The sequence below is a fragment of the Schistocerca gregaria genome, chromosome 4, assembly GCF_023897955.1.
Source record: "Schistocerca gregaria isolate iqSchGreg1 chromosome 4, iqSchGreg1.2, whole genome shotgun sequence".
Classification (NCBI taxonomy): domain Eukaryota; kingdom Metazoa; phylum Arthropoda; class Insecta; order Orthoptera; family Acrididae; genus Schistocerca; species Schistocerca gregaria.
Genome location: NC_064923.1, coordinates 766,122,746 through 766,266,924, shown reverse-complemented (window position 1 = coordinate 766,266,924; position 144,179 = coordinate 766,122,746). Strand labels below are relative to the sequence as shown.

The 144,179-nt window shown below is 43.2% G+C and overlaps 1 protein-coding gene and 1 non-coding gene across 2 annotated transcripts; one reads left to right on the top strand and one right to left on the bottom strand.

Moving 5' to 3' along the window:
• Positions 1-6,853: 6,853 nt before the first annotated feature.
• On the bottom strand, positions 6,854-6,930 carry Trnat-agu (transfer RNA threonine (anticodon AGU)). The gene has a single exon. It is a non-coding gene; the product is annotated as a tRNA-Thr (tRNA).
• A 60,991-nt stretch (positions 6,931-67,921) lies between these two features.
• On the top strand, positions 67,922-119,851 carry LOC126267914 (LIM homeobox transcription factor 1-beta). Its single transcript, XM_049973223.1, has 6 exons — positions 67,922-68,124; positions 76,316-76,536; positions 86,393-86,535; positions 95,609-95,831; positions 115,282-115,386; positions 118,322-119,851. Exons 1-6 carry the CDS (start codon positions 67,922-67,924, stop codon positions 118,567-118,569), a joined length of 1,143 nt encoding a protein of 380 aa, XP_049829180.1. The 3' UTR covers positions 118,570-119,851.
• The last annotated feature ends 24,328 nt before the right edge of the window (positions 119,852-144,179 follow it).

Here is a 144,179-nt window from a genome sequence, read left to right as displayed (position 1 = left end):
CTTACGAAACGCAGACAGACGTAATCGGTACAGGACATCAGAAAAGGGCTTCTGACGAGGAATTAGTTTTCATTTACGTGAATACTGCCATATCTAAGTTCTTTTAAACATTAAAATGTAACAACTGGCTTCGATAACTCTCAAAATGATTACTAGTTTTTCATAGGTCTTACAAATCTTTCCATTGCGCCATCACCTCAAAACTGCCAGGATATGCTAAATGTGTGGATAGAGTCATCTGTCTGAGTCCCCTCATGCTATACTTTCATTGCTCAAATGCAGAAACTCCGTGGCGGCATTAGCTGTAGTCCTCGCATTGGCATCCATGTATCGGATATTTTTATGAAAGACTTCTCTGTAAACTTTAACGTATGTTAAATCATTGTATTTCTCTCAAACGTCAATTAAAAAGTCTTCGTCGATTTAATACTGGAACAGAGTGGTCCCTCTTCCTATTGCCACACTGTTGTTAAACAAAGCTGATGCAGTACTAGGGGACTGTATCCACTGGTGTAACTAGGTTAACGAGCACTGGATAAGGTTCTACTTTTCATCCCCTGTCCCAAATCCCGCCGCACTCGGCACCAACATTTTTTTTTTAGTCTCTTCGCTTATTCGTTTATTGAAATCAATACGACTATGAAGTGTAGAGAAGAGTACACTTTCAAAAAAAATTCTGAGATTCAATTTAAAACATTTGGTCCAAAGTCATATTACTCACAATAACAATACGATTCTAGTTCATTATTCGTTGAAAATCAACGCAAAGCCGTACAAAATAAAGATTTTACTCTTTGATTGTCTTTGGTGTCTTGGTATAAAGTAAATGGCTGCATCTAGTGGACGAAAATACGAAATAAGCGACTCTATACCAGGGAAAGGTACAGCCTGTGAAACTTTGCTCAACACAATACAGCACGAATTTCTTCAAGATTCCATCCCATACCTATTTTAGTGGCCTCTAATGCGCTTCCATCTTCTTCCACTATTTTCTTTTTCTTTCATTCTTCGCTCTCTCATTTTCTTTTTCGTTTTGTCCCCCTTTTTGTCATCTGTCAGAAAATTTTACGTCCCTCGAAAGCGGCAGTTAATGCAGCTGTCTTGGTAGCATCCCCTAGCTCCACGTCCTCATTCATATTCTGAAAACCACAACGAAGTGCACGGCGGAGGGTACATTGCACTGTGCCAGTTATTAGAGTTTTCCCATTCTATTCACACACGGGGTGCGTCAAGAACGGCTGCTTAAACGTCTCTTTGGGTGCTGTAATCATTCTAATCTCGTCCTCGCGATACTGCGGGAGCGAAACGGAGGGAGTTATAGTAAATTCTCAGATTGACCCCCTACAGTTGGTTCTGGGGATTTTCTAAGTAGGCTTCCACAGAGAAGTCTGCGTCCGTCCTCAAGCATCTTCCAGTTCAGTTCGTTCAGTATCTCAGTCATACCCTCCCATGGGCTCAGCAGATCTATAACCATTCGTGCTGCCTTGCTCTGTTTACTTTCAGAATCCCCTGTGAGTCCTATTTCATACATGTCCCACACACTTGTGCAATACAGAGTCAGTTATGAGTAGCAAGGCTTGGACTTCATTTTACCTGGCGTAGTGGTAGTCAGTTGTGAACTTAACTAGCACGTTGTACCCACAAGTCAGTTGACACTAGAAGTTTGAGGTTTGTTGTTATGTGAGAAATAACGAATAAAAAGTTAAATACAGAACGTGTATTTGTTTTTTAAAAAATGGTTCAAATGGCTCTGAGCGCTATACGACTTAACTTCTGAGGTCATCTGTCGCCTAGAACTTAGAACCAATTAAACTTAACTAACTTAAAGACATCACACAAATCCATGCCCGCGGCAGGACTCGAACCTGCGACGTAGCGGTCGCGCAGTTCCAGACAGCACCGCCCAGAACCGCTCCGTCACACCGGCCGGCTTATTTGTTTCCGGAACATGTTGGACACATGATCATAATTACAGTGACGTTAGCGCGTCACTGCGAGCGCCGGTGTTTTGACTCTCCGCAGCTGCTGGCGGCAGACAACCGCTGCTCCCCGGTGGCGAAAGAGCGCGCCGTGGTGGACGACGCGAGGCAGTTCGGCGCTCGCCAGGCAGCAGCTGGTTGAAATTCCGGTCGTCGTCCAGGAAGGAATAAACGCCCCCTGTCGGTACACTGCCGTGGGGCGAACGGAGGACGTGCAGACGTTGACTGCAGCCGTGCGGACTGTGGACATGCGATGCCAAGTGGTCGATACAGACGATGGGGCAGAATGACGTTGGCGTTCGTTCGAGTCAAGTCATTGGCTGCAGACAGCGTTCCGCTCGCTTGGGATGAATTATTGTTGCTGCTGTAAGCACTCTGCCTTAGGTACTAAATTTCTAACCGTGACTGAACATTTGTCAAAGGCGCTGAGTGTTTTGTGAACTCGAGGTATATTGACAAGCTTGTATGTTGCGGTAGTACAAGTCTTCTGAACTTGTAGGGCTTTCTTGCTGCTGGTGTTGTACAGCACCTCTCTTTCTACGTGCATGGAAAAATGAACCTTGCACTGTACTGAAAATAAGTGTGAAGACTTTACGATACTTGTCAGTTTTCACGAAGCAGTGACTTGATGGACGGAAATTATCCACACATATTTGTTTCCTGCTTAGATTGTTATTCTAATTGAGCTTCCTAGTTAAGTAATCGAGCTGTTGTGGTCTTTTCATGTGGCAGCTAGTGACTACTTGTAGTTGTTTACCCTCGAAGTATGGTACATAAGAAGTTATGCTTGTACAGGTCTCTGTGTCCTTGGTGGTTGGGTGAGGTTAAACAGGTTAACTGGGTTACTACTATTGTAGAATAACCTCGCGGAGAGGTCTAATTAAGGAAATTGTGACTTTGCCTGCTCCTAGTACATGACTTGGCTTGGGCGGTTAGGGCTTAGTCGATGTGTTTGTAAAGTTAGGGGAAGTTTACGAGGGACTTATGCAACCAATGTGAAGTTATACGGACGCTAACGTCCCGCTTTCGACATCACTTGTAAAAGAGTTCGTGCCGGGAAGGCGGGATATAACTGTTACACCCCACGTCTGACATGAAATTTAAAAGATTACGTGGTTTGGAGATGAGGAGAGAAACTACTGACACCAATATTTATGTATAAAATGGCACGGAAGGGGGAAGAATGTTGTTAAATACGCCTCGTCGCGGCAATGTGCAGGGGGTCGAGAGGTCAGGACTTGGTAGTGGGCACCCAGGGCTACCGTTAAATGGACAAAACAGGCAATTAAGTACAATAAAGAGGATGTACTTCGATATGCGGAGTACAAAAGGCGCGTCTACGGTCGGAAGTTAGCAGATTTAGGCCAGTCTGGGAAGTCGAACAATTAAATGAAATGGGCAACGGAAGGGGAAGTGGTTCGTGTTGACTTACGTTGGTGGCCGGTCGTGAAAAGCAGAGCCAGAGGCTGTGCCTTCCAAAAAGACGTCTATTCTGCTCGAGGTCTGGATTAGAAGAAGGAGAAGCGAGCGTGTTTTGTTCCGCAGGACGCTACGGCGTCCACACACGTAGACTGTATCCCGTGCACGCTTCTGACTAAAACCAATGGCATGAATTCGCTAGCAGTTTCAGCAGAGGTCTCAGGGCTTCTCCTGTCAGTAGCTTTAACTGGACAGAACTGCCTGGGTTTTGAAAGGCAAGCGACTTGTGTCACGTAGACACGGCTTGAATTAATCTGGGAGAAAACTTGTTAAGATTCCACTGGGCCTTTCAAATAAAATTTTTAAACTAATTCCCTAAAATATTCCTTGACTGGCTGCCATCCTGTACATGTTTGTTGTTCGGCCGGTCAGTGATTAGGGTGTAATTAGAATCATTGGCTCAGGTCGCTGTGTTGGCGACGAACGCATTTCGGACCGAATCAGTATTGTCGACTTGTCATTTGTAACCTTTTTTCCTGCGCAGGAGTAGAGAATATGAACTGTCAAAGGTGTATTTATAATGATCGTCTTTCGGCATTAGTAGACATTTGTAAAAGGCTTCGGAAAAATGTGTAAAGTTGAGTTGTCAAAACACAGTTTTAAACATGGCTGTTTCTTGACAACCGCACACAACTTTCAAACATAGGAATTATACAGCCAACAAGTTTCATGTAATTTTTTGGTACACTGATCTAGCTTCCAACTCCTACTAAGGTTGTCTTCATCAGAAAAAAATTTTGAGAAACCGTAAAATTACATTGTGAGAAAGCAATGGCCAGAATTTAGAGCACCTATGCACAAGTAAGAAGTGAAATAAAATACGTTACAGTCTTGTCAAGATATGTTGAAATTGTTCCAAAGAAAGCTGTTGGGCTCCAAATAGTATGGTGCAGCCGTTGAACTGTGACTGTGTGACATGTACTGTAATATTTTTGCAATTGATGCCCGATATTGCTAAATTCTAGTCCCTGTTGGTTTCTAGGGAGGAAAAAAATTGACTGATTTCTCATTGGTATTCTGGATATTCATTGATATTGTGTATTTTGTTTCTTATTTTTAAATTATTGCAACTATTTCAAATTTAATGTTTATAGAAGCGCATTCTATCTGTCTCTCACGCCTTCCTGGAAGACAGAGCTATCTAAAGAAAATAAACGAAAATTGAGTGAGCATGTGTCCTCCTCTCAACCCAACACCACCCACATCCACCGCAAGCCCGTTCTTGCTACAATTACAGTGATGTTCGTGATTGGTCTGTGGAACGTTTTACAGACTTCAGACCTCCACATCGCCAAGATTTTCGCAGATTAAATTTAAGATCTGAAGAGACTAAATCGGTACCGGACCAAAGTCTGCTGTTGCAGAAAATAATCTTAATGTTGTCGTGCAATGTTTTGTACATTCATCGACGAAGACTCAAAGAAAAGCGACCAAGGTGAGTGTAATAGCGAGAAAAAGGCTACGCAGGATTCAGAAACAGTTGAAATTGAGACGTTAGAGGCCTGCGTTACTACGATGCGTAAATGAATACGGTCCAGATAGGCGTAAGGAATTCTGCAAGTTGTATACAATCCGACCAGGAGCCGATTTCAAGTTTTGCAGAAGCATTCTTAAGAGCAACGAAGTGACTTTTAACGTCAACGGCTGAGTCAACAGACAGAACTGTGTCTACGGGGGTTCTATGACTCTCCTTGTGGTGATGGAAACATAGCTAAACTCGTCCGGCGTGAGTGTATGGGCAGGGATTTTCAGCTATGGGACAATCAAGCCTTTTTTATGGTACTGTCATTTCTGCAAACTACTTCGCTGTGCTTCAAGAAGTGTTGTTACAACTGGAAATTAGTCCACTTTTTGAACATCTACTTCTAGTTAAGGAACTGTGGTGGTCTGTGGTCGTGTGACTAGGGCCTTCCGTCGGGTAGACCGCTCGTCTGGTGCAATTCTTTCGATTTGACGCCACTTCGGCGACTTGCGCGTCGATGGGGATGAAAATGATGATTAGGACAACACCCAGTCCCTGAGTGGAGAAAATCTCCGACCCAGCCTGGAATCGAACCCGGGCCCTTAGGATTGACAGTCTGGCGCGTTGACGTCTCAGCTACCGGGGGTAAATCTGATATGCCAACAGGATGGAGCACCCCCACATTACATAATTACAGCAAGAGACTTCCTAAATGAGAACTGTGATGAATGGATTCGCAGATGAGGTACTACTGAATGGCCTCGACGACCTCCGGATAACACACCCATGAATTTGTCAGTCTGCGGTATGCTAAAAGACTTGATTCATTGCGTCAGGATTCATGATGTTAAGCATCTGAAGGAGTGAATCCAGTCAGAGTTTGAAAACCTACAGTCGCGAAATAGTGCTGAAAACTAAGTTTTATTTTCATTTGTTTAGTATTATTGCACAAAACACAATATTGAGAACTTACTTATGAGTGGTAAGAACGTATTTTAAGCGATTTTCTTTATGGACTGACTGCATTTCCCCAATATTCTGCCAATAAATCTAAGTCTGCTACCTACTTTATCCATTACCGATTCTAAGTGATCGTTCTGTTTCGTAACCCTACGAAGTGTTACACCCAGGTATTTGCACGAGTTGATTCCAACTGTGACTAATTGATAACATGGTCTTAAGATACAACGTTTATTCGTTTTGAGAAGTGCAAAATTTTACATTTCTGAACATTTAAAGACTAATCTTTGCATCACTTTAAAACCTTGTCAAACTCCGCCAATATTTGCGCATCTTATAAATAAATGCACCGTGTGCGATAGGTGTGAGGTTACTATCAATATTGTCTGCAAGGTCATAACACACACTGTAAATTGCTAGGATCGCAACATACTTCGCTGGGGCACACCCGAAACTGCTTTTACATATGTCGATTACTCTCCAAGCAAGATAACACGGTGCGTCCTTTCTACAAAGAAATGCTCAATCCATTCACAAACTTCGCATACGATCGTACTTTTCTATAATAGGCATATGAGGAGAACCATGTCAAAAGTTATTCGGAAAAAGAGAAATACGACTTCTGCCTGACTGCTTTGCTGATTTATTATACAACTTATTCTTCCTTTCCATTATTAATAATTTCCTGCCTGAATATGCTGCAAAGGAGGCTCATAACAAGTCACTTAACGAAAATGCTGCTTCAGTGGAACGAACACGAAAATGCGTTCGATCAAAACTATTAGTGTCGGCAGACCAAATACAACGGGTAAGCGACCTGTTATATAACATATGGTTGTAATAATTCGGAGCTGTTATTCATTATATGTAAATATGAGGTTGAGAGGGGAAGAAACGGGAGGAAGTAGAGGAAGGTGACTGATGTTAGCTGCAGTGGGACATTACGCGGAATCAGCGGCGACGAGTGACGATGTGTAACGGACCGGGATTCGAACCCGGGATGTCCTGCTTACTAGGCAGGTGCGTTAACCACTGCGCCATCCGGGACACAGCGTTATCGCAACTGCTCGGACTGTGTCGGCGCGCCTCTTTGCCGACCCACATTACCATGGAGCTCCACCTGCCCATTTTATCCATGTTATCTCTCTGAGATACCCACAGGAGGTCGGACGTATTTGTGCATCCGCGCTGAAGATTGTGGATCCACTTCTCAGCTGCGACTACCAAATTATATGAAAGCGAGGTGTCTGTTCTTTCTTACCGCACCTGCCTAGTAAGCAGGAGATCCCGGGTTCGAACCCCGGTCCGGCACAAGTTTTCACTCGTCGCCGCCGATTCCGCCTAATGTCCCATTGCAGATGACAGCAGTCATCCCCTGTCTTTCCTTTCCTTTCTTCCCCTCTTCATATTTAATTTACATAACGTAATCATCGGGCGCGCCACGAAGTCGAAGCAGCAGCGTACAGAAAGTGCCCTCCTGTGTCTTTCTCGTATGATACGGACGAGGTCTGCAGCTCCCACGTAGGGTTACCCGTAACTATTTTGGTAAAAATCTGCACAGATCCTCCGCAGCCGCTAGTAAATACAGCAGACTCTCGACAATTTCAAGTGACCTCAGAAAAAGTGAGAAGATTTGAGCTAGAAGCCCGAGAAAATTTTATCAGTATATAGCCGCGGAACTGTGCATTCGTGCAACCCTTCCGATAACTGCTGCAGATTTTTTGTGCTGGGCCATCAACAAGCGTGAGCGTGCGAACCATTCAACGAAATATCATCGATATGGGCTTTCGGAACCGAAGCCCACTCGTGTATTCTTAATGACTGCACCTTAATGACCTCGCCTGGGCCCGTCAACAGCGACATTGGACTGTTGATGACTGGAAACTTGTTGCCTGGTCGGACGAGTCTCGTTCCATCGTTTGAACTTCGTTTCAACTTCGACGGAGCGGATGGGGGTGTACAGGTATGCAGACAACCTCAGGAAACCACGGACCCCGCCTGTCAGCAGTGGACTGTTCAAGCTGGTGGAGGCTATGTAGTGGTGTGGGACGTGTGCAGTTGGAGTGATATGGGACCCCTGATACGTCTAGATACGACTTTGACAGGTGACACGTACGTAAGCATCCTGTCTGGTCATCTGCATCCATTCATGTCCATTGTGCACTTCGAAGGACTTGGGAAATTCCAGCAGGACAATGCGACACCCGGTACATTCAGAATTGTTACCGAGTGGCTCCAGGAACACTCGCCTGAGTTTAAACACTTCCGCGGGCCACCAAACTCCCCAGACGTCAACATTATTGAGTATATCTAGGATACCTTGCAACGTGCTGTTCAGAAGAGATCTCCACTTCCTTGTACTCTTACGGATTTATGGACAGCCCTGCAAGATTCATGGTGTCCTCTCCAGCGCTACTTAAGACATCAGTCGAGTGCATGCCAAGTCGCGTTCCGGCACTTCTGCGTGCTAGTGGGTGCCCTACACGGTATTAGACGGGTGTAGCAGTTTCTTTGGCTCTTTAGTGTATGTTGTAGGATGCAGACCATATGCAACAGCGACAACTAAGACATCAATAACAGATTGCAGTTGCGATTTTGTACAATTTTAGAGCTTTCGACCGTACTGCGATGTAGTGACGTCCCCCAGAACTCTCCCCAAGACAGCACTAATTTATTCTTGCAATAAGAATCACAGTCAGTTATGTTTTTAACTCTTCCTTAATTCATTTTAATGTTGCCAACTTGTTTTCAAACTGATTAAATTCTAGTAACGTTTTTACCTGTTGTTGTAATATCTGAACAGGACAGAAATGCTCGTTTGCAACCCACTTGGTAACTCAAAAAGTCTGTCATAACGAAATAAATATAGTACTGGGTTTTCTCAAGTAATATTTTTGACGGCAACGTTTTCCGCTTTACTTCTTACCTTTACCTAAAAATAAGAATAAATGTTGATATGTCTATACATACAGGTACTCTATGAAATTATTATTAAATTTACTCTAGTAGGACAGGATTTTGTGCTGTGTTTTGATTTAAAGATATTTGTTCCTGTCTCTCCCGAAGTTGTCAAATTTTAGACGGAGCCACAGCTTGTTGTTGCGGCTAATTCGTAGTTTCTAACACATCCTTTGCACACTCGCTGTGGGAGTCAAACGCCTCGCCATTGTTCGGGCAGGTCTGATACTGTATGATATCGAGTGCAGTGACGTATCGGGAAGTCTAGAACCCGTTCAAGCACGAATAATATTTTGCCCATCCGTAGAAATCGTGAAATTACTTCCTTCTGTGAAAGTGAAACCATTTTTGCGACTGATTTGTGAACTGTAATATATTATGGGTTCAAATGGCTCTGAGCACTATGGGACTTAAATTCTGAGGTCATCAGTCCTCTAGACTACTTAAACCTAACTAACTTAAGGACATCACACACATCCATGCAAGAAGCAGGATTCGAACCTGCGACCGTAGCGGTCGCGCCGTTCCACAGTATATTACGCTTTCTTGGGTTATCAATATGTCGCTAACAGTCGAATTTCGGAACAAGTACGAAATCAGATGAGGAAACGACTCCAGTTACAGATTGTTCTATAGTGGCTTACTTGGAATTATAATATTGCTTGTTCCGGCCGTTGTGACCTAATGGTTGTAGGCGCTTCAGTGTGGAACTGCGCGACCCCTACGGTCGCAGGTTCGCATCCTGCCTCGGGCATGGATGTGTGTAATGTCCTTAGGTTGGTTAGGTTTAACTAGTTCTAAGTTCTACGGGACTGATGACCTCAAGAGTTCAGTCCCATAGTGCTCAGAGCCATTTGAACCATTTTTATAATATTGCTTCCTGGTGATCTGTCATGACATCCGCTTATATTTATCGAGTGTACCAAAATACATATCACATATACACATCAAGAGCTCAAATGGAAACCCAGTCCTAAGCAAAGAAGGGAAAGCAGAAAGGTGGAAGGAGTATATAGAGGCTCTATACAAGGGCGATGTACATGAGGACAATATTATGGAAATGGAAGAGGATGTAGATGAAGATGAAATGGGAGATACGATACTGCGTGAAGAGTTTGACAGAGCACTGAAAGACCTGAGTCGAAACAAGGCCCCCGGAGTAGACAACATTCCATTGGAACTATTGACGGCCTTGGGAGAGCCAGTCATGACAAAACTCTACCATCTGGTGAGCAAGATGTATGAGACAGGCGAAATACCTTCAGACTTCAAGAAGAATATAATAATTCCAATCCCAAAGAAAGCAGGTGTTGACAGATGTGAAAATTACCGAACTATCAGTTTAATAAGTCACAGCTGCAAAATACTAATGCGAATTCTTTACAGGCGAATGGAAAAACTAGTAGAAGCCGACCTTGGGGAAGATCAGTTTGGATTCCATAGAAATGTTGTAACACGTGAAGCAATACTGACCCTACGACTTAACTTAGAAGCTAGATTAAGGAATGGCAAACCTACGTTTCTAGCGTTTGTAGACTTAGAGAAAGCTTTTGACAATGTTGATTGGAATACTCTCTTTCACATTCTAAAGGTGGTAGGGGTAAAATACAGGGAGCGGAAGGCTATTTACAATTTGTACAGAAACCAGATGGCAGTTATAAGAGTCGAGGGACATGAAAGGGAGGCAGTAGTTGGGAAGGGAGCGAGACAGGGTTGTAGTCTCTCCCCGATGTTACTCAATCTGTATATTGAGCAAGCAGTAAAGAAAACAAAAGAAAAATTCGGAGTAGGTATTAAAATCCATGGAGAAGAGATAAAAACTTTGAGGTTCGCCGATGACATCGTAATTCTCTCAGAGACAGGAAAGGAGTTGGAAGAGCAGTTGAACGGAATGGATAGTGTATTGAAAGGAGGATATAAGATGAACATCAACAAAAGCAAAACAAGGATAATAGAATGTAGTCGAATTAAGTCGGGTGATGCTGAGAGAATTAGATTAGGAAATGAGATACTTAAAGTAGTAAAGGAGTTTTGCTATTTGGGGAGCAAAATAACTGATGATGGTCGATGTAGAGAGGATATAAAATGTAGACTGGCAATGGCAAGGAAAGCGTTTCTGAAAAAAAATTTGTTAAAATAGAGTATAGATTTAAGTGTCAGGAAGTCATTTCTGAAAGTATTTGTATGGAGTGTAGCCATGTATGGAAGTGAATCGTGGACGATAAATAGTTTGGACAAGAAGAGAATAGAAGCTTTCGAAATGTGGTGCTACAGAAGAAAGCTGAAGATTAGATGGGTATATCACATAACTAACGAGGAAGTATTGAATCGGATTGGGGAGAAGTTTGAGGCACAACTTGACCAGAAGAAGGGATCAGTTGGTAGGACATGTTCTGAGGCATCAAGGGATCACCAATTTAGTATTGGAGGGCAGCGTGGAGGGTAAAAATCGTAGAGGGAGACCAAGAGATGACTACACTACGCAGATTCAGAAGGATGTAGGTTGCAGTAGGTACTGGGAGATGAAGAGGCTTGCACAGGATAGAGTAGCATGGAGAGCTGCATCAAACCAGTCTCAGGAGTGAAGACCACAACAACAACAACAACAACACCCAAATACAATTTCTTCGGTTTAGCGAAGTTTTTGACGCGCCAAGACATCTTCCTTATCGACAAATTATATATATAGAGGTTCGAACTAGCAAGAGTCGACTGTATCCCTATCTAATAAATAGCCCAGACTGGTGTACGATAAGTTAGCCGTTTTCCTTTCGGCACTGACGATACCGCATTAAACGACGTGAGCGGCTCGCGAGCTCCACTCGCACGGGTGAACGAAGCGGAAACGAGGGGAGGGGGAAGGGAAGCGGGAAGGCGCGAGGGAGGAGGAGGAGGAGAAGGAGGAGGAGGCAGCTCCGGCCGCAGTCGCAGCGGGCGGGCGGTCGGTGACCGCGCCGCACTCGTCCGCGGGCCGGCGGGCACGTGCGGGCCGTCCCGTGTGTACTCGGCAAACACGGCGGGGAGGCGTGGCGGCGGCGCGTGGTGGGGGCAGCGAGCGCGCCGGCCAATGGGAGCGCGCCGCGGGCGCCGCGGTGGGGGGCGGCCGCGCCGCACTACTTGCCGCGGCGGAGGCGGCGGCGGCGGCGCGCGGCGCCCGGCGTCCCGGCGCCACAGCGCCGCCAGTGCGAGCCGACATGATCGAGCTGTACGGCCGCCAGCCGGACGCCCCGGCCGCCAAGATGGTCTCGCAGCAGCCGGCGCCGGCGCCGCCTCCGCAGCCGCCCCCGGCGTCGCAGCAGCCGCCGCCGCAGCCGCCGCCCCCGCAGCAGCCGCCGGCCGGCGCGGGGGCGCAACCGCAGCCGCAGCCGCTGCACGCCTGCAACGGCGGCGCGCCTCACCCAGGTACGCGCGCCGCCCTCCAGACGCTCTGCCCTGTTTGTCAACAAGCGCGCGGCGCCTCGCACCTGGCTGCGATCGGCGCTCAACAAGTCAGCGCCCTCCCTCTCCCTGTAGTCACCACTCTCGCGGTAAGTCCGTCGTCTTCTCGCCTGCATATCTCTCCAGTGCTAATCCAACCGTTCCTCGGTGCTACGTTAGCTGAATTTTGCGCCAGTGCTTGGCAGACACTGACAAAAATAACTCTTCAGGCTTTCTCGGCGAGATCTTGACATGTGGAATAATCGGGTCTACTGTCGGATGTTTAGGTCGCTCTGGCACAATATTTCGACCAAGAAACTCGTTGCTTTCTTCAGGTGCTACCTGAGACTGCCGTATTGGAGGATCTTGTCCAGTATTTATGCCCAGGTGGCCGAAATATTGTGCCACAGCGATACAAACATCCGGCAGTAGACCCGATTATTCCACATGTACTGACAAAAATGTTAATCATTTACTTTTTTTCTAAGCTTTTGCAAAAAAATTATGAGTTAATCACCAATGGGCTGTCGACGTTTTAGAAAATTGTTAGATGACAGCTGATCGGTGTAAGAAACCGAAAGTCGCTTCGTAAAAAATAAATAGTGTTTTTCAAAAGAAAACATTTCTCGTTACAGACTTCACAATTTTCAAACTTATTTACTACTAGGCAATTTCGTTTTTCATTATTAAACAACATTCAGGTAACCTCTACGCAACATATCACAATATAGTTAATGTGTAAGTCAACCCACCAGGCCACATGTGGAGCTACGCATAAACACTAACATCGTATGTGTCAAACAGGAACAACGCATATCGGAGAATGATGCTCACCATAACTTACGTATGTATTGAACAACAAATCCACATTATGTCATTTAGCAACAACAAAGTTGCTCTTTTGGTATGTACACCTGCATACATATTTACGTAAGTTACACTATACATGGTTCTCCGACATGCACTGTACACATTCTGCCTGTATTTCGCACAGATCAAGTTAGTAATTGTAACTGGACAGGCATGTGGGGTGATGGTTTGCTTTACGTAAATTCGGGAATTTGTGGTAAGGTCCTATGGGACCAAACTTCTGATGTCATCTGTCCTAGACTTACACAGTACTTAATCTAACTTAAACTAAATTACGCTAACGATAACACGCACCCTCATGCCAGAGGGAGGACTCGAACCTCTTATCCTCTTATGGGGGGAGCCACGCGAACCGTGGCAAGGCGGCTGAGACCGCACGGCTCCTCCGTGCAGCGATTCCTGTACCTGCTAAATGTCTTCCAGCATGCTACATAAAGGTGATCTTAACGTTACTTGATAATGACTTTATAGTCGAAATTCGGCAATAGCAAATAGAACTGATAGTTGTACAATGCTTTCATTTGAAATATATATCGAGACTGTAGAACCAAGTGCAAGCAAAATTTTGAATTAATATTTTGCACATCAGGAAAGTGTTACCTAAGTAACATTTTTAATGCTATTCCGCGATGTCATATCAGCGCTTGCAAGTGTTTTACGCATAGTTTTTCTCTCTCCCGCTCGCTCTAGCATACCGCTTTATTTCCAATACCCCTTTGTTGTACAGCAATTCAATAGTTTCACTTTCTACAATGCATGCAAATCATCACTATACAGTCTTACATTCCTGCTTGTCACGACTCCATTCCTGATTATGTACGTTTCTAGAAAAGCATAATTCCATGCACTATTCTCTTAAGTTTTGTTCAATTTTGACGTTTAACGTTTTTTTAAAACTAAAACGCTCTTTAGATCGCTTAAATGCGTGTCTCTTTATTACGCCATTATTGTTATGGCTACTGCCATGAGGACAAACCTTACAACTCGCAGAAAACAGTTCAGTGGCAATTGCATTTGATACGTCTTGTCACAGTAGACAGAGAAACAAACACAATGTGCTACACAAGTGGCTGTATCGCGGTTTGATGCGACTGTTAAAAATATTCACGTGCTTTACTGAAGATCAGCTTGCCTAAGTGTTGATAAATACCAGATAAGTTGCTTGAGCAAGAATGAAAAATTTTCAGTTTTGTCCGATGATGGCAGGAATAACTTAAAAATATATGAAGCGATCCAGCTCGCTTTAATATGAAAAATCCACAACACTAAGGACTCATTTCGGGAATTTATTTTCTTTATTAAAAAGTTAATCTAGTCGTTAATCTGCTGCTGTTCACTTGAGATTTGGCTTCCGTTATCACAAACTCACCTTCTGTGCGAAGTTTAGCGACAATTCCAATCAACAGATTTTCCTAGTCTTTCTCGATTTCGACCAGACCAGCCGTGTGACATGTGAAACTCGGTATCTGCCCCCGTCGCTGTTCCTCGCGTCCTTTTATTTCTCTTCTGGAATTTTCTTCCAGTTCCTCTACTTTCGTCGATATAAGGTTAAGCAACAGTAAAGAACACGAACTTCTTTGTGCTTGATCTCCCACTGTTACAACACACTCATATGAATTGCAGATCTACAGAAAATGTGCCTGGTCCTTTAGTTTACCCTCACTATTCTCTGTATTGCTAATATATTCTTCCATTTTACAGTGTAGAGTTTTATTTCTCTAGTTACACACTTCTCTATAAGCTACTCATTTCCATTCTACGCGCGCGAATCACTTTCTTGGTACTAAAATTCTCGAGCTCTTAAAATCCTTTGCTGCCTTCGATTTAATTGCAAATCATAGAATGTTGTTCAATACTCGAAAATTATTGAGTTGGCTAAGATCGATAGAGACCGTATAAGCTGGAACGTAATGACATTGAACTGCGAAGTTGGAAATAGACGCGAATATGGCATTGTACAGGCGGAAGAGCTTACCTGTTGTGAAATGATAGAAGCGTGTACGTTTAGAAAATTGGCTCTGGCAAGGGGCGGCACGATAGGATAATGGAACGTGATTTTATTTATTTCGAATTCGGAAAGCTCTGCAAAGACTTTTAGCGTATTCCTCAGCGGAAACAAACTTCCGCTAACTCGGAAATTCAGATGCAGTTCGCACTGCTTATTTATGAAAATGAATTAGAGAGGACATCTTCAAGCGCAATAGAAACACAAACGCTATGGAGATTGCTAGCTTTGAAAGAACTTGTGTATCAGACGATGAGCTTCCGAAACATGTGTTACGCAAGTAACTACTTCGAGGTTCGATGTAACTGTTAAAAATTACTTAGACAAAATGTGAATTTGCTCTGGTGAACAAGAGTTTCTCTTAAATGTTGATAAATGACAGATAATTTCCTTGAGTAACTTTTGTTTACAATAATAACGTTCTGCCGCTGAATCTGTGTATTAAATATCTAGGTGTGACGTTACGAAGTGATCTGGAATGAGATGAAGATATGGAATTAGATGTACAGGCGGCTACTGAAGGACTTGAATTTATTGGGATGATTGTGGATAATCGCTGTGTACTTGAAAACCGCCTGCAAGACTAACGCACACTATTCTCGATTTAAACTTGAGTTTCTGTGAAGTACGTGGACACGTTTGTGAAGCAGCATCTGAAACAAGATGGAATAGGACCATCTTGCTCCTGTCGCGTATCTCGAGGAACCAACGTGGAAATAGGATCAGAGATATTAACAGGCATACGTAGGCATACAGTCACTTTCCCAGGTTCATTTCGCGATTGCGAAGGGAATGGGAGAAACAAATACCATATGAAGATCCCTCCGCTAGGCATTTAGCATGAAGATGATGTATTTATGGTATTAGACGTAAGCTAACATTACATTCATTAACTACAAGAAATTGACTCTGTTGTAATTGGAAACATGACGTTTTTCTCAATAACAAGGATCTAGATGTTCTCCTAGACATATATGCGTTTTTAACGTTACTGGACCGTGTAGAGGTTGATTAGGTGATCATGTTACAAAGTTTCAGAGGTAATGGAGAAGGACAGATGTATCTTTTTCAGCTAACGGTCCCTGGTCCAGAAACGACTGAGTCGAAAATTATAAACGAAAATCGTTTTAATATCTCTGACAGTGGCATACATCTATCGCTACTGTTGTTGCTGAGATTTTAGGGTGGGAAACTTTCAAAGGAGACAGTATCAACCACAACAAGAAAAAATGTCCAGTAAAAATGAGCTCTAAAATGCGTAACATAAGAGGTATGAGCACTCTGTCTTCGATACTGTGAATCATCTCTTTTCTACAGCAAGCTCTTTGTTTTCCATATTTATGGAGAAGGTAGTATGGACCAAAAGAAGGGAAAAAAACATGGGTTATAAGCTGCACACCCTAAGAGCTATGAGCACTTGTTCATCTTCGCTACTGTGGAACACATATCTTCTACTGAACAAGTTCCCATAGCAATTAACATATGCATTTTACAGCCAATGTTTACTAGACTTTTTTACTTGTTTCGATCCATACTACCACCTCTGGAAGTGGTCTCTTCCTTTAGACTCGGTCGTTTCTCGACCATGGTTCCTTACCACAAATTAATACATTTTCCCTTCTCAGTCATCCTTGAAAGTTTGTAACATCGTAACAGAATCACCCTGCATATCATTACCCCTTGACAGAAGGCTTAGTTTGTCGATTAAAAACATGTTCATATCACTGGCTTCCAATTGAAACAGTAGATACATACTCATAAATTAATTTTTCGTGTATTCGTATGAGTAGTTTGGAATCTTATACTGTTCTTCTCAAACTTCTTCTTTGTCTTTGTGATGCGCCTATGTTCCCACTGAATTAACGCTTTGTTTCCTTTCCACACGCTTTCACTTTCTTTATTGCCTGAGAAAGAGTAACACATTAACGCAATGTACAATCTGAATTCTTGGTATTTACATATGTCATATTTATCTCTTTTAGGGAACAGAACGATTAAAAACAACGTTTCCATATCACTAGCATCCAGCTGAATCAACAATACATACTCACTAATTAATTTTTCCTGTCCTCGTATGTGTGGTAAATCTCGGAGATATTTCGAAAAGTTGCGTTCAAGGCTGTAGCTTATATGTTGAGTGACAGCTGTACATCTTCCTTCCGTTTACATCTTGCTTCCGTTTCTCATCGGTTCTCGTCCCACCCCCAGCCCTTTATGAACAAACCGCCTTTCCTTAACCTGAGATTTCACTTTTTCGGTAGTACGTTCGGTTTCATAAATGTTTATCGAGCGAGATATCGCTCTCTAATGACCTCCTTTCCCATGGGCTGTTAAAACTAATCTTCGTTCCTTTCATACATGATTGCTTGTCCCCCAGCATTTTATAGAATTTCACCTCCGTTACCGTCCTTCCTTCTCGTCATCTTTTTCTCATACCGCATAACAAAGAAGATGGCATGATAGTCGACGATGGATCAGAGTGACTAGTGAAACTCGTATTTTATGAAGAACAGTGTTAACTTTACATCACTCTATACTGATCATGAAATGAAGCTTACTTTGAGTAAATAAGTGTCGCTCTGACAGCTTTCATTAAAAAAGTTATTTGTTTAAAAATTCTTTCATCGTTCCTGTATCTAATTAACTCAGTATTTATTTCTGTGTACTCTCGGTCTTCCGTCCGGCAAGATAACCGTGCGTATCGGTCCTTACTTATCTTTTCAACATCTTTTGAGCGCATCTCTCCTCACACTGTTTACACTGATAAAATCTATTTATTTCTATAGCCTTCCATTTCTTCAATGAAAAGTTTTATATTAGATTTTTTCCCTCGGCTCACGAGCTTTTAGGTGAAAATCTGAATCTTTGTAAGGGTAAAAAAATATTACTAACGTTTGTGCAAGGAAAATTGCAAGGGGGCGACCAAAAAGTTTCCGTTCAAAGGCAACACTAACACCTTGCCTACATGTCGTTGCTTACGTGCCCGCGTCGGGGTCGCACTGGGTTGCATATACGCTGCAGCACCGACAACGGTTTGATTGCCCCTTATTTAACTGTATCAAGAAGAAACAGATACTACAACTGGCTATTTGGATCTGCAGAGATGGGATGGGATTATTTGTCTCAGATGTAGCTAGTCGTTATAAAACGTTTATTTTTCAAAGCGACCCTGCAACAAAAGATGCAGAAAGACGTCATAGGAAACAATATGTTCCAAAACAAATGTGCAGCAGGAATTTAAAACCATCTTGCGGCGTATATAAATTTTGGATGGCTGAGAAAAATTTCCTTTCGCGTATATAAAAAGCAGTCAACTAATAACATCATTTTGAGAGACCACCAAGCAAAGGCTGAAGGTTAATCGCTTCTCATACGGAATTACCTGCTTTTGTGTAATGCGTTTGGTTACACATTTCTTTTATTTGTTCATTAATAAATATAGTTGTAGTCTTATCTGTATTCCTCACATACCTTCAGTTCATCTGTTACTGTTTCTGCTTCTTCGCTTATCGACTTCATAGACAGACCTTTTCTGATTTTTTATTAGTTGTTCGATCTTACTTTGAGCAGTTTTTAATTTAATTTAAACATTTTCTTTATTTCCTTCTTATCCTTTAGACTTTTAGTGCCCGATAACGAACAAATACGCTAGCATTTTACGTGTGTTTCACGCTAGGTACAACGTAAGTATTAGAATAATTTCAGCTCTAAGAAGAATGAACTGCCTTTGAGTGAATCACGCCCTCTCACTCGTTGGGTCAACACTAGGTTCACCTATAGAAACTTCGGCACTAAGCTTCCTCTCCTATCACATCGTTAAAACCACTCCGGGTTTTAAATAAAGTTAACGAATTGAGAATTGTAAGCGATACGTTGCGGCAGCTGTAAAGAATTTTACAAATTCGGTACCCTGAGACGGAGTTTGCCATGTCCAATATTTTCTGTGAATGAAAATTCAGTTAATTAGGTACGTCTACATTTAAATCCTTTTTACGATTTTATCGAGCTCAGCTTTTTGCACAACAAAACTCATTTATTTATATTTCGCAAGTGACAGCCTATTGTAATAAACGGATAGAACTGTCACCGGAACTTAAAATAGTTGTTGAAATCAGCAAACATTAACATACATGGTTGGATCAGGGAATAACTTGCACTTCGCGAAGGATAGAAAAGCATATTTCGTACTTTCTGGTTTTTAATGACTCGAGTAATTCATTCTCCACCAATTCAAGGCCAATCTAAATCTACCATTCGCTATTTTTTCGTAATTTTAGCGTTACGGGACAAGGCCCACGAATTACTTGTGCTTATCACTACATTTTTATTCTTTTCTGATATTTGTGACATTAATTGGCTCCATTGATGGGTTGAGCTCTCTTCTACTCAACACCTAAATAGCGTTGTCCTTCAGCTTTACAAAACTGCAACTTGTACTCCCAGCAACAGTCGCCTTATGCTCGTGTCTGTTGTTTCTGTCTCCTCTGTGGATTAGTTTAGTCGTGTCGACGTCGTGCTCAGTGTTCCATATTCTTTGTTCCATCTTTTTTGTTCTCCTTACTTTATACAAGTCAACTCAAAGGTGACAAAAATCACGCTCATACTTCGTTTGGTAATAGGTGTAGTACGGAAAAATCGCATGGAAGATCAGTTAAAATATTATTTTTTAAATCAAAATAAACATCTTTAATACACTGTACTTCCAGATAGTTTTTACCTGCAGCCATTTAAGTTTGTAGAGACATTATTTTTCACAAAACAGATGATTCTACTATTTAAAAAAATAATGTGCTATCATGATTTCTTCTTTAGAGAAACATGTGGTCGCGATCAGCTTTCAAATTTCATATCACAATTTAATACTCTTGCATAATGTGCTGTAATAAGAAATTATTCATTGTAACATTTGAGCTGTATTGGATTAACTTTATAATTTTTTTTTTCCATTGAAACGTAAGCGTACGAGAAGAAAATATCAGATTCATGAATATTTTTTTAAGCACAGAAGTTTGTACTAGAAGTTTTTTGGTACTTTACAGCTGATCTGATCTAGAAAAACATTATTACCTCATTGTTTCGTTTGTTAAAACGACGCTGCAATGACAATACTCCGAAACCTGCACTAGCATAATTACTATTGTTACAAAGCAGCTGATTGTATCCATATAACTAGTTACATAATTTATTAGCGTACAGATTATTCGACCACACTACCATGATGACATGGAGCGAATCACTTTTTAGGCCATTCCACTCTGTTCATCACCATAGGTACATCATACCTTCCATTTAAAAATAAATGGTGCAAATACTTTCATTTAACAACACCGGAATGAATGTTTTTGTCTTACGCTACAAATTCTTCACGCTTCTAATAGAAGCTCGCCAGTAGATTGTCAGGTCTTGTCACGAAGAACTATTTTTCAAGTCACTTTTAACGTCAACTTTGTCATTGCTCAGATATTTTGCTACATTCGATAAATAATTGTATTTTTTATCGCTGTATTAAGCCTCCATTCTCTTAACTAATGGTTGTTGGAACAAATAACAACAACAAAATGTTTTTGCTCATATGTTATTTGTGACCATTATTATTTTTCCGAACTGTGACAAGTTACTTAAAACAAATTCCATAATACAGGTATATTGTGAAGTGGGAGTTACAGTGCAGGTTATTAGAATAATTTTCCAAAATAAATATATTAAGACTACAGAAAAACGAATTGATGTTCTGCGTGATGTAATTGAAAGGAGATCGAAGAAATATGTTAACATATTAAGTTTCTTGCCTATAAGATTTGTATAATATGAAGTGAAGCAATTTTTTTATCCGAATCAGAAAGGAAACTAAAGGCGACGTCTGTTTCATTTTAAAGTCTCCTATTCCTCTTTCCTCAAAATTATTGAATGTTTTGCCAAATTTACTAACGTCAGGTCGCCTACTACATTCCCCAATAGTGTTCTGGTAATTGTTGTTCTACACTGTAAGTACCGCCTTTGTTCGAAGTTGAGAGATCGTTTAGAGTAAACATTAAATACTTACTAATTACATAATCTGCTCCTCTACATTTAACAAAATTGGCTATAAAATTGTTTTGTTTACTTGCCATTGAAAACGAAGTGTATACTGCACACACATATACTGCATGTTACAGTTCTGTATTTCTCCGCTCAGGGACTGGGTGTTGTGTTGTCCTAATCATCATCATTTCATCCAATCATCATCATTTCATCCCCATTGACGCAGTGACGTCAGGTCGAAAGACTTGCACGGGGAGAACTGTCTATCCGACGGGAGGCCCTAGTCACACGACATTCACATTTTTTTCCGTTCTGTATTATGTCACTTGCAAAAGCCATTCGTTCAGGCTGTTGTATGTTAAATAGACGATCACTTGAAGTTTTTGCTAGCGTTGGATTAGTCACTGAAAATGGTAATAAGAAACCACTTTTTTCTCTGGTACAGACACTCAGTGTGCTCACTTCGTTCAGTCCCTCATTACCAAAACGATTCAGTTGAACGTGTAAGGTGGGGCGGTCTAGGCTTCAGTGGTACCATCTCGTGATACAAACATCACGAAACATGATATCTGCGTTTCACAGATATTAGTCGACTGTCATACTAGATTTCTGTAATTAGTATCCAAAAAAACTCATGTATAGTAACTGTTGCCCGAAAATCTGGGTAAACAAGTGAATTAATAAAGATCTTGTACGTCGTGGTGGTTCAAAACATTTGTCTGTCGAACACCTGTACTAGTATATAAGTAAACTGCTTTGTTCCTAAGAAGTACTGAGAAAGGTTTTTCAGTTAATACTTCTCTTTACTTAGTAAACATGGGTTGGCACGCTTGAAATGTACAGGCACATAATACTGGAAAAGCATCAAAGTGCTATAGTTTTGTGTGTGTGTGTGTGTGTGTGTGTGTGTGTGTGTGTGTGAGTGAGTGTATGTATGTGAGTGTATGTATGTGACCTTTTTTCCTTTTTTTCTTTGTTTTGGCCATTGAGATTTAAATACTCTGTCATAAAGTGGTCATCACGATAAAATGACATCTAAAGAGCCAATAGGCGTTGTCCTCTAATATCTTGTTATTGTACAAATGCTATAATTAAACTGACTTTGTAATGAATTAATTTACACCTACCTAAACCTGCTCTCTTAGAAATTGTACTGGTTTAAAGATGACTTGGAAAAGGTATAACAGATGTTTACGTGACAATACGTAATGTTTATGGTGCAGTCTTGACCTTAACGTTCCAATTAATCACAGGCTCAGGACAAAATAAGCATCGTAGTAGCCCCATATAACATCAGCTCATACATCATCTTCATTGCCCTTTTATTTTTTCCCACACATTAACACGCAATCAAGACAATGAAGCTGTAGCTTAGCTTTTCTTCAGATGGCACCGTGACACACGTAGAACATTTGACACATTCTGCAAGTGATATTTCTGTCTTGCTCGAAAGTTTCTCGTAAACAACACGTGCATACACACACAGACTCACGCAGACACACACACACACACACACACACACACACACACACACACACACACACACACACACACACACACACACGATCAGCTTCACTTTTTCGGTATCATAGCATATTCCTTTTAACGGCTGTACGTATCTGTCATTCTCACCCACAGCCGTAACTGTTATTCTCTGCTAATAGAGTTTCTTCGTTAACGATATTGATTGTACTGAGTGAATATGTATTATGTTTCAATAATAACATACTATTCGAATCCACTGCTAAACAAGAACAGCCAGTATTTTGATCATTGGACTAACTGCTAGGTAAAACGACAAACAAAGTGTGTGTAGTGCACTCATTGTCAGTAATGAATATGCATCCCTAGTTAAATATGTGACCCTCTGTTTTAGAACAAATGAAACATTAAAGTGTAAATTAAACTAGAGTTCTCGTTCATCTCTCAGGGTAGGAGAACACCATGAGCATTTAGACTTTACAGAAAATATATTGTAAGAGATGACTTATCTATCTTACGCAACAGTCGACATTTTCATATCGTTAGCAGTATCACCACCAACAGTCATTAAAATGGCTTATCTGATTCTTTATTTCACCATGTGCGAAAACAAATATAGGATAAAATCTTGCGACTCATAAAACTTAGCAACATTCGAAATAGCGCCCTAGCATTGTTCAACGTGTGGCCAATCAAATACAGAATGTCTGGTACAGATAAGTTTCCGAACGTCGTCAAAATGCCCATGATAAAGAGTGCAGCTGTCGTCCGTCGGTAATCAGTTGTGAAATTGTGGCAAACTTCCAGTGCAAGCGGCGGAGTTCTTTAATATTTGGAAACTTTGTTGGTCCTACGTTCTGACAAGTATCTTAATTTCAGCAGTGGCTATATTGAGAAGGAGCTCAGTGAGTGCTGTATCTGTCGCAATGAGTCATTTTTAATCTGCCAGGTAATGTCATGTTCCAATGAGTGTTTGCAACCGACATTTCTTCGTGTATGCCGTCCTAGCGAAACGTACTCTTTAGATGTCAAACTAGAAACATTAAAGAGCAGAATTATAAGGCTAATCATAGACCCAATAAGCAGCGATGAAACTTGAAAATTAAGAATCAACGGTGAAATACAGCAAAAACAGACAAAACAGAAATAATAAGGAAAAGAACAGTTATCCAATTTTGGACATTCATACAAATAAATGACAATACTCTAACAAAACTGATCTTCCAATACCTCTGGTATAAGAAATTAGCGACAATTTTAAACTGAAGAATTAAAAAATATTTAGAGCTACAAAACATAAAAAAGACAAACAACAGAAAATTATATTTTCAGAAGAAAATGTTTGTAATATCCTGAAGAAAGAGAAATGAAAGACACATGGAGTGAAAAGATGAAGGAATTCTGGAGGGAAAAAAACAAGTGAGAAGCAATTTAAACTAGCTTTTGATTCCTGTCTTGCCATAACCGAAAGAAAAAATAAACAACAGCGGTTTGTCGTAACTATCTACCCTTCTGTAAAAATGTCCGCTGCCTGTCTGTCGGTCCTTGCCGTCACAGAACCCTGCGGTTCGTCATTTAAGGCGACCACCAGACTTGACACTACCGGGAACAGCTACCAATCCCACAGTGTACGGTGAATATGTCGAAGACTACGCAAATTTATCAAAATAACTGAAGAAGCATTCTGTCATCTGGTGAAATTCGCACAAAAATCCGCGAATGCACGCTGTTAACTGGGTTTCACACCTTTTTTCAGTTCTGCCTTCTTTCGGAGACGATGACTGTCCTGTCGGAACGCGTTTCATATCAAACGAGGAATTTAAGGGCTCCGCAGCAGGTGATCAGAAGATGCTTTTAAAGAGAATCTAAGCAATGGCGTACATAATTACGACCAATTCCTTAGCCTCTATTATATCGAAATTAGGTCAATACAAGTGCCCAGTAATGGTATATAGCGGTAGGGCTCGACATAGGTTGAAGTCTTTTTGCAGACGGGGTAGGAGAGTCCTTAACACCGTTGCGATCAATGTCTCAGTCACCAGAGATTAGATTAGATTAGATTCCGTTTTCGTTCCGTAGACCCAAAAAATGAAATAATTCTCGTGGGAGTGGATCATGAAGATTATATCAAAAATTAGTCACTACAGCATGGCTTCATAAAATATTACTTCTGTCTTTCTCATTGCAGCTGCTAATATATTTTTCATACGAGTTTATAATGTATTGTAAATGCGAACATTTTAGGTTAGGCTTTACCGTGATTGTTATAGACATTAAATGAAACGACAAATTCACTGTTACCAGTAACTGTTTATTTATCTCCACGACACGTTTCATAGGTTTAAATCTCCGTCATCAGGTAGATTTACATTTGACATGTGTGCGTATGTCTATCTCTCTCTCTCTCTCTCTCTCTCTGTCTGTGTGTGTGTGTGTGTGTGTGTTGTGTCACGATTTTTTTGGAGGAACTTGTGGCACTGTCTAGTGGAGAAACAAAATATGACAGTTTACATGTGATGTGTTACGACAGTGAAAGAAATCTGTGACCCTTGGAGGATAGTATCTACAGCAACTGACAGATATATACGACATAAATTAATAAGTGATGTTACACATCCCCCATAGTACACAAAACGGGTCATATCGCTGTTGCAGAAGCAGCGAAAAAAGCATGCCAAATTTAAAAGAACGCAAAATCCCCAAGACTGGCAAAGTGTAGCAGAAGTTCGAAATTTAGCGCCTTCTTCAGTGCGAGATGCTTTTAATAATTTCCACGACGAAATTCCGTCTCGAAATCTGGCAGAAAACCCAAAGAGATACTGGCCATACATAAAGCACACCAGTGGCAAGACGCAATCAATACCTTCACTGCGCGATAACAACGGTGAAGTCCCTGACGACAGTGCACTAAAACAGAGTTATGAAACACGGTTTTCCGAAACTACTTCACCAAAGAAGACGAAGTAAATATTGCTGAAATCCAATCAAGAATAACTGCCAAGATGAGAAACATAGAAGTAGATATCCTTGGTGTCGCAAAGCAACTTAAATCACTTGTTAAAGCCAAGGCCTCCGGTTCAGATTGTATACCAGTCAGGTTCCTCTCTGAATATGCTGATACAATAGCTCCATATTTAGCAATTACATACAATCGCTCACAAAAAGATCCGTACCTAAAGACTGGAAAATTGCTCACGTCACACCAATACCCAAAAAGGGAAGTCGGAGTAATCCGTTGAGCTACAGGCCCACATCACTAACGTCGATTTGCTGTAGGTTTTTGGAACAAATACTGTATTCGAACATTACGAAGTACCTCGAAGAAAACGATTTATTGGCACGTAGCACGGTTTCAGAAAATATCGTTCTTGCGAAGCACAACTAGCTCTTTAAAATCATGAAGCAATGAGTGCTATCGACAGGGGATATCAAATTGATTGCATATTTTTAGATTTCCAGAAGGCTTTCGACATCGTTCCTCACAAGCGTCTTCTATCCAAACTGCGTGTCTATGAAATATCGCCTGAGTTGTGCGACTGGACTCACGATTTCGTGTCTGAAAGGTCACAGTTCGTAGTAATAGACGGAACGTCATCGAGTAAAACAGAAGTAATATCCGGCGTTCCCCAAGAAAGTGCTATAGGTCCTCTATTGTTCCTGAGCTATATTACAACATAGGAGACAATCTAAGTAGCCGTCTTAGATTGCTTGCAGATGATGCTGTCATTTACCGCCTTGTAAAGTCATCAGATGACCAAAACGATTTAGATAAGATATCTGAATGGTACGAAAAGTGGCAATTGACCCTGAATAAAGAGAAGTGTGAAGTTATTCACATAAGTACTAAAAGGAAATCCGCTAAATTTCGATTACGCGATAAGTCACACAAATCTGAAGGCTGTAAATTCAACTAAATACTTAGCGTTTACAATTACAAATAACCCAAATTGGAACGATCACATAGATAATGTTGTGGGTGGAACAAACCAAAGTTGGCAGAACACTTAGAAAGTGCAATAGGTCTACTAAAGAGACTGCTTACACCACGCTTGTCCGCCATATTCTGGAGTAGTGCTGTGCGGTTTGGGATCCGCATCAGGTGGGACTGACGGATGACATCGAAAAAGTACAAAGAAGGGCACCTCGTTTTGTAGTATCGCGAAATAGAGAAGATAGTGCCAGAGACATGATACGTGAATTGGAGTGGCAATCATTAAAACATAGGCGTTTTGTTTTGCGACGGGATCTTCTCATGAAATTTCAATCACCAGTTTTCTCCTCCGATTGCAAAAACATTCTGTTGGGACCCACCTATATAGGGAGAAATGATCATCACGATAAAATTAGAGAAATCAGGGTTTCGCACAGAAAAATTTAAGTGCTCGTTTTTCCCGCGCGTCGTTCGAGAGTGGAACGGTAGAGAGACATCTTGAAGGTGGTTCATTGAACCCTCTGCCAGGAACTTTATTGTGAATTGCAGAGTAATCACGTAGTTGTAGATGTACTCTGTTTTACTTATTTTATTTTTACCGTTGGATATACATTTAGCGTTTTGTCAAAAGAAACCCAATACCATCTTTTGAAAAAATGTTTTGTTTCCGCACTAGACAGTTCCTCCAAAAAATGTAACGCAAGACACACACACACACACACACACACACACACACACACACACACACACACACACACACACACACACACACACATGTCGTACTAACAAATGTAAATCAACCTGATGATGGAGGTTTAAACCTTTGAAACGCGTCATGGAGATAAATAATTAGTGACTGGTAACAGAAAACGTGTTTCATTTAATGTATTTTATGTCAGTATTTACCCCTAGTCAAAAGCTAGTAATAGGAAACTTCTATGGATATGACCAACGAGGACACAAAAGACTTGCAACCACTATTGGTAAGATGAAGACTGTGGCATGGCGCTCGACATCACAAACTAAGCGCAGAAGCAGTATTCCGAGTGGTGGTCCAGCATATGATCAGTGCTGCACGGCATGTGCAGGGAGATTCCGTGATGATGTTAAAGGCTTATCAGAGATGATGGAAAAGAGTAAATGTACCAATTTCAAGCAAAGGATCCTAGTCCGGAGACGACCGAGTCGAAAGCTATAAGCGAAAATCGTTCCGATACCTCTGACAGTGGGCCCACTCTGCTACAAGCCCTCTGCTCTGCATATTTTGAGAGCAGGTAGTATGGATCAAAACAAGAAAAAAGTGTCCGTAAACACGGGCTCTAAAATGCATTTATTCAAGTGCTCATAGCTCATTAGGCGTGCTCTGTAGGACCCATGTTTACTGGACTTTTTTTCTTATTTTGGTCCAAATCGCCTCCACCCAAAATATGCAAGGCCTAGAGCTTGTACACAGCTTTGTTCGTCTCCGGACTAGGGTCCCTTACCTCAGACTGAAACATTCACCCTTCTCCATCCTCTCTGAAAGTTTTTAATATCATCACGGAATCGCACAGTACCACAATCTGTTCCTGTGTTAGATGTTCTTGTGGATGTCTGTTCGATAGAGGCACAAAAAGTATTTGACAGCACGGCGATTACTTTTATTTTAACTCTTTTCTCTTTGTGTCATGCATTACATATTACTATATCCACGTCTTATTCTCTCAAGTGTCTTCGTAGCTACCAGCAGAATTCGGATGGTAAACAGTCTCAACGATTTGACACTCTTATCAGTCAGGATGGTTCGAACAGTACAGAAGCTGCTCTCACGCACAAGTTTCATTCCTCACGCAGTTATACAGAAAATGTACTACGGCACAAATGCTCACTGCTTTTCAGTATACTCACAGCGCGTCTCCAGACACTAGTTGCATCGATTCACACGGACAATAAGGCCTCAATAGAAATTTCTTCTCTAACCGTTACAACCAAGTTATGATTTATGTTGTCGGAAAAGGCTAAGGAAGTGAAAATCAAACGCAGCTGGAATCGCAGCGTATACTAGAAATAGTGACTAAAAGTTGTATTCTCAGAAAAAATTGTCATGGAACTCCTCAGAGACCACTTTCTGATTTTTATGCTACTAGTCGTTTTAACGAAGATGCTCAAGTATTGCTTATAAAGCCCGAACAGCCTCCATCTATCCCTCACCTGGGCTTAGAATCTATAAACTGAGACTGGGGTTCCATATGATTTTCGCTCTCTTTCTCAACGTAGCCTGACTGCTCTTTGAAAATGCGATATATTCATGTTCAATTTTAATAATCAACAGTTTTGTAAAAATATCTCGAGGACAGATAAGTGCAGGCGACTGGCTTTCGTTTTGCCTGTGCGTCCTGCGAGACACTCCTAGGTATATTACCTGTAAGCAGTCTTAACATTCAAACTCGTGCGTCATCAGTGCATTACATTACTGGGAAGCATGCTTAACTTTTCGAAACGTCCACAGACAAGTATACCAAATTGACCAGAAATATCATATCGTGTAACCTAATGTAATATTTTAACTATATTGGCCCTTGTCTGTATTGTGCTGTAAGATCGAATGATACGCAGAGGAAGTTTTACCAATCGTGCATTTCGCGCCCACCTAATTTTTCATTCATATTGTCAACACCATCCTTTGTTATACATATTGACAATCTCCTGTTTCCAGTTTATGTAATACTACACTGAACAAAACTCAATAGCTACTATCGTAACCATAATAAGTGAGAATATGTCGCAACATGAATTGATAGCTGTCCCGTCGTCTTTATGTTGAAAAAATAATTCATTTCTCTACTGGAGTTTGTAGTGGACTGTAAACCATTAGTCCTCTGGCATGACTACAAACGTTTCGATTTTTAGTTGCCAAAGACGTCTAGAGTTATACATTAGCGAGAGAAAGTAGAGACAGTCCTTTCTCTTGATATCTGTTACGCGTCGCTTCATAACGTTGCTGGGGGTAACATTGGACAGGTCGTCTTATTGCTTATTGCCCGGTCTTATTCTAATGTGACATTTAAATAATTCCAACCAAATTATCTGTATAATCATTAGCTAATCGAAAACATTTCCTATCATAATAACTGCGTATAGAATTTCAAATTAAATTCTCTCGAGATCAACGAGTTAATGATATGACAATGTTTATGGAACCTTGGGCCATTAGCCAGGAGACTCCTTTCTCGTTAATTAAGCTACCGTTGTTTCTTCTTACTTGCGTAGAACAATGGCTGCACAATAAAGAAGACACGAGACGTCAGTTTTCTGCTCCATCGAATGACAATGAAGCCGCGCGACAGCCTGGGGTGTTTCCCCGGCACTGTGCGTTCTTCCCTATCGATCAGCCACTGTCGCTTGCGCCCCCTACAGTAGCAAGCTCGGCTGCCACCTTCACAATATGTTCCCCGATTCCTTTCGCATCGGAGCCTCCCCCTGCGGATTTCTTTCCGCGGCAGATGAAAACGATGGCGCTTCCCACAGCAGTCGGTGAAACCGCTGTTGCGAAACGGTTCGTAATACGGGGGGCTTTTGTTGGGATTTCTTCCACATCTAGGCTTACGTACCGGAACTGATTTTTAAGGAGATGTGCGAGAATACGTACTCCACTTCTTCACGTCCCAGGTGGTCCAACGAGAGGGAAGACACCACTTCTTTTCCTGTATTGATAATCCTTCTTTTTCTTATGTTTATGTTCCGTCTCTTTGCCAAATTTTCCTGCATATTTAATATGATATGGTTTCATTTCCACTGGATTATGATACTATTTGAGTTTTTAATAATTTGGAAACTGTAATGAAATGTAGACGAATTTCTCTAGCATTTCTCCAAAGTACTTTTTCATTAATTGGACTTCAATTACTCATTTTTATCTATCTTTAGAACCAATAAAAGTTATTCGTCAGTAACTATTCACTGTTACTTAAACAAGATTCATTTAAGTTGAGACTCTTGTAATCTCACTTCACCCTTCACGTTTCTTATCAAACTGACAAAGATTTGCTCATAGTCCGTCTTTTAATTTTATCAGTTTATTTTATTGTCAGTTCTCCCTGAAACGCCCAGCAGTCTGAGAATTCACAGATGACCTTATGCCGCGGCACCTCAACTTGTGTTCTTGTGTTTAACCTGTAGCTCATGCACCTTATGGAAAATGAAACTAGCACAAATTTCAGTTTAAAACCATCAGATATTAGGATCGTTACACGGTTAATACTGTTGAGACCAGAAGAATCCAGTTTTTAATTATTACTTTGTGCTAAGTTAGTATTTGAGAAACTACCCGTCAAAAATGTGTTGTCATTTAAGTAAACATACAATAGCGTAACAGTTTGACTGATTTTCACAAAAAATTAATATGGCACACATAACGTGTTACAGGTGTATCAAAGTGTAAGAGAATGAAGCGAAATCGAAAATAGTACCAATCTGCCAGCACCGGAAAAAAATGTGTAGGTAAGTAAATTTAAGCCGATAGCAATGTCATGTCTAAAGTAGGGCCCAGTTTCAATGGGAAATCGTGCACGCATTCAGTATTCAAAGAATCTTCAGTGATTGGAAATTGTCTACTTAAATGACTCTACCCAAGTCGTAAATATTACATTTCTTAATGATTCATAAATGTTTTAACTAACGTAATCACAAAAAATCTAAGAAGCTACGAGGTCCTATATATGAGACAGGCTCTAGCACGTAGCCGAAAACTGAGTTCCACCGTAGAGTTTTTGATTCTTAATAGTCGTTACAGCAACTACACCACATGCAGGAGTTCACTTGTCCTGCTGAGGCTCACCTCGGAAAACCCAGTGTCTGTCACTCGCTGGCAGCACTGAGACGTGGGAAACATAATATGTGCACAACTTGTGCTTTCCAGCCCTTATTTCCTCAGGGATTCACGACGAAATAGGTTCAGCGCCCTTTGCACAGTTCAGGTTCATTATATATCACCGTCAATGCCACGCTGTCGTTGAATATTACTAAATTTTAGTTGCCAATTGCGAATCTAAATTATGACGTCTGAAAATTTGTGCCAGACCGTGACTCGTACCCGGACTTTGCGCCTTGCTTCGGCTACCCGAGCATGCCTCCAGGACCGACCCAGACTTCCACATGCCACGTTTGCCCACATCTTCCAATGGTCGCAGACGTATTACCGCCAGAGGCGGACATTCCATATACAATCGTACATGTAGTACTCGCTATGTTATTGTACTCGTACAACGTCTGTGTTGACAATTAACGTCACACAATGTTCCTTCAGAAAGGCATGCATGTTTGAAGGAAATGACACTCTCATTGACTGGTTTTCGTTCCTTCCAGTGTGGTGCAGTAGTACGAGTGGTACTGTGCACGGGTGCGGCTGGTCTACAGTCAACTTCCCGTTACAGTGCGATGTGTTGTTGTTATCTCTCGTTCTTAACTTGTGGGTTAGTCTTTTGAGAACTTCACTTAAGCATGCTGACGTCCGTTCTCCGACGACAAAATTAAACGCCCAAGATCTTGGTGCTGACCAGCTGTAAAAGATGATCGATTCTCTTCGCATATGGCCACGCCATTTCCGTAGCAGATGGTCGTATAAGCTACGCTTTCTGGAAGATGACGTTGTTCTCGCACTGTATTTTAGAAAGCATTAGTTGGTTACATACTTTTTTTAATTGTTCATTAACAAATATAAATGTACTCTTCTCTCGTATTTCTCACTTAACATTAATTCATCTGTTACTGTTTCTCCTTCTTCGCTCATCGACTTTACACACATACCTGATTTTTTCTTAGTTGTTCGGTCTTATCTTGAGCAGTTTTTATTTTCCGTTAAACAGTTTATTTCCTTCACATCCCTTAGACATTTTTGTGCCCGATAACGAATAAATAGGTTAGAATTGTACGTGTGTTTCACGCTAGATTCACCGTAGGTGTTAGAATAAATTTAGCTGTAAGAAGAACGAACTGCCTTTGTTTGAATCACGCCCTCTCACTCCTTGGGTCAACACTGGTTTTGCCTGTAGTAACTTCGACAGTAAACTACCTCTCTTATCATTTCGTTAAAAACACTCCAGTTCTACAGGAACTGAAAATTGTAAGGGATACGCTGTGGCAGATGTAAAGTATTTGACAAATTCGACTTCCTGAGATTATTGAGTTTGCCGTGTTGAATATTTTCTGTGAATGAAACTTCAGTTAACTAGGTATATTTTACATTTAAATTATTTTTACGATTTTATGGAGCTTAACTCTTTGTACAACAAAACTTACTCATTTGCATTTCGCAAGTGACAGCCTATTATAATAAACGATTAGGACGGGCGTCGAAACTTAAAATAGTTGTTGAAATCAGCAGATAGTAACATACATAGTTGGGTATATTCGTACTTTCTGGTTTTCAGTAACTCGAGTAATTCGTTCTTCATCAATTCAAGGTCAATGGAATAATTAGTTTTTCATCAGTTCCAGGCCGATCTAAAGCGACCATGTGCTATTTCTTTGTGATTTTAGCGTTTCGGGACCTTGTTGACAACTAATGTACTCAGAAAGCAAAAAAATTAACGGCGAAAACCGTGCCACATTTATCGTTGAAAAAATGCTAATCCTTACTGGCGAATGCTGACAGCGGTATCGTTTCTCAGTCATTTGTTCGGTAGAGTTCAATGAATAATAACACTGGTAGACTGCTGCACTTACCGAGCAAACCACCGACTATGTTACTCATATACTTTTACAGAAACGTGTGGATACTCTAAGCCTTCATAGTTTTGCCTTGGATGTGTTCTGTTAGAAAATAAAAAATAATTGCAGCTTTCCAGTTTCGACTCCGACAAATATTTTCTATAGTTTAGTACCGTAACCGATAGCAAGATTATTGAGAAGAACTAGCTCTCCAATGCAACAAGCGTCAAACAGCTCGCTCTGTTGACAATGAGACATAGAAAAGAAGAATTGATAATACAAATTCGCCCATACTAACATATACTTTAAAAATGCACAGTTTGTACGAGAACACAAATGGCGGCGGATTAAATTCATAGATATAGTCTACCACGCAATCGTCTCGTGATGACTGCAGCGTAGTCTCTGGAGTCGATGTTCTGCTGTTATTCACTGTCACTGGTCTCGAACAAAATGGTGATAGCAGATGATTTAGAAAAAGGAATTAGTCAGAAATCAAAATAAAACTTAACTGCGGCTCCGGAGCGTCGTTTGTGAGCAAAACTCACTGTAAATAACTAACTGTAAAATGTCATCTCGTCGGTTTCTTATTCCACTCAAAATGCAAGATTTGAAACTTGTCTCGTTCCACCGTTTTGTATGAAACAAATCACAGCTCATTGTACATACATACTCGGTCAAACTGATTCCAGAACTGCTACTTCCTCTCCTCAGGCTCTTGTGCGTTTATCTACGAAATCTTATTGCTTGTATTTTCTCCTTTCTTCTCCTGACGTCATCTACGCTTGTGTTTCTTCCAAAATAAAATTCGCTTAAAGTTTTAACAAATTACACCAACAATGGTCTTCATACAACTAGCCTCTTCCTTATGAATGACTACTTTCTCCGTCTTTAAAGACTGTCTCTAGTATCCGCCAACTGTTCCTCCTTTCAACAAAATAAAAACAACTCTTCTTCCCACAAAGTAATGCACTTCTCTCACAACTGTTCCACCCCCCCCCCAACATCCCGTCTTACACAGTCGAGTACCCTCATTAGACTACTGTTCTTCCAGTTTGCACAATCTCTTCCTCCAAGCTTTCGACCACTGCTCTTCAGAAACACTTCTCTTTGCAAATTATAAGTACATCTTCAACCAATAATTCTACTGATCAAAACCGTTCGTCTTAACATCCTTGAACTCACACGCTTATCAGTTCTCTCTCTTGCGTTCGTAAGACTTCCACAAATATACCATTTACTTCACATGGCGGAAACTCTCTGAAATACGTAGACAATGTACATAGATACATTGAGAACAAAATAACAGTATCAATTTAAGTAATAATGTCACATTACGTATATATAAGGTCACAAAATGACTAAAGAAAATTTAAAAGAAAGAAAACAAAGAAAATATGTACAGTTTTATAACGCTTCCTACGAGATATCACATTAGTGGGGAGTCTCTCACTTAAGCATCAAAGGAAACTAAAGGACACCCGTCTCAGAACGATTACATAGAAAATGTGGGGAAGGCAAACCAAAGACTACGTTCTATTGCCAGAACACTTAGAAAATGCAAAAAACTAGTAAAGGTAGTAGCAACATTACATTTGTCCGTCCTCTTCTGGAGTGTTGCTAACGGTATGGGATCCTTACAAGATGGGACTAGCGGAGGACATCGACAAAGCTTCAAAGAGGGGCAGTTCGTTTTGTATTGTCGCGTAAAAGAGGAGACAGTGTGATGGATATTGTATGCGACTTTGAATGGCAGTCATTAAAACAAAGACATTTCTCGTTGTGACGAGATAATTTCTCTAAATTTCGGCCACAACTTTCCCCTCCGATGGTGAAAAAATTTCTAATAAAATCGGAGAAATCGAGCTTTCACGGAAAGTGTTTGCTTTTACTACGTGCTTTTAGAGAGTGAAACAGGCTGAAAGTGGTTCGACGAACCCTCTGCCAGACACTTAATTGTGAATTTCAGAGTGTTCATGTAGATGTTTTAGATACGTTTTGCGTCGGAAATAGTTCCTAATGAGCTAGTGTGGCGCAAATTTCACTTAGAGAGGCCATTGCATCTTTTTTTGCGTAGTCTTGCGCGAAAAAACGGACGCTTGTACTCGATTCTCATACCTAAGACAAAATACTGTATATTCTCGCTCTCGTTCACCCGTTTTGCCTCCTGGTTCTCCTTAGGTACCTGTAAGGGTTCCGGAGCAAGAAATATTTACTGCTGGTGCTCCGGTGCATAACGTTAGAACAGCAAATAAGAGGAAAGAGAAGGGATACATGATCGTTCCTAATTCTTTAGTTATGTTCGACGCGGGAATTGTAAGGAAAATAAATTTCAAGTTTTCTATGCTAGTGGAAATACATTAGATTTCTCATCATACGTCCAAAAATCCTAATGAATGCCCTTTAGTCTAAATAGTAGTAATGTAATCACATATACCTTCCTTTGCGTTTGACAAGTGAAGGTAATAAAGTTCATGTTTTCCTCCAGAGGCACAATTTTTTCGCTAACTCTGTACTAACAGAAAACAGGAGATTTGTCACCAGCGGCGTGTTATCTTATCCCAGCTATCTCGGGAGCCAGCGTGCCGTGGTGCCTCGCCATACTCAGGCTTGCATCGTAGTCCTCGTGCGTTACGTAGGATTATTCAAAACAAACTCAGAGCATTCTGAGAAAGACAGTGCATAAAATGCTCTGTGTGAATTGTCGCTTCCAATAGAGTGAGCTGTCCTGACTCTTCAAGAGAACTGGCGCTTCTGATGCTGCGCTCCACCTTTCGAACGTGTCGCCTGTGACTACAAACATACATTTATCACATCATTTTTCCTACTTTCAGTTGCCGCAATGGCAGTTTGTCGGCGGTTAAGAACAAAAGTTTCTATCCTCTAAATCTTTGTTCATCGTTAGTGACGTACTACCCCATTGACACGTCCTCTGTAAAGTTTGATACCAACTAACTGAAATCTACACTGAGGTGACATGGGATAGCGCGATATGCACAAATACATATGGCGGTAGTACCGCGTACACAAGATATAAAAGTATGATGCATTGGCGGAGATGTCATTTGTACTCAGGTGATTCATATGAAAAGGTTTCCGATGTGATTACGCCCGCACGACGGAAAATAACAGATTTTGAACGGGGAACTATACTTGGAGCTAGAGGCATGGAACACCCATTTCGAAAATCGTTAGAGAATTCAATATTCCACCATTCACAGCGTCGAGAGCGTGCCGCGAATACCAAATTTCAGGCATTACTTGTAACCACGGACAACGCAGTGGCCGACGGCCTTCGCTTAACGACAGAGAGCAGCGGCGTTTGCGCAAAATGCTATCAGACAAGCAACACTGCGTGAGATAATGGCAAAAATCAATGTGGGACATACTACGAAGGTATTCATTAGGACAGTATGGTGAAATTTGGCGTTAATTGGCTATGGCAGCAGACGACCGACGCGAGTGCCTTCGTTAACAGCACGACGTCGCCTGCAGAGCCCTTCCTCGGCACGTGACCATATCGGTTGGTCCCTGGACGGTTAGAAAGCCGTAACCTGGTCAGATAAGTATCGATCTCTGTTCGCAGTAGGTAGTGTACGAGGGTGGCGCTGCCTCCAAGAAGCCATGGACCCACGTTGATAACAAGGCAGTGTGCAAACTGGTGGTGGCTCCATAATGATGTGGCCAGTGTTTACGTGGAATGGACTGGGTCTTCTGGTCCAACTGAAACGATCATTCACTGGAAATGGTTATGTTCGGCTACTTGGAGACCGTTTGCAGCCATTCATGGGCGTCATGTTCTCAAAGAACGATGGAATTTTAATCGATGACAATTCGGCGTATGATCGGGCCACAGTTGTTCCCGATTGGTTTGAAGAATGGTTTGGCCACCCAGATCGCCCGGCATGAATCACATCGTACATATAAGTGTCATAACTGAGATGTCAGTTCAAAAAATGGTTCAAATGCCTCTGAGCACTATGGGACTTAACATCTGAGGTCAACAGTCCCCTAGAACTTAAAACTACTTAAACCTAACTAACCATAGGACATCACACACATCCATGACCGAGGCAGGATTCGAACCTGCGGCCGTAGCGGTCGCGAGGTTCCGGATTGAAGCGCCTAGAACCGCTCTGTCACAACGTCCGGCTTTATAGCAGTTGTCAATCTATAGCTGCCACAGTCTCAGTTCCGTTTCCCAAGAATATACATAGTTATAAATGTTGTAAAGTCTTTCGGTAATTGCTTGGTACCTGAAGAATAGCTGTAATACATGCGGTTTTTCTGTTATCTCCCGTTCTCATTACTCCTGAGCCCACAAACTCCTCAATTTACTCAAATTTTTTCATCTACATCAACATCTACATGGATACTGTGCAAATCACATTTAAGTGCCTGGCAGACGGTTCATCGAACCACCTTCACAATTCTCTATTATTTCAATCTCGTATAGCGCCCTAAAAAACGAACACCTATATCTTTCCGTACGAGTTCTCATTTTCCTTATTTTATCGTGGTGATCGTTTCTCCCCGTGTAGTTCGGTATTAACAAAACTACTGTCGCAAGATCGAATCCTGCCTCGGGCATGAATGTGTGTGATGTCCTTAGGTTAGTTAGGTTTAAGTAGTTCTAAGTTCTAAGGGACTGATGACCTCAGATGTTAAGTCCCATAGTGCTCAGAGCCATTTTATCCATCTGTTAACAAAACATTTTCGCATTCGGAGGAGAGAGTTGGTGATAGGAAGTTCGTGAGAATATTCCGTCGCAACGAAAAACGCTTTTCTTTTAATGATGCCCATCCCAAATCCTGTACCATTTCTGTGACACTCTCTCCCGTACTTCCATATAATACAAAATGTGCTGCCTTTCTTTGAACTTTTTCGATGTACTCAGTCAGTCCTATCCGGTAAGGATCCCACACCGCGCAGCAATTTTCTGAAAGAGGACGGACAAGCGTAGTATAGGCAGTCTCCTTAGTACGTCTGTTATATTTTCTTAGTGTCCTACCAATAAAACGCAGTCTTTGGTTAGCATTCCCCACAACGTTTTCTATGTGTTCCTTCCAATTTAAGTTGTTCGTAATTGTAATATCTAGATATTTAATTGAATTTACGGCTTTTACATTAGACTGATATATCGTGCAACCGAAGTTTAGCGAATTTCTTCCATCATTCATGTGCATGACCTCACACTTTTCGTTGTTTAGGGTCAACTTCCAGTTTTCGCACCATTCAGATATATTTTCTAAAGCATTTTGCTATTTTTTTATCTTATGATGACTTTATTAGTCCATAAACGACAGAGTTATCTGCAAACAACCTAAGACGGCTGCTCAGATTGTCTTCCAAATCTTTTATGTAGATAAGGAACAGCAAAGGGCCTATAACAACACTACCCTCGGGAACGCCAGAAATCACTTCTGTTTTACTCGATGACTTTCCGCCTATTACTACGAACTGTGACCTTTCTGACAGGAAATCACAAATCCAGTCACATATCTGTGACGATATTCCATAAGAACGCAATTTCACTACAAGCTGCTTGTGTGGTACAGTGTCAAAAGCCTTCCAAAAATACGCAATCTATCTGAAATCCCTTGCCAATAGCGCTCAACACTTCATGTGAATTATGTGAATAAAGAGCTAGGTGTGTTTCACAGGAACGATGTTTTCTAAACCCATGTTGTCTGTGTGTCAATAGACTGTTCTCTTCGAGGTAATTCATAATGTTTGAACACGATATACCTTTCACAATTCTGTTGCATATCGACTTAATGATATGGGCCTGTAATTTAGTGAATTGCTTCTACTACCTTTCTTGAATATTGGTGTGACCTGTGCAACTTTCCAGTCCTTGGGTACGGTTCTTTCATCGAGCGAACGGTTGTATATGATTGTTAAGTATGGAGCTGATGCAACAGCGTACTCCGAAAGGAACCTAATTCGTATACAGTCTGGACCAGAAGACTTGCTTTTATTAAGTGATTTAAGTTCCCAGAATGAGATTTTCACTCTTCAGCGGAGTGTGCGCTAATATGAAACTTTCTGGCAGATTAAAACTGTGTGCCCGACCGAGACTCGAACTCGGGACCTTTGCCTTTCGCGGGCAAGTGCTCTACCATCTGAGCTACCGAAACACGACTCACGCCCGGTCTCACAGCTTTACTTCTGCCAGTATCTCGTCTCCTACCTTCCAAACTTTACAGAAGCTCTCCTGCGAACTTCAATTTCGCGACAAGTTAAACTACTTATAACAGCAACAAACACTCCACCGCCAACCGTGTTTAGCCTATCCTTTCAGAACACCGTTAGGTTCTTCGCAAAAATTTCAGCTGAGCTTATATCTGACTTTAGCGAGCTTTCAGTGCCTATAACGAGTTGGCGATTTGAGCATCAGTGCTTTCTATTTGCGGTTGGAGGTCTGGTACTTTCCCAACACAGCTACGACAATTTGCAATTGTTATACCAGTGGTTCCTGTATCTATGTTTTTCCTGTGTTCAGCCTGCATCCTTTGTGACTGAAGCCCATCTTTCGTTTTCCCGATACCCTCTAACCTAAAAAACCGGCCAGTCCACGTCACACGGCTCCTGCACCCGTGTAGCCGCCTCTTGCGTATGGTGGACACTTGACCTATTCAGCGGAACCCGAAACCCAACCACCCTTAGGTGCAAGTCGAGGAATCTGCAGTCTACACGGTTGCAGAACCGTCTGAGCCTCTGATTCAGACCCTCTACTCGGCTCTGTACCAGAGGTCCGCAATCGGTCCTGTCCACTATGCTTTCAGCTTGCAAGCAAGACTGGCAGCCTTTACCACTTGAAATCAGGGAGAATCTCTTCTGATCCAAAGTGACACACATCATTGGTACCGACGTGAGCCACCACCCGTAGTTGGCTGTATCCTGTGCTCTTCATGGCACCTGGGAGGACACTTTCCACATCTGGAATGACTCCACCCGGTATGCACACGGAGTGCACATTGGTTTTCTTTCCCTTCTTGTCAACCAAGCCCCTAAGGGGCCCCATAACGCGCCTAACGTTGGAACTCCCAACTACCAATATTCCCACCCTCTGCGATTGGCCGGATCTTGCAGGCTGAGTGGTTTCCTCTGAAACAGGACGGGCGACAGCATCTGGCTCAGCGGCAGTGTCAGCCACAGACAGCACCTGGAACCTGTTTGTCAGACAAACCGGGGAGGCCTTACGTGCGGCCGCCTGCTTCGCCCTGGGGCGACGTCCCACTAGACCACAGGTGAGGGGTCAGCCTCAGTGCGAGCAGCAACTGGGTTGGCTGACGGTGAGGACCGATCGGAGGACTCTGACGTGCTGGACGTCCGTTGGATCGCCACGGGCGGCCCACAACAGTGGTGCCCATCCACTGCAGCCTCAAGCTGTGTAACCGAAGCCATCACAGCCTGGAGCTGAGAGCGAAGTGTCACCAACTCGGCTCGCATCCGCACACAACAATCGCAGTCCCTGTCCATACTAAAGACCGTGGAGAACTAAACTATGCAGATGAACGCTCTATCGGCACGCGCTGCGCAACTCTACTGAGGACCCCGACGAAAACGTGGGAACTGTGTGTAATAATACGCAGAGATTCAAAAACCTAACTACCGAAGCACTCAGGTGAAACTAAATAATTCGCCCCTGATTAGGAACTTTTAATATGTCACAAAATCGATTTGCTTTCCAACGCAAAGGAAAACGCGAGAACTGTGGCTATAGATATTAAATTCACACGGAGAAACACAAAAATCTAAACTATTAAAGCACTCAGATGACATAATAAAATTCGCGCCTGGTTAGGAACTCGTAAATGTCACAAAAGCGGTTACTTCTCTGTTGCTGCGTCTGTCTCGGTCAGCTACCAGTATATTATATTTTAAAGGACATCATATTTGCCGTTGACTATAGCAATTATTTATTTCACAACTGCAATTTGGGCCTTAGGCCACTCATCAAACAAGTACGAAACTCTGTACATCGTGAAAAGATGTAAATTACTTGAAATGTTACGAATGTTAATATCCTTCACATAAATCGCTACAAATCAGTGTTTTACATGTTAACTAAAGCCGTTGCTTCGAGAATGTAAATAGTGCATGTAAACAGCGTGCTAGAGCGCTGATTTGTAGCGATTTATGTGGTGGGTGTTGACAGTGGTAACATTCCACTTAATTTACATCATTTCACGATGTACAGAGCTTCGAACTCGTTTAATATTATTGTATTTCTGCAGCGAAAAGGCTTATATTTCAATATGAGATGTGTACGTATCAGAGGATTTTTAAATCTGACGTATGCTGAAGTAAAATCTTTTGAAGCATCACATGAAAATGGGCTAAAGGACGAAACTGCGATTATGAAATAAATAATTTCTACAGTGAAGGCGAATATGACGGCACTTAAAAAATTCTACATGACTGTGTACTCTGGTCATGATATGTTAATTAGATTGTCATACGAATAGGTTAGATATTAATAGATACACCAAAATGGTTCTTCTTCTTCGTGTCTTTGTTCCGCATCAGCGCAAGATCGGCACGGTTATATAAAGATTCGGCATGCTTAGTTAGAAGTGTGACCGGATACCCTACCCTGTCGCCACCCAGTAACTCCTGGGAACAGAATATGTGTACACCGACTGTCTGTGTGTAGTGTTACTTATGTGAAAATGAGTGAAACGTTTTCTAAATGTTCGCGAATCGTGTGACTAAGGTGTATTGGGCACCAACCTGTGTTCAACTAGTGGATTGTAGGAAACCGCCTAAAAACGACATCCAGGCTGGCCGATACACCAACCCTTGTCATTAATCTGCAGGTGGATTCGTTACGGGGTCGGCGCAGCTCCCCGTCCCGGAATGGCATTGTAGCACGCACGGCTATCTGGCTGGTACACATAAAAAAATTATTCGTCTAGTGTTATTTATTGTGCTTCGTTTAATTCTTTCCCCAAGCTGATATTAATGAGTAACACTGAGAAAAAATGTTATGTGATGCAGTTTCTTTCAAAATATTTGAATTCTTTACATCTCACCCATATTACAAACTTGTCTTTAAGTCACCTTTGCAGTCTGTAACAATTTTCTTAGCATTTCAAATCCTCCCAGAGCTTTTTACATCTCTCTCGGCATCACCGAATCGCACAATGACCAGAACTGAATTATCGTGTTCCGATACTTCTTCGCACATATGTTATAACTATGGTAGTGTTCCACAAATTTTATCTGGGTCTGAGTTTCTTCATCACCAATTACGTTGTATCATATAGATAATATTAATTCCATTTTTGCAAATTAATTCATATTCCATTTGTAGATGCTACGCATCTTCAGCGATCTAAATATATAATTATATTTACACCGTACATGTCTTGATATGAGACTCGTAGTGATTCTTTGGTAGCTTATTTAAATCTAGCTGTTTCTTTTTACAGCCATGTGACCATGTTTCTTCCTAACATTTATTTTTGTCCTATTTATCCATTCATTTGTTGTTTCATATGTGCTAAATGCATATAGCACAGATTTCTCGCAATAAACATTTCTTGCACATAACCTGTATTGCAGTACACTGCAAATGACTGACGGGTCACACATACACACACACACACACACACACACACACACACACACACACACACACACACACACATACACATACCCTTACGCATTAACACATTGACTCTCCACCCCCACTCCCCCCCCCTTTCCTCCATCTCCTCCCCAACATCCCACTCCACTCTCCCCGTTTACATTTCCCATGATCCCTCAGTCAACTCTAAAGCCTCTGCAGCATGCCACAGTACAGGTTATCTTCAAATAAACCTGCACAATGTGCATATTGCACATACAGGGCAGCAAATGGGTGTATAAATAATACAAAACACAAAAGTAAGTGAAAATCACAATTGTACAGTTTTAAACAGAAATAGCTAGATTTAAAGAATCACTACAACCCTCAAGTAAAAACATGTACTATATAATTGGACAATTTTCTTTTTATTATAGACCACTGAAGATGCCTAGAATGTATAGGCGAAACATAAACTCAGATGCAAAAGACGGATGTTTTATTATCTGTGTGACAAAACATAATTGAAGCTAGCAACTGAAGAAAATGGCTGCAAATATTAACAACATTACTTCTTGATCGTGTCTGTAGGAGACTATCAAAGTAAAAAGTATCGTTCTCTTTTGAGATGGTCCCAGACAGAAGACTCCTGAATACTGGGGCCAGATCTTGGAGGCCTACGTACGGACCTGCAAGACTCGACCGATCCACCTTGGACCATCATCAGCAGCAAAACGTGTTGGTGAACCACATACCACATTCCACTCTATGACCTATTCTTGAGCACAGCCTCAGTGTTTGCAATTCAGAACAAGTACAAATGGAGGCAAACGCTCAAGGAATTTAGAGATGCATCTATAGAATCGTAACAGAACGCCATGTTGTTGTTGTGCTCTTCAGTCCAGAAACTGGTTTGATGCAGCTCTCCGTACTACTCCATCCTGTGCAAGCTTCTTCACCTCCAAGTACCTGCTGCAACCTACATCTTTCTGAATCTGCTTAGTGTATTCATCTCTTGATCTCCCTCTACAATTTTTACCATCCACGCTTCCCTCAAATACTAAATTGGTGATCCCTTGATGCCTTAGAACATGACCTACCAACCGATCCCTTCTTCTAGACAAGTTGTGCCACAAATTCCTCTTCTCCCCAATTCCGTTCAGTACCTCGTTATTAGTTACGTGATCTACCCATCTAATCTTCAGCATTCTTCTGTAGCACGACATTTCGAAAGCTTCTGTTCTCTTTTTGTCTAAACTATTTATCGTCCATGTTTCACTTCCTTACATAGCTACACTCTATACCAATACTTTCAGAAAACACTTCCTTCCTGACAATTAAATCTATACTCGATTTTAACAAACATCTCTTCTTCAGAAACGCTTTTCTTTCCATTGCCATCTACATTTTATATCCTCCCTACTTCGACCATCATCAGTTATTTTGCTCCCAAAATAGCAAAAGTCATCTACTACTTTAAGTGTCTCATTTCCTAACCTACTTCCCCATTCATTATTATGGTCAAAACCGGTGTGTTACCAAAGACGTACTCATCCTGGTCTGGAACATTTTGTTTAATGGCACACGCCCAAACGATATGGTCCAGACTGGCGATTGCTCCTCATTCGCTAAGCAGCTGGGATATGGCGCAGCGAACAAAACGGGCGCCCAGGACACGACAATTTAATGCACCCCCCCCCCTCCACCCTATCGGCGCCCGGGGCACAAGTCTTTATTGTCGGGCCCCCCTTCAGAAACGCATATGCTAATATAATATATAGAATTTACTGTAATAATAATATTTTTCCCGGAAGATCGTGTTTTCTTGGAGACCATTTGCGCCCCTTTGCAAGAGGCGCCCGGTGCATGATAGACCCTCTCCCCTTTGCCCCCGCTCGCTACGCCACAGGGACCGTGTCCCGACTGGTAGTGTATAGCTCCTTGGCCGGAAAGACTTATGACATTTTTGTTCTTCATTTTATGTTACGAAATAACGGGTAGGTTCTCCTCTCTTTTTCTGCTTTCTCCCACATTTCTTACCATTCTCTGTAAATGCATAGCTTTATTTCCTTCTTTGCTGTGGCTCTTGTGCCCAGCACCCACTTTACTTTACCATAGTTATTTGCCGTTCCTGAGCCAATATTTTGCCCCAGTCGGTGTTGCTCTCTGCGCACTTGTCAGGTGCAGAAGTTCACTCCCGTGTGCTCGCCGCAGAGGCTGCGGTGCCCTCCACTTTCTGGCTCGACCCGCAGCCATCAATAGCGTTTACAATTCGTGTAGTATCATCTTTTGCACTCAGAGGCAACTGAAAGTTTTTCAGCCAACTGATGTTATTTATCCAGGATATTAATACCTCTCTGGCAAAAGATTAGCATTGCCTTATGAAAGTTCTGGTTTTCGTTGATGTATATACCAAGATACCTAACTACATTGCGCATCACAATTAAAGGGTCACATTTCGAAACCCGTTACTATCTCCCTTGCGTCGCATTAGTTTGGCTCAGAGGTGCCTACAAATTTACCTTGTAATGCTGCAAAAGCGTGAAGCCTTAAAAGGGCACCCTCCGGCTCAGCGCGCTTCAAACAGCAAGGCGTCTACACAAGTGAAGGAAAGGTCAGAGCTGAGAAGTTCATGTGAGGTCTAAGGTGGATCAGTTACGTCCCATTGGCACCAAATTTCACCACAACTCTGCCCAACTTCACGGTGGACGTGCCACACAAGCGAAAGGTCGTCACGACTTCTCCTACCCACATCTCACGCCTTTTTTTCTGACTTTTCTGCGACGGAGTTCAGAACCGTGACGCTCAGCGCTGAAATCAAACGGTTTTCTTAAGGGTTGCCGCGGTAAACATTTAAAACCCACCCTCGCTCAGAATCGAAACGAAGAGGCATTAGGGGATAGCATTAGGGCATTAATGAAACCACGCCTTTTCTTGGGGCAGCGGAAAACGACAGTTCGCAGTGTGGCGAGCAACAGGACGACGTTCTTGACATTCTTGGACGATGCTGACAGCCACGAAACGATTAATCATTCTCCAAGAACATAGTGGGCCAGCAACCCCAAAGAACGTGATCGGGCCGCTTTGGAATGCAGTGTACAGCAGTTTTTGCTCTGGGTGGAACCACTATGGACCCTTCAAAACCACTCGACGACATTTGAAAGCAATCCAAAACAGCGAAAAATGCTTACGTTTTTTCAGCCCTCCTGTTTCGCGCTTTCTTGTGGAGTGATCACAGAGGAGTGCGACATTGACAAGTGCTTAAGTAAAATGCCAAGGGTGGCTTTGAGAGCCCTTAATTCAGCAACGCTCTCGACACCTCCCCCTCACCGTTGTTGGTCACTTTAAAAATGTACCTGTGCGGGGACAAACTGTAACGAGTGTCGAAGACGCCTACAGACAGGCTAAAATGCTGCTCTTGCACGTGCTATTAGGCATGCGGAATGGGTGAGGTGTCAAGGTGCTGTCAGGCTGAATACACCTATGACTTAGTAATAGTTTGACTCTGTACAGGTACATGTTTAAAGTTGTTGTATGTTAAAGAAACATGGACTGTGGGAACACCGGAACAGAAGAGAATCGAAGCATTTGAGATGTGGCGCTACACACGAATGTTGAAAGTTAGGTGGGCTGATAAGGTAAGGAATAAGGAGGTTCTGAACGGAAAAGGAGAGAAAAACGCTGACAAATAGAAGGGACAGGGTGATACGACATCTGTTAAGACAGCAGGGAATGACTTTCATAGTACTAGAGGGAGCTGTAGAGGACAAAAACTGTAGAGGAAGACAGAGATTGGAAAATATCGTCGAATGGTTTTCAACGGTCCCTGGTACTTGTATCCTGCACACCACAACAAAAACTGCAGTCACACTACACTCTGAAGCGGTGCGATCACATTCAGTAGGGCTGCTGACCCACGATGTCCTTAGAGAAGGATTAATCGTCTGGGGGATGTAAGCAGCGTCAAGGGTTGTCAAGAATGGCCGTTTATGACTGCGAAATGTTTGGTAATAAGCGCCCCAAGGAAAGGTGTGATTTCACTGTCGCCCTTCATTTTATCTTCTGAGGCCATTTCGTCTTGATTCTGAGCGGTGGTATGTCTGAAATGTTTTCTCCCCCGTTATATCAAAGCTGGGCGCCAAGGTTCTGACTTCCATCGCAGAGATGTCAAAAGAAGGAATGAGACGTCGGTAAGAAATGTTGTGATGACCCTCCAATCATATGAAATTCAGTGCTAATTAACCATCATTACACCTCACATGAAATTCTGGGCTCTGGCCTTTCTCTTCGCATGTGTCGACCTTTGCTGTTTGAAAAATACCGAGTGAGCTCTTGCAGAGCGCCACGCTTTTGAATCATTACAGACGAAGGTCCTAGGCACCTCTGAGGAAAACTTCTAAACTACCGTCACAATGGGAGACAGTTACGAGACTTTTGAAGAAATGATCCTTTGATTGTGACAGAGCGAGGTAGCGCAGTGGTTAGCTCAATGGACTCGCATTCGGGAGGACGATGGTTAAATCCCGCGTCCGGCCATCCTGATTTAGGTTTTCCGTGATTTCCCTAAATCACTCCAGGCAAATGCCAGGATGGTTCCTTTGAAAGGCACGGTCTACTTCCTTCCCCGTCTTCCCTAATCTGATGAGACCGATGACCTCGCTGTTTGGTCTCTTTCCCCAAACAATCCAATCCAATCCAATCCTTTGATTGTGTTTCTCAATGTTCTTCTGTTCTCTTTGCAGATTCGTCATTTGCTCTGATTATGATAGGCCCTGTACGTACTGTTAAAGTGCTTCTATTAGTTTGTTCCTCGTCTGAATTCGTACACGCCATCGTTGTTTGAGAACAGTCAGGGCCGAGCCTGCTCGATTGCTTCCTCTACGAGGACTCTCCGACAATATCCGTCCAGCGAGTCGCGAGTAAGACGGGCCACTGTTCTGTTCCGGTTGCAGACGGCGCCTCATAATCGCACCGGAGCCGGCTGCGCAGGTTAATATTTCATGAGGCCCGGCCTTAGCCGTAATGAGCCGCCGACGTGGCTGGCTTCTTTTCGCGCCTCGCCTCGCCTCAGCTCGGCTCGTCTCAATCTGCATTTTAGATGGCGATATTCGCCGCCGGCCATGAATACTCGCAGCAGACGCGCTCCCAACTCACAATGGCGCAGCGGTTTCGCCTGCTGCTTATACCCTCCCGCGTCGCAGGCCACTCCTTATTGCCAAGCTATTGCGCCCCCAAAACTCATAGCGCTTTCTTCACGTCCCGCCGACGTTTCTGCCGCTTGAACGGTCGCCACATAGAATTTAGAGCGGTCTGTGGATGCTGACGAGACGTCGCTCTTCTTTTCACTTACGATTTCACGCAAGCAGGTGAGCGAGACTCCAGGTGCGGACAACGAATCCGCGTCGAAAACGAAATGCTAGAAATTATCTCGATTCGCGTGCAGACCTTAACATGTCAAGGATAATTCACATGAAGCATTTTCTGTACTTACATGAATGCACTAATGCTATGTCAAAAAACACGTACTTCAACAACAAAATAATAACAGTGTAACAACGAATTCAAATCTTCTGCTATTAAAAGATTTGAAGCCTTAATGACGTTTGTCAATGATTTTAGATATTACCATAGCCCACTGAGGATACACCCTATTCTAACCGTAGCAAGCACAAAACTATTGTAACACATACTGAAGCGTTCATTTCGAAGTGTTTGACCTCAACGTTGGAAACATTCTCACCAGTGGAATAGAGATATGCTGAAATTTATTTATTTTCGAGATTCAAATGGTCAGCTGTGCAATGCTACAGCCAAAAAATCGGGACTCTCTCGCTCGAATTCGTGACTAATGTTTTGCTTTGTGACAGGTACCGATGATACGTGAAGGTGACATGTTGAAATATTGTATACTAGCGTGAAAGATAGTTCCATTATTGAAAGTAAGTCTGAGCTATGTTGTTGTGAACAACATTAAAAATAAATACACGAGAAACTACAGTCATAACTTAGTTTGTAAGTCACGGAAATGAAGATAACTGTGTTCAATATAACGGTATTTAAGCAAAATATAGGCTTAAAAGTTCAAATATTTTAATAACAATGTATGGCGTGTGTCTCTCCGAGCACACGAAATTAACTTCACTGCGCCTGTTTATGTGATGACTAGATCCTTGACAATCATATGTTTCAATGGACAATTAGAAAATTTATTACTCAGATCTGTCAATGTTTCAAAGACACTTATTCGGACTATCGTCAGCGCGTCGGGCTCTAGCAATTGCACGGTACGACTTGTCACTTTGACGTAATGTGAACAGACAGTACAGTATATCACTGTTCTTTCTTAACTTGATATTGACTATCTGATACTTAGTTAACAGTGAAAGATCGACTCATATTCACTGTAGTATGTTCCACGCTCGCTATGCCCTTTGTCAACGTTTCGGCACGGGCCCAGGAGCCATCGTGCACGTTGCATTCAGCATTTAATTCATTTATTTGACTTCTGAAGAGTCAAAAAATCAAATGCTCCTGTAAGTTATCAAATCCATTTTGAATTCTGTGATGAGGCTGTGCTGATAAAAGCAAATTTTCTTCGTGTACTACCTGTACAGCGTACGACAGTCTGAAAAGAGCCACAAGATACTATCAATTTTTAGGTTAATGATGCCATCCGGAAATATTCTGTCTAATTTTTTGTAGTTTATTGTGCACTCGCCGCAGCATTTTACAAAATAACTGAGTAAATAATATTTACCTGTTGATGAAGTTTTCTCGGGTTATCGGCCGAGTCAAGACGTCGTTCTGCGGTAACGTTTCAACACGTTTCGTGACAAGTAGGAAATTTGTTGAAACGTTGCCGCACAACGACACCTTGATTCGGCTGATAAGCCGAGAAAACTTCATCATCGAGATTCGCAAAGAAAGTCTGAATTTGCATACAATATGTTCATGTTGTTAGAAAGTTCAGTTAGACGTAGTAGCAATGACCAATGCATTCTATTTCAAAGAAATCGATGCTGACAACGCGTTTTAGCGTGGTTACAGGGCATATTGTATGACTATATTCGTGTCCAGAAGTTTAACGAATGTTCGAGTCCTGGCGACGACCTGAGACGTGATTGAGGAGTGAGGATGCATGGCACACCAAGAAACCGTCCGTGGACCGTGCTTGCGTTGTAAGGATTACTTCCCCAGCCTAGCACAATTGATGCAGATTCAGTCGGATATACGTTAGGGAAGTTAAGACGTCAAACCAGATATCGTCACGTTGCAAGTATTGATCCCCAGGCCAGCCCTTTGTGGTCGCGAATTGTCATCAGTCAGGTGGAACCTAGTTCCCCATATGCACGACGGTAAAGGCACACACACCGTGGTAGGGCGCCATCACTATAAAAAGTTGCTATTACATCACTCATGGAAACCTTTCAATAGCATTCGTACCTAAAATCATGCGAAGCCACAGATGAGAACAGTAGAACTGCTATGCCAGTCTTGTCGCAAAATATTGCCGTGGCCGTAAAGGTGCGCACCACGTGTACCAACGGCGATAAATACTCCACAGCGGAAGTCGCGACTCGTTCTTGAACACGGGCACAGTTTTGCTGGATCCACTCGCATTGGGCGAGACACCACTTCCTCCAAGCTGGCTGCGCCCCTTTGTGACACGGTCCCCAGCGGCGATGGCCGAGCACATGAAACAACCTTCTGAGTCAACGATGCAGAGTCTAGAGGACCACGTCTGGACCAGAGGCTGTCGCCGCTTCTCTATAACGGACAGATGCTGGTTTTTTTTAAACTCCGTAGACACTTAAGGCAAGACAACGACGTTGAATTTTCGTAAGTAGCCTGCCTTCCTGGTACTGCCTCTGAACATTATTTTCTTCTTGCAGCCTTCCATTACTTGCCAACTCCAAAAGCACCTCGCTCTGGCTGTGACCGGCCTGTGTGACCTGCGAATCATCCAGACTTGTACGATGTCAACCGAATGTGTCATCAGAGCTCGTACGGCAGCATAGAAATAATCGCTTTCCTTCGCTCCATTTTCGAGTGGAACAGGAAAGGGAATGACTGGCGTACACTCCAGCCTGCAACGTATGGTGGATGGCAGAGCGTGTCCGTAGATTAAACACTCCGGCGTTCTGTGAATCTCACAAGCTTCTGTATTGTTCCACTACGGTTTAATCTGCATAATTATGCCATGACATAATGTATTTTTCGTGGGTTTCGAATATCTCTTAAGTTATGGTTATGTATTTATATAGAAGAAATTTCTAGACTTTTTTCCTGGAGACCAATTCCTCTCCACATTAGGGCAGGAAATACATGGATTACACTGCAGTTACTACGTTTTCATAATCGTATAGCGATCTTTCATATCGTAAAAATGTCGAGCTAATGAGTCTGGTGGTTCCATAAAACAAGTGCTTCAAATGGCTCTGAGCAATATGGGACTTAACTACTTAACTGAGGTCATCAGCCCCTAGACTTAGAACTACTTAAACCTAACCTAAGGACATCACACACATCCATGCCCAAGGCAGGATTCGAACCTGCGACCGTAGCAGCACCCCAATTCCGGACTGAATCACCTAGAACCGCTCGGCCACAACGGCCGGTGACGACTAAAAGACAGGGAAGTCAGCAAAATTCAGTCCCATACAGAGTGAGTTTGACATTGTTCCTTCCCACGTGCCATGCGGGAATCTAATTGTATTGGGGAAAGGGAGAGGGAAGGATTGTGGTGTTAGCCTAGTGCTGTAATATTTTTTGCCATAAAACAACCTTCATTTGAAACTGTGTATGCGTTTAACATTACAGTCGCTTAAATTGACACCGAGGACCTCCTCGGCAGACGAGGTTATTAACAAAACGCTATTACAGTGCCATTCAATGAAGAAATAGTCGTTTCGAATACTGACTGTGGTACACATTGTTATCACAAGTATTAAGCCAGAAATAGAACTGAAAGAACAAAACTCCTAATTATCCGATTGTATACTAGTGTGCTGAATTAAATCTCATATCCCTTAGCAACGTGTTGGAGAGTAGGGTTGTAAGATACTCCTCTGGTAACATCCGTCATATCCTGGATGAAGACATTAAACAGAGCGCCCCCACCGCTGTTATTCGCGAAGGATAGGACACGTGCTGACAGCAGTTCATTTAAATAATCAATCTTCGCTTTCACTCACAGAGTCCCGGTACACATTTGACGTACTGCAGGGAACAACAAACAATCCTGCTAGAGTATCATCCGTAATTGAGCATTATAATAAATTATAAAAATATCGCTGCAGTTGTAAGGTTCTTTTCAATTTTTTGTTTTATTTTTCAGCATTTAAGCCACGACCGGTTTCGGGCTCTTACTACTTATCAACAGTTGTGATAACTTTGTACTGTGATGCCGAACGCCGTGGTGGAGAGTATAGTACGAGGTGTACAACAGCGAGCGCAGAGACCGGTCTAGCGTACACAAAGGAGGAAGCAGAATGGTAAAACACATTGACAAAAACACTGCCGTCTGTTGACGGTAAGGACAATGCTGGACCAACTAGCCCGGCCGTTCACAATTTGAATTAGTGATTTACATGCAAAAGAAAAGAAAATTAATATTTTATCCTATGACTAAGGCGCGTTCTTGTGCGTCATTATCTGTGGCTTCACTATATTAAAATTTGGCTCTCATAAATGATGTGAAATTTGTCTTACGTGTTATTTTACGTTATCCTTGTGAAGTCGCCGGCTTTTAGTTGGCATGCTTTGAACTGATCCTGCTATTAACGTGTCTCTTTAATGGTATTACTGCTAGCTATAGTAGATATAGTAGTTTTTGACTGCGCAGATTTTTTATTTTTTTTAATTTAGTAGTGACATGTTTTTTAATAGGAGTGGCTACGTGTATGTTCTTTTAACTCGTGACTTTGACTCGTAGCCCCTTTCTTTTTTTCTCCTTTATTGAATTTCGATTCTCCCCGAAGGTGGTGGGCTCCCAGCAGCTTATTACGCTGCTCTGTAGCCTAAAGACTTTTTAAAACGTAAGAAGAAGATAGGAAACAATAAAAGCAGGCGATAAAATGGTAACTTAAATTGTAAAACGGCGGAAAATTATGGACAGTTAAAACATAAAGCAAAGGGTTGGCAAAGCGAATAAAAATAAACAGGATGCAGACAGGTAACATACTAGACAGACGTTTAAAAAAACATGGCGACAGTCTGGTTTCTGTTCGCAAGAGATATAAAAATCACACCCAGCGACAGTATGATGTCCGTTCGCAACACTTCGGAAAACACTCACAACACTGAGCACTCACTGTAAAGACTGCACTAAAATGTAGGCACAAAGGTGACACACCAGAGGCAAGGGCAGATTGGGGGGGGGGGGGGGGGGGGGGAGATCTGGACAGATGGGGGGAAAACAAGGAGGGAGGAGAGGAAAAACGAAAGGGGGGGGGGAACCAAAGGAGGGAGAGGACTCATAAGAGTGGAGGGCGAAGGGCAGGGTAGACGCGAGAGGGCATGACACGTAGCTTTATGCGCCTCCACTAAATTAAAAATTTGCGTGCCACTCAAGGAAAGGAAAAAACTGCATTGTGTTTTACAGTTTATACATAAGCTTTAAGTCGCTGGCTTCCAGTTTTACTACAGTTGTATAGTGCCTCTGTTCAACATCTACCTTCACCACTCAGAATGTACTCTTAACGCTTTTCGCACACCTTTTTTTTTTCATTTTGCACCTAAATCAGTAATTCAAATTCAGAACGCCCGGGCTATTTCTTCTCGCTTTGTTCTTTGCGTCAACAGATGGCGGACTATTGCCAGTCTGGTTTACCAGTTTGCTTCCTCCTTCACATACGCTACTCCGTGCTCTGCGCTAGCTGCCGGTACACCGTGTCCTGTCCTAGTCCATCGCACCGCTCCGGTCACAGAACAAAGTGTTTAAGTGTCCTGGTGTTCATTCGATGTTTCCTTACACAGACAATTCTCCGTAGTATTGTCTGGTGTCACTTTGGCATTAACTCAGGTTTTACCCCACCTAGCCCGACCGCTGTTTTCTAAAATATTATATGGTACATCTTTTTGTTTTCTCATATTTACTACTGTGTGTAAAATTATTATTAGCTTCGGTCGATTGTTTATTTTCAGTATCACACCTGTTGATGGGCACGTAATAACCGAAACCGGTTGTGTTTTAAGCACTGAGAAATGAAAACTAAAAAGAACCTTACGACTGAAGCGGTATTTTGATCCTCTACTACAAGGAACAAAAAAAGGTGATCTTTCATGATCATTTGAGTAAATCCTGTGAACAACCCCGACAATGGGTCACAATATTCGTGTCGAATAAATGACATGTTAATTTGTGGTAGATTGGCTCGATCAACTGCAAACCACAGGTAACGTAGAATACTCACTCTTTAAATTTGAAACATAAACAACTAATGTGTCGGCATTAGGGACGTTCGAAGTTGCAACACTTGAATAGATAAATTTACAGCAGGTATTTTGGGAAACATGGTAAACCACAATCAGTTAATCAGAATATATTGCATATTAGTATGAATTAAGGGCAAAGTAAATACGAAGTACAACTAGAATGATGCTTGAAGGCCGGCCGGGGTGGCCGAGCAGTTCTAGGCGCTTCAGTCTGGAACCGCGCTGCCACTACGGTCGCAGGTTCGAATCCTGTCTCGGGCATGGATGTGTGTGATGTCCTTAGGTTAGTTAGGTTTCAGTAGTTTTAAGTTCTAGAGGTCTGATGACCTCAGATGTTAAGTCCCATAGTGCTCAGAGCCATTTTTGATGCTTGAAGATATAAGGTATTTTATCACGAATGATAAGTTATGCAACGGAAGACGAGGAGACTAAAGATGTGATCATGCGCGGAGTAGCCATCCATAAGGCGGAACCCGTTTTGCCGTTCCGAGACGTCCGTTGTTGTGTGGCGACATCGGAGGCGGTATTCACGGCTCGTCAGCCAACCTGCAACTGGGGAGAGGTTTGCAGTGCGATTCACTCGCTGCTGTGATGTCTCCGCTAACGAATCTCGTTGCATACGTAACAACATTTTGCACGCCGTTTTCCTTAATCCTCCCTCATTCAGAAATCAGACAGTTCCATGACTTACTTAATGCGCTATCTACTTATATGGTCTAAACCATTTCTGGTTCGTAAATGTGGAAACATGATCTTTCTTATCAGTAGTTGCTGTGCCTGAATTTGTCTGTACTACTGTTTGTGGATGCCGCAGGAGTTGTCGACCGATGATATCCTATATGTCCTCGGTTTCAGACAGATCTGGTGAACGAGCCATTTGAACCACTTTTGGAAAACTGCAGGAACATGTCGACGCTCTGTAGAGCGTGTTGGGTTACAACAGCGGTAAGTGGGCGAGCGTTATCCTGTTGGAAAATGCCGCCTGGAATGCTGTTCATGAATGGCAGCACAACAGGTCGAATTACGAGACTGATGTGCAAAAATGCAGTCATAGTGCGTGGGATAACCACGAGAGTGCTCCGGCTCTGATACGAAATCGGACGCCAGACCGTAACTCCAGCTGTAGGCCCAGTGTGTTTAGCAGGCAGGCAGGTTGATTGCATGCCTTCCACTTCCCTCCTTCTAACCAACCCACGGCCATCACTGGCACCGAGGCAGCTTTTATCAGAAAACACAATACACTTCCACCCAGGCCTCGAATGTGGTCTCGATTGACACCGCTGAAGTCTCGAATGATAGTGATTCGTGGTCAGTGGAATGCAGGTTACAGGGTGTCTGGTTCGAATCTGTCCTTGAAGTAACCGATTTGTCACAGTTCGTTGTGTCACTGTGGTGCCAACTGCTGCTTAAATTGCTGCCGCAGATGCAGTACGCCAGCCGGAGTGACCGTGCGGTTCTAGGCGCTACAGTCTGGAGCCGAGCGACCGCTGCAGTATCAGGTTCGAATCCTGCCTCGGTCATGGATGTGTGTGATGTCCTTAGGTTAGTTAGGTTTAATTAGTTCTAAGTTCTAGGCGACTGATGACATCGGAAGTTAAGTCGCGTAGTGCTCAGAGCCATTTGAACCATTTTTTTGATGCAGTACGATGCGCCAGAGGCATACTCCGAACACAGTACGCTTCCTTCCAGAGTCCGGTCTTCTTGCGGCCGTACATTCCCGTGATCACTGCTGCCAACAGTCGCGTGCAATGGTTACATTCCTGCCAAGTCTTTCTGCAATATCACAGAAGGATCATCCAGCTTCTCGTAGCCATATTACATGTCGTTCAAATTAAGTGAGGTGTTAATAATGGCGTTCTTGTCGCATTAAAAGTATTGTAGGCTAACATCAACTCAGCCACGTCCAGTGTCAAAGGTATCTAACGATCACTACCTTTACAGCGTGTATTTAAAGCAAACCTGATTTGCACCCTCATACTGACTGTACTAGCGCCATTCTTATGCGACTGATGCGAAATTTGAACTGACATCTTCTTTCAGATATAGAAACACGCCTACCAACTTTCGTTTATATCGCACAGCTCCTTCTTGCTGTTGCAATCTTTTTTCGTCGGTAAATGTAAGCTTCGATATGAGACAATTATGATATTAAAAAACATTTAACAAAAGTATACAACTTTTAATCCATCGTGTTATAGCACTAGAGTGCATTATAGAACGTCTGTGGTGTAAAAGAGTTTCAACATGTCTGAGAGTTTTACTTCATTCTGTGGTTTACCGTAAACACCAGTTTACATGGAGTCATTCACTGTTTACGGCAAACATAATTCTTATTTTGTATGCACTGCTCTTTTTTCCATCACTAATTAAATTTAATCGACCACTGCCTGAAATCAGGCATCGTTCACTAGATCGCTAGCTAGATCGACAATGTGCACCAAATCTGATACACTGTTTTAAATAATACTTCGATTTCATTACCGATGAAGTCGGTGTGAGAGCTAACATTCTGTAATGACTTTTGCTCAACTGGCTAATGGGCATTTGCCGTTATCAGGCAAAGCTATGTGGCAACCGCTGGTAGAATTTACCACATACTGAGCCGTGCGTGGCTCGTGTTGGTGCCATTTAACATGCTGTTTGTGCCGTACTGCCGCCTCGTTATGTTAGTTTCGATTACTTGTGTCACTGAGCTGGTGCTTTGCCTGCCCGTGAGCGGCAGCAGCAGCACTTATCGGTATAAGCCCTGCAGTATTATCTTTGCTGGACTGCTATTACTTCCCCGTCGTCGTGTGTTCACCAGTCAGTTGGGACTCGCCTGCAAGTCAGTTCGGACCTGGCAGTGTTTGAGTTGGCACGCGGCGCAAGTTCAGTTGGGGCGCTGCAGGAGTGAGGTCCGAACCGCCATGACTCGCCCGACGGTTGCCGACGCACATGATGGGAGTGGCGACGACTCTGGTTCGTCGTCGGTCGGTCGTCTTGCCGGACGACGTGTATTTGGCCGTCGATCGTGATTCGTCCCTCTCACTGTACAGTCACTGCCGTTAGCATTGTCTAGTTCTTCGTGCAAGTGTTAGTGAAACTGTGTGTAGTTGGTGTGATTGTGACTTATTTTAAATGTTGTCGGCGTACTGGCTCTGAGGAGTCGGTCGGTTGGCGTGGAGCAGTGAGAAATTCTCGGCGGCGCGTAGTTTGTCCGGGGCCCGCTGGCGGTCTCTACGCGGTGTCGGAGAGAGTGGCACTGTTCCCATTGCTACGAGGTCAGTGGCTCACTGACCGTGGACACGAAATTTGAGTTCTGATTTAACCTACCAGCAAGTCAAGACTGTACACATTGTGTCGTTTGTAGTTCGTTGTTGCCTGTTGGGATACTCCTGCGAACAACAACGTGGTTTTCAATTTGGAAAATTCTAGCCACCCACCGGTGGAGTTTCACTGTATTTGGTGATTTGAACTGAAGTGTACCAGAGGAATCTTCTGCCTTGTGGCCGTTACTGTTCCGGTTACCTGCCCTGGGCGTTGACGTAAATTTCAGGCAGTGTAGTTTCCTCATCGTGTTGTTACTGTCGAGCATGGTGTGTAGTTTGACAGCTCCGTGTATGATTGCTTGTGGGCGCCAATATCTTCTAAGTTGTTCCGTTGAATTCCCGGTTGTGCCCCGGTCGGGTGAAGAGGAAGTTATCTCGTCGGCGGGTCCTCTGACTGTCGGTCGGTTGGGTTGTCGTCGGATCGTGAATGGTTGGCCCGACTGCCTTTCTCATCTAAGCGAGCGTTAGTGTTTGAATTACAAGCCGACCCTCTAACATCTGGGTCCCCTTTTTTTAATTTGTTCTTGTTGTTGGTACTTGTATGGCTTCTAGCCGGTTTTGTGTTTTAAATTAGAGGTGTTTTAAGTCCTGTTTTACGTAAGCCCTTCGGCATTTTAAAAAAATGTTTGAATTTGTACGTCTTCGACCTTCAGTTGATTTAAATTTAACTTGATTACTTCAATCTACTGAATGTTTAAGTCTTAGGCCTTCAGCCGGTTTGAGTTTCAGTTGTTTGTTCTTAAGGCCTTCAGCCTAAATTAAAGAACTGTTTCACGTAAGGACTATGGCATTTAAAAAGAAGAAAATTAATGTTTTGGAGTTTTTAGTGTTCGGCCTTCAGCCGATTTGAATTTAACATGTTTACTTCAGCCTAACTCAAGTACTGTTTTAAGATAAGGTTTGCCTTTTAAATTTCTGATTATGCTTACGTTTTAAGTTATTGGCCTCCAGCCGTTTTTAAATTAAAGTGCCTTTCAGCCGGTAATTAAGTCCCAAAGATTAAAGCTGTCTGTTTAAAAAACTTTTTTGGCTCTTGTAATGTTGGATCAAATAATAAAGTTGTATGCTCGAATGCAACTGACAGCGCCTTATTTTGGCTCCTTTCCACAATTTATTCTATCTCTGTCCTGCAGGTTAGCAGGGCGTCTCACATACAACACACACTTTAATTCATCAGAAACAGTCATGCAAATTATAAGTAAATCGTTTTTAATCATAACCCTATACAGATTTTTAAATTTTAGCCTGCTCTGATTAGTATAGAAAACGCGTCTTTCGGTGAAATACGAGTCCACAGTGTACAGCAGTTCGTAGCCTGTGCACCTCTGCAGGCACCGATCGCCACTGAAAGTTTTCGCTTCAGCGTCGCTGCCATCAGCACGTGAATAAGAAACTGGGAATCGGCGAGAAAGATCTCGGAAAGTTTGCCTCAGCAGTTTGCTAGGCGGCAGAATTCAGTCTCCACAGGCGGCTGGCTTGCAGGTGAATCGATACTCTACCTGCTGCCTCACTTTGTTAGCGGCGCAGCTGACTGTTGCAAAACTCCGCACAAGTTGGTGAAAGGCCGTAGGCTATGAATCACTCCTCTGCAATCTTTTATTCCCGCAAGACTCTGTGATATCTCCGGAAGTTCCTTTCTCGTAGCCGTCAAAAGTGCGGTTCTGTCGACTGGTTGGTTCTAACACACATTTCTTCGTCATTTTCAAATTCATTGTTGTTCCCAATTACGCAGAGAAACTTAGTCATTGGAGAAAAATTTTGGAAGTTATTTATGATTTATTTTGCAGTTTCCTGTCTCCCTTGTATATGCTTTTGCTTTTTCTTATGTTTTAACTCTGAGATTCCTGTAGTTTATTATATATTGACCGTGTAACATGTATGTCCCACAATATAAGGAAATTATCGGACATATTAGACATGAAATATGTAAAGAACTACACTGAAGTGCTCACGAAAGATTAGAATATTATTGTTCTAGAACACGCCATCATTTGCCTAGTTTCACCTAATCCCAACCTTCCAAAGTGCTTCCGCTTCTTTCATTCAGTCTTATATTGCGTGGTCTTCTTAACGTGCATTCCCTAGGTACAGTAACCTGCCTGAACTTTCTGTCCATATCTGGAGAAAAACTTGTTGATCTGTAACTAAATTCCGTCCAATCCAGCAACTACCTTCGTTACTGGATGTGAGTACTAACATATAAAATTTTTCATTATTGCGTTCTTAAAATAGACAGTTTCGCATTCAACAAATTCCCGACATTATCTTGATCTGCTACTTTACGCTGCACAGATTGCAAACGCATATGTAGAGGGTTGATAAAATTTAGTTTTCCCTTTTCACAAACAGTGTTCTGACTCAGAAAAGCACTTGCAGGCTACGTTCTCAATTACGTATTTGTTGAATGTCTTCCAATCTCTGTCTTCGCCTAAAATTTTTATCCTCTGCGGTTCCCTCTAGTACCGCTAACGTCATTCGCTGATGTCTTAAGAACACAGGATACTTTTGAATGATGGATATCTCAAAAAAAATTTCAATACTTTATTAAATTCAACAATCTTTCCTGATTACAATGATAGGTACGTTATTGGGATTAGAATGAAAAATGACTGCTACATGCCAAATTTTAAAGTCACCCCCTTTATTTAAATTATAGAAAGCCTTTAGTATTTTGGAAAATTTGGAAGATTTTGCTTCTACCTATTCTGTTTCGGCTACGTCATGTATGGTGGTACCATTGCCTGTTACCAGCTCTATAAATGACCATTTTTCCTCGTGTTTATTTTCGCTTTAGTAAAGTATTCTTTTGTATGTCCTACTGAAAGTTTCCTGCCTAAGTGATATAACTTTTTGTGAGTCTAGGTGTTCATTAGTGTGCAATAAATGCTGGCAATGCCACACATCTGGAAGTTTTATTAAAGAAAATTCAGCGGTAACTAGTTTAGAATCAAAGCATACCATACTATTGAGAGTGCATCCTAAAACCACTCTCACTAATTTGTTGTTCAGTTACTTTCAGACTGTCTACGCCATCTCACTGTATACATTTCACCACTTCTTTCGACAAAGAATATGGTTCGATAATCAGTAACTAGTTATGAAATTATATCACAATATCTCTTACAATACAATACAGTAATTTTACACATAATGTTGCATTAAATGTAGAATTCTGTTCCTAGACAAATAATGTATAATTTCTTCTAAGCAATTTTATACTCATTTACGTTAGATGTGTTTATCTCCGTAGTAATCTCATGCAACAAAAAGAATTTAATAGTCATTATTGCTGAAGTATATGGACATTATACAATATTAAGTATACATTCATCAGTGAGTCAATAAGTGCAATAACCGGACATGGTGAGAAGGAAAGTGATCTCTATATCAGAGTAAAAAAGCTTAGAAAATAGAAGTTTTATTGCTCAAATCGCAGTCGATACATGTCTTGGTTACTAGTTTCAGCAAAATTATGTTGCCAGTTTCAGATCTTCGAATACGTGAATTATAAAGCCCCTTTGTGTGGTACATTGTCATCAATGGCAATCAGACTCTACATGCACAATAAAAATACATTTTTCTATACTACAATACCCGTCTCCGTGAATAAATTGTTGTAAGTTCATCCTCAAGTTCAGGAAAAAAATAACTTGTCATTAAAATCTGGATGCTAGTGATAATTTAATGTCATTCCCATAATCAAGAAATGGGCGTCGAGAACAATGCAGAAATTCCACAATGCTGTACTCTTACAGTAACTCTTCTCCCTACCCCTCACTTTCGTTAACCCATAAATGTTGCGTGATTCGGTAGTTACTAGAATGCGTATGTAATGGAAAGTGAAGAATAAATATTCTTGAAAATTTGAAGATTACTTATTGTATTGATGAAAAATATCGGAGAATCATCCAAATTCAATCTTGTCTTGCCGTTATTAAGTCAGTACCGCACTTCCAACACCAGTGCAAGAACAGGAACGCTTCAAACGATAACCTAACGACTACTGAGCATCCTTACATAACCGTATTCGATTGTAACGGTTTGCCAAGAACAGAAATAGATTCCGACAATAATTTAGAAGTAGGCTGAAATTGCTATGAAGGTTAAACGTGCAAGGAAGTGGGCTCTGAGGAATGATGATGTGATGTTTGAAATTCTTCAAGGGTGTAAATATTTTGATCATGAATGCCATAGAAGGTAGTTCACCTGTGTAGTAACGTACATCTCTAAAAAGGATAATCACAGAAAGCAGACAGACAAATATAGTGAAAATACTGTCTAAGGCATCCACTGCATTTTTTCAGTTTGATTACCTGTTTCGATCTCGTACACAAATCTTCAGATCTAAAGCTAATGCTGCAAAGTGCAGTCTTAGATATAAAGGAGATACATGCGCCAAATGGAAAAAGGTAATCAAAATTTTGAAAAAAATATTACACTTCACCGACGACGGAAGAAGAATAATTTGAAGAAATCTGAAAGAAAATGGTCGTCAGATGGACAATTCGCCATATTCAACACACAAAATAATTGCCAATGAAATTAGCATCAAAGTTGTCAATACTAAGAGTGGAAAAGTAATTTTTCTGTTGAATGTAGAGGGTAGGAAGGATAGGAAAGAGTGACCTGCAGGTTTCAACGAGGGGGAGGAGCTTCTTGCTGATGGGATGAAATGTCGATCTGAAAGATACAGGGGGTCGAATAATAGAGTCTGAGTTTCACAGGTCTTCGGAAAATCTGCGATAAGGGACGCAGAAAAAATAGATAACATACCTTAAGAATTTCTAAAATCATTACGTGCCGTGGCAACCAAACGATTATTAAAGTTACTAAGTAAAATCTACGACACTAGACATACCATCGGACTTCCGGAAGAATGTCATCCACAAAACCACAATGACACAGATAAAAAGGCAGATAAATGTGATAACAGTCGCAGAATTAGCGTTAACAGGGCAAGACTCCAACTTCCTGACAAGAATAATATATATAAGAATGGAAAATAACATTGAGAAGGCCATCAGTTTGGCGTTCGGCATCAGAAAATCATTCCTGGCATTTCGATAGAAGATGGAAAGAAGACAAGAAAAATCAAAATACTTTCAAAAGATCTCCCGCTCTAGGAAAAGCGCTCGACGGCGTACAGTGGTGCAGAGCGTTTGAAATGAGTATACGCTGTAGGGAAAGCGAAGTAGCCTATTATATAACGTGTATAAAAACCGAGAGAGGTAACTGAGAATGGAAGGCCGAAGGGGAAAGGCGTGGATTAAAAAGGCGTAAGGTAGGGACACAATCGTTGTTCTCTACTGTTCCACCTGTGTATCAAAAAAGCAACGAAAAAAGTGAAATAAAAATTCACGGGTAAAGACTATCAGCGATAAGATTCACTGGAGACATATCTATCATCTGTCAAAGTGAAAGAGAATTACAGGACTTGTTGAGCGGAGTCGGTTAAGCACAGAATATGGACGAAGAATAAAGAAGTGGCAGAAACGGGATTAGCGACAAAGCTACCGTCAAAATATGGGTCGCTTAGCAGATAAAGCGAAGGAATTCTTCTACCTTGGAAGCAAGGGTGACGTAAGAAGCAGACTGTCAAAGGCGATGAGAGTGTTTCTCGACAAACGAAGCCTGCTAGCGTCGAGAAAAACATTTCTTAAAATGTACGTCTGGGGCACACCATTGAGAAACATGGGCAGTGAAAAAGCCGGTTAAAAACGAAGAATTGAAGGGTTTGAGATCTGACGAGACAGAAGGATGCTGCAAAAATGTTCAAATGTGTGTGAACTACTGAGGTCATCGGTCCCTAGACGTACACACTACTTCAACTAACTTATGCTAAGAACAACACACACAACGATGCCCGAGGGAGCAGTCCTACCTCCGTCGGGAGGAGCCATGCAATCCGTGACATGACGCCTCTAACCGCACGGCCACTTCGCGCTGCCAAGGATGCTGAAAATTAGGTGGACTGATAAGGTGACGGACGAGCAAAATCTCCTGAGAACCGTCGAGGAAACGAATATGTGGAAAACACCAACAAGGAGAAGGGGCAGTATAATAAGATACGTGTTAAGACACCAGGGAATTAGTTCCAGTGTGGAAGCCCTAGATGGTAAAAGCTGCAGAGACTAGAATACTTCGAACAAATGGCTATGGACCCTTGATGCAGTTGCTACGTAAAGATAAAGGAATTGGAGCAGAAGAGGTAATCACAGTGGGCCGAATGAAACCAATGACAAGACTGATGGTCAGAAAAAAAAGTCATCCGTGACTCTCGCCAGGCCTTACGTTCTTAGTCGTAACATGTCCCACGTTGAAAGAGGAAAGCTAGAGACAATCTGCTGATCGCTTCCAATTTGACAAGGGCGCAACATGCTGCACAGGACAAGCTGCTTGTCGAGATGTTTTGCCGTCACTTTCCATCGACAGGTTATGCAGTGTCGTGTCGTGTCTAAATCGCGTGGATGACTGTGGCGACACAGTGTAGTGTTACGCTTGTATATCTGTGTGTGGGTGTGTAGTGGAAGGAATGGACAGTGTGCCATTAGGTGCCATCTGCTGATCGCTTCCAATTTGACAAGGGCGCAACATGCTGCACAGGACAAGCTGCTTGTCGAGATGTTTTGCCGTCACTTTCCATCGACAGGTTATGCAGTGTCGTGTGTCTAAATCGCGTGGATGACTGTGGCGACACAGTGTAGTGTTACGCTTGTATATCTGTGTGTGGGTGTGTAGTGGAAGGAAAGGACAGTGTGGCATTAGGTGCCATCTCCGTTCTGGTAGCTGCCAAGACCAACGCGATCACCCTGGCTCCGTTAGACACTGCGGGACCGCGCTGTGTATGAACGGTCGGGAATTTGGATTCCCGTCCTGCCGAATGTGATTACAGAGTCCGATCTCAAGCCAGACAGGTTCACAGCCGTTACAGAACTGCAGCACGTAAAATATTAAGCAATAGACTTTGGTAACTGAAGGAAAAGATAGAACAACAATAATAATGTTGACGGTTGCCAATCGTGCTATGACACTGATAAAATAAATATTCAAGTATATGTTTAACAAAGGTGTTTGACGTGCTGTGTGAAATTTTACATAATAGTTTGACAGAGCTATCGGTACCAGCACCATAAATTTGAGCAATAAAACGAAAAGAGCAAGAGGAAATGTTCAGTGCCTGAACTGAAATAACTATACATATACATGTTAACTTTTAGTAACATGCTTCCCACTGCTGCGTTATTGCTATAATAATGCCTTGGCAGCTTGTAAAAATTTCAAAAGGTCTTGTAACACGCAGGGACACTCAAAGAACGTAGAATGGCGTTATTCGTCGGAAAAACCACTTCCACACGACATAACTGTTGCAAGAATTATTGTCTCCTCCTCTTCTATTTTGCTCTTACAAAGAGAATACGAGTGACGTCATAGTCTGTAGTGTCAGTGCGGCACAGAGTCGATTTGGAGTGATTCGAATGCCGGGGGATGGGACGAAAAATTCTGTGGTTTGAATCTTATACCGTAGACAATAGATATCAACCATCTGGGGAGATGAAAATCGAGAAACCAGGGTCTACGAGGAATAACGGGCTGAACACGGGCGTAATAGCTTCCCCGGAAGAACTGAGACACGTTCCAGTCCCCTTGCCACTGTTGAAAGACATTGTGGGGCCAGACGGCACAATTCAGAAGACGAAAGTTTGAGGTCGATTATGCTTCCGGATTTTGTGGCTTCTACAACAAGAATATTATTCTTGTCAGAAGAAGAACGGAGAAGAAAATCGAGAATCTGTTAGGCTTTAGAAAAGGTAAAGGCACGAGAAAGGCAGTCCTGACGTTGCAGTTGGCAATCGAAGTAAGACCGAAGAAAAATCAAGACACGTTCATGGATATGTCGACCTGTAAAAAGAGTTGGACAGTGTCAAATGGACAAAGACTTTCGAAGGTCTGAGAAAAATAAGGGTAAGGTATAGCGAAAGACAGGTAATCTACAATATGTACAACAACCAAGAGGCTACAAAAAGAGTGGAAGACTGACAAAGAAGTGCCAGAATTAATAAAGATGTGAGAGAGGACGTAATCTTTTGCTCCTACTGCTCAATCCACACATAGAGGAAACGATGACGGAAATGAAAGACAGGTTCAGGAGCGGAAGTAAAATTGAGGCTGGAAGGATGGCTGTGACGAGATTCGCTGATGAGATTGAAGTGAAGAAGTATTACAGGCTCAGTCGAATGGAATGAACAGTCTAATGAGTGGAGAGTATGGAGTGAGAGTAAGTCGAAGAAAGTGGAAAGTGATGAGAAGTGGCAGAAATGAGAACAGCGAGAAACTTAACACCAGAAGTAGATGAAGTCAGTGAATTCTACTACGGAGCAAGGAGGAAAGCAAAAGCAGACTGGCGCTGGCAAGAAGAGCATTCCTGTCCAAAAGAAGGCTGCTGGTATCAAACACAGGCCTCAACACGAGGAAAAGATTTCTGAGAACGTACGTTTGGACCACAGCATTGTGTGGCAGTGAAGCATGGACTGTGAGAAAGCCGCAGCAGGAGAGAATCGAAAGATTTGAGGTGTGGTGCTACATAATAATGCTGAAAATTAGGTGGACAGACAAGGTAAGAAACAAGGAGGTTTTCTGCGGAATCGGCGAGGAAAGGAATATATGGAAACACTGGGACAGGATGTGAGGATATCTATTAAGACATCACGGAATGCCGGCCGGAGTGGCCGAGCGGTTCTAGGCGGTACAGTCTGGAAACAGGCGACCGTAACGGTCCATGCCTCGGGCATGGATGTGTGTGATGTCCTTAGGTTAGTTAGGTTTAAGTAGTTCTAAGTTCTAGAGGACTGATATCCTCAGAAATTAAGTTCCATAGTGCTCAGAGCCATGTGAACCATCCCGAAATAACTTCCATGATGCTAGGAGATGAAGAGGTTGGCACAGGCCAGAAATTCATGGGGGGCCATTTCAAACCAGTGGGAAAGATGATGACTTCTTGTTTATAACTGACGCCACAGTGAAATTTAACTCACAGATATTCCACTGTCCGTCTTTGGATTTCACACTGGGTGCACGGCCAAATGATTCCAAAGACGTGGTTGGTGGGTTTTAAATTCCACTTCTTGTGCCTTAGAGACTGTAAGGTCAACACAGGCTACAATCGAATAGAATTAGGACCTTGGAAACCGAAGATCGGTTACGTATTTTAGTGGTGATAGTATAGCTACAACTTTCACAGAAAAAAACGAAATTCCAGACTTAAAATATATATATATAGATTTGCTTCTGTTGATAGAGAAAGGCACATCCAATGTGTTCTGCAGCCATCGGTGAAGTTTAGAGTTGTTTGGGTTATTCTTTCACCGTGTTGCTTTCAGTGTATAGATGGCACTAGTCTAGATGGTGAGCTAGGAGGTGAATTTGTTATAGTCTGACCCACGAACAATGGCGGTTCCCGGAGCTCGAGACGTGGACAGGGATTGCACCATTACCGGGTCCAAGCGACGGTAGTGGCAAGTGTATACACATGCTCTGTGCTCAGAGAAAGCGCGTATACTCTAAATTCTGTCTCTCCCTTGCTTGGAGAGAATGTGTCACTTAGTAACACCAGTGACAGGTCAAAACAAATGGAACAAACATTCAGTATATGAAACTTCCTGGCAGACTTAAACTGTGTGCCAGACCGAGACTCGAATTCGGGACCTAGGCCTTTCGCGGGCAAATGCTCTACCATCTGAGTTACCCAAGCACGAATCACGCCCCGTCCTCACAGCTTTACTTCCGCCAATACCTTGTCTCCTACTTTCCAAACTTCACAGAAGCTCTCCTGCGAAACATGCAGAGCTAGTACTCCTGTAAGAAAGTGCTAGCTCTGCAAGTTTCGTAGGAGAGCTTCTGTGAAGTTTGTGAAGTAGGAGACGAGGTACAGGCGGAAGTAAGGCTGTGAGGACGGGGCGTGATTCGTGCTTGGGTAACTCAGATGGCAGAGCACTTGCCCGCGAAAGGCCTAGGTCCCGAATTCGAGTCTCGGTCCGGCACACAGTTTTAATCTGCCAGGAAGTTTCATATCAGTGCACACTCCACTGCAGAGTGAAAATCTCATTCACTATATAGCTCGTTACGATCGCGTTTAATGCTCGCACTGCCTGCGACACTCAAAGCCCAGAGCTGAGAACACAACAGAACGCTCGTCGGTCGCCGCAGAAAGCGTGACGTAGACTCGCAGAACGAGCCCGAACTCGACCGCCATCGTTCGTGACTGCGACTATAGTCGTCGGTGGCGGCGCTGACCCCTCTCCACGAGCCCGGCAGGCAGGTGTGCGGGCGCCAGTGAGGGAGGGCGGGCGCCGATGTCTGACGCGCTGCGCTGTGCTGTGGCAGGGGCGGAGGTGTGCGAGGGCTGCGGCCGCGAGATCCACGACCGGTTCGTGATGCGCGTGTCGGGCGCATCGTGGCACGAGCACTGCCTCGCCTGCTGCGACTGCGGCGCGCTGCTCTCCGGCTCGTGCTACCTGCGTGCCGGCAGCCTCTACTGCAAGCACGACTATGACAGGTAAGGGGGCCAGTCTGCCCGTGCACGCTACACAGCCGGCTGCCCGCAAAACAGTAAAACTAGCAAAAGGCATCGTTTAAAGTAAGCGGATCTTATCCATAGTCGACGCTGCTCAACTCCGTGACTGTTGCTCCGCAGGATGTAGAGAAATTTCCGCTATCAGTCACAATAAAAGATTATTCACTCGTCACGCGACAGGTTTCGGGCTTGTGCCCATCCACAAGTGTTTATACATTCATGTACATGTTTATCTTGCTGAAGATCGGTGTTTGAAAACGAGGAAAACTATTCGCTGGTGACATTTTTAGCAAATGTCCAACTGAGTGGAAAAACTGTCGCCACAGCATAACTATAATAAGGATACTTCATCTTTATGTAAGTACAGATATGTTTTCGACAAATGCGCCCTTGTCACTTACAACTGTTCCCCTTGTATCTGTTTAGTCACAACCAAATAAATTTCTTTGCATTAAAACAGTGCTATGCAGCAACGTAAAAATGACCGTGAATGTATAAAGCACTGCGGATGGGCACAAGCCCGAAACCAGTCTTGTGACGAATAAATAACCTTTTGTTGTGGCTAGTAGAGCAAATTTTTCTGTGTTTTAAAACCATGCCATATTTTACTTCATAACATCATTTTACTCTTACAAAATATAAAGAAAATTTACTACGAAAAAAATTATTTTTAAAAACCTTATATTTACCAAGCTTGAAATATAGTTTCCAAAATCTCACCCTTGTAAAAATAATAAGAATACTGTATAAAATGCATGTTTTGCCATCAACGCCTTTTAGTTTAAACCAAATATCGACCAGTTTCAGTGCGGGACCATCTTCACGGATAAGAGTTAAAATGGTTAAACCCACAACGTTACATTTGACAATCACTTAAATAATGTGTACAGAATGTGATGAATATCAGTATTCGATGCAGGACTTTTAGAACCAAACATACTAATAACAATTGAATACTATCTTCACTTGTTATCGGAATGTTTGCTTCTACACTGAAGAGCCAAAGAAACTGGTACACCTGCCTAATGTCGTTTATGGCCCCCAAGAGCACGCAGAAGTGCCGCAACACGACGTGGCGTGGTCTCGAAGTAGTGTTGGAGGGAACTGACACCGTCAACCCTGCAGGCCTGTCCATAAATCCGTTGCAAGGCAGTCCAGATATGCTCAATAATGTTCATATCCGGGGAGTTTGGTGGCCAGCGGAAGTGCTTCATCTCCAATCAGACAGAGGACAATTATAGTTCCTACCGACACAGGAACTTAGCTGTCTCGCCTGACAACGCACGGCCCAGTTCGCATCCAAACTGGTGTTTTTTATAACGGCGTACGCTATCCCATCTTACCCACTTGTGACTTTTTCTCGGGTTCGCTGCTTGATACTGGTGCGGCCTTCAGCGCTACTGAGTAAGAACTGCTCAATGAGCACAAATTGTGAAGTGACAGCGAACTGAAGAAAGATGAAAATAATGGCGAGTAGCAAAAATCAAACTAGCGATATACTTAACATCAAAACTGGAGCATTCAGCTGGAGACGAAGCGAAGGAACTCTGCTACCTTGGAAGGAAAACCGTACATGACGGCCGAAGCAAGCAGGATATAAGAAGCAGAGACAGGCACAAGCAAAGAGGATTAAAACAAGCCTAGTCTACGTCCACGTGATTACTCTGCTCTCCACAATAAAGTGCCTGGCACAGGTTTCAATGAACCACCTTCAAGCTGTCTCTCTACCGTTCCACTCTCGAAAGGCGCGCGGGAAAAACGAGCGCTTACATTTTTCTCTGCGAGCCCTGATTTTTCTTCTTTCATCGTAATGACCATTTCCCCCTATGCAGGTGGGTGCCAACAGAATGTCTTCGCAAGCGGAGGAGAAAACTAGTGATTGAAATTTCATGAGAAGATCCCGTCGCAACGAAAAACGCCTTTCTTTCAATGATTGCCACTCCAATTCACGTATCATGTCTGTGGCACTATCTCCCCTACCTCGCGATAATAAAAAACGAGCTGCCCTTCTTTGTATTTTTTCGATGTCATCCGTCAGTCTCACCTGATGCGGATCCCACACCGCACAGCGGTATTCCAGAATAGGGCGGACAAGCGCGGTTAAGCAGTCTCTCTAGTAGACCTGTTGCACTTTCTAAGTGTTCTGCCAATGAATCGCAGGCTTTGGTTGGATCTACCCACAATATTATCTATGTGATCGTTCCAATTTTGGGTATTTTTAATTGTAATTGCAGGCTTAAGATTTGTGTGACTTATCGAGTAATCGAAATTTAGAGGATTTTTTTTAGTTCTCATGTGCAAACTTCACACTTTTCTTTATTCAGGCTCAATTGCCTCTTTTCGCACCATACAGATATCTTATCTAAATTAGTTTGGAATTCATTTAGGTCATCTGATGACTTTACAAGACGGTAAATGACAGCGTCATCTCCAAACAATCTAAGACGGCTACTGAGATTGTCTCCCATGTCGTTAATAAAGATCAGGAACAATAGAGGGGCTATAACACTTCCTTGGGGAATGCCGGATATTATTTCTGTTTTACTCGGTGACTTTCCGTCTATTACTACCAAGTGTGACCTGCCTGACAGAAAATCACGAATCCAGTCGCACAGCTGAGGCGATACTTCATTGGCACGCAGTTTGGGTAGAAGACGCTTATGAAGAACGGTGTTGAAAGCCTTCTGGAAATCTAAAAATATGGAATCAATTTGACATCCTCTGACGACAGCACTCATTACTTCGTGAATATAAGAGCCAGTTGTGTTTCGTAAGAACGATATTTTCTGAACCCGTGTTGACTACGTGTCAATAAATCGTTATCTTTGACGAACTTCATACTGCTCGAATACAATGTATGTTCCAAATCCCTACTGCAGATCGACGTTAGTGACATGAGCCTGTAATTCAACGGATTACTCCTACTTCTTTTTTGGGTATTGGTGTGACTTGAGCAATTTTCCAGTCTATAGGTACGGATCTTGCTGTGAGCGAGAGGTTGTATATAATTGCTAAATATGGATCTATTGTATCCGCAAACTCTGACAGGAACCTGACTAGTATAAAACCTGGACCGGAAGCCTTGCTTTTATTAAGTAATTTAAGCTGCTTTGCGACACGTATGAAACAGAGGACCCATTTTGAGGAACAAATTTCTGAGAACGTAGATTTAGAAAACAGTGTTGTACTGAAGTGAATCACGGTTTAAGAGAAAACCGAAAACGAATAGAATCGAGGTGTCTGAGATGTGATCTTACAACAGAATTCTGAAAATTGATACGTTTAATAAAGAAGATATTCCTCAGAGAATATGTGGAAACCATTTACTAGAAGATGGGATAGAATTATACGTCATGCGTTGAGACATTAAGGCGCTATAAGGAGCCACAGAGAGGAAAAATTGAGGGGGAAAAATAAATGAAACCGTTGGTTATGAGTGCTACTCTGAATTTCCTCTACCCGGGGACAGGGTGTCTGTGTTGTACTCATCATTTCATCATCATCTTCATCAATCGTGGCAGTGGCGAGATTGGACTGTGAAAAAAATAATTGGACTGTGTCAACATTGGGACTTTGTACGGGTGCAGGTGACGGCGCAGTTGAGCGCCCCACAAATCAAACCATCATCATCATCGCTGCTGGGGATACTTTGAATGAGGTGACATAATGTCGGTGGAGAAACGGCAGTCCATTCTTCCTCAGGAGCCGAAACGACAGAGGGTAGAGATGGAGGACTCTGGCCTCTGGAGTGAAGACGACGATATTCTCATCGCAAAACTGTGCCGCTGGATTCCGCTCAGGAGTGTGGGCAAGCCAATCCAGCTCAGTAATGTTATTATACGTAAACCATTGCCTCACAAATGCTGCATTATGGCAAGGTTCATTATCACACTGAGACGTTCATCGTCTCCCTAGTGTACGCATTACAGATCGCTGTATAACGTGCTTATATCCTCCCGCATTTAGCGTTTAATTAGATGCAATAAGGGGCCCACGCCCTAGCGGCGGAAAACACCCCCTGTACCGTAACACCACCTCCTCCTTACCTCACTGTTGGCAGTTTGGCACCACACATAATGGTGGGTCATGTTTCCCACGTCACATTGCCACAGGACGTAGCGTGACACCAAAGAACTCGTTTGCAATCATCCACTGTGTCCACTGGCGTCGTTCTTTGCACCACCTCGTGCGTCGCTTGGTCTTGACTACAGAAATACAGGGTGACGGTTATTGAAAAAAAAAAACGTAAATTAGTTACAGACTACGGCGTGCACACACTTTGTTCAACACGCAAATGTTATTACAGCTATTCGAATTTAGGTTACGACATGTTAGATATGCCTGCCATTATTGGCGATGATGTGGCGCTGACGAATAGCGAAATTCTGCATGACCCACTAAAGTGGCGGAACATCTATGCTGTCGATGACCTCCTGAATGGCTGTTTTCAGCTCAGCAATGGTTTTTGGATTATTGTTTTACACCTTGCATTAAATATAGGCTCACAAAAAGGAGTCGCGTATGTTATCCGGAGAATATGGCGGCCAATCAGGGCCCGTGTCAGGGGCCTCTGTGTACCCCAAAATGCGGTCGCCAGAGTGGTCCTCCAGGACGCCCAGCTTCGATTTGGTCGAGCTAAGTCTTGGGTGAACCACATCTTGTCGAAATCGGAACCACTCTGGATAATGGAGATGAAATCATTTTCCAAAATCTTCACGTGCCGTTCGGTAGTCACCGCAGCACGAGGGGATAGCGCACCGATTATTCCATGACTAGACAACGAATACCACACAGTCATCCGTTGAGGGTAAAGAGAGTTCTCGACCGCGAAATGCGGATTCTCACTTCCCCAAATGCGCAAATTTTGCTTATTGAAGAACCCATCCAAATGAAAGTGGGCTTCGTCGCTAAACCAAACCAAACCTAACCATACTAATTCCCATCATGCCCCGCAGAGAACCGTGTATTTGAACGTCCTAACGCAAACCATTCAGAAGTTATGAGGAATTACTCGACCACTGTACCCCATTCTTTTTTTATGTCCCTACGCGCAGTCATTGTGCTAGCTGGATTGCTGGTGGTGCTTTGGAACACACAAGCGATTCCTTCCACTGATATCACGCTTTTCCTTTTTTTTTTTTTTTTTTTTTTTTCAAACAACCTCCGCAATGTTCGACGGTCTTCGTCCGTCGGCAGATGAGGTGTGCCTGGTTTCGGTTTAACTGCGCTCGTTCCTTCGCGTTTGCACTTCACAATCGCTCCACCAACAGTCGACGAGGGTAGCTGCAGAGCGGTTCGAATGTCCCTGATCGACTTTTTACTCAGATGCCGTCAAATGACTAGTCGATCTGTCCGCAGCTCGTGGTCGTGCGGTAGCGTTCTCGCTTCCCGCGCCCGGGTTCCCGGGTTCGATTCCAAGCGGGGTCAGGGATTTTCTCTGCCTCGTGATGACTGAGTGTTGTGTGATGTCCTTAGGTTAGTTAAGTTCAAGTAGAGCTAAGTTCTAGGGGACTGATGACCATAGGTGTTAAGCCCCATAGTGCTCAGAGCCATTTGAACCATTTAGCCAACTAGTCGATCTTCGAAGTCAGTGATATCTCCTTAGCGACCCATTCTGCTGATGCCGCTTATACACTGAAAACACAATACTCATTACTTGTTTTTATACTGACGGATCTGACTCTCATGACATGTAGTGATCAATTATGCATTACATAGGAGTGTCCGGATACTTCTCATCAAATACACTACTGGCCATTAAAATTGCTACACCAAGAAGAAATGCAGATGATAAACGGGTATTTATTGGGCAAATATAGTATACTAGAACTGACATGTGATTGCATTTTCACGCAGTTTGGGTGCATAGATCCTGAGAAATCATTACCCAGAACAACCACCTCTGGCCGTAATAATGGCCTTGATCCGCCTGGACATTGATTCAAACAGAGTTTGGATCGCGTGTACAGGTACAGCTGCCCATGCAGCTTCAAAACGATACCACAGTTCATCAAGAGTAGTGACTGGCGTATTGAGACGTGCCAGTTGCTCGCCCACTATTGACCAGACGTTTTCAATTGGTGAGAGATCTGGAGAATGTGCTGGCCACGGCAGCAGTCGAACATTTTCTGTATACAGAAAGGCCCGTACAGGACCTGCAACATGCGGTCGTGCATTGTCCTGCTGAAATGTATGGTTTCGCAGGGATCGAATGAAGGGTAGAGCCACGTGTTGTAACACATCTGAAATGTAACGTCCACTGTTCAAAGTGCCGTCAATGCGAACAAGAGATGACCGAAACGTGTAACCAGTGGCACTCCATATCATCACGCCAGTATGGCGATGACGAATACGCGCTTCGAATGTGTGTTCACCGCGATGTCGCCAACAAGGATGCGACCATCATGATGCTGTAAACATAACTTGGATTCCTCCGAAAAAATGGCGTTTTTCCATTCGTGCAACCAGGTTCATCGTTGATTACGCCATCGCAGGCGCTCATGTCAGTGATGCAGCGTCAAAGGTAACCGCAGCCACGGTCACAGAGCTGATAGTCCATGCTGCTGCAAACCTCGTCGAACTGTTCGTTTGATGGATGTTGCCTTGCAAACGTTCCCATCTATTGACTCAGGGATCGAGACATGGCTGCACGATCCGTTACAGCCATGCGGATAAGATGCCTGTCATCTCGAGTGCTAGTGATATGAGGCCGTTGGCGTTCCGTATTACCCTCCTGAACCCACCGATTCCATATTCTGCTAACAGTCATCGCATCTCTACCAACGCGAGCAGCAATGTCGCGATACGATAAACCGCAATCCCGATAGGCTGCAATCCGACCTTTATCAAAGTCGGAAACGTGATGGTACGCATTTCTCCTCCTTACACGCGGCATCACAACAACGTTTCACTAGGCAACGCCGGTCAACCGCTGTTTGTGTATGAGAAATCGGTCGGAAACTTTCCTCATGTCAACACGTTGTAGGTGTCGCCACCGTCGTCAACCTTGTGTGAATGCTCTGAAAAGCTGATCATTTGCATATCATAGCGTCTTCTACATCTACATCTACACCCATACTCCTCAAGCCACCTGACGGTGTGTGGCGGAGGATACCTTGAGTACCTCTATCGGTTCTCCCTTCTATTCCAGTGTCGTATTGTTCGTGGAAAGGAGGATTGTCGGTATGCCTCTGTGTGGCCTCTAATCTCTCTGATTTTATCCACATGGTGTCTTCGCGAGATATACGTAGGAGGGAGCAATATACTGCTTGACTCATCAGTGAAGGTATGTTCTCGAAACTTCAACAAAAGCCCGTACCGAGCTACTGAGCGTCTCTCCTGCAGAGTCTTCCACTGGAGTTTATATAACATCTCCGCAACGCTTTCGCGGTTACTAAATGATCCTGTAACGAAGCGCGCTGCTCTCCGTTGGATCTTCTCTATCTCTTCTATCAACCCTATCTGGTACGGATCCCACACTGCTGAGCAGTATTCAAGCAGTGGGCGAACAAGTGTACTGTAACCTACTTCCTTTGTTTTCGGATTGCATTTCCTTAGAATTCCTCTAATGAATCTCAGTCTGGGATCTGCTTTACCGACGATCAACTTTATATGATCATTCCATTTTAAATCACTCCTAATGCCTACTCCCAGATAATTTATGGAATTAACTGCGTCCAATTGCTGAGCTGCTATATTGTAGTTAAATGATAAGGGATCTTTCTTTCTATGTATTCGCAGTACATTACACTTGTCTACATTGAGATTCAATTGCCATTCCCTGCACCATGCGTATTCTTCGCGTCGGTTAAATTTCACGTCTAAAGCACGTCATCTTCGTGGTGTAGCAATTCTAATGGCCAGTAGTGTAGGATGTGTACAGTGAACGTGACAGTCTTTAGATATCCCCAGCTGGATTCACGTATCATCCAGAGTTTACTGTGCACGCTATACGCGTCCACGTTGCTCCTCAGTGTTTTCTAAAACGTTCTAGGTAGTTCTCATTAGGTCACCGTTGAATGTAAGCTTATGCACGTCCGAGACGCGCAGGTGGTGCACCACTTGTTTAGAAGACGTCCGGTTTGTGGGCGAGTGTGTGGCTGTGCTGTAGCTAGGTGGCCACGTAGAGCGGGGCGGAACTGGCCAGTGAAGGGCTGGCTGCGGCTGTCGGCAGGAAGTTCGGCGCCAAGTGCTCGCGGTGCGGCGAGCGGGTGCTGCCGCACGAGCTGGTGATGCGCGCGCAGGCGCACGTCTTCCACGTGGCGTGCTTCGCGTGCGCCGCCTGCTGCCAGCCGCTGCAGAAGGGCGAGCAGTTCGTGGTGCGCGCCGGCCAGCTCTACTGCCGCCACGACTTCGAGAAGGAGCTCTTCCTCATGCACCAGGCCAGCCCCTCGGGTGAGTCGCGCGCCAGCGCAGTCCCAGCACGAACAGTAAGCACCATTTCTGAACAACATCATCTCTATACAAAACTGGCATTCATCTCTGCAACAAAATTAGTTTTGCCGTTAATTCCTTACACAATGATAATGTCCTTACCAAGTTCGACTCTCAGTGGTCTTCTTTAGATGCTATTGCTCAGAGGCGGCATTTGATGTGCTGTACTGAGCACGTACAAGTTGCTACATCAGTTCTGAGTAAAAGTTCACTACATTTTGAAAGCCTCCGTTCCTTGTTCTTTGGAATGAACTGAGTACATGAAATAATCTGACCTATTTATAAAAAAAACTTTGACCCAACAATAATTATTACGAGGTTTCCCTAGAAAGTAACGCACCACATTTTTTTCTGCAACAATTCTGTATCGAACATAATGACAATTACACACACCAAAGAATGGTGTTTTATCAATACACCCTATTTTTCCACGTGATCTCCATCCCGTTCTATGGCCTCCTCCAGCGCGAAACAAGGGCGTGTGTGCCCTGTCGGTACCAATCCTTGTCCCGGTGGCGGAGCCAGTGCTTCACTCTCTGAATCACCTCCTCATCGTCCTCCTTTAACGGCCCAAACATCAGCTCGCTGCAACATGTCAGGTATGACAGCCGTGGATGGTCTCCCCGACCGCTGCAAATTGTGGAGCTCCGCCGAACCGCCTTCTGATGACCTCACCCTCCGTGCCCCGCGAATCTGTACCTCTTTCGACAGCAGATGTTCCATATACTTTGCACATGCGTTTGTGAATATTCCCAACAGTTTCTTTCTCTGCAGTGAGAAATTCAGTGACGGCACGTTGCTTGTGATGTACATCAGATACAGACGCCACTTTGAAACTGTCTTACAGGTACGCTACCTGTTGGAAGTGACGAAAACTTGGCGCGCTCACTCAAAAGACTACAGAAAACGCGTGCGCAACATTTTGCAGCCGTAGCATTATTTTCGGCTGAGAAAAAAAAATGCAGTGCACTATTTTCTGGGCAATCGTCGTACTAACGCTATCTGGCGACGGTTTACGTGAAATATAAAGTGTGTTCAAATGAAAAGGTACGAAACGAATTAACAATTAAACCGGCTGAAATTTCTGTTTGCCGCTTTGGCACAACGTAGTTCTCATCTAGGGACGCGAATGTAGTGTCGTCACCTCTCCAAAAAGACAACCAAAGCTGTACCCTAGACGGGCAAAGTGAAGCTTCCCGACCTCCCCCCCCCCCCCCCCCCCCCCCCACACACACACACACACGACCGAGGTTCGACTCTCGTCAGAGGCGTCGAGCACGGGGAAACCATCAACAGTGAATGTTTTGTGAGACACTCCATAGACTTCGCAAGACTATTAACAGCAAACGGCCTGGGTACCAACAAGAGAAGTCATTCTGCTCTACGATAACGCGCATCCACACGTCTCCGAAGTCACGCAAAGTGTAATGGTCTTGTTCAAGTGGAAGCCGTTTGAGAATCCGCCTTACAGCCCTGACATGTCGCCCTGCGACTTACAAGTGTTGGTCCGCTAAAAAAAGTACCTCAAAGGGAAGAGCTTCAACACGGATGACGTATACGTACACGTCGTAAACTTACACGAACTTTCCGCGATCTTACCGTAATACTTGTAGATTGCAACATGAGACTCGCCACCGGAAAGTGACCTCTGGCCAGTACTCATCGTTGCACTTAGGTCAGCACACTGGACTCACATCTGGGAGGACGACGGCTCAAATCCCCTTCTGGCCTCTTTGATTTAGGTTTGCCCTGATTTCACTGCGACAGTTCCTTCGATAGGGCACGGCCGTTTTCCTTCCCCTTTCTTGAAACATTGCTCCGTCTCTAATGACCTCGTTGTAGACGAGACGTTAAATACTGATCAACCTTCCTTCCGTCTTATATGTTGACAATAATACAACTCCGACGATCATCAACGGTCAGAATACAGAAAACCTTCCATAGGTGGGCGGAAACAGCAGTAGAAGTGCATTGTGTCGCAAGCAACCTGGCGCGCTTCGAGCCGACTCTCCCACATAAGTTGCCCATTTGCTAGCTCCCTATACCTACGAAGTATTCCCTACAGCCATATATTCACTTTACTGGCCAAAGACTATATTATGCTTAGCAGTCTAAAAGCTAGGTACAGAACTTCTTTGCAACAGCTTCACGACTCAGAACTAGAGTAAAATGAATTATTTGAAAGGTGACTATTTAATGGACGGCTTTCAATTTGTTACTCAATAAAACATATACAGTACTTAACTCTCTTCTGAAGATCACCGATGTTAGACTCAGTATTTCAGTAGTAATCACCTTTTCTTTCTTCTGGCTGGTTCGATGCAGTCTGTCACAAAGACCCCTCTTCATCCCAAGGTAGCATTTGCACCTTACATCTTCAATTACTGGTTGGCTGTATCCCAGGCTCTGTCTTCCTATACACTTTTTACCCTCTACAGCTCCCTCTAGTGCCATGGAAGTTATTCCCTGATGTCTTGACACATTTCCTATCATCCTGTCTCTTGTTCTTGTCAGTGTTTTCCATGTGTTTCTTGCTTTGCCCGTTATGCGAGGACCTCCTTATTCCTTATCTTACTAGTCCACACAATTTTCAACACTTGTCTATAGCACCACACCTCAAACGCTTTTATGTTCTTCTTTTGCGGCTTTCCCACCATTTATGATTAAATACCATACAATGTTGTGCTCTAAATATACATTCTCAGAAACTTTTTCCCCAAATTAAGGCCTCTGTTTGATACCAGTAGACTTCTCTTTGCCAAAAATGTCCTCTTTTGCTGTGCTACTCTGCTTTTTATGTTCTCCTAGCATCGTCTGACATTGATTATTTTGCTGGATAGGTAGCAGAATTCCTTAACATCGTTTACTTCGTGGTCACCAGTTTTGGTGTTAATTTTATCGCTAATCTCATTTCTGCAACTCTCCATTACTTTCACACTTCTCCGGTTTGTACTTAATCCATAACCTGTATTTATTTGACACTTCACTCCATTCAACATCTACTGTAAGTCTCCTTCACTTTCACTGATAATAGGAACGTCGTCAGAGAATCTCACCATTGACATCCTTTCACACTGAATGTTAATCCCACTCTTCAACCGTTCTTTTTTTCTGGAATTGCTCGTTCGATGTTTGTTTAGGTCAAACTCTAGGGGGCGGAAGAATGTGCCCGTGTCTTACACTCTTTTTCATCTGAAAACTTTGTTCTTGGTCTTCCCATCTTATTGTCCCGTCTTGGTTCTTACACGTATTGAACATTATTCGTCCTTCCCTACAGCTTAATCCTGTTCGAGTTTGAAGTATCTTGAACCATTGCGGAAAGCTTTTTCCAGGTCGACAGACCTACTGAACGTGTACTGATTTTTCTTAACTCTTGCCTCGATTGCCAGTCGCTACGTTAGAACTGCCTCTCTGATGCCCATACCTTCCCGAAACCAAACTGTTCGTCGTCTGATAAGAGATACTTTTTATTTTCCTTTCTTCTGTAAATTATTCTTGTCAATAGCTTGGATGTATGAGCCAATAAGCTAATTGTGCTACAGTTCCCGCACTTATCTGCCTTTGCTATGATCGGGATGTTTTTCCGAAGGTCTTACGGAATGTCTCCACATTCTTAGATTCTCCACACCAACTGAAATAGTCACTTGGTTGGCTCTTGTCCCAGTGATCTTAGAAATTCCGAGGGAATGTACGTATCCCTTATGCCCTATTAGATCGTAAAACTCTTCCAAAGCTCTGTTAACCTCTGACCCTAATACTGAACCCCTTATCCCTTCCATTAATTCCCCAGTCACGTCGTCAGATAAGTCTTACCGTTTATAGAAGCCTTCAATTCACTCTTTCCCCCTATTCGCTCTCTCCTCTGCGTCTGGCAGTGAAACTGACGTTACACTCTTACTGTTAGCGCTCTGCTTTTGGTTTCACCAAAGTCCAAATACGGTTAAGTTGCACTACCGCGAAGTTCTAAGTCCATTCACTGAGTGATGAATATGTGGGCAAGCAGCCGCCATTGAAGCCTGGTGATGGTGCTCGCCGTTCCACGTAGCAGGGCGTAGAGCCCAGGAGCGGACCTGCTAACACGGCAAATGAGCTCCAGTTGGCTCTCCACTCCGCTCTGCCGTCGTCAGACCAAGGAGCCCTCAAAATACACAGCAGCTGAAGGATCTTGAGCTGGGTTCTAATTTCGCCACGTAAGAGGCACGGCTAAATAGAGCGGATGTACACCGCGTGCAGCCTCGACGCGTAACGCCTGTGATCGGGCAACACCTCCGACTCGGCTGTACCGCATGGGGCATTAGGATGCCGAGGATACTGCGTTGATGTGTTGTCAATTTGATAACATCCGAACTTTTATCCGCTAAATGCCCCCCTTCGACCAGTATCACGGGCATTCTGATGGGCATTCCGGGCCGAATCCAGTAACGATTGCGCCACGCAAAGTGACTGAGTGAAAAATAAACAGAAGTTAATAGCAAATCAATCACTGATCTTCTTAAATGGAACTTGCGTTTTTTTTCCGAGAAGATTTTATGATTTCAAGATGTAACACAATTGAGTTACATCAAACCAAGCTGCAAGGTTATACTTCTTTCTTTTAGTGTTCAACCTTGAGATTGGTTTACACCAGAGACCCATTCCTCTCTTCTGTATGCCTTCCTCTTCATTTCCACGTATGTGTTGCATCCAATGTCATTCATGATCTGTTGCATGTATGATATCCTTGGTCGCCCCCGCCGACTCCTTCCCTAAATAGCTCCTTCTGCTATTGTTCCAGTGATGTTGTTGTGTTGCAGGATGTGCCCTACGAGTTTATCTCTTCTTATCTGGATGTGCCTCCACAGAGATCTAGTTTCGTGTACTCTTCTAAGCACCTCTTCATTTGTTACTTTGTCTCCCCAACTGATCTTTATCATCCTCCCATAGCACCATATCTCCAGGGCCTCTAGCCGTCTTCTCTCTTCTCTTCCAATTGTCCAAGTTTCACATCTGTATAGGGCCACACTCCAAACGAAACCTTTCATGTTATGTTTCCTTATTTTCAGACTGGTGTTGTTGCTGGTGAGTAAGTTCTTTCTCCGATTAAATGCGATTTTGGCCTTTTGTATTCTGCTCGCAATTTCTTTCCGGATTCTACCATCCCTTGTGATTTTGCTTCCCAGGCAAGTAAATTCCTCTATCACTTCCAGCTGCTCTTTTCCAATTCTCATTCTCAGAGGTTCATATTCTGCTCCTGTACTGCATACCATCACTTTAGTCTTTTGCTTGTTTATTTTCATCCCATACTGATTGCATAGAATTTTTTCCATTGCTCTGAGGACTTCATCTAGATCTTCTTTCGTCTCCGTGACTATAGCAATATGATCTGCCCATTAATTTTGATCCCCACCTCAGTAGTTTCTCGATCTTGGTCTATAGCTTCCTGGATGTAAGCATTGAATATAAGAGCAGAGAGAGCACTTCCTTGTCTTACCCCTTTTCTAATATTTGCTTCTTGTTCCTGGTGACAGCTTCTAATCACCGCCAGCTCATTCTTATAGAAACTGAGTATCACACGGGTGTCTTTGTACTTTATTCCACTTTTCCTCAGCACTCTGAACATCTCTTGCCAGATAACGTTATCAAATGCCTTTTCCATGTCTATAATGGAAATATAAGTTGGTTTGTTTTTCTGTAATTGCTTTTCGATAACGAGACTCAGTGCCAGAATCGCCTATCTTGTTCCCAATCCGTTCCTGAAACCAAATTGATCTTCACTCAGCATATCCTCCACCTTCTCTTCAGTTCTCTTCAGAACTATTTTTATGACAATTTTTGATGCATGTGATATTAGGCTTAGAGTTCGGTACTGTTCACTTTTTGTAACTGCTGCCTTCTTTGGTTATAGGAACAATGATACATTTCTGGAAGGCTAGCGGTATCTCTCCTGTCTTATAGATGGACCTAATAAGGTTATACAGGATTTAAAAAATATAATAATAGACTACTGGCCATTCAAATTGCTACACCACGAAGATGACGTGCTACAGTCGCGAAATTTAACCGACAGGAAGAAGATGCTGTGATATGCAAATGATTAGCTTTTCAGGGCATTCACACAAGGTTGGCGCCGGAGGCGACACCTACAACGTGCTGACATGAGGAAAGTTTCCAACCGATTTCTCATACACAAGCAGCAGTTGACCGGCGATGCCTGACGAAACGTTGTGATGCCTCGTGTAAGGAGGAGAAATGGGTACCATCACGTATCCGACTTTGATAACATCTACACATCTACATGACTACTCTGCAATTCACATTTAAGTGCTTGGCAGAGGGTTCATCGAACCACAATCATACTATCTCTCTACTATTCCACTCCCGAACAGCGAGCGGGAAAAACGAACACCTAAACCTTTCTGTTCGAGCTCTGATTTCTCTTATTTTATTTTGATGATCATTCCTACCTATGTAGGTTGGGCTCAACAAAATATTTTCGCATTCGGAAGAGAAAGTTGGTGACTGAAATTTCGTAAAAAGGTCTCGCCGCGACGAAAAACGTCTATGCTGTAATGACTTCCATCCCAACTCGTGTATCATATCTGCCACACTCTCTCCCCTATAACGCGATAATACAAAACGAGCTGCCCTTCTTTGCACCCTCTCGATGTCCTCCGTCAATCCCACCTGGTAAGGATCCCACACCGCGCAGCAATATTCTAACAGAGGACGAACGAGTGTAGTGTAAGCTGTCTCTTTAGTGGACTTGTTGCATCTTCTAAGTGTCCTGCCAATGAAACGCAACCTTTGGCTCGCCTTCCCGACAATATTATCTATGTGGTCCTTCCAACTGAAGTTGTTTGTAATTTTAACACCCAGGTACTTAGTTGAATTGACAGCCTTGAGAATTGTACTATTTATCGAGTAATCGAATTCCAACGGATTTCTTTTGGAACTCATGTGGATCATCTCACACTTTTCGTTATTTAGCGTCAACTGCCACCTGACACACCATACAGCAATCTTTTCTAAATCGCTTTGCAGCTGATACTGGTCTTCGGATGACCTTACTAGACGGTAAATTACAGCATCATCTGCGAACAGTCTAAGAGAACTGCTCAGATTGTCACCCAGGTCATTTATATAGATCAGGAACAGTAGAGGTCCCAGGACGCTTCCCTGGGGAACACCTGATATCACTTCAGTTTTACTCGATGATTTGCCGTCTATTACTACGAACTGCGACCTTCCTGACAGGAAATCACGAATCCAGTCGCACAACTGAGACGATACCCCATAGCTCCGCAGCTTGATTAGAAGTCGCTTGTGAGGAACGGTGTCAAAAGCTTTCCGGAAATCTAGAAATACGGAATCAACTTGAGATCCCCTGTCGATAGCGGCCATTACTTCGTGCGAATAAAGAGCTAGCTGCGTTGCACAAGAGCGATGTTTTCTGAAGCCATGCTGATTACGTGTCAATAGATCGTTCCCTTCGAGGTGATTCATAATGTTTGAATACAGTATATGCTCCAAAACCCTACTGCAAACCGACGTCAATGATATAGGTCTGTAGTTAAATGGATTACTCCTACTACCCTTCTTGAACACTGGTGCGACCTGCGCAATTTTCCAATCTGTAGGTACAGATCTATCGGTGAGCGAGCGGTTGTATATGAGTGCTAAGTAGGGAGCTATAGTATCAGCGTAATCTGAAAGGAACCTAATCGGTATACAATCTGGACCTGAAGACTTGCCCGTATCAAGCGATTTGAGTTGCTTCGCAACCCCTAAGGTATCTACTTCTAAGAAACTCATGCTAGCAGATGTTCGTGTTTCAAATTCTGGAATATTCCATTCGTCTTCCCTGGTGAAGGAATTTCGGAAAACTGCGTTCAATAACTCCGCTTTAGCGGCGCAGTCGTCGATAACAGTACCATCGGCACTGCGCAGCGAAGGTATTGACTGCGTCTTGCCGCTTGTGTACTTTACATACGACCAGAATTTCTTCGGATTTTCTACCAAATTTCGAGACAATGTTTCGTTGTGGAACCTATTAAAGGCATCTCGCATCGAAGTACGTGCCAAATTTCGCGCGTCTGTAAATTTTAGCCCATCTTCAGGATTTCGCGTTCTTCTGAACTTCGCATGCTTTTTCCGTTGCCTCTGCAACAGCGTTCGGACCTTTTTTGTGTACCACGGGGGATCCGTTCCATCTCTTACCAATTTATGAGGTATGAATATCTCAATTGCTGTTGCTACTATATCTTTGAATTGTAGCCTATCGCGATGGCGGTTTACCGTATCGTGACATTGCTGCTCGCGTTGGTCGAGATCCAATGACTGTTAGCAGAATATGGAATCGGTGGGTTCAGGAGGGTAATACGGAACGCCTTTCTGGATCCCAACGGCCTCGTATCACTAGCAGTCGAGATGACAGGCATCTTATCCGCGTCGAGGTAACGGATCGTGCAGGCACGTCTCGATCCTTGAGTCAACAGATGGGGACATTTGCAAGACAACAACCATCTGCAGGAAACATTTCGATGATGTTTGAAGTAGCATAGACTGTCAGCTCGGAGATCGTAGCTGCGGTTACCATTGATGCTGCATCACAGACAGGGGTGCCTGCAATGGTGTACTCAACGACGAACCTGGGTGCACGATTGGCAAAACATCATTTTTTTGGATGAATCTAGGTTTTGTTTACAGCATCATCATGGTCGCATCCGTGTTTGGGGACACCACCGTGAACGCACATTGGAGGCGTGTAATCGTCATCGCAGTACTGGGGTATCACCCGGCGTGATGGTATGGGGTACCATTTCTCGGTCACCTCTTGTTCGCATTGACGCCACTTTGAACAGTGGACGTTACATTTCAGATGTGTTACGACCCGTGGCTCTACCCTTCATTCGATCCCTGCGAAACCCTACATTTGAGCAGGATAATGCACGACCGTATGCTGCAGGTCCTGTATGGCCCTTTCTGGATACAGAAAATGTTCGACTGCTGCCCTGGCCAGCACATTCTCCAGATCTCTCACAAATTGAAAACGTCTGATCAATGGTGGCCGAGCAACTGGCTCGTCACAATGAACTGTGGTATCGTGTTGAAGCTGCATGGGCAGCTGTACCTGTACACGCCATCCAAGCTCTGTTTCACTCAAGGCCCAGGCGTAGCAAGGCCGTTATTAAGGCCAGAGGTGGTTGTTCTGGGTACTGATTTCTCAGGATCTACGCACTCAAATTGCGTGAAAATGTAATCACATGTCGGTTCTAGTATAATATATTTGTTCAATGAATACCCGTTTATCATCTGCATTTCTTCTTGGTGTAGCAATTTTAATGGCCAGTAGTGTGTAAGGTGCAATCGATATCATAATATGAACATTATTTTATTGTGTACTGTACTGAGAACTAACAAAAGATTTATTTTCTTTACAAAAATATACGCTTTTAAGGTACTTTTTTTTTACTTTTCTTGTAAGATACATTAATACATAAAAATACCTAAAAACGAGAGCTAATCAGTACATTTTAGAAACATCCTAACATTTCACTTTCCAAAGCTGGTAGAACAGTATAATGGGTAGCGCGCATAGTTGAGCACGGTGGTGCGGTATCCTCTTTTCCGGCCGGGGTGGCCGCGCGGTTCTAGGCGCTACAGTCTGAAACCGCGCGACCGCTACGGTCGCAGGTTCGAATCCTGCCTTGGGCATGGATGTGTGTGATGTCCTTAGGTTCGTAGGTTTAAGTAGTTGTAAGTTCTAGGGGACTGATGACCTGAGAAGTGAAGTCCCTTATTTTTCGTGTGTCCTGGACGCGTGGGCCTGGTGTTCCAGCAGTGGAGGACGACGTGCTGGACGAGAACTCGCGGCCGCGGGACGGCCGCCGCGGGCCCAAGAGGCCTCGCACCATCCTCACGTCGGCGCAGCGCCGCCAGTTCAAGGCCAGCTTCGAGATCAGCCCCAAGCCGTGCAGGAAGGTCGGTAGCAGCAGCAGCACCAGCAGCAGCCAGCCCGCGCTCCGCCCGACACGCCGCGCCTCCCTTTGCTCACTGGCGCAGCTCGCCTCTAGTCCGATTTCAGTCAGCTGGCGTCGGACGTTTCAAGGGCCGAAGTTTCCACAGTGTCGCGGCCAGAAAAAGTAAAAAGAATCACCTACGTATGGTATACAGGGTGTTCGGAAATTCCTCTTACAAACTTATATATGGCATTTGTAGTGGGGACTGAGTGCCCAATATTTTGAATACGAACCCGTGTTCGGTAACGTACCGTTTCCGTCTACGGCCGCTTCTACATCTACATAACTACTCTGCAATTCACATTTCAGTGCTCGGCAGAGGGTTCATCGAACCACAATCATACTATCTCTCTACTATTCCACTCCCGAACAGCGAGCGGGAAAAACGAACACCTAAACCTTTCTGTTCGAGCTCTGATTTCTCTTATTTTATTTTGATGATCATTCCTACCTATGTAGGTTGGGCTCAACAAAATATTTTCGCATTCGGAAGAGAAAGTTTGGTGACTGAAATTTCGTAAAAAGATCTCGCCGCGACGAAAAACGTCTTTGTTGTAATGACTTCCATCCCAATTCGAGTATCATATCTGCTACACTCTCTCCCCTATTACGTGAGAATACAAAACAAGCTGCCCTTTTTTGCACCCTTTCGATGTCCTCCGTCAATCCCACCTGGTAAGGATCCCACACCGCGCAGCAATATTCTAACAGAGGACGAACGAGTGTACTGTAAGCTGTCTCTTTAGTGGGCTTGTTGCACCTTCTAAGTGTCCTGCCAATGAAACGCAACCTTTGGCTTCAATACACATGTGACTTCTGAAATTTTCCCGGCGTATTTCTTCTCCTTATAATTACCGGGTATGCAGCCGGATCCCGTCGGCATTCTGCCTCGATATTACGGCCCAGAGACGCCCGTCTATCAGCAGGTGAGTACACAACTACTGAAGAGCCCAGGTGCAGGAGATTCGGCATAAATACCGCGACTGCACTTGTGCTCTTCAGTAGTTGTGTACTCACCTGATGATGGCTGGACGTCTCTGAGCCCAAATATCGTGGCAGAATGTCGACGGGATCCGGCTGCATACACGGAAACTATTAGAAGATTCAATACAGATGTTTGACTGATCCACTTCTGCTCGAGGAACTGAATTAGGCGTGACACAATACAATTGTTAGGTAACAATGCGGAAGGAAACCTTACGAAACATTCAATTATCACTAAGCACATTTCCTTGTATTGATATTTAAACATTACGTGTTTACATTATTCCAAAACAAGAAAAAAACCAGCATAATGTACCTACAGAACAGTACTGACGCAGTACAACAATGCCTCTATGTGGCGACCGCCAGCTTCGTTACAGATAATTGTACCCACGAAGCATATTTTGGCACACACTCTCAATCCGACCTGGTGTCTCTTCAGTTTCTAGTGCAGCGGCCAAACCTTGCGTCGGCTACTATGGCAGTCAGCACCCACACAAACTAGGAAGGACAGGAGTCCAAAATGATCTGTACGTCAAACTTCAGATTAATAGAACACTCTATCTCTAAAATGAAAAGAAGCACAACTTACTTCTCGTTATGAAGTGGCTTGATGTGCTTGCTGCGCCTCCTACGTGCAATTACTTTGCTCTCTTTTACCTCTTTTTACTATTCGCAACAGCTGGAAAACTATTATCTTTCTACGAGGGTCGTCCAGAAGGGTAGGCACCGCATATTTTTTTTTTTTTTTCCTCGGCCGAAAACAATTCTACGAATGTAGTCTCCTGAGTGAGCGCGCTGAAGATTCCATCAGTTCCAACAGATAGCGTAGCTGTAAGAGTTTCAAAATGGCGTCTGTAGGTGATATAAGTTATAAGCAACGTACCGTCATTGAATTTCTCACTGCAGAGAAAGAAACTGTTGGGAATATTCACAAACGCTTATGCAAAGTGTATGAAGCATCTGCCGTCGACAGAAGTACAGTTAGTCGCTGGTCACGGAGGGTGAGGTCATCAGCAGGCGGTTCGGCTGAGCTCCACGATTTGCAGCGGTCGGGGAGACCACCCACGGCTGTCATACGTGACATCTTGTAGCGAACTGATGTTTGGGCCACTAAAGGATGCCATTCGCGGAATGCATTTTGAGTACGACGAGAAGGTGATTCAGACAGTCAAGCCCTGGCTCTGCCACGACAACAAGCATTGGTGCCAACAGGGCAGACACGCCCTTGTTCCACGCTGGAGGAAGGCCATAGGAGCCGGCCGCGGTGGCCGTGCGCTTCTAGGCGCTTCAGTCCGAAACCGCGGGACTGCATGGATGTGTGTGATGTCCTTAGGTTAGTTAGGTTTAATTAGTTCTAAGATCTAGGCGACTAGTGACCTCAAAAGCTAAGTCCCATAGTGCTCAGAGCCATTTGAAGGCCATAGGACAGGATGGAGATTACGTGATAAAGTGGGGTGTCTACATAAAACACCATTCTTTCGTGTGTGCAATTCTCCTGAATTTGAGAATATGCTTCACTAAGGTTTTGTAACTCACCTGCAAGTTTTTCCTGTTTATAGTCTAGGGATGTTACATTTTCCGTTAATGTATTTATATTGCGGGACATGTCGGTAATTATTTCTTGTTTTAGTTGTTTACCGAGCTCTGCGAACTTACCGGATAGTTCTTCAGATAATTCAGTACGTATAATTTTGCTCACCTCATTGAACTGTTTGCTTTCTTTTCTTGAAATCGTTAAATGCCTGATTTTGCCGTATGAGCTATGTCAAAGTGTGTGTCTCACTAGTATTTGCATTGCTTTTGTGAACTGTTTCCTGTTCTTGCGTTCGCGACGTCTTGAGCAAATAATCAGAGGAATTTTCGCTGTCGCGCGCTTCAGTTTCACTATTTGAAAAAATGTGAGACGCGAGCAATGATCTCATCGAGCGTCATAAAAGTGACATCATGATTAGTTATGTCACCAGTGTCATCATTCTTTAATAGTGGGACGCAAACCTGGTTGTTTTGGTAGCCATCGGCCAGTTCACGAGTTGGCGCGTTACTTTCAACTGTTTCCAAGCTCGGATTTCCGATATTTTGGCATATAGCATTTTGTAATGAGTTTTCAACAATTGCCATTCCCCTTGACTCCATTGTGAACAATGTTTAACAAAATGATGAAAAAAAATTATCAAAAACCAATTCTGTTTTTTGATCACTACTTTTCAATTAAAGTAGTTTTATATGCATATTCATTAATTATTCTCTGATACAGCCTTACAGAATTTGAATGAACTATTTTGCACTTTAACGTTGACTTATATAAATTTTCGTCTTTCCCATAGAAATGCACTCTCCGTAAAGGATGTTAACTGAATGGAAAAGGGATTACTTACTGCGAGAGAAAGACGCCTAGCGCGACCTTATAAGCATACAGCGTAGCAGCTTCCTAGCTTTACCGCTGAAATCAGCATTCCCGGCGAGTCTCGATTGCAGGCAGTATTTAATTTTAATTTGCTCCTTCAAGTAGCTGATAGTTCCAATCTCACGGACATGCAACAAAGGCTTCATTATTTTCTTGTAACGATAAAATGGGTCATTTATCTCAAAAAAAATTTCTCTCAACAACTGATAGGTCTGTTCAAACTACTCTCAGCGCCGTCCTTTGAACGGTAGCCATTGAATAGTTGCTGAGGGAATAGGAGAATACGGGGGCGTGCATAAAATATAATATATAATGGAAACTGATAAAAAATTGCTGCTTAAATAATTAAAAACGAACTTTTGAAAGAATAATTGAAACTGGAAAGTACTCATATCCTGAGTGAACTTTAGCTGGCATTAATATCAAGGGACATCCAATATTTAATACATTATTAGATTAAAAATCGTAAATTTATGTACATCCTTCTCTTGTTATCACTATTATGCGCGGAGATTGGTATAACAATATTAGTTCCGGATCGTCCCTCATCTGCTCACGCAAATTCTTCGTGATAGCTTCGATCCTCTTGATGAAGGATTCTCGGCGCGTCGCGGAATGATGAACAGAATATGACTGTGCGAATAAACTTTGCTATCTTGATAATTTTCTATAACACTTTTCAATGTGCAATTGGTATACACATGTTTTAACAAAATTAACTTGGCGGAACTCGTAATACGTCCGCTCGCTATCGCTTATTGAGACAAATGGCGAACAAATAAAAAATCATCAGTTGAAGAGCATGTCTCTACTTGTTTTGTTTCTGTACCAGTGTTATCTGTATATAGGAAAGAACGAGGGAGAAAATAAAAGGAAAATAATAGTAATATGATACATTATAATTAACACTTAGGTGAGGACCCTGCATAGTTGAAGTTATGGTTTCGAACACGAATTGACGTCTTATGTGATTATTATTGAAACAACGCACAAATTAACTGGTCCATGCCAATAAACATCACGTAACTGAACGTATGAAGTCTGTGAAGCAGTGGCGAAGATTAGTGGCAGGCGAAGTGGCGGCTAACTGTACACACGGCTCTTGGTGTTGCGAATGCTCTGTAAACTCTCTTCTTGGCGTCGGATTTTCAACATATTAGAGCCATTCCATTATTCCGTGAATACCAAATAATAGCCAGATCCACGTCCGAGGCAAATCCCTTCTAATGCAGCTTCCAATTACCTCTCTTAGCGCCGTCGAGGTGTACCGTGCTAAGGCTAGCCACATACTGCGAGCCGTTCACACAAAGGAGCCGTTCAATTCGACCGCCACATCCACCTTTTACATTGCCACTTCCGTTGCGGAGGGACTTCCCTACAGCGGTTACATATTCCAAATACAAGTGGCCCAAGCATGAACCAGTTTTTAACAAATATACTTCTTTCATAAACATATTCATATTACAATAATTTAAATTTCAACATATTCTTTTGATATTTTCATAAATACATTACAAAACTCTAATTTTCTTGCTATACTTTTGACAATGTTGGCTGGAATACTCTCTCTCAAATTCTGAAGATGGCAGGGGTAAAATACACGGAGCGAAAAGCTAATTACAATTTGTACAAAAACCAGATGGCAGTTATAAGAGTCGAGGGATATCAAAGGGAAGCAGTGGTTGGGAAGGGAGTGAGTCGGGTGATGCTGAGGGAATTAGATTAGGAAATGAGACACTTAAAGTAGTAAAGCAGTTTTGATGTTTGGGGAGCAAAATAACTGATGATGGTCGAAGTAGAGAGGATATAAAATGTAGATTGGCAATGAATGGCAAGGAAAGCATTTCCGAAGAAGAGAAATTTGTTAACATCTATTGATTTAAGTGTCAGGAAGTAATTTCTGAAAGTATTTGTATGGAGTGTAGCCATGTATGGAAGTGAAACATGGACGATAAATAGTTTGAACAAGAAGAGAATAGAAGCTTTCGAAATGTGGTGCTACAGAAGAAAACTGAAGATTAGATGGGTAGATCACATAACTAAAGCGGAAGTATTGAATAGGATTGGGGAGAAGAGAAGTTTGTGGCACAACTTGATAAGAAGAAGGGCTCGGTTGGTAGGACATGTCCTGAAGCATCAAGGGATCACCAATTTAGTATTGGAGGGCAGCGTGGAGGGTAAAAATCGTAGAGGGAGACCAAGAGATGAATACACTAAGCAGATTCAGAAGGGTGTAGGTTGCAGTAGGTACTGGGAGATGGAGAAGCATGCACAGGATAGAGTAGCACGGAGAGCTGCATCGAACCAGTCTCAGGACTGAAGACCACAACAACAACAACAACATGAAGGAGTTCAAACAACACAGTATACACACTTCATAAATTGCGGATACACAGTTAGTTAAAATAAACCTACTCCTAATCGATATAAGTGTTACAAGGTGTAGAAGTGACCGTAGTAAGACAAAATTTCCAGTTGGTGTGATGAATGGCAGCTAGTTCTGAATGTGGAAAAAAGTATGTTGATGCGGATGAGTAGGAAGATCACACCTGTAGTGTTCGAATATATAGTTAGTAGTGTCCCGATTGCCACTGTCAAATTGTTTAAATATCTGGACGTAACGTTGCAAAGCGATATGAGGTGGAACGAGCATGTGAGAACAGTGATAGATAATGCGACTGGTCGACTTCGGTTTACTGGGAGAATTTTAGGAAGGAGTGATTCACCTGTAAAGGAGACCGCGTGTAGGACGCTCGTGCGACGTATTCCTGAGAATAGCTCGAATGTTTGGGATCCATATCAGGTCGGACTAAAGGAAGGCATTGAAGCAATACAGTGGCGGGGTGCTAGATTTGTTACCGGTGGGTTCGAACAACACGTTAAGTTACGGAGATGCTTCGAAAACTCAAATGGGAATCGTTGGAGTGAAGGTGGCGTTCTTTTCGATAAACATTATTGAGAAAATTTAGAGAACCGGCATTTGAAGCTGGCTGCTGCACGATTCTGCTGCCACCAACGTCCATTGCACGTAAGGAGCACGAAGACACTACACGAGAGATTAGGGTTTCATATGGAGGCATATAGATAGTCGTTTTTCCCTCGCTCTATTTGCGAGTGGAACAGGAAAGGAAATGACAAGTAGGGGTACAGAATACCCTCCACCGTGCACCGTACGGTGGCTTGGGGAGTATCTATGCAAATTTAAATGTAGATGAAAAAAAAGACCTTTATTCGTAATTTTTGTGTACCTCATAAACGGATGAAAACTGAAAATGAAAGCGAGGAAATATCACAGTACAAAGGTGAGTCAGACCTTTATTAGAAACGCCAGTAATTGTGCTGATGGGTAAAATATACACTTAACTTCAGGTGCTTTGATGAAGAGGACAGTAGTCTCTTGGTCACTATTTACAATGTCGGAAACTATGTTGAAAGAGAACGAGATTTACTATCCCCTGAAGTATAAGCTTTTATTGAATCCATGGCAACCTGCTAAAAATCCAGATTTAAAAAATGACGCTGGTGGCATAAGTAGAACATTTCGATTGCACCGGCTGTCATTATATTCTAAAGAAGTTAAGGGTGCACTTCGTAAGTTGTGTGCTCTGTTGCGAGAGTGGCGCTCATCATAGCGCAATTATGAGCCGTCCATTCACAAATTTCAAAAAGTTTCACGAATCAGCAAAAATGCATATGAATTCCGAACGATATAAAGACGCAACTGATAAGTGAAGTAACTTTGTTAAAGCTATGACAAACAAACTAAAAAGTGTATAACAACTCGTCAATGAGATGGTTGCGAAATTAGCACTGACTAATCACGCCGAGTTTAAAATAAATCTTTCTTGCTTATTGTTTTGCGCAGTACATGACTTGCTCCTAAGCGGAAAACAAATTCAGGTGCTGTTTTGATGACTGATTGCTATTTAGAGTACAATCAGGTGTCAAAACATTGTGGAAATATTTTTAAAGTGTCCCTAAAATCCCACTTATATTTTTTAATACAATTCAAAGTTGATTTAGTTGATGCATCCACCGAAGTACTAACTCCCTGTGTTCCATTGGGTACTTAAAATGAAACAAACTGTACGGTCTTATGCATTAACTTAATTATCTTACAGGTTTGCGTGAGCGGGAACATTATATAGTTCCCATACATATCGATTTGAAAATCGATACTGAAGCTTATGCTAATGGTTCAAAAGAGCAGAATTTGAGAAATATCCGCACGAAATTTTTAACGTCAAGAGAACAATTAAATAGGAGAATATTGCTTACGAAGCGACCAAAAGAAAATAACGTACTTAATGGCGTGTAAACGTAAAATTTGCTAATGTAAAAATATCTTTTACTATAATTATAACGTTAACGTGGTTATGTTTTTTTCTAAAGAGCTATGGTACAGCGAGTGGTAGAAGTCGTTACTTTGTTAAAATCTGAAAGACTGTGTATGACTTCGAAACGATGTTCACTTGTTTCTAGTCGCCACCATCCTCATTTTCCAACAATGTTTGGTAGTTTGCCGATTTGCGATTTGTACTTATTTTGAAAAGGAGTGATGAGGCTGATGCTGCTTCACCGAGGTTGACATCTTCAACAGCTTCCGTTGCTATCCGTAAATAAAAGCACTGTGACTCGGAGCCAAGCTCGAAAAATGATACTAAATGTTTTAAAATGATGTGACATTGAAAGCCAACAGAAAATTCTACTACTATCGCTTGCTCAGTCTAGGGAGCGAGCTGCTGCCTACATCGAAAGAAACATGAACAGCCTAAAGAGGGTCCTGACATTTAGTAATATTCATCCTGGCGATTTTTTTAATGCATGAATTGTTACACATTCTGTAGCACATAGTAGCTTTATTGTATTTAAACCATTTTGAATTGAAATAACTATAACACTTCGTGATCTCTAACTCCGTGCATTACGCACGTTATGAAGACTCTCTGAAAATACTGTAATCTGCTAACCATAGTTGAGGCTGTGCCGAAAAGCGTTCACTACCGACAGAGGCCGTTCGACTTATATCCCATCAGTCATTGCACCGTGGCTCTTAGGAAAGTACTGACAGTGTGCTGTAGAAACTAATGGGCGATGAAGCTTCCTGGTACATTAAAATTGTGTGCCAGACTGAGACTCGAACTCGGGACCTTTGCATTTCACAGGAAAGTGCTCTCCCGTCTGAGCTACCCAAGCACGACTCACAACCTGTCATCGCAACGAGTCTTGTATCAGCACTCTCCTGCAGAATGCAAAAATTAATTCTAGAAACATCCCCTAGGCAGTCGCTAGGCCATGTGTCCACAATATCCTTTCTTCCAGAGTACCAGTCCTGCAGGTTTTGGAGGAGAACTTCTGTGAAGTTTGGAAGGCAGAAGATGAATTACTGGCGAAAGCAAAGCTGTGAGGACCGATCGCGAGTCATGCTTGGGTAGGGCACTCGGTAGAGAACTCGCCCACAAAAGGCAAACGTCACGAGTTCGACTCTTAGACCAGCACACAGTTTTAAGTTACAAGAGCAGTCAATCCCGCTAGTTATCGGAACACAACTGCTTTAAATCCGGCAAATAAAGTCGCCATTAGGTGTCAGCAACTATTTCCTTGGTCGAGACAGTGAGGTAAGGTTAGTGGTCGGCTGTTACAGGTGCGTGAGGCCCTGGCAAAGGAGACGGGGCTGAGCGTGCGGGTGGTGCAGGTGTGGTTCCAGAACCAGCGGGCCAAGATGAAGAAGCTGCAGCGCAAGGCGAAGCAAGAGGCGTCCACCGGCGACCACAAGGCTGGCAACGGCACCGCGGAGCGCAAGGCTGCAGACAAGGCGGGCGACACCGACAACAACGGCATCAAGCAGGAGCCCGGCTCGCACCACAGTCAGTACCGCTGCACCACTCCCCGTCAAAGCCTTGCTTGCCCCACAGTCAGTACTGCTCCACCAGTCCCCTGCCAAAGTCCGGGTCACACCACAGTCACTACCACTCCACCAATCCCGTGTCAAAGCCCGGCTCGCACCACAGTCAGTACCGCTGCACCACTCCCCGTCAAAGCCTTGCTTGCCCCACAGTCAGTACTGCTCCACCAGTCCCCTGCCAAAGTCCGGGTCACACCACAGTCACTACCACTCCACCAATCCCGTGTCAAAGCCTGGCTCGCACCACAGTCAGTACCGCTGCACCACTCCCCGTCAAAGCCTTGCTTGCCCCACAGTCAGTACTGCTCCACCAGTCCCCTGCCAAAGTCCGGGTCACACCACAGTCACTACCACTCCACCAATCCCGTGTCAAAGCCCGGCTCGCACCACAGTCAGTACCGCTGAACCACTCCCCGTCAAAGCCTTGCTTGCCCCACAGTCAGTACTGCTCCACCAGTCCCCTGCCAAAGTCCGGGTCACACCACAGTCACTACCACTCCACCAATCCCGTGTCAAAGCCCGGCTCGCACCACAGTCAGTACCGCTGCACCACTCCCCGTCAAAGCCTTGCTTGCCCCACAGTCAGTACTGCTCCACCAGTCCCCTGCCAAAGTCCGGGTCACACCACAGTCACTACCACTCCACCAATCCCGTGTCAAAGCCCGGCTCGCACCACAGTCAGTACCGCTGCACCACTCCCCGTCAAAGCCTTGCTTGCCCCACAGTCAGTACTGCTCCACCAGTCCCCTGCCAAAGTCCGGGTCACACCACAGTCACTACCACTCCACCAACCCCATGTCAAAGCCCGGCTCGCACCACAGTCAGTACCGCTGCACCACTCCCCGTCAAAGCATTGCTTGCCCCACAGTCAGTACTGCTCCACCAGTCCCCTGCCAAAGTCCGGGTCACACCACAGTCACTACCACTCCACAAATCCCGTGTCAAAGCCCGGCTCGCACCACAGTCAGTACCGCTGCACCACTCCCCGTCAAAGCCTTGCTAGCCCCACAGTCAGTACCGCTGCACCAGTCCCCTGCCAAAGTCCGGGTCACACCACAGTCACTACCACTCCACCAATCCCGTGTCAAAGCCCGGCTCGCACCACAGTCAGTACCGCTGCACCACTCCCCGTCAAAGCCTTGCTTGCCCCACAGTCAGTACTGCTCCACCAGTCCCCTGCCAAAGTCCGGGTCACACCACAGTCACTACCACTCCACCAACCCCGTGTCAAAGCCCGGCTCGCACCACAGTCAGTACCACTGCACCACTCCATGTCAAAGCCTTGCTTGCCCCACAGTCAGTACCGCTGCACCAGTCCCCTGCCAAAGTCGGGGTCACACCACAGTCACTACCACTCCACCAACCCCGTGTCAAAGCCCGGCTCGCACCACAGTCTGTACCGCTGCACCACTCCCCGTCAAAGCCTTGCTTGCCCCACAGTCAGTACTGCTCCACCAGTCCCCTGCCAAAGTCCGGGTCACACCACAGTCACTACCACTCCACCAATCCCGTGTCAAAGCCCGGCTCGCACCACAGTCAGTACCGCTGCACCACTCCATGTCAAAGCCTTGCTTGCCCCACAGTCAGTACCGCTGCACCAGTCCCCTGCCAAAGTCCGGGTCACACCACAGTCACTACCACTCCACCAATCCCGTGTCAAAGCCCGGCTCGCACCACAGTCAGTACCGCTGCACCACTCCCCGTCAAAGCCTTGCTTGCCCCACAGTCAGTACTGCTCCACCAGTCCCCTGCCAAAGTCCGGGTCACACCACAGTCACTACCACTCCACCAACCCCGTGTCAAAGCCCGGCTCGCACCACAGTCAGTACCGCTGCACCACTCCCCGTCAAAGCCTTGCTTGCCCCACAGTCAGTACTGCTCCACCAGTCCCCTGCCAAAGTCCGGGTCACACCACAGTCACTACCACTCCACCAATCCCGTGTCAAAGCCCGGCTCGCACCACAGTCAGTACCGCTGCACCACTCCCCGTCAAAGCCTTGCTTGCCCCACAGTCAGTACTGCTCCACCAGTCCCCTGCCAAAGTCCGGGTCACACCACAGTCACTACCACTCCACCAATCCCGTGTCAAAGCCCGGCTCGCACCACAGTCAGTACCGCTGCACCACTCCCCGTCAAAGCCTTGCTTGCCCCACAGTCAGTACCGCTGCACCAGTCCCCTGCCAAAGTCCGGGTCACACCACAGTCACTACCACTCCACCAATCCCGTGTCAAAGCCCGGCTCGCACCACAGTCAGTACCGCTGCACCACTCCCCGTCAAAGCCTTGCTTGCCCCACAGTCAGTACTGCTCCACCAGTCCCCTGCCAAAGTCCGGGTCACACCACAGTCACTACCACTCCACCAATCCCGTGTCAAAGCCTGGCTCGCACCACAGTCAGTACCGCTGCACCACTCCCCGTCAAAGCCTTGCTTGCCCCACAGTCAGTACTGCTCCACCAGTCCCCTGCCAAAGTCCGGGTCACACCACAGTCACTACCACTCCACAAATCCCGTTTCAAAGCCCGGCTCGCACCACAGTCAGTACCGCTGCACCACTCCCCGTCAAAGCCTTGCTTGCCCCACAGTCAGTACTGCTCCACCAGTCCCCTGCCAAAGTCCGGGTCACACCACAGTCACTACCACTCCACCAATCCCGTGTCAAAGCCTGGCTCGCACCACAGTCAGTACCGCTGCACCACTCCCCGTCAAAGCCTTGCTTGCCCCACAGTCAGTACTGCTCCACTAGCCACCTGCCAAAGTCCGGGTCACACCACAGTCACTACCACTCCACCAATCCCGTGTCAAAGCCCGGCTCGCACCACAGTCAGTACCGCTGCACCACTCCCCGTCAAAGCCTTGCTTGCCCCACAGTCAGTAATGCTCCACCAGTCCCCTGCCAAAGTCCGGGTCACACCACAGTCACTACCACTCCACCAATCCCGTGTCAAAGCCCGGCTCGCACCACAGTCAGTACCGCTGCACCACTCCCCGTCAAAGCCTTGCTTGCCCCACAGTCAGTACTGCTCCACCAGTCCCCTGCCAAAGTCCGGGTCACACCACAGTCACTACCACTCCACCAATCCCGTGTCAAAGCCTGGCTCGCACCACAGTCAGTACTGCTGCACCACTCCCCGTCAAAGCCTTCTTGCCCCACAGTCAGTACTGCTCCACCAGTCCCCTGCCAAAGTCCGGGTCACACCACAGTCACTACCACTCCACCAATCCCGTGTCAAAGCCCGGCTCGCACCACAGTCAGTACCGCTGCACCACTCCCCGTCAAAGCCTTGCTTGCCCCACAGTCAGTACTGCTCCACCAGTCCCCTGCCAAAGTCCGGGTCACACCACAGTCACTACCACTCCACCAATCCCGTGTCAAAGCCCAGCTCGCACCACAGTCAGTACCGCTGCACCACTCCCCGTCAAAGCCTTGCTTGCCCCACAGTCAGTACTGCTCCACCAGTCCCCTGCCAAAGTCCGGGTCACACCACAGTCACTACCACTCCACCAATCCCGTGTCAAAGCCTGGCTCGCACCACAGTCAGTACCGCTGCACCACTCCCCGTCAAAGCCTTGCTTGCCCCACAGTCAGTACTGCTCCACCAGTCCCCTGCCAAAGTCCGGGTCACACCACAGTCACTAGCACTCCACAAATCCCGTGTCAAAGCCCGGCTCGCACCACAGTCAGTACCGCTGCACCACTCCCCGTCAAAGCCTTGCTTGCCCCACAGTCAGTACTGCTCCACCAGTCCCCTGCCAAAGTCCGGGTCACACCACAGTCACTACCACTCCACCAATCCCGTGTCAAAGCCCGGCTCGCACCACAGTCAGTACCGCTGCACCACTCCCCGTCAAAGCCTTGCTTGCCCCACAGTCAGTACTGCTCCACCAGTCCCCTGCCAAAGTCCGGGTCACACCACAGTCACTACCACTCCACCAATCCCGTGTCAAAGCCCGGCTCGCACCACAGTCAGTACCGCTGCACCACTCCCCGTCAAAGCCTTGCTTGCCCCACAGTCAGTACTGCTCCACCAGTCCCCTGCCAAAGTCCGGGTCACACCACAGTCACTACCACTCCACCAATCCCGTGTCAAAGCCCGGCTCGCACCACAGTCAGTACCGCTGCACCACTCCCCGTCAAAGCCTTGCTTGCCCCACAGTCAGTACTGCTCCACCAGTCCCCTGCCAAAGTCCGGGTCACACCACAGTCACTACCACTCCACCAATCCCGTGTCAAAGCCTGGCTCGCACCACAGTCAGTACCGCTGCACCACTCCCCGTCAAAGCCTTCTTGCCCCACAGTCAGTACTGCTCCACCAGTCCCCTGCCAAAGTCCGGGTCACACCACAGTCACTACCACTCCACCAATCCCGTGTCAAAGCCCGGCTCGCACCACAGTCAGTACCGCTGCACCACTCCCCGTCAAAGCCTTGCTTGCCCCACAGTCAGTACTGCTCCACCAGTCCCCTGCCAAAGTCCGGGTCACACCACAGTCACTACCACTCCACCAATCCCGTGTCGAAGCCCAGCTCGCACCACAGTCAGTACCGCTGCACCACTCCCCGTCAAAGCCTTGCTTGCCCCACAGTCAGTACTGCTCCACCAGTCCCCTGCCAAAGTCCGGGTCACACCACAGTCACTACCACTCCACCAATCCCGTGTCAAAGCCTGGCTCGCACCACAGTCAGTACCGCTGCACCACTCCCCGTCAAAGCCTTGCTTGCCCCACAGTCAGTACTGCTCCACCAGTCCCCTGCCAAAGTCCGGGTCACACCACAGTCACTACCACTCCACCAATCCCGTGTCAAAGCCCGGCTCGCACCACAGTCAGTACCGCTGCACCACTCCCCGTCAAAGCCTTGCTTGCCCCACAGTCAGTACTGCTCCACCAGTCCCCTGCCAAAGTCCGGGTCACACCACAGTCACTACCACTCCACCAACCCCATGTCAAAGCCCGGCTCGCACCACAGTCAGTACCGCTGCACCACTCCCCGTCAAAGCCTTGCTTGCCCCACAGTCAGTACTGCTCCACCAGTCCCCTGCCAAAGTCCGGGTCACACCACAGTCACTACCACTCCACAAATCCCGTGTCAAAGCCCGGCTCGCACCACAGTCAGTACCGCTGCACCACTCCCCGTCAAAGCCTTGCTAGCCCCACAGTCAGTACCGCTGCACCAGTCCCCTGCCAAAGTCCGGGTCACACCACAGTCACTACCACTCCACCAATCCCGTGTCAAAGCCCGGCTCGCACCACAGTCAGTACCGCTGCACCACTCCCCGTCAAAGCCTTGCTTGCCCCACAGTCAGTACTGCTCCACCAGTCCCCTGCCAAAGTCCGGGTCACACCACAGTCACTACCACTCCACCAACCCCGTGTCAAAGCCCGGCTCGCACCACAGTCAGTACCACTGCACCACTCCATGTCAAAGCCTTGCTTGCCCCACAGTCAGTACCGCTGCACCAGTCCCCTGCCAAAGTCGGGGTCACACCACAGTCACTACCACTCCACCAACCCCGTGTCAAAGCCCGGCTCGCACCACAGTCTGTACCGCTGCACCACTCCCCGTCAAAGCCTTGCTTGCCCCACAGTCAGTACTGCTCCACCAGTCCCCTGCCAAAGTCCGGGTCACACCACAGTCACTACCACTCCACAAATCCCGTGTCAAAGCCCGGCTCGCACCACAGTCAGTACCGCTGCACCACTCCCCGTCAAAGCCTTGCTAGCCCCACAGTCAGTACCGCTGCACCAGTCCCCTGCCAAAGTCCGGGTCACACCACAGTCACTACCACTCCACCAATCCCGTGTCAAAGCCCGGCTCGCACCACAGTCAGTACCGCTGCACCACTCCCCGTCAAAGCCTTGCTTGCCCCACAGTCAGTACTGCTCCACCAGTCCCCTGCCAAAGTCCGGGTCACACCACAGTCACTACCACTCCACCAACCCCGTGTCAAAGCCCGGCTCGCACCACAGTCAGTACCACTGCACCACTCCATGTCAAAGCCTTGCTTGCCCCACAGTCACTACCACTCCACCAATCCCGTGTCAAAGCCCGGCTCGCACCACAGTCAGTACCGCTGCACCACTCCCCGTCAAAGCCTTGCTTGCCCCACAGTCAGTACTGCTCCACCAGTCCCCTGCCAAAGTCCGGGTCACACCACAGTCACTACCACTCCACCAATCCCGTGTCGAAGCCCAGCTCGCACCACAGTCAGTACCGCTGCACCACTCCCCGTCAAAGCCTTGCTTGCCCCACAGTCAGTACTGCTCCACCAGTCCCCTGCCAAAGTCCGGGTCACACCACAGTCACTACCACTCCACCAATCCCGTGTCAAAGCCTGGCTCGCACCACAGTCAGTACCGCTGCACCACTCCCCGTCAAAGCCTTGCTTGCCCCACAGTCAGTACTGCTCCACCAGTCCCCTGCCAAAGTCCGGGTCACACCACAGTCACTACCACTCCACCAATCCCGTGTCAAAGCCCGGCTCGCACCACAGTCAGTACCGCTGCACCACTCCCCGTCAAAGCCTTGCTTGCCCCACAGTCAGTACTGCTCCACCAGTCCCCTGCCAAAGTCCGGGTCACACCACAGTCACTACCACTCCACCAACCCCATGTCAAAGCCCGGCTCGCACCACAGTCAGTACCGCTGCACCACTCCCCGTCAAAGCCTTGCTTGCCCCACAGTCAGTACTGCTCCACCAGTCCCCTGCCAAAGTCCGGGTCACACCACAGTCACTACCACTCCACAAATCCCGTGTCAAAGCCCGGCTCGCACCACAGTCAGTACCGCTGCACCACTCCCCGTCAAAGCCTTGCTAGCCCCACAGTCAGTACCGCTGCACCAGTCCCCTGCCAAAGTCCGGGTCACACCACAGTCACTACCACTCCACCAATCCCGTGTCAAAGCCCGGCTCGCACCACAGTCAGTACCGCTGCACCACTCCCCGTCAAAGCCTTGCTTGCCCCACAGTCAGTACTGCTCCACCAGTCCCCTGCCAAAGTCCGGGTCACACCACAGTCACTACCACTCCACCAACCCCGTGTCAAAGCCCGGCTCGCACCACAGTCAGTACCGCTGCACCACTCCCCGTCAAAGCCTTGCTTGCCCCACAGTCAGTACTGCTCCACCAGTCCCCTGCCAAAGTCCGGGTCACACCACAGTCACTACCACTCCACCAATCCCGTGTCAAAGCCCGGCTCGCACCACAGTCAGTACCGCTGCACCACTCCCCGTCAAAGCCTTGCTTGCCCCACAGTCAGTACTGCTCCACCAGTCCCCTGCCAAAGTCCGGGTCACACCACAGTCACTACCACTCCACCAATCCCGTGTCAAAGCCCGGCTCGCACCACAGTCAGTACCGCTGCACCACTCCCCGTCAAAGCCTTGCTTGCCCCACAGTCAGTACTGCTCCACCAGTCCCCTGCCAAAGTCCGGGTCACACCACAGTCACTACCACTCCACCAATCCCGTGTCAAAGCCTGGCTCGCACCACAGTCAGTACCGCTGCACCACTCCCCGTCAAAGCCTTGCTTGCCCCACAGTCAGTACTGCTCCACCAGTCCCCTGCCAAAGTCCGGGTCACACCACAGTCACTACCACTCCACAAATCCCGTGTCAAAGCCCGGCTCGCACCACAGTCAGTACCGCTGCACCACTCCCCGTCAAAGCCTTGCTTGCCCCACAGTCAGTACTGCTCCACCAGTCCCCTGCCAAAGTCCGGGTCACACCACAGTCACTACCACTCCACCAATCCCGTGTCAAAGCCCGGCTCGCACCACAGTCAGTACCGCTGCACCACTCCCCGTCAAAGCCTTGCTTGCCCCACAGTCAGTACTGCTCCACCAGTCCCCTGCCAAAGTCCGGGTCACACCACAGTCACTACCACTCCACCAATCCCGTGTCAAAGCCTGGCTCGCACCACAGTCAGTACCGCTGCACCACTCCCCGTCAAAGCCTTGCTTGCCCCACAGTCAGTACTGCTCCACCAGTCCCCTGCCAAAGTCCGGGTCACACCACAGTCACTACCACTCCACCAATCCCGTGTCAAAGCCCGGCTCGCACCACAGTCAGTACCGCTGCACCACTCCCCGTCAAAGCCTTGCTTGCCCCACAGTCAGTACTGCTCCACCAGTCCCCTGCCAAAGTCCGGGTCACACTACAGTCACTACCACTCCACCAATCCCGTGTCAAAGCCTGGCTCGCACCACAGTCAGTACCGCTGCACCACTCCCCGTCAAAGCCTTGCTTGCCCCACAGTCAGTACTGCTCCACCAGTCCCCTGCCAAAGTCCGGGTCACACCACAGTCACTACCACTCCACCAATCCCGTGTCAAAGCCTGGCTCGCACCACAGTCAGTACCGCTGCACCACTCCCCGTCAAAGCCTTGCTTGCCCCACAGTCAGTACTGCTCCACCAGTCCCCTGCCAAAGTCCGGGTCACACCACAGTCACTACCACTCCACCAATCCCATGTCAAAGCCTGGCTCGCACCACAGTCAGTACCGCTGCACCACTCCCCGTCAAAGCCTTGCTTGCCCCACAGTCAGTACTGCTCCACCAGTCCCCTGCCAAAGTCCGGGTCACACCACAGTCACTACCACTCCACCAATCCCGTGTCAAAGCCTGGCTCGCACCACAGTCAGTACCGCTGCACCACTCCCCGTCAAAGCCTTGCTTGCCCCACAGTCAGTACTGCTCCACCAGTCCCCTGCCTAAGTCCGGGTCACACTACAGTCACTACCACTCCACCAATACCGTGTCAAAGCCTGGCTCGCACCACAGTCAGTACCGCTGCACCACTCCCCGTCAAAGCCTTGCTTGCCCCACAGTCAGTACTGCTCCACCAGTCCCCTGCCAAAGTCCGGGTCACACCACAGTCACTACCACTCCACCAATCCCGTGTCAAAGCCTGGCTCGTACCACAGTCAGTACTGCTCCACTGCCAAAATCCTGTTCACACCACCCTGCCAAAGCCTGGCTCCCTCGCACTTAGATCCACTTAATATACCTTGCTTCACCAATATTTGAGGTCTCGTATTTGCAAATGTGAAGCTATCCTGTGTGGCACAAGCCTCTTTTAAGGCCACGCCCAGGGTGGACAAAATAACACTGGCCTGGAAAACATTTATAAGACTGACACAACACAAAATGATGCTCACGATAAAACAGCATGTGTTCATTGTCAAGTGTTATGTGAAGTGTAATTCTAGCAAAAGCCTGCAGCTTTGTTTTTGCAATAGTTTAAGATCTTAGTGTTTTGCCAAAACCTCCAGTAAAATGTGACAAACAAAACTTATTGGCAAAATGCCATAAAATGGGATCTGTAGTGAATAAAAACTGTAACTATCTGAAAACAATCCAAACACCAGAAAACATTGCTCAAGTGAAGGAAATCCTGAAACAAAGCCCAACAAAATCTCAAAACCATCTATGTATGCAAGTGAGAATTATCAAAAGGGACCAGCATCAGTACACATACATGAGTTACAATGTATGAATGAACTTTTGCATGTTGAGTTCTGCCATTGGTTTCTGAGGCAAGTGGAATCAGAACTTTTAAATCTTAAGTTTTACATTTCTCCAGATCCAGCCTGGTCACCCTCTCAGCATACACCAACTTATATATCATGTGCCATTATGCATCAGAAAATTCCCTCTCTGAAGAGCCATTGCATAATCTCGAGATTGGTGTTTGGTATGCAGTGTCAGTGTAACAAGATACTTTCACCAAACAGTTAACATTAACTGGTATATTCGGAAACTGTTTAGTCCACATGGAGATCAACTGAAATAAGATGAGTGATCATTTGGACATTTTCAGCAAGACAGAGCAACAGCATACACTGCTTTGTCATCAGTCATGAGGTGTTTGGTTAGGAGAGGACAGTCAGCAGAGGCGGTACAATCTGCTAGACACCCCATTTACCTGACCACTCTCTGGGTGATTTTTACCCATTGGGCAATTGAAAGGTCGGTTGCACTCGAATAATTCTCACACACTGGAAGAGCTACAACAGAATACTGAAAATGCTAATGCTGATCCCTCAGGTAGAGCTGCTCCACGTGTCTCACAGTTTGATAAACCTAGCACAGTGCTGTATTGATGTCAATAGTGACCACTTCCAGGATTTTCTCTACAGTCCATTTACAAGGTTCAGTCCTGCGTCAGTCTCATTGTAAATATTTTCCAGCCTGTTTTGTTTTTCCTTCCCAGACAACTAAGGAGAGGGATACCAGAACCCTACTGCCCAAGATGGTGAGCACACCAAGATTACCAATGTATCACATGATTGAAACTTTAGGATAGTCGATACATTGATACAATCATAAACCTTCAGCACTACTGTGCGATTTCATTGTCAGAGGGAGAAAAAAAAATTACCTCTCAGCATAAAAACAGCTCTTTCTTAATGTTAATAAATAAATGGTTGTAGTGACACTCCTATTGTTTGAGGTCATATTGTCACCCCTTGGATGGCTGATTTGGACTGTAGGCTGCTAATTGGTTCTGGCACCATCAGTATTAGCACGGTTGTACTGCAGTTTGGCAACTGATGCCATCACATTAGTGGAACACATCGTATTTAGCACTAACAGATCCTAGATATCTACAGTGCAGTGCCGTGAGTATCTGCCCTCCAAATGGGATCCACGGCCAGTAATTGATGAGATTCTTTGCCTATGCCCAACCTGCTTGGCAAAGCATTGACATGTCATCATTGATTAATTTGTTTTGCCCTCAAAGGTCTTAGATCAGGAATCTTTTACTCTGCCATCCAGAGTTCCTTTTTGTGTGTTTTACCTAGTGCTCTAGTAACATCATTGAAATTCTAGATCAATTCTTGTCACATATTCCTGCCATTTCATTCTGTATTTTATTATTCCTACTTTAAGGTTGGATGTGGACAGCAGATACATCATACTCCAACACAGAAAGCTCTGATAAGAACTTACTCATTGTCAGTTTCAAATGATGAAGCTTACCTTTTATGGAGATAGTGTCCACTTGCAAGACAAGATGTAACACACTATATTTTGAAATACTTGAAAAAAAAAATGTCTCAAGGAGGTTATTTGCAAAGCACATTCCAACAGATGACAAAGGGCACAACTTTATCAAGTGAAATTGCTCTGCTCTTGGAACTGCACAGCATTTAAATATTGTTGATCTACAGCCTAATGTTAGTCAGATCACCACTGACTTGAAAGGGGGGGCATCAGAAACCAGTTCCACCAGCCCTTACAGATGCAAATGCACCACATCAGGTTCAGCAGAAGACAACCAATATCACATCCAGTGTCTTACTGTTACTTTGGTTAGTCAGTGCACATACTTCTGTATCTTCACTCACAAACACTTTGTATTTCCCACATACTGACCTCAATATGTTGTCCTTCTGTGGCCATGATTAATAATCAAATGTAGTTTTGAGGTTGTCACATGTAACACCAAGTCCATTAAAATGCCACAACAAACATACTGCCCTGACACTGCTACTGAAATGCATTGATGCATGTTCATTTGCCATCAAATGGCTCAGCAAGTTGAAAAGGCCCCACACAGCCTGGGATTGAGCTTTTCTTTACTGTGGTTGTCGCTTATTTGACCAACTTATAACATCTAAGGTCCTAGGCCCCTTATAAATGATTATGACAACACACAGCCAGATGACTTCACTCACTCTGTCTAAGAAATCTACATCTAAACCTGTTATTGACTTAAAAACCTGGTCTCTGTTTTCAAGTGTAATTCCTTTAATTATTTACAATAACCAAGACAAGAGCTTTTGTGATGTTTTGGTACTAAATAAGATTTTCCAAGCTTTTCTTTGAGATATAATACATCAATTGAACATATTTTTGGCTTTTACAAAGGCCTAAAAACCATCTTCATGAGCCTCTTTTGAGCTCAAGTGTCCCAAGCGGTATATCCACACTTTGGGCATCAGATAGGATAAGCTCGCTACATGGTGAGGTAAATAAATGCTTGCTAGTAGGCAGTCTCACTCAGCTTCATGTGTCACCTGTCGTCTGCCTCATAACAACAGAGAGGGGCAGGGGAGGCCACCTACAGTCTGCAGCCTCCCCATAGAAAAGAAGAAAAAAGATAGCAAACTGGAGTCAAATTCCACCACGCCACATTGACAGGTGTGTCCTCATCAGTTTAGTATGAGTGTGAAGAAAACCAGAGCATGTAATAAACAGTCATTTGTTCTGATCTCAGATCTCTTGCAACATGTTCTATCTCCTCAAGGATTTCCTCAATCAGGCACAGATTGAGAGGGCGGGGCGGGGGGGGGGGGGGAGGGAGGGGGGGCGGCAAGGGGGAGGGGGAGAGTGTCACAGTTTGTTATGTACTTCATCTCCTCTCACCTGCCCCCGCTTTTAAAGTGCCACAGATCCCTAGGATTTCAATAATAATTACAATGAAATAATACCAGTTTGGTAAATTGCATCACTATAGTAAAAATTATTGTTATGTGAGAAACATAAAATGAGTACCAGAAGAACTGTATGTTGACTAGGAAAGATTAAGCAGAAAAATTTGAATACCTAGATGAGTGGATGGAGCCTAACGTATCAGAGAAATATGCCTTTGTGTCACATGTCAACATAATGAAAATGGCCTACATGCTAAAGGTTTCTACAATAAGAGAATGATATCATCAAATTCCAAAATTAGGCATTACTGCACTGTTATTGAATCTACCTGTGGCAGAAACTCTTACAATGAACAAGAAAGGTCTAATGAAGCAACTTCAGATCAAAGAGAGAATGATTTTGGGATAAATCCTGGGTCCCATCAAAGAAACTGCAAGTGAGAAGCTATATAAGCATGTCAAAAACTAAATGCGAGAAGTAAACATTTTTTCCTGAAGATATCCAGAAGCATCAGCCACTTAAACAAAAAAACTATTAACACACAAGTTTCCAGAAAAAGCTGAAGCCTGAAGACAAGAAAGGCATGGGCCCAAGAGAGAAACGAACAACATTGCAAACTGGTGCAGGAGCACTGGATGATAGAAAAAATTCAGAAAAAGAGACAGTTGAATTGACATGGTCCTTGGTTGGGCAAAATGAAGAAATGAAAACAACAACAATAGTAATAATAATGATAATAATTTTTTTTTTACATTTCTGTTTAGCACATCACTTTAGCATAATTTCCAAGAAACTACAATTCAGAAAAATACATTGTTTATAAAGCATTAGTCTGAAAATTTGAGAGCTTCATGTGTCCTCAAATTGATTTAAGAACTATAACACCAGAATTCCTCAAAATGTGCACTCACAATTACCAGAAATTTACTAAGCACTGCCATAGTGAAGAAGGGTCTGCAGACTCTGGCTATGTGAGCATGTAAATGGGGAGGTGCACTCATTTTTTTACTTCTGTTTGGGGAAATCAGTCTATGTTACTTTTTTCTGTTTTGATTTGTTCCATTTGTTCTGATTTTCCAGTTCCAGCTCTCGAACCATTTCCAATTTGTTGTCTGCAGCAGGCTAGATCAGCCCATGCATGGGTGCCTTTATCTAGCTGCCATGTTTTCTATTGGCTGTCAGGCCACAAGCTAATCCACATGGGTAAACCCTCAGACAACCAACTGAAAAGTGTCCTTAGTAACAGTCACTTGCAATTTTCTAATGTTCCTTGACCTTTCCAAGACTTATTGCTTTCCTGCTCTTTGTTCTCCAAAATTTTAAGTTGTTATACATAAAAATGTAAACCATTTAGCAAAATGGTCGGGGGGAGGGGGGGGGGGGGGAATCTCATAACACACCCCTTCTTGTGGATCTGTACCTGTCCTGACTAGGGATCTATAGAAAAACTATATCCACATTTACATATGTTCTCTTCACAACTGAAAAGTCAGATAAGTCTGAACTATGAAAGTCTGCAGTAGTGTTGCAGCTTCACTTCACAATGTTTTTAGTTTTTAGTTTATTTTGTAGCAGATTATGCTTTGTTTCCTCTACCCTCCAAAGAAATTAATGGGTTATCTTCCTTTTTCTGCCACACTCTCACATCATAATATAAATGTATTTGTCAGAAATGTTTCTCTTTATACCAGCCTGATGAATATAAATCTAATTATAGTAATACTAATTCCATGCTCTTATAAAACACATAATTTAACAATATTTTGGCCATAATGATGCCATATGAACATAACCAAATGTAGTCTGCATTCTAAATGTCAAGACGTGCACCAATTTGTATTGCAATTTGCATACTGTTATGTTTCTCGTGGTTAGCAAGAATCAGTCCCTACACATCTCTTTTGTTTTTACTTATTTATTAATTTGTGTTCTGTTGATCAGTATACAAGAGGTTGGTTGGTTTGTTAATGGATTTGGGGCAGGGGACCAAATAGTGAGGTCATCAGTCCAAAGCATACAACAGAATTGCATGGATATGGAACAAGTGATAATTATACATGAGCATATTACTTATAGATGTTAATAGATACAAATTATAGTATGTGTATAGGAACAAAATATGCTAATAATTACAAACTTGGCCATTTCCAATAGTTAACAGAGATGTAAAGCAATAAAATAACAAAGAACAATTATTCCACATTACATGTTACAAGGTCCATAGAATTGAAGTGTATTGTTATAGCCTGAGCAAAAATCCCTGTTCTCTTTTTGCTCTTGTAATTCCTACATTGTAACTTAGGTATGACACATTGTATTTGTGATATCTGATATCACTACTTTGTAACAGAATACAATAACCTAAGTTAACACAGAAATTTTCATCAGTGATATATTCTTCTTCACTATTTACAACAGTCCACCAATGCTGGAGCAACTTTCTGGTTCTGCGACTGTAGAAATAGCATTGTTTTGAGGCAAAGAACTTGTCAATCTTGTTCAGAGTGCATTTTCATCTGGAAAGGAAGTTCCTTGAAGGTTGTTTGACAGAGACCAGAAACAGTGAAAATCTGAGGATTCATGATCAGGTGAATAAGATGGTTGTGGAATGACTTCTCAACTCAACTCATTTACAGTGTTTTTTGTCGGGCTAGCAGAATGCGGGTAGGCATTATCTTGGAGTAGCATCACTTCTAGCAATCTTCCTGGTTATTATTCTTGCATTGCATCTGCAATAGATCTCAATTGTTGACAGTAAATGTCAGCAGTGATGATTACACTTCAGGGAAGAAACTCGTAGTACACTGCATCGTCACTGTTCCACAGTATCTTTTTTGGATGCACACAGGTGTTTGTATGGGTTGTTGCTGCTTTGTTTGAGCTCAGCCTTTCCTTCCTTTTCCTTGTGTTAGCATAAAGACACTATTTCTTGTCACCAGTAATGATATAGGACAGCAATGGTCAGTGATGTTCATGAGCCAATTGATGACGAGCAAGCAGAGATGTAAATATGGCCACCAGATGATTTCTACGATTTTGACTTAGAGCATGCAGTATCCATACACCCAGTTTTTGAACCTTCCCCACTGCATTCAAATTTCAAATGATCATGGAATTATCACAGTTCATCAAATTTGCCAATTCTCAAGTACACTAACATGGATCATTGTGGACTAATGCTTTTCAACAATCTTCATCAAACCCCTGAGGGCTTACTGGACACAGACAGTCACTAACATCAAAACAGTACTCCTTAAAATGAATACACCATTTTCTTCCCATGCTCTGTCCAATGGCATTATCGCCATACAAAACACAAATGTTTCTGGCTGCCTCAGCTGCTTTCACCCCTCTATTGAACTCAAACAGATGAATATGTCAAAAATGTTCCAATTTCTCCAGTTGTCACTCCTTTTTCTAGCGCTCACAACTCCACTCACTGTCTCCAAAATATTTAAACTCAAATAGCAATGCTGAACTACAAATAAAATATGACAGTTGATAAATAAACCTATAGCAACCAGAATACCAACATGCAAAACAAAGCTCTACAAACTTAAGCACCAACTCAGTATATAAAATATACATAACAAAGATCACACTACAAAAAGACAATTTAACTTGAGCTTCTTTCCCTTTATAGACAATCAGTATAACCAAATTAATGTGTTAAGCCATAGGGAATATTTTTCAGTAGACTTGGTTAATTTCAAAAAGACCCACTTGGAGATAACTGGACTACCTGCAGAAATGATCAATATGAGAAACAAATTAAAACTGTATTTAATAAAAAAACAGATTTGATGGATAAGAAATGTACCACAGAATTGTGATATCAGTGGGCCAGATGTATCTGTTTTGGAATGCTATCGCAAAAATTAACTGAATCCAGGATACCACAGGCCTACATTTTTTTTCCATTTGACATTGGAGGGATTCTAATTTTGATGTTCAGCAAGAGTTATTCTTGTTATTGCTATTCTTGAATTTTTTGTTTTACTTATCCTTATACCAGATAATGTGGTAATTAAATATATCATTTAACAGTTCTTTAAGTCAGTCACCCTTTTAGGTAGAAAAGCAATTTCATTAATGATTCAGGGAATTAGTACCTGATTTTTTTCTATCAACTCTGTGTTTTTTGATCACTTCATTCATTTCTCCTTCAGCATGAACATATGATTGACTATAATCTGAAGCCTTGTCTTACACTCATTTTTGTGTGAGCTTGTCTTGCTCAGTTTACCTTTGATTTGCAGCTACTAAAAATAATTCCTCTGTCTTCATACTTTGTCCTTATTCTCTCAAGGCTAATTGTAAGTGATTGATCTTGTCTCTGTTTTTTTTTTTTTAACTGTGCAGAAAATTAGGGCTGATTTACTGTTCCTGAAACATACTTACCATCCACCATCAACAAATAGTTTTTTCTACAATATTCAAGCAAATGATTTTAAATTGTCAGTTATCAGGCTCATCAGTATTTTTTCAATAGAGAAAAGTTTTCTCTGAAAATTGTAAGACATATCTCTTATTCCATAATTTTGGTCTCTAAGTTGATTAATATCTCCCAGCAATTTTAGTAACTATAAAAAGTGTAGAGCATACATTTTTCAATATTCTGTTGAATTCAGACTGAAGCTATCAGCCTTTTTTCTTCTTCCATTCAATGTATATCTTCTCTCACTTCACTCTACTTCTTGGTTATGATGCAGGTCCTCATCATACTATTTCTGACTGTGCAAGAACCCATGAATTCATCAATATTCTAGATATGAATCAGAACATCCAAGAATATCAATAGAATTTGTATAGATGTAAAAGCAAAGTGGCTACAAGGTAAATATGAAGGAACCAAGAAAGAAAGAAATATATGAAGAAGTGATGTCTACAGAAACTCAAATATTGATTGTAGTATAAGAAAAACAAAGGTGTTAAATTGCTCAATAACACTCTGTAACCTGGTGCAATGCATAAAAAAGTCAACTCACTTTTGGTAGGAGTGAGGGTCAAATCAAATTATAAACTGGCGACATAGATTTAGGTTTTTCTTTTTTGTGGTTTCTTAAACCATATGGCACTATTGTCCATATGATTCCTGAAACAAGAGGAGGGCTGAAACCTATTAGGAAATAATTCTAGTACCTTTATAAAGATGTCCTTACTGGAGGGCAGCATTTTCTTACTGGAGGTCAGCATCTAGCAAGGTGATGTAATTGTTCAGATACTGAACTCCCTATTGGCAAGACGGGGGTTCAGATTCACAAGCAGTAATACAGAATTACATTTCACTTCACTTAAGACAAATACTGCAATGATTTGTTTGACAAAAACACAAATGTTTCCCTCATTAATCAGAGCATATGTTCCATGTCTAATGACTTCATTGTCAACAGAAAGTTACCTGCATTTTCCCTACTTTTCAAGGGTAGCACAGAGCCTTGTCATCCTTGAAAGACAAAATAAAGAGAAAGGAAGTATGTGTTGCTTGTTCAATAAGAAACAAGTGTTGATATTGTCTACTAAACAATATAGTCATTCTCCAGTCATCTCCATTCTTGGAAGAGGAAACAGTCAGGAAACCTCCCATAACTTACTCTCCAATTTCCTAGAGGACAATGAAGATCTTATGAAATCCTATACAGTATGTCAAACTGAAGGAAGAAATCATTGAACTAGTCATTGGTCATCAAAGCAAATCTAGAGTCTATTACAGTGTTCAAACAAGCTAATGAATCACAAGTTGCCACAGTTTAACCAAAAATTATTATAATACTTCATACTGGTAATACAGGACAATTTACCTTCAAGTGTAGTGGACAATAATGAAATATACTTATTCAGGTAGTATGTACAGGTGCTCTGCAATTCTTATTTGTATTATTAAAGATATGAACTGACAAAGCTTATACCTACTGAATAACCCTAATTATTTTCACTCAATGTGATTACTATGGTCATAGTTAAAAGCCAACAGTACTTTATACCAGTGTGATATGGATTAGATACGTTTGATGATCAGCTTTTGAGCAACATTTTGTCACTCCTAAAGCAAAATAATATGCAGATCTGGAACAGGACTTTCTATTCCAGGTCTACATATTGTTCTGCTGGTATAAATAGAAGACATTTTCCAGCTGAATCTAGGAAAGCAATAATTTTTAGATCCTTTAAACATGCTGGCTATGGTATTATAGAGTTACCCTCACAGTTGTGTGTGTAATACAACAATTGACCTCTAACACGATAAACAGTGCCATCCATTCAAAGATAATTATTGCCTAAGGCTATAAAACAAACAGTTCATCCACATAATGGAAATAATTGTCAAAGGTAACAGCACAGTGCAGACCTAAAAGTAGGATCATCTTGTTAAGACATAAATGAATTTGATGTCTTGGCAATCTGTATGTCTGATAGTGCTCATTTTTTTCCACACTCTGTATGTCATGATGTTCCTTCAGTCAAATATCTTTAAGTCAACTGCATTCAGTGTATATTCTGATGATGCATGGGCAGAAGGTGGTGATTATTATGTGGTTGCTCATGGATGGTCTTGTGTTATTCTTCATTAAAATTTTTCATTGTTTGACAGCAAGCCTACTGTCATGAAATTACACTATGGAATGCTTCAGTGCCATTAAGTAAGTCACAGTCTGGCTGATCAGCCTCTGCCTTACCAATTGTTCACAATAGTACAGATGTTGGGAAATCTTGTTGCTGAGATAAAGCAAACAAAGTGAAAATTAGCAGTGAAAACTATTAGTTCCTGAGACTCCAGGATCTGAGACATGCTGTACTTATCACTCATACATCTATCTCAATTGTTTAGGTAAACAGAATGGTCATTTTCCTTTTCCTGTAGTAATACTGAATGGTCATACTGCAAGCCATCCTAGAGACAACATTCTGCCCATGATGTACCAGTATATCTTTATTCATCAAGTGTATTGAACGCCATCGTCAGAGTCTTCAGAACTCACATTTTATTTATGCTACACCGCAATAAAATGCTAACAATTTTGTTTGTGCATAGATCAGTACCTTGGCGTCAATGGCCTATCTGTGAGGGATCCTGATGTCAACTTCACACCATCTGGCAGCCAGCCGCTCAACCCCAATGTTCCCTACTCACCTGATGGTAAGTGCTGCTGTTACTGCTAAATGGCAAGAGTCAAGTTATGATGTCTATTTAAGAGTAAATCAAAGCTTTCCTTAATTTCAGTTGTTCCTACTCAATTTCTGAATGATGATGCATGGAACCACAAGTAATATGTCAGCTGGGAGAGACAGAATGTTCTGAGTGCTTGTGAAAACATTTAATTATTGCATTTTTAGCACACATTAGAAAACTGAAGACACTAATATATCTAACCAGTGCCAGAGTGGATGACATTAACATACCCTAGTGATAATGGAGTGTGGGAACAACTATCTGTGTCTACCTCTAATTATTTTTGGTGTTCATCCAACACATACAGATATGACAATATTTACTACTCAGCACTTATTACAAAAGGCATAATACAATATCATTTTTGTTGCCATTCAAAATTATGAGAATTCCAATCATTCTCCACATTATAAAATTCTCTGCACTTTATACAGTGCATAAGAACTACATAGTTTGGGAGGAATTACTGAAGCAGAAGAATAGTTTACTACTAAAACCTACGTACATTTCTACTGATGCCCATATAAAAGTTTTCATATAAGTCAGTTATGGTAATCCCCTTGGACTTTCTGCTGCATACAAAATCCAGCCTGACATAATGCTTCATCTATCTACCTGATACTTTTGCTGGATCTCATCAACCTGTTACCTGAGCCAGCACCTGTATAGACTGCAGATGATGCACTGAATGTGTGCAACAAGCTATCTCTAATGTAATGTATACATACAGTGCCACCATGTGGTAGCTGTTGCCAAGACTTACTTATTGTTACCAAACACTGCCATCAAAATCTTATGGTAGGTGAGCCAAATGTACACTCTGTTTTAATGCACGATAATGTAGTTTCCATTTCTTTCTTTAATTTAAAAATCTGTATTGACAAGATTAGTGCTATCCACCAGCCTTAATTATGATACTTTCTCAAGAACACTATGCCAGTAGAGGAGTGTGACAGCAACTCAACGACTTGCCACCTATATTCATGAAGATGCAAAGTTAGTTCTTTTTGCTGATGATACAAGTATAGTAATCACACCCAAGAAGAAAGAATTAGCTGAGGAAACTGCAAATAATGTCTTTCAGATAATTATTAGGTGGTTCTCCACAAATGGATTCTCACTAAATTAAAAAAAAAAACACAGTTTATACAATTTTGTACAGTAAATGGCATAACACCATTGATAAATATAGACTATGAGCGGAATTCTATTGCTGAATACTCAAAATTTCTGGGTGTGGGCACTGATGAGAAATTGAGTTGGAAGAAACACATCGATGATCTGCTGAAACGGTTAGGTTCAGCTGCTTATGCTATAAGGGTTATTGCAAACTTCAGTAAATTTGCCTACTATGCCTGTTTTCATTCACTGCTTTCATATGGCATCATATTTTGGGGTAATTCATCATTAAGAGAGAAAGTATTCATTGCACAAAAGCGTGTAATCAGAATAATAACTGGAGCCCACTGCAGATCATCTTGCAGACATTTATTTAAGAAACAAAAGATATTCACAGTACCTTCACAATACATATATTCACTTATGAAATTTGTCATTAATAACCCAACCCAATTCAAAAATAACATTGAAGTGCATAGCTAGAACACTAGAAGAAAGGATGATATTCACTATTCTGGATTAATTCTCACTTTGGTGCAGAAAGGAGTGAATTACGCTGCCACAGAACTCTTTGGTCATTTGCCAAATAGTATTAAAAATCTGACAGATAGCCAACCAACATTTAAAAGCGAATTAAAAGAATTTCTGAATGACAACTCCTACTCAATAGATGAATTCTCAGATATGAAGTAGTAACTGTAAAAAAGTTAATTAATTAATTAATTAATGTGTGTAAAGAAAACTTACATTAAAGTGACTTGTTCTACATCATTACAAAATGTCATATCCATGGTCTATGGAACAAGGATTAATGTATGTATGTATGTATGTATGTATGCAACTATCTGCATTATCTCATATGCCATACTTGGTTCTTCAGTCAAGCAGTGCTTCGTTATTGCATAATTCTCACATTTTTATAACCTAATGTGAGAGTGGTATTCCACATGTCCTGGATCATGTAAACAGTCTGATGTATAAGATTTCTAACAGTTAAATGTAATAGAACCACTGAGGCTGGTGAGCAACACACACTATTCATGTTAAATTCCCATACAAATCCCTATCCCTATATTTTAGAACTTATGGTCCTACTGTAAAGCCTAAGTGGAAATCCTGTTTATATGCTGTGTGCTTGTAGTGTATATCAAAGTTCACTGGTGGCATTTATGGATAACAGTTAAAGCTATTAACGAGGAAGTGTACTGGAGTGTAGAAAATCAAAAAATATTCAGATTCTTTCATTGACCTCTGGCTATTAATTCTAAGTGAACTCATTTTAATAAATTAACATTTGACTTACCCTTATTGTTCTCTATTTTAAAAAATTAGTCTGTGGAACAACACAGGATGGAACAAAATATAGTAATATTTATACAGGGAGATATGTACAAAATAGGCAAAAGTAAGTTCTTTTCATTCATTTGTCAGTTGTTTTCATTTTGTTATGTATCTTAACACTATGGAAGTCCCCCCTTAACATATATGATAGAACACTTAAAAACCCAAAAAAACAGAAAATCTATAACTTGACATAACTGATAATTCCACATTCTCTGTCAGCATCTCTTATTAAACCCATTATTAAGTACAAACACTCCCAAATTATTAACCACCACATATTATGTCTTTATTTATACACCTACTTCTCTAAAGCTACAGTGTTTTGTTATGTTTGTGGTTGGTTCAACTGTATGTAAAACAAACAAACATTCACCACTTCAAGTAATATGTTTGAATTTTATCATTTATTTATTAATTTGTGTATCTGTTTTTTTTTCAGATGGTTACCCTAACCACTCAGGGGAAAGCTTCTGCAGCTCTGATATTTCACTGGATGATAGTACAAATTTTGAACAGCTAGATGAAGGTGGCTCGGACAGCATGTCCCTACAGAATCTTGAAGTGCAGCACACTCATCAGCATCCTCCACACCCACCACCTGACGTTTTACTTCCTAGTGTTGTTCAGGTTAACCCAATAGACAAACTCTATCTCATGCAGAATTCATACTTCAGCACGGAACAGTGACTGTTGTAGTCTTCTGGAGTGACATAACAAGCGGAAACAGATTTTACAACATGTGCTGCATTGTGTTCTCCCTTCAGTCAAGCCTGCTTACATGTTGTGAATGGACACAGAAAACTTCAACACTCAAAATGGAGGGAAGCATGTGTTCTACTTGCTGATAACTTGCATAGACTATTGTGTAAACCAAAAACTGCTTAAAGCAAATATGCTATGTATCTAAAACATTAAGGTCAGAAGTTCATTTTCAACAGATAACTCACGTTTGAACAAAAAACAGGATTCCTACCAAAGCAGACAGTTTTTTGCATTACAATATGAAGAACAGCAAAGGATTGTAAAACAAAAAAATATACATAAAAAACTTATCTACCATCTTTGAATTGCAATGATCATGTATAAAAACAGACTAAATGACAGTTTTTATTTTTGAAATATGTACCAGTATTTATTACCAAACAAAATATCAAAGCCCGAAGAACATAATATTTCCAGTTTATTGCCCAACTTCAATATACAACTAAACATTTAACCTTAAAGAGCAGTATGTCTCCAGAATGAATGCTTTAAGTAATCAATGGAATGCCTCCTAATTAATGCACAATGTCTGAATATTTAACAATTACAAACCATACTTTCTTTACTGCAGTTAAATCCTGATTAAAATATTACTTAATGTCATAAAAACCAAAATTTACAGTTTTCAACAATGTTTATAAAATACATTAGCATTTATGATCTGTTTATTATGATTTGTAATTACATACACTCACTGAGGCTAAAAAGCAGACTCATATTGGTAATTGACTGCCTTTTTATTGAGTTGCCAAAAAATATGGACAATGGAAATCAAGTTTTTGTCACTATGTGACTACAGAGTAACTATGCTCATTAACAGGATTACATAAAAGGACACATATCTCCAGTTTTCTTTTCCTTAAATTTAAAAACTGGAAATGAACCTGCTGATCTAAATATGTAAGATAATGAACTGCTGATTTTACTCTGTACACAAATTACTGTGGGTAACTGGAATTCCTATATGTGAGGAAACTAGAAAAAAATATTCCAGTTATAAGTAATGGATTTTTGTGTAAGGTTACAGGTAAGCTATTGCTTCTAACTATAGGTGGCTTTATACATTTTGTATGTACAAAGAACAAAGCCCTGTCCCATTTGTGTTGTGTTGTATAGTGTATCTTCTTGCAATGTTCACTGCTGCACTTAGTAGTAAATAATTGCTACAAAAAGGTCCATATTTTGTACAAATGCAATTTGTTCTTGTGTCAGATGTCTAATTGTAATATTAAAATTAATAAAATTATATATTTCTCACAGATCTCTCAGTAAATTTCTAGCTGTAAACCGAAATACAAGATTACATATTATATCTCAGTGTCTTAAGTCTTTCACTGTCATTAATGGGTCATATTGATATTTCAAATTCTAGATTGTCAAAGTTATATATGTGGGAACATCTAAACTATGAAGCAATCTGTGCATTGCTTCAGAGACAGGTTTGAGTCCGATCTGCATATTGTTTTAGAAATAATTCCAATTCAACTGGCCCTGAGCAACTGACTCTATTTACGGACAAAATAAATGTCTAAGGAAGAATAGAATATGTCAAAAGAGAAGTGTAGCTGTTAGGTTAGTAGTGGAAAGCAACTTTACATTTCTATTTGAAACCTGAGAGTGCTGTTAATGTTCACCATTAAAGGAGAAATAAGCATGGAACAGACTCACTACTAAAACTAACAACTTCATTCACTGCTGGTAGATCTGAAGCTGATTACACAATATGTAATGCACACAAGGTGAGATCAGGGAGAACAGAGTTAGTATATTCTCGCACTGGAGAGCTTTTAAGATAGCTAATTTATGAATAATATTCTAAAATATCTTGAAAGAAAATGAACAGTTTTGCACTTTCATGAGCATGTTTAATAAACACAGTATACTAATTGTTCATGAAAAACATTTTTTAAGTATAGCACTGATGTTGTTTAGTACTCCTGCAATTCTGGTTGTTAACCTCTGGCTCATGTAAGCCATCTGTTTTCTCTTTATATTTAGGGCAATACAACACAATAATTAAAAAAGTAATTCAGATGTTCCTCAGAAAAAATGCAACACGGTGTTTCCAGCTTAGTTGAGTTTTGTGGTGTTTGATTTATAACATTATTTTATTGCAGGTATTACAATTAACAATCAAAGAAGGAAATGCATTAACTAACACTAATACACATAATTTGTCACCAAAGCAATTCAATAGGCTGAGTGTCTTCATATAAACCAAGGAGTGTGGAAGTGTTAGAGCCCAGTCCCACTATAATCCTCCCTATCCCCCTCCCTGCAAAAGTGTCTCTGGTATCCAGGGCTAAAATGTACATGATGTCCAGAAAATATCACAAATGGCATGTTGTCAGAACATGCTGGTGTTGCTCATGAGATGTGTGGTATCAGCATTCTCGCAGACTAAGGAGCAGGTGTATATTGTGTGTGCCCTTCTTAGTCTTGTGATCATGTAGTAATGAATGGTTTTAACCTATCAATAAAGAGTGTGGTAGGCAGGCTGTGGATGACAATGACAAACATCTGTTTTTGGGAGGTAACAACTGCAAAGGGGTTATCGTGTAGCTGCCACAAGACTTCCTTGTTACAGCATAATGCACTTGACTGAAAATCTCAAATGAACACTTGTTACTGTTTATGGGCACTCAACAGCAAGGTTACCAGTGCCCTTACAAATATTAGAAGAAACAAATGTGGTTAAAATGGCATAAAACATGAGAGAGCAGCTAATATCCTTTAAGATACACTCCTGGAAATTGAAATAAGAACACCGTGAATTCATTGTCCCAGGAACAGGAAACTTTATTGACACATTCCTGGGGTCAGATACATCACATGATCACACTGACAGAACCACAGGCACATAGACACAGGCAACAGAGCATGCACAATGTCGGCACTAGTACAGTGTATATCCACCTTTCGCAGCAATGCAGGCTGCTATTCTCCCATGGAGACGATCGTAGAGATACTGGATGTAGTCCTGTGGAACGGCTTGCCATGCCATTTCCACCTGGCGCCTCAGTTGGACCAGCATTCGTGCTGGGACATGCAGACCGCGTGAGACGATGCTTCATCCAGTCCCAAACATGCTCAATGGGGGACAGATCCGGAGATCTTGCTGGCCAGGGTAGTTGACTTACACCTTCTAGAGCACGTTGGGTGGCACGGGATACATGCGGACGTGCATTGTCCTGTTGGAACAGCAAGTTCCCTTGCCGGTCTAGGAATGGTAGAATGATGGGTTCGATGACGGTTTGGATGTACCGTGCACTATTCAGTGTCCCCTCGATGATCACCAGAGGTGTACGGCCAGTGTAGGAGATCGCTCCCCACACCATGATGCCGGGTGTTGGCCCTGTGTGCCTCGGTCATATGCGGTCCTGATTGTGGCGCTCACCTGCACACCGCCAAACACGCATACGACCATCATTGGCACCAAGGCAGAAGCGACTCTCATCACTGAAGATGACACGTCTCCATTTGTCCCTCCATTCATGCCTGTCGCGACACCACTGGAGGCGGGCTGCACGATGTTGGGGCGTGAGCGGAAGACGGCCTAACGGTGTGCAGGACCGTAGCCCAGCTTCATGGAGATGGTTGCGAATGGTCCTCGCCGATACCCCAGGAGCAACAGTGTCCCTAATTTGCTGGGAAGTGGCGGTGCGGTCCCCTACGGCACTGCGTAGGATCCTACGGTCTTAGCGTGCATCCGTGCATCGCTGCGGTCCGGTCCCAGGTCGACGGGCACGTGCACCTTCCGCCGACCACTGGCGACAACATCGATGTACTGTGGAGACCTCACGCCCCACGTGTTGAGCAATTCGGTGGTACGTCCACCCGGCCTCCCGCATGCCCACTATACGCCCTCGCTCAAAGTCCGTCAACTGCACATACGGTTCACGTCCACGCTGTCGCGGCATGCTACCAGTGTTAAAGACTGCTATGGAGCTGCCGCGACCGCAGAATGGACATTCAACTGTGAAGCACAACGCTTCGCCCCGTGTGCAACTAATACACCGGGAATGTTCATATCTCCCGTGTTTGCCTCACCTGGCCGGACGACTCTAACCTCCGCCGGCATACAGCACCAGGCGCTGTACACATCGTCGCAGACACTTTCTACGGCATTCTACGCTCGACAGAATGCCCCTTCAGCACAGGATCCCGGAAAACCCGAGTTTCTACTGCACAACACGGAGCACGCGGCGGGCCAGTTTCTGGGTCCACATGCACGGCCGCCATTTAATGTGTCCCCCTTTTGTGCCAGTTGAAGGGACACTCGCGCCAACCGCGCCGGACCATTTATACGCCTATCCGTCCTGCCGCCCCGCGCACACCTCGGGCGGCACACCTGTCGTGGTTCCGCCCCGTCACTCGGCGCTCAATTGCGATCTCACGCCTCTGCTCAAGATTCCGGCTGCACCGGCAGTTGACCCGCCTGTGCCTGCCACGCCTTGCTTGTCATGTAGCCGTACAGATTTCATGCCTACAAGGACTGGATACCACGTCTCGCCTACACAGCTAACGGACGTTCAACGCAACACATCGCCTGCCACCGAGGCACATTTCGCACCAGTGAACACCGTGCAGAATCCCCATGCGTTTTGTGCCCCTCCTACAGCCCCGCAAACACTGGCCTCCAGCCGTTTTCCGAAGCTGCCGCCGTTACAACCGGACAACCCAGTGACGTGGTTTACATTGGTGGACAACAAGTTGGACACAGACGGTATTGCGGGCGACAGCACCCGTTTCATGTGTTTAGTGAACCACCTGCACGACCACCCTGATCTCATCACTGACTTATTGCTGAACCCACCTAAGAGCGACAAGTACACCTCTGCTCGGGCATTACTTATCAAATGCCTGTCTCGTCCGCCAGCCGATACTATTCACAACATAATTTACGACGAGACTTTAGGCGACAGAATTCCCTCACAGCTGTGGCGACACTTGCGTGCACAGGTGGGCACCGAGATCCTGCCAAACTTAGCGCTCTGGGCATTGTGGTTGGTGAAGCTGCCGCAAGAACTACAGTTACATTTGCTCCCACATACCGCAGTGTTACGCAAGTATAAACTATGGTTGGCAGACCAGGCATACGCCATTATTCGACACAGCCACCTTCCCCCGCGTGGCACAGTCCCTAACATTGCCGAGGTTGGTAACCCTGTGGGTATACTTCCACTGTCAGGCAGTAGAGGCCGGGCGCGTGTGTATCGCGGACAGCACACGGTACTGAAGCCACCTAGTGGCCAAGACCGATAACCGCCAGCGGGTCGGCAACAGCCGCTCCCCACCCCAACCGGGCAAGCGCCTGCCCGCCCCGCCTTTCCCCCCACCTGACGCTTCGGCTGGCGGGACGAGTACAGCCGACTCACATGTATGTTGGTTTCACACCACTTTCAGGGACGCTGCTCGCAACTGCCGCCCACCCTGCGCATTCCCAAACGCCGCACGAGGGCCGCAGTAGGCACCACGGCCCACGGATACAGCTAGGGGCGCCCACAGACATTGCATTCTGTCAGATCCCCCGCCCCACGAGGACATCTGTACGCCTGGGATGTAGGTTCGTGCCGGTATTTCCTCGTCAATACTGGAGCAGACGTTAGTGTGACACCTCCCACATTTTCTGTAAAGGACACGACACCAACCAAACTGTCCCTTCGAGTAGCAAATATGTTTGCCAAGTTACCTATTGAACTCATACCTGGTAAACAGTTCACTTGGTCCTTCTACGTGGCTGATGTCGAAGATCCAGTATTAGGCATCGACTTCCTTTTCCACTTCGGGCTATCTCCAGATCTTAGTCAGCTGCATTATTGCACCACGCCTCGTCCATGCACACTGCATGTTCAGTCGCTCCTTCGCCCCCCCCCTCTCAGCTGCTCAACGACCTGCACACAGCTGCCAACAAGTGTTCTTCATTGGCGGACAGCCTCACAATTTCCACTACCCATCTCCAGCCCGACGCCTTGCAGTCGAAGATCTCCGTACCCACAACGCCGAATGGAACCGTACCAGATCATCGGCTACGCAAGCCCTCACCGAGCCACGACGCCTCGTACAACGTCTGCCAACGCCGCCACCATCTGACGCCGGAGATGCACCTCGTGGAACTTTGTCACCACCGAAGCAGACAGCTCCTCTGGCACATCAGGTTAGTGACTCTTGTGTGCTACCGATCCCCATTCATGACGGCTCCCGAATGAGTCTGCCAGCAAAGCTGAATGCTATCACAAATGGCACGACACACAAAACTGTCACGAGAGATGGGCCTCCAGTGCGCCACATAAAGTACGCCTTGCTAAAGCCGCAGTGGAGGAACTTCTAAGGACAGGCATAGTTCGCCCATCAGACAGTAACTGGTCCTCTCCCATACATTTAGTTCCCAAAAAGTACGGCACCGTGCGCCTCTGCGGCGACTATCGCCGCCTCAACGCGCGGACGGTATTAGACCATTACCCAATACCTCACATACAAGACTTTGCGCAAGTACTTAGCGGAGCACGCATCTTCAGTGTCTTGGACTGCCACAAGGCATATTTACAGATACCAATGGAACAGAGTGACATCCCAAAGACAGCAGTAATCACACCTTTTGGCCTGTACGAATTTTGTTACATGCCTTATGGTCTCAAAAACGCGGCCCAAACTTGGCAGCGTTTTATAGACTCACTTTTTTTTAACTGCACATATTGCTACGCACACCTCGATGACATACTAATTTTCTCCCCCTCTGACAAGGAACATGAACTCCACCTGGCCACGATACAGGACTTATTGACACGTAACGGAGTCGAGATCAATAATGACAAGTCACAACTCCGCTGCACTGCTGTCACTTTTCTGGGGTACACCGTCTCCTCGGATGGTATACGCCCCCCACAGGAGCGGGTTGACTGCATTCGTGAGCTACCCCTCCCAGTGTCGTTTCGCGAATTACGCCAATTTTTAGGAACTCAATTTCTACCGTCGTAACCTTCCAATGGCAGCAGCAATTCAATCTCCTTTGACTGATGCATTGGCCGGGAAACAAACGTCATGCAGACGCCGAGTACCGTGGTCTGACCACATGGTGAGAGCTTTTGAAGACCTTAAATCAGCGTTAGCACGTGGTGTCACCCTCGCCCATCCCTTGCCAGATGCCTGCATCTCGATTACAGCGGATGCAAGTGATTTCAGAATTGGTGCAGTCCTACAGCAGCATGTCAATGACACAACTCAACCACTCCGGTTTTTTTCCAAAAAATTATCTACAGCTCAACGTAAATGGTCAGCATTCGACAGAGAATTGCTTGCAGTTTATGAAGCTGTAAAATATTTCTGCACAGACACTGAAGGAAGGAATATAACAATTTTCACGGACCACCACCCCCTCGCGGAGGCTATCCGTAACCCCGCTACTGGCCTTCCCCCACGTGGGTTCCGGCAAATGTACTTAATTTGCCAATACACAACAGATATCCGTTACATTCGAGGGTCAGAAAACGTGGTAGCTGACTACCTATCACGTATCACTGCAATTTCATCCCCCATTAATTTCGATGAATTGGCCCACGTACAGGACAGTGACACCGAATTGCATAACCTCCGACAGGACCCAGATACTTCCCTTCAGATCGTTTCGTGCAACCTACCAGGCTTGGCCAAGCCACTGTGGTGTGATACATCCACGGGCACCACTCGGCCTATTGTTCCCCCCGCGCTGCGTCGCCAAGTGTTCACTACTTTACATAACCTGGCACACCCTGGTGCTAAGGCTACTACGCGCCTGGTTACAGAACGCTTTGTGTGGCCAGGTGTGAAGAGGGATTGTCATACTTGGGCTCGTGCCTGTTTACAGTGCCAGTGCAGCAAAGTCGGCAGGCACACACAACCCAGTCTAGGTAAATTCGACATACCGAAAGGCCGCTTCCGTCATGTACAAGTGGATCTTGTGGGACCATTATCCATGTCGGACGGTTTCAGGTATATCCTGTCCGGCATTGATCACGTTACACGTTGGGTGGAGGCAATCCCACTGCAGGACATCACAGCAGATTCTGTAGCACGTGCATTTGTATCCTCCTGGATAGCTCAATTTGGCTGTCCTACATCCATCACCACCGACCAGGGAAGACATTTTGAATCCCTGCTGTTTAACAAACTCTGCGCCCTCTGCGGGGTGGATAGATTCCGCACTATGGCTTACCACCCCCAGAACAAGCAGTGGCACAGAACGCTGAAAGCGGCACTCATGTGCCATGGTGGTGAGTGGTGCAATTCCCTTCCCTGGGTTATGCTAGGAATACGCACGGCTTACAAGACAGACCTCCAAGCTTCACTCGCAGAGCTCCTGTATGGCGAGACACTAGTCCTCCCTGCAGAGTTCGTCAATGACGAAGCAATCGCCGACCTATCCGACCTTCCCATGCTAGTTGAACGGGTTCGGACACACATAGCCGTGATCCGCACGCCTCCTCCACGGCCACATACCCGCCCTTGGGTGTTCAGGCATAAGGCACTGGACTCTTGTGAGTTCGTTATGTTATGGGATGACACAGTCAAACCGGCATTACAGCTACCCTACTCTGGCACACATCGAGTAGTGGCTCCCACGAACTTAACTATGGACATTCTCGCCAGTGGTCGCCGGCAGACAGTTTCCCTCCAACATGTGAAACCAGCATGGACGATCGAAGAATCTGTAACACCCCCCCCCCCCCCCCCCGAGTCGAGTGTTCTTCCATCAGATGGGGATGTCCCCTATCCCACACAGACTACCCACCCTCCAGTGTTTCTCCTGAACTACGTTACTTTTCACCCCCTGCCCCCCTAGTGCACCCAACATCCACTGTCGACGAAATTTGCATCGCGATCAACGCCTCTGAGTGCCAATGCGACGAGCTTTCCTTGCAGCTCCACAAGGGATCCAGCTTCATCCTCCACATGGGAGACACTTCACGTGGGTCCACACCCACGTCACACATCACCATCCTGTGCACAGTCCCTATCCCAAATGGGCTGGCATAACTGCAACGTTCAGCACCGATGGGATGCTCAAGATTCACATCCCCCTCTCTGCCGGTACTGCAACGACATCTGCTGTGCCCGTCCAGTTCATGTGCACAGGTCGACCAGTACGCCGCCCCCCCCCCCCCCCCACTGGGTGGCGGACTATATGAGCACTAGTCCACCCTGCACAGACAGTATGGACACTTAGCACACGCTGCTATCAACCAGCGAGCATCCCACAACAACACTACACAGGAAGACGCCCACGTCCTTCCCTCAGTGCTCCGCACTCCCGGGAGGGGGGCGCTCTGTGGCAATTCGACTGCCAGTAATTCACCAGCGAAGCGTGGAGTAAACAGTCTTTAGAGACTCTAGCTTCTTTGGCAGTTACGTCTGCTACTTGAGTAGTGATACACGTGTCGTGAAATTGTGCATTGTTTTTCTGGTGTTTCTGTAAATATACGAACCGTAAATAAAGTGTCTTATCGTAATAAGTTGGAGTTTTTCGGTGCGTGGTCCCTCATCATAGCCATAAAACCCACACCAGTATACAGCTGGACAAGATCTTACAGCAGACATTCAGGAGGATGATTCCTCTGTAGTTGGGGCAGTCCATTTTGTCAGCTTTCTTGTATATAAGAGCAGATGACCACTGTATTGCAATCGGGGTCTCCGCCAAATTCCAGATTCTCTTGATTAGTTCTTTTGAAACACAACTAGCTCTTTATCCTCATGAGGTAATAAGTGCTATCGACAAGGGATGTCAAATTGATTCCATATTTTTAGATTTACAGAAGGCTTTTGACACCGTTCCTCACAAGCGTCTTCTAATCAAACTGCGTGCCTATGGAGTATCGCCTCAGTTGTGCGACTGGATTCATGATTTCCTGTCAGAAAGGTCACAGTTCGTAGTAATAGATGGAAAGTCATAGAGTAAAACAGAAGTAATATCCAGCGTTCCCCGAAGAAGTGTTATAGGCCCTCTATTGTTCATGATCTATATTAACGATATAGGAGACAATCTGAGTAGCCATCTTAGATTGTTTGCTGATAATGCTGTCGTTTGCCTTCTTGTAAAGTCATCAGATGAGCAAAACGACTTGCAAAATGATTTAGGTAAGATATCTGTATCATGCGAAAAGTGGCAATTGACCCTGAATAAAGAAAAGTGCGAAGTTATTCACACGAGTACTAAAAGAAATCAGCTAAATTTGGAATATGTGATAAGTCACACAAATCTTAAGCCTGTAAATTCAACTGAATACTGAGGGATTACAATTACAAATAACCTAAACTGGAATGATAACATGGATAATATTGTGGGTAGACCAAACCAAAGACTGCGATTCATTGGCGCAGCACTTAGATTAGATTAGTACTTGTTCCATAGATCATGAATACGACACTTCGTAATGATGTGGAACGTGTCAGGTTAATAAAAGGTGTCTATACAAAATATTACATTTCACAAAATGTTACATGACACACACTTTTTATATGGGGGTTGGGAAATTACCCACTTACTATATCCAAAAATTCATCTAATGAGTAGAAAGAGTTGCCATTAAGAAATTCTTTTAATTTCCTTTTAAATGCTATATGGCTATCTGTCAGACTTTTTATGCTATTAGGTAAGTAACCAAAGACTTTGTGGCAGCATAATTTACCCCCTTCTGAGCCAAAGTTAGATTTAACCTTGAGTAGTGAAGATCATCCTTTCTCCTAGTGTTGTAGCCATGTACACTGCTATTGCTTTTGAACTCATTCTGATTGTTAATAACAAATTTCATAAGTGAATATATATATATATATTTTGAAGCTACAGTGAAGATTTCTAGCTCTTTAAATAAGTGTCTGCACGATGACCTTGGATGAGCTCCAGCAATTATTCTGATTACAGGCTTTTTCGCAATGAACACTCTTCTACTCAATGTTGAGTTACCCCAGAATATGATACGATACGAAAGCAGAGAATGAAAATAGGCGTGGTAACCTAATTTACTCAGATGTATATCAACAAAATTTGCAATGACCCTAATAGCTGAACTCTAATGTTTCAGCAGATCCTCAGTGCGTTTTTTTTCTTTTTTTTCCCCAGTTCAACCCCTCATCAACTTAAAAGGTGCAACAGGTCTACCAAAGAGACTACTTACACCACACATGTCCGCCCTATTCTGGAATACCGCTGTGCGGTGTGGGATCCGCATCAGGTGGGACTGACGGATGACATCGAAAAAGTACAAAGAAGGGCAGCTCGTTTTTTATTATCGCGAAATAGGGGAGATAGTGTCACAGACATGATAAGTGAATTGGAGTGGCAATCATTTAAACAAAGGCGTTTTTTGTTGCGGCGGAATCTTCTCATGAAATTTCGAGCACCAGTTTTCTCCTCCGATTGCGAAAACATTCTGTTGGAACCCACCTACATAGGGAGGAATTAACATCAAGATAAAATAAGAGAAATCAGGGCTCGCACGGAAAAATTTAAGTGCTCGTTTTTCCCGCGTGCCGTTCGAGAGAGGAACAGTAGAGAGATGGCATGAAAGTGGTTCATTGAACCCTCTGCCAGACACTTTATTGTGAATAACAGAGTAATCACGTAGATGTAGATGTAAATGTAAATTTTCTTGTGGAGTCTCTCTTCTCCAACTTAATGAATTCTGTCTGGATTCCATCTTCTTTTGGAGTTCTGTTCTTCTTCAGCTTCATATCTGAAATCTTTATTTCCTCCAGTGTAGGTGGTGATAATCTCAATCTACAATATCAGAAGGTCGAAATTCAAGCAGATCTTTCGGTTCATCACAGTTGAGGAGCTCCCTTAAGTATTGTTTCCATCTCTCAGCAATGTTGAACTCATTGGTGAGTATGGAACGAGGCAACGTCCCATCGTACATAGCTCTTTGTGCAGTGCTGGTCACTAAGATGTGTTTTCCGACAGCCAATGATGGGATCCACAGTATCAAGAGCGACTTTGTGTTTTATTACAATAATTAGAAGTAACTGAGATCAGAAGCTACGCAACTGAGCCTGTAATTAACGTCACGAAAATATTTAGTTTCCTTTCCCAGCTGACTGATGACAAAAAATGGTTCAAATGGCTCTGAGCACTATGGGACTCAACTGCTGTGGTCATCAGTCCCCTAGATCTTAGAACTACTTAAACCTAACTAACCTAAGGACATCACACACATCCATGCCCGAGGCAGGATTCGAACCTGCGACCGTAGCAGTCGCACGGTTCCGGACAGGGCGCCTAGAACCGCGAGACCACCGCGGCCGGCGACTGATGACAGACGAGGTCCATCAAAACTAATAACACTGGTGCGTGGAATTTGCATGGATGTACTTATTCTACCTCCATGGGAATTTGTCAATGACCTGCATTTAATACACAGATTTAGGGCAAGATTTATTAATGAAGGAATATAAGGGAATTTCATGTTTTTATTTTAGGAACGTCAAATAATTCACTTGCCATAACCTGAAACTATTTGGAATTACTCGATCTGAAAATACTAAATATAATAATTGCAAATATTATCCACAGATATCTCTGAACTTCTGAATAGTCTCAGGAGTGTTTGTTTATATCGTCCGCCATCTTTTAGTTAGGCAAAAAGTTTCTCTTGGTGTTAACGAAGTGTATGTTGTGAGTGTAAAATGGTTATTTCGTGCTCTGCACACAACTGTACGAACCGGTGGAACAAGGAAAGTAATTTAACTTTCCACAGGTAATAATTGAATCTCAAGAAATGACAACAATCTCGTAAATATCTTGGTCGTTGCTTTGCATGATACAATGTGTCTTCTGTTTTGGACAGGTTTCCTCTGCAAAAAGGCGATTTGCTGAAACAGTGGGTCATTGCCACCAAACGCAAAGGTTTCACGCCTACAAGGGATATTTTCTTGTGTGGAGATCACTTCTTGGAAGAAGATTATTTAGTAAGGCCTGGTACTTCGAGAAGGCATCTCAAGACTGATGCAGTGCCATCACAGTTTGAGTTTCCGACGCATTTAATGCCAAGGAAAAGCAACCACGGCGACAGATTAGAATAACAACTGAACTGCCTACTGTAGAAACTCATGTTTTATCATAAGTACTTGCCAAACTTTGTTTCATGCCTGTAATACTTGTATTCTATTCTTGTTTCAGTTTTCTCAGAATTATGAAACATCTAAGGAATGTGGATATCAAACACAAATAGAAATGATTGACAAGGCCACTGGCAAGCAGTTTTTTACCAGATGTTGTGGAGACACTGAGAAGAAAAGTCAAGAGCCTGCAGGAAAAAATTAGGAGAAGAGATAAGAAAAACTATTCAGTGAAAGACATCATAAGGGCTCTGAAAAAGAAGGGACTCAGGTAGAATTAGTCTGCAATTTGTTGAATAATAGTGTGTCATCCAAGGGAAACAGGTACAAAACAGACATTAAAATGTTTGCAATGACAGTGTATTTTTACTCTCCTAAGGTATATGAATATTTACAGACATTAATTCCTCTGCCTCACAAATCACTGATTTCTCATTGGGCAGGGACTGTGAATTGTGATCCTGGCTTTTTAAGTGATGTGTTCAGGTACTTTGAATTTAACCATCAAGTGAGGGCTGAATTTAAAGATTCTAGCCTCATAATAGACAGTATGACAATTAGAAAACAGGTAGTGTGAGACCAGGAAACTAAGAGGTATATAGGTTTTGGAGGAGATGTTGAACAATCAAAAGAAGTGAAAGAAGCTTCAGAGGCATTAGTTTTAATGCTGGTGTCCTTAAAAGGTAAATTTAAGTGTCCTGTAGCGTATTTTTTATTGAATGGCTTTGATGGTAGTGTGCAGGCGAAGTTAATAAACTCTGTTGTGGAGATGCTAAGCAATTCAGGCATCAGAATTTGGGCAGTCACTTGTGATGGCACAAGGACAAATAGAAGCACTCGTCGTTCATTGGGATGCAGTATTAATTTTCATCAAAACGTTTTTTTCTTCTCAGTTCCATCACCCAGTTTCAAACCAATGTTTACTATGTTTTGGATATGTATCATTTAGTGAAACTTGCTCGAAATGCATTAGCAGAAGTAGGTGTTATAGAGTCTACAAATGGCCATATTAAGTGGCAGTACTTAAAAGATCTAAATGAGTTGCAAATTGAGGAAGGCATGACATTTGCTAACGAGTTTTCAGGAAAACATATTAATTACGTTAAGAAAAAGATTAATGTCAGCTTAGCAGTTCAAACACTCAGTTCTAGTGTTGCAGATACTATAGATTTTTTTGAGAAGAGCTGGCAATCCCAGATTCCATGGTAGTGAGGCAACAGTGGAATTTTTGAGATTTATAGACGGAATTTTGGATGTCTTTAACTCCAGAAATCCTCTAGCTTCAGGACATAAAGCCAGCCTGAAACTCAGTAATCAGGCATATTGGCTTGATATTTTTCATCAGACAGAATCTTATATAAGACGTTTAAAAGTAAATGGTGTTTCTCTCCTGCAGCACCCAAGAAATACTTTTGCCTTTGGCATAATTTTGAACATGCATTCGATTAAAGCTATTGCACTGGAAATAATGACTAGGGAAAATTCTCCTCTGCAATGTTTATTGACATATTTTCCCAAAATCATATTGAACTCTTCTTCTCGTGTATGAGATCTAGAGGGGGTTGGAATAATAACCCAAATCCATATCAGTTGAAGTGTGCTATGCGCAAGTTGCTTTTAGGCACTAATGTTAACACTGTTGGGGGAAACTGTACAAATTTTAACACGTGTTCAGTGGTACCTGTAGGACTGTATGATTTCTGATCACAAAAGTGTCCTCTTGTAGATGATTCTTGTATGTTTGTAGAGGAAGTAGAAAAATGGTGCTCACTTATTGAAGAGGGTACTCGTGTTTCCCACATACAAGCAGAACATTTTGTACTACATTGCAGGGTATGTTGCCCTCACAATTTCAAAACAAGTTAGGCCAATCGTTGTTTTGTAATGACGCAACATATGCACTTCTCAGTACTGCAGAAAAGAGCTCATTCCCAAAATTTGTAAGCCGAGGCAAGCTTATTGAAACAAGTAGGCCTTAATGCTGTATACTCTGTGGTGGAGCACTCAGAAAAATTGTTTCAAATGTTTGTTGTCAATGGTGACATGAGGCAAAAGCATTTAATTAGTAAGATTGTCACGTGTGTTCTTAAAAAAATTGTGAACTATTCATTCCCTAAACTTCACCATGTCTTCCATAATGAATGCGGAATTGAAGATTTGCATGAGACACAGCTTGTACGTAAGATTGCATCCAGGTACATTCAGGTGCGGCTGAAAACATATGGGAAAAGGTTTTCACTTGAGAAAATAGATCACAATACAACTAGTGCAAGAGAAAAACTCAGTAAGATTATTTTATTCAGTAATGTGTAGTGTTGTGCCTGTAATATTGCAGCAGTGGTTAAAAAGTATATTAATAAATTTCGTTTTTCAATGTGTTTTTGTGTTCTCATTTCAATACCCTTGCTCATGCTTAATGTTTACAGTATTCATCATTTTACAAATTATAAAAAAGATCATAGACATATGAAGGTGTTTCTTGGAACATTACAATCAGGGTAACTTTTAACTAATCATAGTATCTTTGTACCAATTGCTATTCTTGTTTCAAATGGCTGGCGTACCACCTGTTAGTATTATTTTGTACCAAATGTAACATTTTTATTACGATTTATTGCAGCAAAATTGCCATTATAGTTATACATTAGATTACAATCATTTGAGAGTAAATTACAAGGATGTTCTGCATAATTCTCAGTAGTTTACATTCAGTGCAAGTATTATAACAGATTATCATTTGAACCATTTATTGCATAGTCTCTAATTGATCTGGTCCTCTTGTTGCATATTTCTATATGGTATCTCTCACAAGACTGTCCACATAGTGTACACTTGCAAAGGATTGACAGTTCGTGGTTTGTTGTATTTGAACAAATTTCATGGTGGAATCCGTGTACTGCGAGTCTTGTAAGTACGTGTCTCATCTCAAAATTGGTTGCTGTCCAAGTGCGGTCGATCATGGCCCCAGATCCATAGAATTCCGTTGGTACTTCCTCTCTTTTCTTGAGGAGTGATCATAGTAGGTTCTCCGATGCTGATGTGTTGGGAAGTAAGAACCCTGTCCTTAGATCCTCGATGAGGAAAGATTCTCGGGCGAGACGGTAGACTAATCTTGATCTTCTGTTTTTTGCTACCCGTAATGCTCTTTTGTTATAGATTGCTTTTACTCTTTCCAATGTTTCTAAGTTCTTTTCATTTAGGTGTATCCATATGGTTTCTATCCCATAAGTCAGTATCAGTATTATTTTTTATTTGAAGAGTGCCATAGCTGTTTCTAGATTTAGTGTTCTGATGGAACTTATTTCGTTTATCACTCTGATGGCCTGTGTCGCTTTCTCTGTTGAGTGTTTACTGAAGCACTTTGCGTACGGCTGGAGTGTTATCCCTAGATATTTGTAATCTTTTGTGATAGATATTTGCTTTCCCTTTAGTGCAATTCTTGTCGTTTTTGGGATTTGCCCGCCTGGTCTGAATACCATCATTTCCGTTTTGTTGGTGTTGATTACAAACTTGTGTTTTGTGCACCATTTTTCCACGTCTTCTACAGTCTCCTGTAGTTTCTTTAAGTTTTTTGAGCCTATCACAATGTTGTCCGCGAAGGCATATGCTTCGACATCTTCGTCATGAGTGATTTCCTTAATGTCCTTTGCTGCCAGAATGAACAGGAGCGGGCTTAGTGGGTGTCCTTGGAGTACTCCGTTTGTTTGCCTTATTGGTTCAGACAGGTCGAGGTTGTCAGAGATCCTTATCTCATTCCATTCGTTTATGGAGTTCATAATCCTCATCCAGACGCTGTCTCTTCCCAGGGTTTCGTCGAGCATCCTTTTTACTAATGATCGATCGAGGAGGTCAAAGGCCTTTTTGAAAGTCTATGAATACAGCATAATATTTTTGCTTCTTATCGACGAGTTTCCCATATGTTTTTTTAAAAGCAGCTCCACTGCTGTGATAGTGGATCTTTTTTCCCTGAACCCGAATTGAGATTCTGGGAGGTGCTCTTCGAAAGTGTGTCTTATTCTTCCTGTGATTAGTTTTGTGAATACCTTAAAAGGGTTGTTTTCCAAGGCTATTCCTCTGTATTTGTTTGTGTCCTTTGGGTCGCCTTTCCCTTTGTACATTACCCTTACTATTGATTTTCTCCACTGGCCTGCTTCAATGCATTTGTTATAAAGTTTTGTCCAGGCTGGTGCTAGCAGATGGGCTGTGTCTTTTAGGTATTCGTTGTAAAGTATGTCCGGTCCTGTTGCTTTCTTCCTTTTTGTTGATTCAATGATGTTTTGGACCTCATTTGGACTGAGTGGGGACCAGGCTGCCGTCTCTTGCAGTGTGAGCTCTTGACTTGCTACCTGTGCTCCTTCTCTACCATCTTTGTTGAGAATGTCTTTGAAATGTCTCGTCCTTTCTTCCGTGCTTATATAGTATGACTGTGCCTGCTTTCAGGGGCGGATTGCAATGAATGGGTCTCTCCTGACTTCTTCAGCTACTCTTCTTCCCTCTTCTTTCCCGTGTGCCATTCTCTTCTCCCTTGTTAGTGTTTTGTAGGATCTTCTTTTCTCAGCGTATGTTTGTAGTAGTGAGTGATTATCTGTGTCCATTTTTAGTCGGTGTAAAGCTTGGAGTACTTCTTTTCTTTGCTGATAATACTCTTGATCGAACCATGGTTTAGCTCTTCTCACTTTCCTGGGGGTAGTTGCTTGTTTTAAGAGTTTCTCCAGTTCAAGTGCTGCCTCCTCTACTTTTGAGTTGTCGATTAAGGACTCAATTTGTTCTATCTGGTCGTGGTATCCCTCCACTTTCCTTGGATCCAGTCTCCTCGAGAGCAGTCTCTTCTCTTGGTTCTCTCTTGCCTTCCAATCACTTTGTATGACTATGTTCATTGGGATGTGTTTTCTTATAGGCGTGTGGTTTGCATTCCAAAGTGGGCTTATGTCCCCATTTATGTTTCCTCTTATGAGAGCAATATCAATAGCACTTTGGCCATTATGGCAGAAGTACGTAGGGACGTTTGTGTCGTTTAGCAGGATGAGGCCTTCTTCTTGTAGTGATACGATTACTAATTTTGTTTTGTGATTCTGTACATCAAACCGACAGTTTAAATCTGCTGCGATAAGTAAAGGGATGTCTTTCTTGCTCCGTCTTATTTGTTGTCCCAGTTTATCTATAATGGCTATGGCCGATTCGCTTGGCTGGAAGTAGGTAGCTAATATTGTGATGTGTTTTACTTCTATTAGAATGGAGTGATTTAGTTCTGTTGTCGCTATAATTGGTGTTATCCACGGTTTCAGTAGGACTGTTATTCCCCCTTGGGGTCACCCACTTTCTCCTTGCTTTGCCAGCATATTTATGCTATAGAATTTAGGGTGTTGCCAATGATCTGTGAGAAAAGTTTTTGTGAATATTGATACGTCATAACCTTCGAGAAAGTCTGTTGGAGCTATGCATGCTGCGTTTTTCAATCCTTCTACATTCCATAACATTATCTTCATGTTTTTTCCCCCTTCATTTTCTCCTGGTTTTGTCGTCTCTGGGTACATCTGGTTTTGACACTCTAGTAGTGGTGTACTTCTCAGATTGTCTGCTATGTTGTGGCATTGCTAGTCTCGGGCCAATGAAAATCCTTAGTTTCCTTCGATGACAACCTCTTGTCGGTTGGCCGGTTTCCGGCTTCATTATATAGGAAGTCCTGATCCCTGATAGGTTTCTTTTTCTTTCTCCCCTCCCATATCTTATCTGTCGGGTCTCTGATGACCTTACTTCTTTTCCTGTTGTTTGCGTTATCTGTTCCTCTTTTGGGAGTGGGGGTAGTGCGTCCTCTTCTGTTGCTGATAATGTTGCTTCTTTTTCCTCTATCATGCATGGTGAGGTTCGTGGGTCTGCTTCTGTTGGCGATGAGGTTGTTTATTTTTCTATTATATGGCACAGTGGAGACTTTCCTGCCTCTTCCTTCATTGGTAGTATTCTGGGTGTGTGTCTGCCCTTGTAGTTTGTCAAATTTTTCCAAAATTTCTTTGCACAGAATAGTTTTTCCGCGGTTGTTTCTGTGTAAACCATGCCTTGTGAAATGCTCTCTTTGTGAGCTTGTTACATTTATGAAAGTCACATTTGGGAAGCTGCTACATATCTTCCTAAATATCCAATTTGTTTTGGTAATTTCTTTATTTACGCAGGACTCGACCATCAAGTAGTGTCTTTGAGGAATGCTTAGCACATATACTTCAGAATGAGTAGCTTTCCCTAGAGTTTCCCTCAGTACTCTTCTTGCATTGATACTTTAGTTTCCTCTACCTATAACGACACATTTCGTACCTTTTGTTACGGATGTTTGCCGCGCCTGGCTTGGTGATTCCGCTTACTTTTAGTTTGTTTTGCATATTGGCCCTTTTTTCTGCTAAGCCTCTTCCGTGGCTGTCTGAGAAGATGTATACGTCACTTTTATTTCTATTATTCTCACTTGTCGCATACATATGATCCTTACTTTTAGTTCCTTGTTTGATCGAGTCTTCACTGGTGTCAGGAAGCTCAACTTTATTCGTTGTTTTCAGATTGTGATGATTTTTACTGTTTTTCACACGCCAGGTTATTTTATGCCTAGTACTCTGCCTTATTTCCACTTCTTGTTTTTGTTTACGATCCCAAATTACCCCTTGTTTCACGCGCCAGCTTGTTATAGGACTAGCAAATGACTCATTTTCCACTTTTTGTTTTAGTTCCCTGACCGATTTTTCTAGGTTCTTTGTATAGTCTTTAGCTAGCAGTAGATCCTGATATAGAGTTTGTACGACGTTTTCTTCCTGTATATTTGCTTGTTTTAATAAACACATTGATCGTAAACAACTGATTACTCCACAGTCACAAATTGTGCTTACCTTTTGAAGTACGTCCTGTTCTTGTGTATAGCCAGAGTTTCCTTCCTGTGCATTGTCTTGTTCTGATAAACACGTCGGTTGAAAAAAACAGTAGCTAATTTCCCCCTTGTGACGTTTCATGTTTACTGCGACGAAGCGTTTGGCACATTTTGTATGAATCAAGAACAAGAAGATGGCGGCTAGTGTTGATATACATACTGTAGTGTTCATGCGGAAAAAAGTGAAAATTACACTGATAAAAACAGCGTGTGCACGAATTGTAGTGATGAAATCAGAAAGTTAAATGATCGTTTAAGTAGTGTGCACATAACCATTAACACTCAGATGAGCGAACTAAAAAAACTCACCATAGGAAAGTGTGAACCTACGTCAAACTTGCCTCACAGTAACCACGAAATTCCAGGCAAAGTGAAAAACAAAGTGCCTCATTCTCAACAAAGGTTATTGTATGAGCCTAATACCGCGTTCACCAGCAGATTCAATGCGCAATCAACTGTGCAAGGTAAGAAACATTGTGCATGTGATAAAACTAACTTCCGAGCTGAATATGAAAATACAAATACGCGGAGTGATACATCCAAAAGAATGCCTAACAACTCAACTACTGTTATGAAAGGAAATGAAACTGAAAGACCCGAACACATGCGTGACACAAATATCAAGTATTTGTCCAGCGCTGATACTAAATTGTTTGGCCATAACGACGGCGGACCCTCTAAACAGGCAGAGATCCCTAAACGAAGAAAAGTAGTTTTGATAGCAGACAGTCATGGTCGTGGATTTGCTCGCCTTCTGAGCGGTCAGTCCAGTTTACAAACAAACGCTTACATAAAGCCTGGTGCTTCTATGTCGGAAGTTTGCAATCATGTGCGATCCACAGTCGTTACTGACTTATCCTCTGAAGACTTTGTTGTGCTAATTGGTGGGTCAAATGACGTATATAAAAACGAAACCCACAAAGCAAAACAAGAACTAAAAAGGTGCTTAGGACAGTTGACACACACAGATGTTTTAGTGCTGAACATTCCACATCGGCATGACTTACCTTCTTGGTCATGCGTAAATAAAGAAATAATCAATGCCAACCAACAAATTTCATTACTTTGCAAACATTTCAGAAATGTAGACCTCGTAAATGTTAATAATATTGGGCGCAGATTCCACACATTACATGGATTGCACGTTAACAACATGGAGAAAAAACTGCTCGTCGGAAAAATCGAAGAAATTATCACCAAGAGGCATCAAACACTCAAAAGAAAAATCATCCTGGATTGCCCCCCCAAATATTCGAAGGAAACAACGCCAGCAAAACCTCACTCACCAACATCAACAACAAAAGAAGGAACTAGGTGCCTCCAATATCCAGGCACAGTGAATGCAGTAACAGCTCTACCAATTGCAGACCCAACTCTATCACCAGCAGCAATATTATCAACAGTAAGATCAACAGCTGAACAACTACCAGGGAAGCCAGACACAGAGAAAATTCTGCTGCAGATGATAATAGAAGAATATATGCAGTCGGGAAAAGAAAAGCAGTACTTCCAGCACACCTGAATGATTTTTTATTGACAAGGTAAAGGTAAGTGATCAATTAAATATGCCAAAGCCTAACAAACCCTTTAATTTCATGCTGATTCATCAAAATGTCCAATCATTGCTAAACAAATTAAGTGAAGTTGAAATTTTATGTACTGATGAGCTAAAAAACATTTCTGTAGTGTGTATAACCGAACACTGGCTGCCTAAAGATGCAATGTCAGTCACAAAACTTGCAGACTTCAATCTTGCTTCATCATTTTGTAGAATTACATCCAGTCATGGAGGGTCATGTATATTTGTTAAAAGTGGCATTGATTATTTTAACATAAAACCCATTGAACTGTTAGCTGAAGAGAAAATTTTTGAAGTATCCGCAGTTGAACTCTCTGCATTAAAATTAATAATCATCTGTGTACATAGGAGCCCTGATGGGAACTTAAATGATTTCTGTCACCAACTAGAAGCAGCTTTAAACACTATAAAAAACTTCAACAAAACAGTGATCATATGTGGAGATTTTAATATAGATTTTCAAGAAATCTCAAAAGACCAGCAAAGCTTGATGACCCTACTGGAAACATATAACATAAAAACCACCATTGACTCTCCTACAAGAGTTACATCAACAACTAGTACAACAATTGATCAGATATTAATAAACACAAATGTAAATAACAATTTCTGGGCCGGAAATCTTAATACTGGCTTCAGTGATCACTATGCACAGTTTATTGCTTTGCACACCCCAAGTGAAACAACTGAGAAAGAAGATCTTGTAAAAGAAGCAAGGAAATTCACTAACAAACAAATAAACATTTTTGTACTGAGACTAAGTGAAGAAACTTGGTATGAAGTGTATACTTGTGAAAATACTAACAAAAAGTTTGAAAAATTCATGGAAATCTTCATGTCATACTTTGAAGCTGCATTTCCATTAAAAAGGCAAAAATGTCAACCTAACTTCAAAAAGAACAAATGGATTACAGCAGGTATTAGAATATCTTGTGCAGAGAAAAGAAGATTACACACTATAGCAAAGACACAGAACATGCCTCCTCAATTTCATTTGTACCTGAATAATTACAAGAGGATCCTCAAAAATGTTGTAAGAAAAGCTAAAACAATGGCAAATGACAAATACATTGAAAATTCAAAAAACAAATCTAAAGCTATATGGGAAGTTATAAAAAGTCAAACAACAAGTGAAACTAAACAATATAAAAATATGAACTTATGTTATGAAGGACAAATGATTTCTTGCCCAACAGAACTTGCAGGGACCTTCAACAAATATTTTGCAAACGTAAGTTAACAGTTGGTGAGTGGACTGGAAGAACACAACAAAATATCACCTCCACCATGCAATAGTGTGAGAAATGTGTCTACATCTTTGTTCCTTTCACCCACAAATTCTGAAGAAATTTTATCAGTTATAAAAACCTTGAAAACAGGGTACTCATGTGGAATTGATGGAATACCAGATGCAATTATTAAAAAATGCTGTCTTGCCTTAGCTGAACCCTTGACACATTTGTGCAACAGCTCACTGGCATCAGGAACCTTCCCCTCATGCTTGAAAACAGCAAAGCTGAAACCACTGTTCAAAAAAGGAAATCCAGAATGTGTTTCAAATTATAGAGCAATAGGCCTACTGCCTGTATTTTCTAAAATTTTAGAAAAAGTTTTTTATAAGAGATTGTCTGATTTCCTAAATAAAAATAAAATTCTATCTACTTCACAACATGGCTTCAGGAAAGGCTATTCAACTGAAAGTGCAATATTTGAATTTCTTAATGAAATCTATGCTAAACTGGATGCAAGTGAGTTTGTGACAGGCATATGTCTTGATTTATTTAAAGTTTTTGACGTCATTGACCATAATGCCCTACTGCAGAAGCTTGACCAGTTAGGAATTAGAGGTATATCCAATGAGTGGCTCAAGACATACCTATGTGGTCGCAAACAGGTGGTTGAATTGCAATATACTGACCATAACAAAATCAGCTACTTCTATTCAGGATATGAAAATGTGAAATATGGTGTCCCTCAAGGATCAGTATTAGGACCCATCCTGTTTCTCCTCTATGTCAATGATCTTATGTACAACAAGTATTGCCAAACTACCCTCCAATTTGCAGACGATACAAGCTTCCTTATTAGTGCTAAAACAGAAGAAAAACTAAAAGACTCCGCTATACAAACAATGAACAGTGTAGAACAGTGGTTCAGATACAACAAGCTAATTATAAACAAAGAAAAGACAGTAGCACTGAACTTCTATAATGTAAAAGGAAGACACCACCCAAACATAGAAATAGAACTTAGGGACAGAGTTCTTGAAAGTGTTAACAGCACTAAATTTCTGGGATTCTGGCTCCAGAAGAACACAAAATGGGAGGTACATATTGAATGTTTGCAAAGAAAACTAAGCAAAACCTGTTACATGATACGGATCTTAAAAACTTGTTGCAGCAAAGCCAGCCTATTAAATGTATACTACTCCTATGTGCATTCTGTAATTAAATATGGCATAATCTTCTGGGGTAATACAACAACAAATATTAAACTTTTCAGGATGCAAAAGAGAATACTAAGAATTATTGAAGGGGTAAACAATACGAAATCGTGCAGACCCATATTCAAAAAACTGTCATTTTACCCTCTTCCCTGCATTTTTATTTACGAAACATCAGTTTTCATCAAACAATATATTGATAGACACGCAGATATCTTATTAAAAAATGAAGATATACATGCACACAATACCAGGCAAAAATCTGACCTTCATGTGAAACAGGTGAGAACATCATTGTGCCAAAAAGGCACACTACATACTGGGATTAAGATTTTCAATAATCTACCTAAACATATTAAATCAATAGGTAAACTCTGTAGTTTTAAGGCTGAAGTAAAGGCATATTTGATTGATCATTGCTTTTACAGTCTGACAGGATATATAAAAGCCAAACAACAAAAATAAAGATGCATTACTAATATTCTACTTTGTATGTTGCCTGTGATGTTTGTTGTATTTAAGAATCTGTGCTAAATAACCTGACTATCTAGTCCTTAGCATTGCAATATAAACTGTATTTTTATCTTGTAAATACCTAACCATGTCCAATATCCTGTGATGTTTGTTGTATTTAAGAATCTGTGCTAAATTACCTGACTATCTAGTCCTTAGCATTGCAATACAAACTGTACTTTTATCTTGTAAATACCTAACCATGTCCAATATCCTTGTATATATTCTATACATATAGGATTTGAAGGACTAAATAAATAAATAAATAAATAAAATCCATTTTTGACTCGCTGAACACAGTCTTAATCCATTTAGAAGACTTTCACTGGATAGAATACATTTTATATCGGTGAAATATACGTTTTTCCCGGATCCCCTCACTATTGCTTCTCTACTCGCCGCCATGTTGGTAAAATTATGAAGTATTACGAAGCATTATTGTACGATCGAGGTGTAGCGAGTGTAGCCGTGGCTGAGCAGCGAACTGGGAAACTTCACTAGGCTTCCGTACTTCATGAATGAACTACTTCATTGGAACGCTTCACGGCAAAGAGTGAAATGAACGAAGTAGTTCACGGGAATGAACGAGTTCGACCCATCTCTACTGTCAACACTGTATGATATTCATCTCTGATTAATAATTACAAAGTTTTGTTCTGAAAGAGAAAATAGTCAACTCTGCTCTTTACGAGAAATGTAATCCTTGGATGTATCCGAGGACAAGAAACCACTGAGGTATATTTTTCCCTCCATGCAAGAAATGAAGTTCTTCGGTGTTAACTGACAATATACACGGTGTTTCAAAAATGACCGGTATATTTGAAACGGCAATAAAAACTCAACGAGCAGCGATAGAAATACACCGTTTGTTGCAATATGCTTGGGACAACAGTACATTTTCAGGCGGACAAACTTTCGAAATTACAGTAGTTACAATTTTCAACAACAGATGGCGCTGCAAGTAATGTGAAAGATATAGAAGACAACGCAGTCTGTGGGTGCACCATTCT

Coding starts and splice junctions, on each gene's coding strand:
- LOC126267914 (XM_049973223.1), top strand. CDS start 67,922: ATGTCTGACGCGCTGCGCTGTGCTGTGGCAGGGGCGGAGGTGTGCGAG. Junction 68,125..76,315: donor TGCAAGCACGACTATGACAG/GTAAGGGGGCCA, acceptor GGCTGTCGGCAG/GAAGTTCGGCGCCAAGTGCT. Junction 95,832..115,281: donor GGAGCCCGGCTCGCACCACA/GTCAGTACCGCT, acceptor GTTTGTGCATAG/ATCAGTACCTTGGCGTCAAT.